Source organism: Bos javanicus, chromosome 23, assembly GCF_032452875.1.
Source record: "Bos javanicus breed banteng chromosome 23, ARS-OSU_banteng_1.0, whole genome shotgun sequence".
NCBI classification, from domain to species: Eukaryota; Metazoa; Chordata; class Mammalia; order Artiodactyla; family Bovidae; genus Bos; species Bos javanicus.
In genome coordinates, this window is record NC_083890.1 from 43118900 (window position 1) to 43263078 (window position 144179).

A 144179-nucleotide genomic window follows, 5' to 3' on the forward strand; every position below is an offset into this window, starting at 1 on the left:
TGGACATGCACACAAGTGTGTTGAGAGTTGGCAGAAAGTTCCAGGCATGAAACACTCAATGCCAGTGTTCTGGGGTGCAGGGCACAGCCTGCCCCACTGTGTGCAACCCCAGGTGGTGAGAAGAGATGCTCCCTGGGCGGGCGGGGTGCTCCACTCCAGCCCTCTTTTATTTCTAACTGGGTTTTGGCTGCAGCGCTTTGGGACAATTAAAGCAGAGCTTTAGGAAGGAGAAAGAAGGGCAGAGGACCCAGCATCCTGGAATATTTCTTCTACTGGGATCTTTCAGTGAGGAAAAATATGGACAAAATTATTTTTCCACTAAAAAAAAAGTAAAGAAAAAAATTCTAGCAGGAGATTAAGAAAATGAATTGAAGGCTTATTAAGCACAGAAGTATTTTGTTTACTCCCTGCAGGCTGCATTTCACAATTATTACCTTTCTTTCTTTAACAAAAAACCCAGTCAAACGATAGGATAAATTGTCAGCCCGCAGCCTCATAAAGCTTTCCTGAGCAAACCTTCTCCAGAAAGACCGGGTGGCAGTCTTCGGAGCTCTGATTCTTCCAGTCAGACAGCAGGAGGCAGGTAATTCCAAGGACGGTGTCGGGGGTCCCCTGATTTCCTAAGACAAAGCCTGGAGAACATTTTAAAACTCCTCCTCCTGGAAAGAAAAAAAGTCCCATTCAACAACAACATTGGATTCTGACCCCTAAGAGCCAGGGAGGGAAGGGCACCCTTCCCTCTGGCAAAGTCCTGCATAGGCAGAAAGGTCCTCTGGCTCAGCCAGCCTGTACCCCATTGCCCCCGGGCTGTGAAGGGTGACATTTATGGGGAGGATCCTACACTGGGCCCTGAAACAAGAAGAGTAGGTGCTCCAGGTGGATCCACTCGCTGAGATGGACAGACTGGAAGAAAAATTTAATGTGGATAATAATCTGGCTCTTAGGAGCAGAAACATATCCCATCTAGCTTAAGTGCAGATTAAAGGAACAAAGGATTTGTAAGGTTGCTCCCCACCAATCTACCCATAATAAAGCCTGATATTAAACACATCCAAAATAGAAAAAAGTAGACCCATCCACTGCTCTGTCTGACTTAGTCCTCACTCTGGCCCCACGGGTTAAGGAGGTACTATGATTATCTCCATTGTCGACATAGAAAACAGAAGCCCAGAGCAGTTAAGTAACTAGCCCAAGCTCACACAGCTAGCAGAATTCGAACTGAGGACTGTCTGAGCCCAGAGTCTAAGACTTCCAACATTTTTTAAATTAGCTGCCTCAGGGGCTGGCCTGAGTGTTGCCATCAGCTCCTTCTTATCCAAGCCCTGCCACTTAGGATCAGGGAACGGGGAGAGGAACATGGTTGGGCAGAACAGCCAGAGTCTAAGAACAGGGCAAAATAACAGGGACACAGACATGAGCAAACCATACCCCAGTCATTCCTCCAGCAAAGACGCCACGCCTAACCCACACCTAACCCATGGGGGTGGCTGCCATTCTATGACTCCAGCTAGCCATAGATAATTTTTTGTCCAGATAGTCTGGGTCTTACAAACGTAAAACAGAAACATCAAGCCTCGTGAGATGCAGCATAAGATGACAAATTCAACATATGTGACCTCCTCCTTCCTCTCCCTTTATTCTGTCCTGGGACATGCCAGGGAACAGGGAGTATATTTGCAAATGATGTTGCTTTTCTCACCCTCTTGACTCACCTCTGTCCAGTTATCTTGAAAGTGAAAGGGGAATTTCCAGGGACAAAACAAATAGGGGAGTGTTGAAAATGTTTAACAATTTTTGATGATTCACTATGAAAGCCAGTGCATTGCGATACTGCAAGGCCACTGTGTTCTTGGAAACTCTAACAGTTGTTAAGTCGCTAAGTCATGTCCGACTCTTTGCAACTCCATGGACTGTAGCCTGCCAGGCTCCTCTGTTCATGGTATTTCCCAGGCAAGAGTACTAGAGTGGATTGCCCTTTCCCTCTCCAGGGGATCTTCCCAACTCAGGGATCAAGCCCACATCTCCTGCATTGGCAGACAGATTCCTGCATTGGTGGGCAGATTCTTTACCTGGGAAGCCCGAACCCTCCCAGAGACCTGACAAATACTGATCTCAGCTTGGCAATGCACTGAGCTGCCCAAAGTCAGAAGCATCTTCTCCCATGCTGCACAAAAGAGTCAGTGTTCATGGGTGCCCAACATGACAACACAGGATTTATGTAAGATCCAGCTTAAGTAACACAAGCATAGCATCTCTGCGTAGCATCCCCCATGTAACATCTCTGCCTTCATGAGTTGAGAGAGTGAGGGGATTCAGGGTCTCCATTTGTGTGATGAAGCCTATCAAGACTTCTTTTTAGTCCTGAGTAACTCATTTTCGATGTTGTTATGATTATTTTCCAAAAGCTTTGGAGGAAGACTCCAAGGACGCCAAATCTTCAATCAACTCTCTGGGGTGCTGGCTATGCGATACCTGGCAGCCTTCTCACTGGCAGGCAGTGGGAAGACAAATGATGGTTTCTTATTTCTGGGAGCAGTGGGGTGTCAGGATAGCTCAGGGGCCTGGCAGTACTTCAACCAAAGTCTTAAAAATCCCCTTGCCTCTGTATGTCATTAATCCCCAGTGCAAAAACAGCACTTACTTATCCCACACAGTCTCCAGGGAACACAAGTACAGAAAATCTATCCTGATGCACAGGATCAAAAGATCTACTTTGGAAGGTGAGTGTGCATGCTAACCCACTTCAGTCGTGTCTGACTGTTTGCAACCCCACGGGCTGTAGCCCACCAGGATCCTCTGTCCATGGGGATTCTCCAGACAAGAATACTGGAGAGGGTTGCCATACCCTCCTCCAGGGGATCTTCCTGACCCAGAGATCAAACCTTTGTCTCTTGTGTCTCCTGCATTGGCAGGTGGGTTTCTTTACCACTGAGCCACCTGCGAAGCCCCCTCTAATCCTGTAGTGCATTCAGCTGCACCCCATTCCTGGGGCTGCTCCAGCCCTGTACCCTACCTCTGTCTAATGGAAACACACCAGGACATAGCTGATGCTTTCTCTCTGCTCTAAATCAAAAAAAAAAAAAAAAAATCACAAGAGCACCAAAGAAAGGAGAGCTCTAGAGAGAAAGTAAGCAGCTGTCAGAGCAATTTATACAAGAGACACACACTCAAATATTGGTCTACTCCCAAGATCTACAGAAGCCTATTTATAAATCAGCAGTTGAATTGCTTGGGAGCACCTTTGCACAAATAAATGCTGACCGGGAACATCAGTCCGCAGTAGAAAAAGATCCTGAAGGGACGAATGATGATCTGCACTTGGGGAGGAATGATTCATGGCACTGCTTTCCACTAGACCTTCCCCTGCCCTGCTTTGAGCGAGGGGGAAACAGGTGAATTTAAATATTCATTTGTGGCAGACGTTCTCCTTTTTGTTTCCACTGTATGACATCCTTTTGGGAAATGTTCATCCTCACCCTCTGTGACTTCCCAGAGCTGCCAGTCCTTATCTGTCCGGCCTTAATGCCTTCTGTGTACAGGAGTGAGCATGACCTGTGCCTGTGTCTGGGGGGGGGGGGGCGGCTGCCAAGATGACCCACCCCCGTGATCTTGCCTCTTTGGGCAGCGCCACACCTTCGTGTAGCCCCACCATCTGGGGACCAGAGCTGGGCCGTGTGACCAACGGAAAACAGCGGAAATGATGGGATGTCACTTCCAAGACTAGGTTGTAAAAGACTGTGGCTTTCCTATTGGGTTTATCCTCTCCAACTCTCCTCTCCCCTTTCCCTCCTGGATCGGTCACTCTCGGGGAGCCAGCTGCCACATGGAAAGGACACTCAGACGAGCTAGGGAGAGGCCATTCGGGGAAGCCCACAAACAGCCTCATGGATGAGCGAGCTTGCAAGCGGCTGGTCCAGCCCCGGGTGAGCCTTGACAACCTGACTGCCCCCTTGTGAGAGACTCTGAGTTAGAACCACCCAGCAAAGCTGTTGGCAGATTCCTGCCCCAGAGAAAACATTTGAGATAATGAAGGTTTTAAGCTGCTAAATATGGGAGCAATTTGTGATGCAGCAACAGAGAGCAAACAAGCCAATCAGACTCTGCCAAACTCCTGAACACATCGAACACCGTCCTCGGCCCAGGGGTGGAAACACAATCTAAAGCAGAGCCAGCAGGTTTCCTTATAAGGACTGACATGGAGACCAAAAGAACTAAGTAGCAAAGAATCCGCCTGCCAACACAGGAGACACAGGTTCTATCCTTGGGTGGGGAAGATCCCCTGGAGTAGGAAATGGTAAGCCACTCCAGTATGCTTGCCTAGAAAATCCCATGGACCGAGAAGCCTGGCAGGATACAGTCCATGTGGTCACAAGAGTCGGACACCACTTAGCGACTAAAAACAAAAAATAAAACCAAGAGAATCATGGCTGCTTCCTCATTCAACTATCCATTCATTCCAATAATAATGATCGAGCCTTTGCTGTGTGCCAGCCACAGATTTAGATCCCAGAAAATCTATGGTTAAAGGTGGCGCATTTCAGAAGGAAATGTAATTACTAATTACAATGCAGAGTGATATGAGGTATTTATACACACACACACACACACTTCTTTTTAATGCTGAGGAAACAAAAAAGAGGAACATCAGCTCAGTCCAGGAGGAGGGAGTCTGGAAAGAACTCGGGCAGGTATAAAAGGAAATTGATAACTTCTAAAAGACTGTCTGGAAATGCCAGCGAGAGGGCAGAGGAGCCTTGCTTGATAATCAAGTGACTCATTGCACAGGCCAAAGCTTTTAATCTATCCTGGGTTGTGGAGGCTGAGATCAGAATGATTCGAGAATCACTTATGGGTCATTTGGGAAAACACAGAGTAATAAGACAAAGCGGCCCTGATCCGATAAACTGTCTCTTCTAAAGGCACCCAGGTCACTCCCCTTCTCCATTTCTTCATGATTTCTAGTATTTCATCTTGAGAAATAAGCCTCTATTATTAAAGCCACTCTGTTTTAAAAAAGTGATTAAAAAAAAAAAAAAGAATAAGATATTCTTTCCTAACCAGACACAGGTCAGAGTGAGCAAAATCATTTTTATCATTCCTGACGTTTTTGCATCTCCTTTGCCTGATGTGAAGAATTATGGGAGGAAGTTACATGCTATTAATTGGTGCACTGCAATAGCCCTGCTTCCTAGGAAGGGAAGTATGGAGTGCTCCATGTTAAGGATGCTCTCAATCTCTTGTGAATACCCAGGCTGAGTCTTGGGTGTAAGTGAAGAAAGAAGTAGCAGCTGGATTTTTTTCCAGAGACTGCTAAACATTCCCCCAAGTAACACCCCAACCCAGAACTTTCCAGGCCATCCATCAATCACATGATCTTATTGATCAGGGGGACTACGAGAGCAAAGTATCGTTTCAGGCACCAGAGGAAAGCACAGGGAGAGAGAGTCTGTCCTCGTTCTCAAAAGACTTACAGTCTTATTAGGACACCATCAGGAGGTGACAGGAGCTTACGTCTCAGAACTGGCTGAACCACAGTGAGAGAACAGTCAGGAAGCAGTCCAGAGATGCCTGCCAGGGTCTTGAGTGAAACGGGTAGAATTTGACCAAGAAGAAAGAAGGAAGAAACTTCCTTAAGGCCAGAGGATCAGAGGCTAGAGCAGAATCAGAGGAGCATTGTGAACCAGATGGGGAGCCGCCTCAGGCCAGGGTCCAGCTCTATACCTACTGCTCATCAGCATCAAATCCACACTTCTTCACCTGCTCTGTGATAAGAAAGCTTTAAGCACTTCTCCTGTGCAGCAAATGCAATATTAAGCTTTCTCAGCAAAGAGCTCTGCAAGAGGCGTGCGAGGGGAAGGGGCTTCTTTTCCCGGCTCTGGGCTGATGCTGTCTTCTCCCCTCCTTGGGTTGCGTGGCACCCAGCAGCTGGTCACTGGTGTGCACCAGCCTCATCACCCCCATCATCTGGCCCCTTTGTGCACTCACGGTGATCAGCTGGGGAAGATGATAAATGCAAACTTGCATCGACTGGCTGTGGGACTGGAGAGTCCAATGAAGAATGGACAGGATCTGGTGATGGACTGGATCCAAACAAGAGAGCATTCTGGGGAAGGAGTGGGGAGGAAAGCAGTAATTATTTCCAGGAAACCTCCTCAAGAAAGAGGACACGAGGGACTTCCCTGGTGGTCCAGAGGTTAAGACTCCACGCCTCCAACGAAGAGGATGTGTTTCAATCCCTGCTTGGATAACTAGGATCCCACATGACGTGTGGCATAGACAAAACAGAAAATACAAGCCACTCACCAGGAGATATTCTGGTGTATGCTGTTTAATGATTGATATCAAGAATATATAGAAATTACATATATATATCACAACATTTATTAACAATGTTAAACAATGCTCAGTTGTGTCTGACTCTTTGTGACTCCACGGACTGTAGCCCACCAGGCTCCTCTGTCCTTGGGATTCTCCAGGCAAGAATACTGGAGTGGGTTGCCATGCTCTTCTCCAGGGGATCTTTCTGACCCAGGGATCAAACCTGCATCTCTTATGTCTCCTGCATTGGCAGGCAGTGCCACTGGGAAGCTTGATCAATTATACTCCAATATAAAAAAAAATTAAATAAAGTTGGAAGAAAAAAGAAGACATGAGGGAAGGGAAGAATTGGCCTCTCTCCCCTCAGCTTCCTTACTTAGAGTGTAGACATACTAACACCCCCTGCAGAGTGTGGGCTTAAGGAGTCAACGCAACACACTTAAGTGGTATATGGAATTCGGAAATGCTCGCCATGTGGGAAAGCAGAGTGCAGAGATGGGCACCCCATGGGTGGGCTTGGGCCTCAGTGGGATGGGAGAGGTGGATGGGGCTGGCTGCAAGGACAGGGCTCCTGACACCAGAAAAAGAGGGAGCACCAGGAGGGCACAGGCCCTGGGCAGGGAGGAGGGCCCTAGTGATGAGCGAACATCAGCAAGGAGGGCGTGGTGCCACCCTCTCACGACTTCACCTGGGGCTGGGGGGCTTTTGAAATTTCAGACTCATCATAGCAATACATTTATTGTTTGTCCCTTGCCCTTTTCGGCAGGACAGGGTCATTGTTTTGGGTCATTCAGAGTGACCTTTTTTAATGGTAACCTACTACCTTACACTCCTGGGTCAGAGGTCACCCCTGTTCTGGGGTCATGCCCAGAAGTCAGGAGAAGATGCCTGTGTTACCTTTGTCAGAGAACTTCCTGCCTCTGTTTTTTTTTTTTTTTTTTTAATCTGTGATCTTAGAAAATTCCCTGCAGGTTAATTAAAACCTTTCCATTGCAGCCTCTGGTGTGTTGTGCTAAATATATTTGTTGGTTGGGATGTCAACAGCAACTGATGTTAGTGCAGATCTTAGCAACATCAAAGGGTTGAGGGAAAGGAGAGGGAAGAGACCGCAAACACCGCACACCACAGCTGAATCACTGCCTCGCCTTCCGCGCTTATTAAAATCATCTAATTGTACACAGGAAGCACTTTATTAAAAGGCTTCAGGTAAATAAACATATTCAAACAGGGCACACTTTTAAATTAAATAAAGCATGCCAATCTTCACATGTGTTTATGAGACTATGATCGCACATTGACGGTGTCGAGTCATTGACAAATACAACATGACAAAAATGATTATATGTTAAATTGTTTGGTAACCCCCCTCAACACACACACACACACACTCACTCACACACACACACACGCACACACACATGCACACGCACACACCCACACGCACGCACACTCACACGCATGCACACACACATACGCACACACACATGCGTGCACACACACACACGCACACGCGCACGCACGCACACACACATACGCGCACCCACACGCACACACACGCGCACACACACACACGTGCACACACGCACGCAGGCACACACGCGCACACATGCACGCACACACACACACACGCACGCACACACACACACATTCCAGACAAGAGACTGAGCAGACTCATTCATCACCCTCTAGCATAAAATTAAAAGAAAGAATCAGGATATTAGTCAAGAGTTTCAATCTCTTGAGCCAGAATTCTAACCTTTATTGAAATTCTAAATCTGATGATGATGACTTTTTTAAAAGATTCCAAAACAAAAAGCAGGATTTTTCAGAATGACACATTTTAAAGTGTGTGTTTTTTTTTCCCCCTTTGAAGGACAACCCCAATCAAACTTACCCTACCACTAACACACAATCTCTCATGAAAGAGGTTTATGTTAATTAGAGCCAACTCCCTTGGTTTATCAATAAGTAGTTACCATTAAAAACAAATTTCATTAAGTCCCTCTCCAAAGTTCTGAACTCTCTGCTTCTGTTAATTACCTAACGATTGTGCAGTGTGTTAGGGACCTATTTGGAAATACCAGAAGGAATGTTAGAGTCGCTTAGCACTTGCTTACTTGGCTTCTGCATGAGTCAATGTGCAGGGAAATAGAACTTGAACGGTCTTGTGAGGGAATCCGAGCCTGGCCATCCCCTGCAGGTAATTCTTGGGAGCCACCACAGTCCCACTGCCCTGTCCTGTCTTCAGTCTCTGTCAGATGCCTCCCCTCATCACCACATCTCGGGGCCGTGTCACCCTTGCTGAACCATGCACTCAGACTACCCCCCTGACCTGGGTTCAACCACAGGAAGCTGAGCACATGCCCAAGAAGCGTGCTATTAAGCTGGATAGGCTAAACTCAGATGAGTCACTTCCTGGTCTCTGAGTAAACTGGCAGTCCTATTAAAGAAAAATCAAAAATTGCATACTGGAAATTATGTGGAAAACCAGAAGGAGAGAAAAACAAGGAAAATCAACTGTAAGCAGTGAACAAGTCACCAGCACTGCACCTTGTCTCTCATGATTTAGAATCCTAGACTCTCAGGATTGGATGGAAATTTAAAGCTTGATGTATTAGGTAAGGTGACTGCTAGCTGCTAAAACAAATAAACCCAGAAATCTCGGTGACTTAAAATAAAAGTTGAAAACAGCAAAGAAAGCTGGAGAGTGTAGTCTTCGGGGGGAGAGAAAAGGTTAGTGAGCAACTCGCCCAGCCCTACCATAGTTCCCTAGAACAATCTTTCAAACCTCCCCTTAAGCACCTACACGAGTATGGGGCACCTGTCCTTGAGCTCCTCCAGGGTGAGTATCTCATCCCCAAGTGCAAAGCATGTTGCATACTCAGGGCTGGACCAAACGAGCCAGTGGAATATCTGATGGTTGGATAGGTCCTGCTCTACATCCTGTATCAGAAGAGAGAGATAGGGGTACAGGCTTAACAACTCCACTGGGAGTTAATTCTAAACTGACCCCAGTATGGTCAGAAATTCAGGCTCTACAAACATAAGACCACTGGAAACTTTGAAAGTCAGCCCAGTTTGCTTTTGGAAGGGTTGTTAGTCAGTCAACATAAATAAAGACATACAGCATCTTTTTAATATCTAAGGCTTATGAGTCACAGCAGGTCATTGTTTAAAAAATCAGTGCATAATTGGCTCTTGTCCCTTGGTTTACAGGAACGCTGGGGCGCTTTGTAAACTGCAAAACTCTATGCTGTTGCTTAGTTGCTCCTGCCCACTTTTTAGGACTCCATGGACTATAGCCTGCCAGGCTCCTCTGTCCATGGGATTTCCCAGGCAAGAACACTGGAGTGAGTTGCCATTTCCTCCTCCAGGGGATCTTCCCAACCCAGGCATCAAACCCGCATCTCCTGCATTGGCAGGTGGATTCTTTACTGCTGAGCCAGTAAGCTTGCGAAAGCCTGTAAAACTCTACACAGGTTAAAAAACAATGTGACTGTTGATTTTCAAAAACAAGGGCTTCCCTTGTGGGTCAGCTGGTGAAGAATCCACCTGCATTGTGGGAGACCTGGGTTCGATCCCTGGGTTGGGAAGATCCCCTGTATTCTGGCCTGGAGAATTCCATGGACTGTATAGTCCATGGGGTCGCAAAGAGTCATACATGGCTGAGTGGCTTTCACTTTGTCAAAAACAAATACATATTAATTTTCAGTCCATTGTGTAATAGGTTTATTAGTAAACCCATTCTTCCTTGGGAAGACTGAAGAAAATAAACACAACACAAACACCTTTAGCACTGTCGGCCTATTTATTACCATCTCTACCGACATTTATGTCCACTCCTCTAAGAGTTTTGCACGCTGACAATCAGTCCTAAGAACATGATCTTGTATCTGCACACAGGTTACTGCTGTAGCCAAGTGTGATCTTATTGGGAAGCCTGTCACCTTGTTGAGAGTCAGATTGCTCTGTAATACAGGATGTGCTAATTCCTGACAACAACCGTAGCTGTAAATGCCAATAGTAAAATGCCATGAAAGAGCAGGTGGAGAGATTTTAACCGTCGGAAATGAATCGTATCAGGAAAATAAAAAGGCTTCAGGATTAAAGGGGAAGAAGAGTACAGTGGACAGGACCCACTCTACAGGATATTTCTTCTGTCCTAAATTAGAAGGAGGCTTTATCCCTCAGCCCAGACAGCCCCATTTTTCTGAGGACATTCATAGACAGACAGACAGACAGACGTCATTTGTCAGGGAGCAACAACAATGCTGATATTTGAATAGGGGACTCCCTGCATGTTTCAAACATATCATGAGCTCAATGGAGACAGGCACGGGGAGGGCTTTGAAGTACAGCTGATGACATCTGCACTGGGCTGGGGGCGGGGCTGGGGACGATAGCAACGACAGCAGGCATGCAGCCACCTTGGGGGTGTGGCCTTTGGGGGCTGAGCAGGATGGCCATGCTGCTGGCCTGGGGCTGTGTCTTCCGGAGGCGGCCAGTAGGAATGAAAATAGCTCTGATAGCAGATGCAGAAAAAGATCTGAGGCTGTTAGACTCAAAATTAGCCTATCTTCTGTATTACCTGAATTCAGGTGCATTGTAGACAAAAGTAATGGTCTTCGCAGCAATTTCACTGAAGGAACTTACTTGTGATGATATGGACATGTCCATTTCCAGCATGCTACTGACAGATTCCTCCCCCGCCAAAAAAAACCCACAATTTTTTTTTTTAAAAAAAAGCTTTTCATTTCCGAATTTTTCTCTCTAGCATGAAACGTGGTAAATTCTACTCATCCAGGAGTATATTTTGCTATTGAGGCCGACAGCTACTTCAAAGATCTTGATAATGCCAATGTTTACAGGATTACTATCGAATACAAATGTCTAAGGGGATGCATTTGGTTTTCACCAAGCCCGCAAAAGCTCATACAACAGGAAAACAGAAAAAAAAAAAGTCTTCTTTTCTAATGAACTCAGAGCATTTTAACGTATTCCCAGGTAAGAGCAGCTTTATGAGACAGATGAGGTGGAAATCAGCGTGTCCATTTAATAAATGGATACAAAGAAACCCAGAAATTACTTTCCCAAAGCTCTATGGCACATTGCATCGTAAAATGGGGTGACAGGTCACCCATGACCCACTGCAGATAAGCCCCCAAGAGATGTTTCCTGGTGAGCCTAGGACATTAAGGCCCCTGACCCAAGGACCAGAAACCTGTCGATGCCCTAACTTTCTTTCCTGACTCCCTAGACTTTATCTCAGAAAAATGCTTGAAAGTGCAAGAAGGGACTTGCTGTTCAGTAAAAGCTGGGCACAGAGCAAACATCTAATTAGAAAGGGATCTGTCTGATTGTTTTACAGACGGAGAGACTGAGGCCGAGAAGGCAAATGGCAGGGAGTAAGTGCAGAGCTGGGCAAGAACTCAGACTTCCCGATCCCTTCTCCCCGCAGGTGGAGAGACTGGAGGCGGAACCCCTCTTTTAAGTCCCCCTTCAACAGCAAATAGCCAGGCGAGACTAATCATGGTTTTGGTAAAGCCCTGTGTTACATCTGATCAAACTCTGCTGAGAGTTCATCTCACTGACATTTCGATTTCTAAAATGTCAAAACATGTAAAGGATCGTGAAGTTAAAATTAAATCTCAGGTGAGTTGGAGAAAATTGTCAGGCTTGAAAAAAGAAGAGAGAGAAAGAGAAAGAACCCACTTAGTCTCTCTCGCAGACAGCAGGCATCACAGTGGACAGTACACTGGCTTCAGTGACGAGATTAAGACAGCCACCCTGTAGAGGACTCCGCTTTCTTTCCTGCTCCCTCCAAAACATTCGGTGGAGAAATTCAGCCATGACAGGACCGGAAAGTGTTGGTAGAGGATGCTGAGATGGGGAGAGTCCTTGAGATGAAATCCATATATTGGGAAGAGTGAAATAAGGATGTAGGATAAAATAAGAATAATTGTGAAGTGAGTGAAAGTGTTAGTTGCTCAGTTGTGTCCAACTCTTTGTGACCCCATAGACTGTAGCCCGCCAGTCTCCTCTGTCCATGGGATCATCCCAGCAAGAATACTAGAGTGGGTTGCCATGCCCTCCTCCAGGGGATTTTCCCAACCCAGGGATTGAACACGGGTCTCCTGCATGGCAGGCAGATTCTTCACCATCTGAGCCACGAGAGAAGCCCAAGAATAATTGTACTTAATAGAAATTCATTCCAAGGACTTCCGTGGAGGTCCAGTGGTTAAGACATCACCTTCCAACACAGGGGGTTCTGATTGAATCCCTGGTCAGAGAGCTAAGATCCCACATGTCCTGGAGCCAAAAACCAAAACATAAAACAGAACCAATATTGTAACAAATTCAATAAAGACTTTAAAATATGGTCCACATCTAAAAAAAGAAAAAGAGACTCATTCCCTTCACCCTAAGGGAGCCATGAATCTAAGAAGCATGTTTTCCTTGGGAAAAATATAGAGAGTGTATTAGGGAGGGAGGGGGGGAAGAAGGTATAGAAATCCTCATCATTTACATCCAGAAAGAGGCTGAAGTCCACGGGGTCGCTAAGAGTCAGACACGACTGAGTGACTTCACTTTCACTTTCCACTTTCATGCATTGGAGAAGGAAATGGCAACCCACTCCAGTGTTCTTGCCTGGAGAATCCCTTGGACAGAGAAGCCTGGTAGGCTGCCGTCCACGGGGTCACACAGAGTCGGACACAACTGAAGCGACTTAGCAGACTGTAAACTCCCTCAACTCTGAGCTTCTAGAACATTCCAAGGCCCCTACTTGACCTATTTCGCCTGTCAGGCATGGGTTAAACACAGAGAAAATGTAAGAATCCCAAAGAGCAAATCAAGAAATCTTTTCCTATAATAAGAAAAACCATAGATGAGCAGAACAAAGTCTGACAAACTGTCATCGGGGAGTGAGTCTCAAGCTCTGTTTCTCTAGGGAGCGTGACATTCTCACTTTGTAAAAACCAGAAAAGGCAGCTCTGGATGTGGAACTGCTGATGGCAAGTTGCCAGCAGGACAAGTCGGGTAAGTGACAAATGGGGGCGCACCAGCAAAGGAGCGGGCAGGCGCAGGGTGGGGGGAGGTTCTTCTAAAACCACGTGCAGCGCTGGTCTTGAAATTCAGGTCAGTTTGAAGATAAAAGGAGATATTTTTCTTTCTGAAAAAGAAAATGGTGTGTGTGTGTGTGTGTGAGCAAAATCTAAAACCTAAGCATAGCAAGTCAGGTACAAAGAGTCCCGACTCCAAGACACAAATCCCCTCCTCTGCTCTGGGCTGTCATTTATCACCCATGCAGTCACAGTGGGATTCACCTCTTATTTGGGACACAGAGGACCTCCTGAGACACGGTGTTAAAGGAGCCTTGAGATGCCATGATGAGTCCTTCTTGCAGCAGTGGAAAAGAAGAACCCAGCTTTCTACTGGAAATGCCTCCCTCAAATGTAGCGAAGTAGATGTTTGTGTTCCTGGCTTTTATGCCGCATAAAAGGAAGCATAGAGAAGGCAGAGAAGGGCACACGGCTATGCGCCCACAACCGTGAATGGAGATACCTGAGCGATAGTCTTAGCGCTGCCCTGAGAATTTACCACTAGCAGACTCTGAACTGTTCACCTATGCATATTTAAGTAGCCTGGAGTCCTCTGTTTAGGTCATAAAGTAAGAATTTAATAGAAGGATTTTCCTAGACTTCCCTGGTGATCCAGTGGTTAGGACTGTGTACTTCCACTGCACAGACTGTGGGTTGGATCCCTGTTCAGGGACCCAAACTCCCACGAGCTGTGGGTCATGACCAAAAAAAAAGATACTACAAACACTAAAAAAAAATGGGGGAGGCGATTTTCCATTTTCCTCCATTTTACCCATTCAGAAGGGTTTTCCATGGAGTTAGTCATGGAGGGGCAAGAAGAACAGATTATGCTGAGGTCATGGCAGCTTTCCTACAGCTGTCAACAGCTCCTCCTTGTTCATATCTGGGAGGCCCATCTAGTTCTGTTGCTATGGAGATTTACAGTGGGTTGAGGAAGTACATGGACCTTTCCTTTCACCCCACAACTTGAATAAGAACATGTATGCTGATCTAAGCCTCAGCTATCACACATCTCTATATCAATGAAGAGATCTACTCAGGTAGACATCTGAATCTTAAACCTCTCTCCATTCATGCTCCCCCAGCTCATCGATTTCCAGCAACACAATAACACACTTCTTTTATCAATATAAATTAAAGACAGAAGTCTGCAGAACAGGTCTCCATCACTAGCAGCTTATGGGATCCTTTCTGACCTTCAACCTAAACTCTCATTTTCATCTAAACTTGGTCTCCTGAGCATGACTTCATCATGCCTGTAGCATCTGATGTGCACTGGAAGTGTAATAGGAGAAGAAAAAATTGAGAAGTGGTCACTCAGCACTTTTTCTCATACAAAGCTCCACAACCCAAACCATCTTTCTCAACCAACACTAGTGAACTTCTTCAGCTGGCCAAGAACTAAGTCCAATAGGTTATATGACATGTGCACTGATCCTTGTGTCTACAGAAAGCTGAAGGTGGGAAGAAGAAAAAGATAAAGGATAAAACAGGGAGTGTTTTAAAGACATATGGAAAACACTGGCAACTATAAAGAAAAAAATGTTATCACCTGCACTCTTATGAACTGCCAGTAATGACAATTAACATGTTGCCTCAATTTACTCCAGCTCTTTTTCTAAAGTTTCCCTCTCCCCATAGTTGAGATTGTACTGAAAATAGAAATTTATTTCCTGATTATTTTTCTTTCGACGCTATAAGAAGACTATTCCCACACTACCAGAGAAACCCCACAGACAAGATTTTTTCCTAATTAGCTGTTTTGCGCTTGCCCTCCTGTGATACAATCATTCATCACATTTTAAATGCTTTTGCTTCAAGGTTTCATTAGGCTCTCATTAAGCAGGGATTGCAAAATGATGTTCCAATGTGGCCGAGTTTTGTGGGTGTTTGCTCTAAATCTTGGGTATGAGAAGGTGCTACTGGACTGTCCATCCACACAAATACACCCAGGTTCAAAGCGCAGAGAGTTAGCGTTGATGGGAGCAGTCCGATCACAAAAGCCAGTGCCAGGATTTCAGGCTGACAAATGCAGAGACAGAGAGCAGAGGGATTATTGGAAGAGTCAAATTAACTGCTGATCCAAAGCCCAGATTATACATCTATTAAGTACAATCAGGTCCAAGAATCTCTTGTCAGAGGTCGGCAAAGGCAGTAGGCGATTGGTCCTCCATGGAGATAAAGAAACATAGGGAAGTAGTAAAAGAATTTCAGGATTTAAAGAAAGTCGTGTTTTCTTTAAGCCCAGACATGGGCAACACCAGGATTAGATGAGCAATAACCAAAGAAGGTTTAGAAACAGTGTCAGCGGGGACTCATCTGGTGGTTCAGTGGTTAAGACTCCATGCTCCCAATGCAGGGGACCCAGGTTTGGTCCCTAGTCAGGGAACTAGATCCCTCATGCTGCAACTAAGAGCCCCATGCTGCGACTAAAGATCCTGCATGCTGCAGCGAAGATGCCAAGTGCCCAGTGCAGCCAATTTTTTTAAGTGTCAATGGCTATTATTAATAGTTTTAATCAGATTTTTATATTTCTCGAATCAAAGTCAGTAGAAGATTTGCATTATGTCCCCCTTCAAATTCATATATTGATGTCCTATCCCCACACTAGAATGGGACTCTACCTGGAAATAGTGTTGCTATAGATGTAATTATTAAGCTGAGGTTATGTTCTTATTGTTCAGTCGCTAATCATGTCCAACTCTGTGACCCTCTGAACTGCAGCACTCCAGGCTTCCCTGTCCTTCTCTATCCCCCGGAGTTTACTCAGACTCATGTCCACTGAGTCAGTGACACTGTCTAATCATCTCATCCTCTGCTGCTCCCTTCTCCTCCTGCCCTCAATCCTTCCCAGCATCAGGGTCTTTTCCTGATGATTCGGAAAAGTCGACTCTTTGCATCGGGTAGCCAAAGTATTGGAGTTTCAGCTTCGGCATCAGCCCTTTCAATGAATATTCAGACTGATTTCCTTTAGGATGGACTGGTTGGATCTCCTTGCAGTCCAAGGGACTCTCAAGAGGCCTCACCAGCACCAATTTATTTGAAAGCATCAATTCTTTGGCACTCAGCCTTCTTTATTGTCCAACTCTCACATCCATACACGACTCCTGGAAAAACCATAGCTTTGACTATATGGACCTCTGTCGGCAAAGGGAGGTTATACTGTTACGTTAACACCTACCCTACCCAAAATGATCAGTGATCTTATGAAAAGGGGAAATTTGGACCCAGAGACTGAACACATCCGTACACGACTCCTGGAAAAACCATAGCTTTGACTATATGGACCTCTGTCGGCAAAGGGAGGTTATACTGTTACATTAATACCTACCCTACCCAAAATGATCAGTGATCTTATGAAAAGGGGAAATTTGGACCCAGAGACTAAAATCCGGGGCGAACACCATGTGCAAGCTGCAGTCAGGCTGCCACAGCCAAGGAACCACTATCAGCAACAGCTCCTCCCCTGCTGGCTTCAGGAGAAGGGCGCCCCTGCTGACACCTTGACCTTGGCCTTCCAGCTTCCAAGACTGTGAGACAACTTCCTGTTGTTTAAGCCAGTCAGTCTGTGGTACTTTGCTCCAACAGCCCCAGAGAACGCATATAGAAGGAACCCTACAAGCAATTTCCTCCAACTTTCTGTTTCATGCAGATCTCCTTCCTGACATGGATCAATATTCACTTCAGCCTCCATAGAACACTTCCAGGGATGGGAGCAATGTCCATGGGTCAATGCATCCAATTATTGAATAAGTCGTATTATTTCATTGTATGGGTATCATACTTTTGCAATGTAATTGTTAGTAATGCTAGCTACTGTTACGGAGAAGGCGAAGGCACCCCACTCCAGTACTCTTGCCTGGAAAATCCCATGGACAGAGGAGCCTGGTGGGCTGCAGTCCATGGGGTCGCTAAGAGTCGTACACGACTGAGCAACTTCACTTTCACTTTTCCCTTTCATGCATTGGAGAAGGAAATGACAACCCACTCCAGTGTTCTTGCCTGGAGAATCCCAGGGACAGTGGAGCGTTGTAGGCTGCCGTCTATGGGGTCGCACAGAGTCGGACACGACTGAATCGACTTAGCAGCAGCAGCAGCAGCTACTGTTAAGCCTTGCTATTCATTTTACATGAAGGTCCATTTGATGTTCAATGAAAGCGTGCTGCATAGAAAATATGTGGGCATCTACAGATTAGCCTGTAACGAAGGCACCAGCATTCATTCAGGGGCAGTGAAATTATTTGGAAGGAAAGTATTTGGATGGAAATAAACAGCTTGGGAGTCAGACAGAGAAGGAGCTATGTCGTATGACATCCTTTATATGTGGAATCTAAAAAGAAATGATACAAATGAACTTACTTACAAAACAAAAAGAGACTCACAGACTTAGAAAATGAGCTTATGGTTGCAGCAGGGAAGGGATAGTTAGGGAGTTTGGGAAGGTCATATAAACCCTGCTATCTTTAAAATGGATAACCAACAAGGACCTACTGCATAGCACAGGGAACTCTGCTCAATGTTATGTGGCGGCCTGGATGGGAAGGGGGCTTGGGAGGGAAGGGGGCTTGGGAGACAATGGGCACATGTGTGTGTATGGCTGAGTCCCCTTTGCTGTTCATCTGAAACTATCACATCATTGTTAATTGGCTATACCCCAATACAAAATAAAAAGTTCAAAGTGCAGGGAAAAAATAAAAAGAAATAAACAGCTTCAGAGTTCTGGCCCCGCCAATGCAGACTAAAAGGCAAGAGCACACTCACACCCTCCTCTGGGACTTGTAGAGCCTCCCCCACCACCCCCGACAAAGAGCAAATCAATGCTAACCAGTTGACCGACTGAGTCATAAGCAGCACAGTTCATGAGCCAGAAAAAAGAGTTTTGCTTTCCTGCTACCAAAGGGCAGGGAAGGGAAAAGAGTAGCGCATCACAGAGGACCACTGGCAAAGGGAAAAATCCCTCCGGAGTAGTCAAGGGCATGCAAGAAACATCTTTGATCTGTTCCATTGCATTTTGTTTCCCAACCAGCCATACATCAGGACGGATTGAGGCCTCAGTTGCTGCCGTCTCCCTTCAGTCTGATTCAATAAGCATGTGTTGTAGATACGCTGACCATTTGCCCCAGGGAGAAACAACCAAGTGATGGGAGCAGATTAATCCTTGTGAGTCAACTGCAAGGCGGCGCCTGGGGACTGAGTGACTCATGATCAGAGATCAATGCCTTGGGAATAGATGGCAAACAGATTTCGTTTCCAGAAAGCCTGGTTCTGGATGCTGATGAGAAATTCTGTCCCTACTCCGTATGGTGGCCTTCCTCCAACATCCGGTGATGAGATCTAGCCATCTCCTGTAGGAGCGGATTCTGTATTTTAACCCTCTAGGCCTATGAACAATGTTCTGATCCCTTTTCCCCTGGCAGCGCCAAGGGGACTCACACATTCACATAAACACTCACTTGAGTGGTGCTCGTTCCAGACCAGCCCGTGCTTGGTGCTGTGACTCAATGCCCTGAAGGAGCCTGGGGAGAAAGCAAGCCAAACACGCTGTCTTCACCTGCTGGCATCAGCGCCTAAGCTGACATTTCAATGTGATTTTCACATGGGGATTGGAGAGACAGAAGTCCATACTCAGCACGAGATATTTGCTTGCTGGGGAACACTAGGCAAAAAATTCTGGAGGAATTTCATAAAATCTGACAAACTGATTGAGAAATGCATTTGTTGCTGTTGTTCAGTCGCTAAGCCATGTCGGACTCTTTTTGACCTTATGAACTGCGGAAACCATTTTAAAGGTGAGAGCTAAGGTTAGGGGTCCTTCACTGCAAGAAATGAGATCAAGAGCTGTTTGGATTTGTTGTGATTAAAACAATGTGGTATCATGGAACAACAAAGTCCAAGAGAAAGCCAGAAATAAACACACCAATGTGAAAAAGTGATGTAGGACAGAGATTTGTTCTTATAAATTTTGTACTGACAAAATCAATCAAGAAAGAGATATTTGTTCTTACAAATCAATCAAGAAAGCATGGACTCTTCCCAAATGGTGTTGAGAGAATTGATTATTTCAATAAAAAGTTAATTTCATTGGGACTTCCCTGGCAGTCCAGTGGTTAAGACTCTGCTTCTATGGCAGGGGGCCCAGGTTCCATATCTGGTTGGGGAACTAAGATCCCACACGCCACATGGCATGACAAATAATAATTATAGTAATAATTTTATTGATCAAATGATCCGATTCTGTCCCCCTTCTGGATCCAGGATGGGGTTGCACTTCCCATCCCTTCTTAAGTTAGATACACAGTCACAAGACTCTACAGCCACTGAAATGTGACCAGCAGACAAGCGTTACCTTCAAGTACAGCTCTTGGTGGCCAGTGTGTGACCTGCCATGTTCCCCTCCCTGCTTCCGGGGTTCTGGATGTCCCTGTCTAGACAAGCCTCCATCAGCCTGGGTCCCTGCACACTCAAGGTGGACAACAGCGTCATGAGACTTAAACTGAGGGTTAAACCTCTGAGATTGGGGCATTTGTTTCTTCAGTATAATCTAGGCTCCTCCCAACCAACACAAAAATAAGCCCCCAAATAAATGACCTAGATGTGAAAACTATACAATTTTTAGAAAAAGATACAGGCAAATATTTCTCTGACCTCAGAGTACAGAAAGACTCCTTTTAAAGGTTTTTAAAAATTATAAACCATAAAGGAAAAGATCAATGTATTTGACTGAATCCATTTTAAACTCGTCTGTTTGCCAATACACACCATAAATTGAGGAGATAACTGCAAACTGTTAAAGATCCTTGCAGTCTTGTAACCAGCAAAAGATCAGTTGTAGAACATCCATAAAAATACTCCAGAGGTCAACACAAAAAGACAAACGGGCAAAAAGTGAAATAGGCAAAATATGTGAAAAGATAATCAACATATGTAGTAACTGGGAAAATGTCCATTAAAGTGATTTAAACCACTTCACACTGGTAGTTTTGGTAAAATTTTAAAATATGGTAATATCTATGATTGCCAAGAGTATAAAGAAAAACTGCATGGAGAAGCAACAGAGCCAAGTCTAGAGAGGCTGAAAACATGCATACCTTTCAATCCAATAATAATTCTCCTGCTTACTGTATTTCCCAGGAACTCTTGCACATTTGCACAGGAGATGTTTAATCAGAAACATTCAGGGAATTTCCTGGGGGTCCAGTGGTTAGGACTCCCTGCTCTCACTGTCGAGGGGCCGGGTTCAATCCCTGGTTGGGAAACTAAGATCCCACAAGCCACGTGGGGCAGGCTTATATTTAATGGAAAATAATCAGAAACAATTCAAATATCCATCATCAGCAGAGTAGAGAAGTAATTTGCTCTACATGCAAAGAAATACTACACATTTGCTGTGTCAGTGTGGATAAATCTCAAAAACACAATATTAAACAACAACGAAAAAATGAAGTTGGACAAAGTCATGTGGTATATGTGCCATTTATACACAGTTTGAAAATACACACGCTTTAATAATCAAATACATATATTGTATGTGTACAGTAAGAGTTCTAAAGGGGGCATGGAAATAAACCCAGTTAGAGAGGTATTGGGGTCAGAAACATAGGGGGTTTCTAATGCATATGTATCATTTTAATTATTAAGAAAAAATGAAAAAAGTACAGCCCAACTTTAGACTGAACTGAAATCGGAGCCGGGAGGTGATTAACACGTGTTCATTATGCTATTCTCTGTACTTTTCCACTAATGAAATTTTTTTCATTTATGACTTCTTAAGGCTTCATAATGAGCAAATGGTAGGATGAACCACAGGTCCGTGTTTTGTTCACCTCCCCACACTTATGTTAACAAATGTAAAATCAGTTATCCCTAATTCTGACATTTCCGTACCTCTCTCACATACGCCAGCTCTGGAAGACCCTGGTTCTCAAATTTGTCTCCACATTGGCATCAGTGACGCCCCTGGGTTCCAACCCCAGAAAGTCTGATTAAACCTGGGCAATAAGAGATTTTAAGGCTTGCAGGTGATTTTAATGTGCAGTCAAAGTGGAGAATAACTGCTTTCAGAAAAAAAAAAAATTGGAGAAGAAAACTCCGAGTTTAGAATCTGTGGGGGAGAATGGATACTTGTATACGTGTGGCTGAGTCCCTTCACTGTTCCCCTGAAACTATTACAACATTGTTAATCAGCTATAGCCCAATACAAAATAAAAAGTTAAAAAAAAAAAAGAATCTGTTGGGGAGAACCTCAGATCTATGACTGTTTTATAGCCCTGGGCAACTGCACTATCCATTTCTCCATCAGTATGAAGGGGATAATATCATCTATTTTGGGGGGTGTTGCTAGAAGGGCTTCCCAGGTGGTACAAGTGGTAGAGAATCCACCTGCCAGTGCAGGAGACACAAGAGATGTGGGTTCATTCCTGGGTTGGAAAGACCCCCTGGAGGAGGAAAGGGCAACCCACTCCAGTATTCTTGCCTGGAAAATTCCATGGACAGAGGAGCCTGGCGGGCTACAGTCCGTGAGGTTGCAAAGAGTCAGACAACACTGGGCACACATGAACAAACACACATTCACACACACACACATACATTCACACACACACACACACACACACACACACGAAGAACTAAATAAGAATGACGTGTATAAATTACCCAATACAGTATCAGAGTAATAGCAGTAATAAGCGAGTTTTCTCCTGAGGATTGAGAAATGAAATTCTAATCTATTTTATGGAAGTAGAAGTTATTACCATCCCAGATGATCTTATAAGAAGTGAACAGTAAGCAGATCATTCAGATCCTGGAGAGGATGGAGCATGGTAGCACCACCCTCTGCCCCCAGCTCCAGTCTTCCCTCTTCTTCAAACCTGGGCCTATGCCATGAAAAAGCCTAACGTCCTATTGCTTTCTGAGCTTTTTTCATTTAAATGAGTGCTTGGGATTTTTAAAAGCCACAACTGCACGTTTAGGCCCCAAATACAGCCCTTCAGCCAATGACTTGGTCTGTTGATTCCTCAACATTTCTTCTTAACTTGTACCAAATTGAGCACAGGGTATATGGGAGCTCTGTTTATAGCTCTCTAAGTGTTTCTAAAAGAAAAGTTTATATAAGAAATAATTAATGCCACTCGGAAGCTTGGCATGAAACCTTTCTCAGAGTCTCCATCCCAAATCAACAAAAAGCTGAGATCTAAGAGTGTAGGGAAAAAGGAAAAGCAGCTAGTCATGGAGAAATAGGCCTGGGTGTTAAAATATATCAAGGTACAAACATCATCAGTAGAAAGATTACAAATGGCGTAACTAAAAGAGTGGAGAGAAGAGCAAGTAGGGGGTTGCTGTTGTTTAGTCCCTAAGCTGTATCCAACTCTTTGCAACCGCGTGGACTGTAGCTCGCCAGGCTCCTCTGTCAATGGGATTTCTCAAGCAAGAATACTTAAGTGAGTTGCCATTTCCTTCTCCAGGGGATCTTCTTGATCATCTTGGGATGATCTTGGGATGATCTTCTTGGGATCATCTCCCAAGTCTCCTGGATTGCAGGTGGATTTTTTACCACTGAGCTACCTGGGAAGCTCAAGTAGCAGGTAAAGGTAATATAAGCTAAATAATTCCCCTTTTATGGGAATCAAGAAGTACTGTGTAAAAGAGATTTAAAAAAAATTTTTTTAATAGTTAAAAGGGAATACCTCTAGGAAGTGCAGGTGGACTGGGGAGAATAAAACTTTTGTATTTTACCTGGTAGCATCCTGAATTTAGCTGCTAGATAAAGATATGAAGATAATTGCTGTGGGGACTTCCCTGGTGGTCCAGTGGTTAAGAATTCACCTTGCAATGAAGGGATATGGGTTCAATCCCTGGTCTGGGAAGATCCTACATGCTGTGGAGCAACTAAGCCTGTGCGCCACAACTACTAAGCCTGTGCTCCAGAGCCCAGGAGCTACAGTTACTGAAGCCTGCGAACCCAGTGAAGCCTGCGAACCCAGTGAAGCCTGTAAACCTTCTGTTGTGCTCAGCAACAAGAGAAGCCACTGTAGCAAGAAGCCCAGGCCCCGCAACTGGAGAGTAGACCCCCTCACCTCAACTAGAGAAAATCCGAGCAGTGACAAGGTTCCAGCACAGCCAAAAACAAATGTAATTAATGAATTTTAAAAACAAGTCACAAGAAAATAAAATTACACACTTATATATATTTATATATATATATATAAAAGCACAATGTAACTTTAAAAGTGCAGGAAATTACTTAATTGCTCAACAGAAGATCTCACCTCTGCTTTAGTACTGCTTAATATATAGCACGTTATGATTTTGCAACCCAATGTTAAGCAGTAATTGGCTGACGTACCAATGTGTCAAATGCTTTTATAGGCAACAGACTCCAGCCTCACATTTACCTGCATAATTGAAAACAAATGATGCCTGGCAAATGCTTAATTATTCCTGAATTTCATATGAGAACAATGTCAGCATCTTGCAAAATAGAGTTTGATGAATAGCCTAGCTGCAGTAAACCTTTTAAAAGAAAAATACTGACTTTGATGATCTGAGATTTTCAGTTTATGAGGTCATTAATCATGGGAAGTGTTATGTCTCATTTCTGCTAGAGAGTTATTTTCTACCCTTAGGGCCATAGAATGTTTATTAGACTTAAATAAGAAAATGGTTTCCGCTCATGGCTATTCAAATTCTATTAAAAATAATTTCTAAACCAGCAACCATTTCCCCTATCTCTCTGTTAAACATAGGAAAGAGTAAGCTTTTTAAAAATCTACCAGGCTGCCCTGTATAAGTTTTCACCCCCTAAGGTAGTGAGATGATAATAACACCTATTGATTTTTTTTAAAAAATCCTTTCCTTTCGTGAGACTGCTACAAGGGTGGGTGTCTCGTGCAGTTTTGAACTCCAAGAGGACTCATCCGTCTTTCAGGAGGAATCAGTACATGACACTGCATGTGCTTTTTGGAAATGCTTAACCTTTATCATGTTGTGTACCTACTTCAACCACCTTACAAGGAAAAAGTTCTAAGATTTCCAGAATCCACGGAAGTTCATTTGGAATCACCACAGCTAATAAGCACAGTGAGCACTTTATTGGAAGCTTCCCCAAAGCCTGCAGTAGGAGCGAACAGCAGAGGCATCAAGGAGAAGGATGCCAAAGAAAAGAAGCCAGTTCATGCCGGAAACAGAACCTTGGAAGAGCTCAAGAACAGAGGCACCGTCTCTGAGGATGGAGTCACAGAGTTGTCGAGAGTTAGCACAGTGGAGAAGACAATGGCACCCCACTCCAGTACTCTTGCCTGGAAAATCCCATGGGCAGATGAGCCTGGTAGGCTGCAGTCCATGGGGTCGTGAAGAGTCGGACACGACTGAGCGAATTCATTTTCACTTTTCGTGCATTGGAGAAGGAAATGGCAACCCACTCCAGTGTTGTTGCCTGGAGAATCCCATGGACAGGAGCCTGGTGGGCTGTTGTCTATGGGGTTGCACAGAGTTGGCCACGACAGACATGACTTAGCAGCAGCAGCAGCACAGTGGAAACTGGCCTTCCAGGTCTTCTTGTCTCCCCCTCCTATTGGCTCCTCCCTGGTCTGCTGAAGACCAAAGACCGAGACTTTCTTTCTAGAGGAGCTGCATCAGAGTTAACTCTGTCTCTAGAGGCACCAGGAGCGCCTGAGGGTGGAGGTAAGGAGTCCTACAGAGAACAGAAGTATTAAATGATAGGCTACGTATTAAAATCGGTGTCTGACACCCTCCTCCCCTTGCTCAGCTTCCCAAACACTGGCAGCCAGCATTTCCTCTGTGGAGAAACTCATCAACTTAAAAGAAAGACCTAGATGGAGTGATAACTGAGCATCCGCCAATGAAATAGAGGACCATCCCCAGAGGCCCATCAGTTGACAAGCCCCAGCCGTGCCTACCATTTCCAACCTGTGTATTTAGCTCCTTGCTAAACTGAAAAGACAGCCGAGGATCAGACAGATGAGGGATGGTTCTCCATGCAAATCTGAGACCAAAGGAAACAGACAAAATTAACTTGGAAGAAACAGACAATGTGGGGAACAAAAGAATGTATTAAAAACTCTAGGATGGAATATTCTCTCTAAGGGAAAAAGATGCTGTGTTCATGAAATGAGAAGAGAATGAATGCCATTTGAAAGAAGAAAAGAAACATTCAGAGACCAAGAAAGCATTCTAATAAATTTTAAATGATGGCAAACAGAAATTAAAGATAAAGGTTGATAAATAAAACTGAGCAAAAGTCTAAGTAATTAGATTTTAAAAAAAGGAAGAGATGAGAAGTAGGAGAGGCAAGATAAGCAAACCAGAAGATTGATCAGGAAGTTTCGAAAGTTAACAAACACGAGTTCCAGAAACTAGAAGGGAAAAAAATAGAAGAAAAGAGATTTTGTAAAGACAAATACAAAAGCATTTCTAGAACTAAGGGAATAAACTTTAATCCTGAAGAGGTCTACTTAATACCTAGCACAATATATGGGGGAGAAAAAGCATGTAGAACTGATTTCTCACTGTGAAATTTCAGAACAACACAGACACACACACACACACACACACACACACACACACACACACAAAGATGCTAACGGTTGCCACAATGGAAACAGAAATATCATATACAAAGCCTCCAAGATTAGAATTCGTAGAACTTCTCCACAGCAAACTGGGGTTGCAAGGCAAAGAAGCAGCCAGAGAGAATGATTTCAAAACAAAGCATCGATCAGGCCTAAGCCTAGAATAAGGATATTTTCAGACTATGAGGACTTTAAAAGTTATACCTTCTGCCTTTTTTCCCCCTGCAAGCTTCTGGAGAAGGTGCTTCATCAAAAAAAATGAATAAACCTGTGATGACCTAAATGGGAAGAAAACCCAAAAAAAGAGGGGATTTACATATACAAACAGCTGATTCACTTCACTGCACAGCAGAAATTAACATAACATTGTAAAGCAACAACACTCCAGTAAAAATTAATGGAAAAGGAATAAACCAAGAAAAAGATCTCAGGCAATTCAAGAAAAGAGGATTCCCAGGATGAAAGGAAGTCCCTGGATGACAGCTGTGCAGAAAGCAACTCATCTAGATGGGATCAAGATGCGAAAAGGCTCCAGGAGAGTCAGCAGGAAGATCATCTATCCTGTTTGACAAGAAGGAAAAGAAAGTGAAGTCTCTCAGTTGTGTCCAACTCTTTGCGACCCCATGGACTGTGGCCTACCAGGCTCCTCCACCCATGGGATTTTCCAGGCAAGAGTACTAGAGTGGGTTGCCATTTCCTTCTCCAATACTGTTTGACAGGAAGGAAAGATTTTTCAGTCTTCAGAGACTCTGGGGATGACTCAGAGAAAGTACAAGTACAGAGAAAGCAATGTAAATTTTTTAATGAGGCAGTTAATTCCAGGGAAAACTAAAAATTGAATAAGAGAGGAATTGGTGGTGGTTGCTAGGGACTGAGGGTTTGGGAAAACAGGGAGCTATTGGTCTATGTCCAAGATGAGTAAGAGCTAGAGACCTGCCCTAGCACACAGCATTGTGGTTAACAAGTCGGTATAATTAAGAGTAGAGCTCGTGTTAAGTGTTTCTATCACACACACACACAAAAGAGGTGGGGACAAGAGGGAACTTTTGGAAGTGATGTTATTTAGTCTTTAAGTGGTGTCCAACTCTTTTGCAACCTCATGGACTTTAGCCTGCCAGGCTACTCTGTCCGTGAGATTTTGATTTTTCCAGGCAAGAATACTGGATTGGGTTGCCATTTCCTTCTCTGAAGTGATGGATATGTTTATTACCTTGAATGTGGTAATGGTTTCATGTTGAGGTCCTTTAACGGACTGGAACCTGGTGGTCTGGAGTCGACGATAAGAAAGTAAAGGAGAGAGAAAGAGAGCCTGATATTTCTTGGTTTACGCAGAAAACCAATAAAGTCCCTGACACAGGGCTTGCTCTGTTCATGAAGGCCTCAGGCACCCTCTCAATGGGGTGAAGGCCCAGAGTGCCTTCTCGAGAGGGTCTTAGAAGCCCGGGCAAGAAAGTGAAACCAGAAGGCCTCTGCACTCCAAAGAATTAGCCTGAGAGAGAGAAAGAGAAAGAAAGCAAGACACGGGGACCAAAGCTCTGATGGAGCAAAGGTGTTTTAATCAACATGGTGTGGGCATATATACTGTTTTACAAGGTAGTATTCTCAGCAAAGATAAAGATTAAAATTCCAGACTTACAAAACATAGGCGATCCATATTAAAGAGAGAGAGTTGTAAACAATCACTTTTACCATATGGTTCATATGCAGGAAGAGGGTACTTATCACCGTATAGAAAAACTAATGAAGGAAATGCCTGGATTCCTCAGCCCCGGGAGAGGCTTGCCTCTCCTTTTAATTCTGTCAGGAATCCTCTGTTCTTTATTCAGGAATTAATAAAGAACAGAGGATTCCTAACAGATCCAAAACAGCACACAGGAAGCCTCCTGTTAAATGCTTCCTGACAGTTTCACATAATATTTTTCTTTGCCAGGATGGAAAGAAGAGATGGACGTGAGGGTCTCCATGCGTGCATGCTGCATGATAAGTCGTCGCTTCGTGTCTGACTCTGTGCAACCCCATGGACTGTAGCCCGCCAGGCTCCTCTGTCCATGGGATTCTCCAGGCAAGAATACTGGAGTGGGTTGCCATGCCCTCCTCCAGGGGATCTTCCTGACCCAGGGATGGAACCCACATCCCCTTTATCTCCTGCATTGGCAGGAGGATTCTTTACCTCTAGTGCCAGCTGGGAAGCCCAATGAGGGTCTCCAGATCCTGCTAATTTGTCACACGTGTACTAACCTTTCACCTCAATACCCCTTCCTTTCTCCTAATGACAACTATCTGCTTGCTCGTGTGTGATAAAGCTCTCCATATCTACTTTATGGATGAGGTTTTGATACTCAGAATGCTTTGATCTTACTCCTCCAGGACAAAGAAGGAAGTTGAATAATTCTGATGACTATTTCTTGTCTTCATTACATATTTTTTACAACTAGATATGGCTTCTAGGGAAAAGATAATGTCTGTCCAGCTGCACATTTGTTGCCCATAATTTGATAATCCGTGCGGAAAACAGAAGTTGGCTGATGCTGACTCCACAGCAGGGACATGTAGGGTAAAAAGCAGACGAACTTCAAAGGCCTTGGTTAGAACTTGGCTCTAATGCTTGTCATGTGACTCTTTCGACCTTTTCTCAAGAGTTTTACAATCTGTGAAATGAAGCAGTTGGACTGTAATCTTGGAAATCTTTCCAGCTCTAACATTCAATGATCAGAACTTTAAATCTGGTGCATGTTTTTCAAAATTTGGAACCTTAGTTTCCACTCTTTGAGAATTAACTGGGGAAGTTTCATAGGCTCAAAAAAATAACCAGTAGTTAACTGTTCTGCTTGTGCCTTCCTTCTGCACGTATTTAGCTGCTTCTCTACATGTACTGGGCAGACTGATGCTGGGTTACAGGCACAGTTTGAATGTGTCATTTCATAAAACTTTGGTAAGAATGTAAATTGTCTAATTTGGAAACAAGTTGAAATTGTGGACATTTTACTGCCCCAGCTACAACCAGCCTACTCTTGTCCTCTGATGCATTTCACCGTTCAACTTGGACCTACAGCTTAATTATGACTCTCTCCTTGACTGTTTTCATAATTCATGTACTGGCTCCATGATTTACACCTGTAGTCAGATTCCATATTATAACTGTTTTATCAATTTCCTAGTGAAAAGTTCGCAAAACGAGCACCCATTCCACACAATATCAGTAAATGTTTGGAGGAAAAAACTTTGATGGTTTCATAAGTTTGAGAAAACATTGGATTTAATCATTGAGCAGGTTTCTTTATCTGAGTGTCTAAGATGCTTTACTGGGCTGATGCTCAGTGAGCATCTCTGAGAGGAAGATACAGGGTGCTCAGCTACTCCAATGTGCACAACCAGGAAGTCCTCTCTTCCCGGACCACCTACCTGGATATGATCCATGGCACATATTTTGGAACAACTGTTTTCATAAGATACTCTTTTTAAAAACCATGATTGTCGTAATTTTTTTTCCCCATAAAGTGTGACATGCATGGATGGCACATCAAAGAATCAAGGAATATTTGTACATCATGCAGAATAGAGAGTTAACAGTATGAGTTAAATAATGAATCTTTTGGCTTCCGTTGTGGCTCAGCTGGTAAAGAATCCACTTGTAGTGCGGAAGACCTGGGTTCAATCCCTGGGTTGGGAAGATCCTCTGGAGAAGGCAACAGCTACCCACTCCAGTATTCTGGCCTGGAGAATTACATGGACTACAGTCTATGGGGTCCCAAAGAGTCAGACACAATTGAGTGACTTTGACTTTCACTAATGAATCTTTAGCTCGTTTTATCAAGAAATTCTGACAAGGTTCCCACTTGGGATATAAAGCTACAGTGTGGAAGAAGATTGGGCTTCCCTGGTGGCTCAGACAGTAAAGAATCTGCCTGCAGTGCAGGAGACTCGGCTTCGATCCCTGGGTTGGGAAGATCCCCTGGAGAAGGGAATGGCTACCCACTCCAGTATTCTTGCCTGGAGAATTCCAGGGACAGAGGAGCCTGGCAGGCCACAGTCCATAGGGTCACAGAGAGTTGGACACAACTGAGCACCTAAGGCTTTCACACTTGCACACGTGGAAGAGGATTAAGTAGCCAGCTCCTCAAGAGCTGGTGTCCTGGCTCTGTGTCACTCCACCCTCCACTGCAGGAACAGAAAAACCCCACAAAACTGTGATGTGCTGTTGCTCCCTTTCAACTAGTGATTACAGCTCGTCAAATTACGAGCTGTGAATCGTTTCATAATTTTAAAACCCTAACGGAAAGTAATATGTGTGATGACAATATATTTAGCCATGGAAATACACAGTCCTAGCCAGAGTACCTTGAAAAAAAATCACATCAGATGGAAGCAGTGTCACCAACCAGTCCATCATACAGCTCAGGATAATCTCCATTGCTTAGTAATGGCAAATACTGTCCAAGAGGAAATAATCACCCAAGACAGCTGAATCCATTATTCTTTGAGAAGTCATAAATATAGTCAGAGGTCACAAAAATATTTTTAAATGGTACTTAAATGGACAATTACCAACTGGTGAGAGACTAATGTGGTTCTCTGTCAAATCTTTTTCAAATTTCATAAAATGTAAAGGCTTGGTATGCATGCGTGTGTGTGTGTGTGTGTGTGCACACATGAATGTGCAGGAGAAATGGCGGGGGCTGGGGGAGCAGTGTGGCTGTGAGGAACAGTATGTTCTCCCATGAATGGCATTACAGAAATCAGAGGTAATGGGAAAAAAGGAAAAGTGCAGGAGGTTTTGGCTCAGCATGTTACAAAAACAGATGTCCATTTATTGACTAATAATGTTATTTAGTATTAAAAAACAGCATTTCATAGCAGAAGTGTTGCTTTAATTCATTTTCCACATTAGACACTAAGCTTTCTTATCTATAGATATGAAACACCAAAGGGCTTAATTTATTCTAAACTACTCAGAAGGAATTTGAAACATTAAGCCAGCGCTCAGAATGACCTGACCCTAGTCCAGCACAAGTTTATTACCCAAGAGATAATTCATGCTTGGCTCAACCAAATTAGAACTGTATTGGCAAGAATCAGGGAAAGATACTAAGTTTAGGATTATATAGCATGCATTTTACCCACAAATAATACTTACTAGACATTTAAAAACATTACCTGTAGAGTATAGAATCTTTTATGTGAACCGATAAAAGCTCTGCAAGTGTTTCATCTACCACTCAAGGGGCTGAAAAATCTGAAGCCAGGAGTGACAGAGACAAAGTGCCAGAATGGTATCAAGGCTGGGCACACAGAGTGAACTTTATGAATGAACCCACCACCTAGAGGGGTTTTTATGAATGAACCCACCACCTAGAGGGGTTTTTATGAATGAACTCACCACCTAGAGGGGTTTTAGGAAGGAGGGGAATGGCCAGGAAAAAAAAACAAGAGGTTTTTGTATCTAACCGAACAAGATCATTTTGAGGAATAAATTGAGGAGTGAAACGGATTACTAGAATAACCAGAAAATGAGCTGTCTGAAATGAAGAGTTCAAGAAGAAGACCTGGTAAAGACTGAGGAAAGGGACTCAAGAAAAATCACAGGCATCACTCAGCCAAGATGGATTCCAGCAAGAAGGATTCTGGGAGAAGTTTTCTCTAGTAACCCAACCGCCGTGCACTGCACTGGCGTTTTGAGAGCGGAAAGTAGGCTAAAAGCCAGAGATTTGCCCAAGGTCACATGGGGCTGATCAGGGAACTGCAATCCTGTTCTTTCTCACATCCTGGTTCTAGATTACGTTCATGGTAGCCAGTTACTCCTCACTGCTCTGAGAACATCAGGTGAGATCAAAGGATGTTTGGGAAAGGATTCCCAAAGCCTGCAGCCCCGTTAGTTCCCACTTCTTAGAACCTTAGGCGAGTCTGCGCATGAAATGTCCCACGCTTTTTCTTCCTCCCACTTACACAGTGTTGAGAAGCTACTATGAGTCCAGCACTGGGAATACGGAGATGAATAGAAAAGAATTGCCACCCACAAGTCCTCAAGAAGAGACAGAGAGGCACAAGGAGCAAACGCCATATGAAGGCAGAGACTGCGACTGGGATGATACGGCTACCAGCTAAGGAATCCCAACATTACCAGCAGCTGCCAGAAGCCAGGAGAGAGGCAGGGGGCCGATCCTCCTTGCACTTCCGAAAGGGAACAACTGTGACGACATCTTGATTTTGGATTTCTTGCCTTCAGCACTGTGAGAGAATAAACTTTTGTTGCTTAAAGCCAAAAACAGAAAAATCACACAAAGACTAAACATGATTTGAAAGATAACTAGAGAGCTGGTTAAGCAACTTAAGTAGAGAGTAAAGACATGTTTCAGATGGGTGGTTAAGAAACCCAAGTGGTATCATACATTGAAAGTCTGAGGTTAGAGTCAAGTGCATTATTTACAGGTTTAAAAAATGTTGTTTCATGGGTGATTTGGGTCTCTTCTTCTATGAGCTCATAGAAAACACCTCAGGAGATAAAAGATTATTATACATTTCCGTTTCTCCCTTCAATAATCGGATGACTGTAAAGACACATCCAAACCTTAAGGTCGACCAAAGCTTTAGACAGGTTTCCATGAATCTCTCTCCTGCACCAGACACCTGTCGAGAAGCACTGGACCAGCTTCTCTTGAAAACCTCCAGTGAGAGAGAAGTCAGTTCTCACTGGATTAGATTAGTGAGAAAAGTGAAATAATTGATTCAGGCAAGGATCCTCGCTGGATGCTAAGACCATCAGGTAAAATTTTTAGGGAAAATGCCATCTGCATAGTACCAAAATTCACCACACAGATTATGTTGTGTTAATTGCACACAGGAAATGGTGAGACCTGGAGGTCACCCCCTCTTAACCGAGTGATGAGTCCATGTTTCAAACGATGGGGCAACCTTCCACTCATGTCTCCTGATGGGATGCAACTCCAGGTACATGCCATCATCCTAAGACAAACTCTTGCCCCAAATCTGAATCCAATCACGCTTCCAAGCCTAACTCTCAGTTTACAGAAAATAGAAGTGATAGAAGTTAAATATCACCATTTGTCTGACAGTCAGTCCAATCCAGAAGGTGGGGGCATTGACAAGGTAACTGGCCTGCTTTTTTGAGTCAATGTCACAGGAAAACAGGTAGGGGACTGTTCCGGAATAAAAGAGAATAAGATACACAACAACCGAGTGCGACATGTGGAGCTTGATGGGATTCTGGTTTGTAATTTGTGTTTCAAATGATGAAAGGTATTTTGGGAACAAATAGAAAAATTTGAGGAGGCTGCATATTAAATGATATTAGAAAAGTATTTTTAAGTGTTTTAGATACAATAATGACATTTTAGTCAAATTAAAGTATGTCCCTTATTCTTGAGGCTTCCCTGATAGCTCAGTTGGTAAAGAATCCACCTGCAATGCAGGAGACCCCGGTTCAATTCCTGGGTTGGGAAGATCTGCTGGAGAAGGGATAGGCTATCCACTCCAGTATTCTTGGGCTTCTACTGTGGCTCAACTGGTAAAGAATCCGCCCACAATGCAAGAGACCTGTGTTCGATCTCTGGGTTGGGAAGATCCCCTGGAGAAGGGAAAGGCTAACCCACCCCAGTATTCTGGCCTGGAGAATTCCATGGACTTTATATTCTTAGGGGAGAGAGAGCAAAAACAAATATAACAAAAGGTTGACTGTTGATGACTCTCAGTGGGTCTCTCAGCAGATAAGCATAAATTAACATTCTTAAGTTATGACAAGCACAGGTAACTGTTTCCCTTAATCTGATTCTTTCCTCATTTACGTAGAGATTCGGAAATGAATGAAGCCATGACTCTAGATTAACATATGGTGCCAATTTACTAAGTATCATAAGCATAAAACTGTGACATTCCCAAATTACCATGACCTTGCCTAACACTGGTCATATTTAAATATCAGGTAAATTTTTTAAACTTGTACAGATCACACAAGGTTAGTGAATTCCCAACCAAAATGGATTCTGTTTTGCTCAGCAGCTAGGCAGTCTGGAAAACAAATCAAGCACATTAAAACCAAAACATTTTATTATAAAGACAATGTTTTTATTTCATCTTTCCTACTTTTGTCCTTTTTCTTAAAAAAAAAAAAAAGCACAAAGGTCTTTTATAATAGAGTAGATCAACTTTGTCAGAAAGTTCTAGAATCTTTATTTGTATAATAAAGGCATTAGCTTAATCAATGTGTTTGAAAGCTCAAGTTTGCAATTATCTAATGTTAAAAGAAGTCCAAAATAATTGAATTTCAACCATCAGTCAGAAAAAAATCAAACGTCTAGCTTGGAAACAATAACAATTTAATGGACAAATAAAACATCACCACAATAAATAAAGGATGGAAGCACTGTCCTTTTTTCATCCAACATCATGAAAAGGTTTTTTGTTGTCATACATTTAAAACTGGTTAACACCAAATTAACTTACTGGCAACTGGGAAAAAAAAAAAAAGAAAAGAAACGAAGACTACCACATTACAGAGACACAAAGCGAGCACAGCGGGCCTGGCACAAATAGCAAAACGCACGGCGCCCACAACCAGAGCTCCCTAGAGCGCGCGCCCCCGATAACGCACCAGGCCATCTGACGTTACATTTCAGGCAAAGCAAGCCTTTTTTAAAAACCTTATAAACATATAAATCCAAACCACAAAACACCTCCTAAACATGACATTTACTCTAAGTACAAATGGATATTTGGAAATTGCATTCACAATGCCATCTAAACTAGATTTCAGGAAATTTTAAGTATAGAGCTATATTGGGGCTTAAATTCACTGGGCCACATCCCACACATACTTTCCCGTCATATTTACCCTGGGCATACATAGTCTCCAAGTTAACAGTTACAGAATTAAAAACTACTCTTCTAGAAAAGTATCGATTTTTCCTGAATAAACAGATTGGAACTGGTCCACTGTCTTTCACCCAACAAATGTTTCGTCACAAATACGTAAAGTAGCCTTAGTAATGCCCTTTTCTAAGAGTTATAAGTATTTAAACATTTATCATCAGTAATGAGTTTTAAGCTAAAAAAACCTTTTTTTTTTTTTTTTGCCTACTTTCTGTGGGCATTCTATTCCCTCAAACCTAAAATCTGTTACCCAATTTCTTCTCGTAAATATATACATTCAATGTCCCCTACCTCACGAAAAGAAGTTCATTAACTCAAGTCATATAAGCTTATGCTTTTATTTGAAATAAACTGCATGAGAACTTGAATCCATTCTAAAAGGGACTTAACAGGGATGGCAATATGGGAGATTGCACTCTGCCCTTCCATTTTGTTATATACTCCCTTGAAGGGCATCAGCTTGACATCTCTCTTGCCCATCCTTTTGCCTGAGCTACTGCACATAAGCCTAAACCATTATATTTTGGTACAGCTCAACAGAACACAGCAAAATACTTAGGTTCTCGGCACATCAAACCATGAGCTGGAACAGCTCCTGAACTGGGCCTGGGTTTCCACTGCCACAATTTACGCCAAATTGTTACAGGATTAAGTTAAGTGAGTCCATAGTAGAATTTAAAATGAAACGGGGAAAAAATAATCGAAATCCACATATAGTTATAGCAACTAATTTAAATGGAACCCCATCCAGGATAAAGGATGGTGCTGAATGAACAATGTGGTTTAAGAAAAAAAGAAGAAACTAAACTAAAATGCTTTAAGGAAAAGCTCAAATTGGATCTCCATGAACTGCTCTGAGAGAATTTCAGAGAAAGCTGGAGAGCAGAAAATAAACATGGAGAAAAAAAAAAAGGGTGTGTGTCCCAAACGAGTGGCCACATTCTGCTTTGAGGTTTACTGATGCCAATTTCCCGGCGTTTTAAGCTCTCTATAGTAATGTGACAAAACAGGCATATAGCTGAAACCACGCAAGAGGCCGGGTTCCTCTTGGCAAGTACCATGCATGGAGGGGCCAGCATCTGAGCTGGAGAGGATCCAGGGAAGTGCCAACCGTGGGCCAGGGGCAGTGTGCCCTGTGCAAGTGGGTGTGCCCTGGGGCTGCCCCCCTCCTGGGTCTACCCTCCATCCCAGGCTAAGATGATGAGAAGAGGCACCAGTTCATGCCTGACAGTCCACAAAGACTCCAGCCGCCACAGCACAACACGTCGGGCCCCGGGGTCCGTCTAGCAGCCCTGAGTGGCGGCTGCCCTGTCTCTGGGAAGACTCAGTAGCAAAGCGCTAGAAGGCTGAGCTGATCCCTGTCTCTTTTTTGCCAACACGTAAGTAGAAGTGAACATGTTACTTCCAGCATACAGGAAAACCACCGAGTCAATATCTGGATGGAAAACAGACCACAGACATATGCCCAGTGGCTCTGTTCACACCATGGGCGCCGATCACAGAGACTGTGATAGAAAACAAAGGCTAAGTGACCTAACTTGACACGTGGCAAGAGGTGTCTGACTTCTCGGCGTGCCAGTCTCGCTTAAGAGGACGGTGCCAGACAGTCTAGGAATTCGTGGCAGACACACTGGCAGAAGCCATACACCATCAGGATGACGAGGCTGGAGGGGACCAGGCTGACGAAGACGACCCCCAGTGTGACCTTCTTGGAGACCAGTAAGTAGATGCCCAAGGGCAGGGAGCTGAAGTACAGCAAGCCCAGCAACCACACCAGCACCCGGATGGACGTCTGAAAGACCAGGGACGTGCAGTTCCACATGGTCCAGTTGTGCGACACGGCGGTGGTCACCGAGTCGAAGCTGGAGGGCCGGTAGAACTCGACCACGGGCGTGGAGCTGAGCGAGGGCGAGCTCTCCCGCTGCACCTCCATGATGGTGATGACCAGGCAGTTGGAGGACGCGTGGGAAGGGCTGACCAGCGAGGCCAGCCGCTTGGGGGTCAGCAAGAGCTCGGTGGGGTTCTCGGGCAGGCACTTCTTGCCTTTGCCGCCGCCGCAGGTCAGGTTCAGCAGGATGTTGTTGTCGTCGGGCAGGCTGCTGACTTCGTCATCCGGTAGGCACGTCTCGAACCTGCAGAAAGGGCAGACGATGACGCCGTGCGGGGAGTCCCCGAAGCTGATGATCTTGCACAGGCATTTGGCACACACGCGGTGGCAGCACCCCAGCACCTTGGGCTTCCTCTGTTTCAGGTTGTACCGGTTGTAGCAGATCTTACACTCCAGCTCGTCTGAGACCTGAGACTCGGCTGCCTCCTCTGGCAGCTGACTGGCCATCCCGGGCTCTGTGCCTCCCGTCCTGGGCCGGACGGGCTGGACGGGTCCCGCAGAAGGAAGGCTTGGACGGCGCCTTCTCTCTGAATTATCACATCGTCCAAATCAGGCAGAGATGCACACAGGCAGGAAAAGGAGGGACAGAAATCGGCCGGGCATTTTCAGTTTCTGCGTATCGCTCTCTGTCTCAAACAGCATACTGACATAAGCCACGAGAGGGGTCTGCAAAGGAAAAGAGATTCTAATATGGTGAGCGGTTCGCTGAAAAGTGCTTTACGGAATTTTCTGAGCTTCCAGCGATTAGAAGTGGCAGACTTGAAAGGTTCAATCCCCAGCATCTTTTCACGCGTTTCTGCCTCCAGGATATAGGAAAGCATTATCTCCATGCTTAGCTTTTTTCAGTCCACAGATATGATAGTAAAGAAGGCATTAAGAATCTTAGCGGTGTGAAGTACACTGCAGAGCACTGTGTGTTCAGCTCAATAGAGAGATTTTTCTCTCTGAAATTGTACAAATTCGGCCTTTTTGAAGACAGAATGGGACACTTACCAGAAATAGATACATTTGCAGTTAAACTCCATTCAGTATAAATTAACTCTTTTAGAGGCCCATTGGTAATAAACTCCGATTGTCTAAATAACCCCAATAGTGCTTCAGAACACACTAAAGGAGGGAAAACTTAAGGATAGATGTTGAAAACGTGTTTTCAGAAAGTAATTTATACAGATGAGAGTGTATTTAAATACAGCAGACTATTCTTACCTTCCCAGTGTAAAGAAATCTGTTACAAGTGTCTTCCTTATTTGACTATTCAATTTCAAACTTTCTGTTTCAATACTAGTCTTGCAAACCATGGCTGTACACATATATTCACTCAAAGAAGAGTGAAGCATATGATACCTAAAATAAGCATTATATCCAAGTCAAGTCTAATTGCCAAGACGGAGAAGAAAACACAGAAATGGAGTTGTTCAGTCGTGTCTGACTCTTTGCGACCCCATGGACAGTCACCTACCAGTCTCTTCTGTCCGTGGGATTTTCCAGGCAAGAATACTGGAGTGGGCTGCCATTTCCTTCTCCAGGGGATCTTCCCAACCCAGGGATCGAACCCAGGTCTCCTGCATTGCAGGCAGGCACTTCAGCATCTGAGCCGAGAGTGTTTAAACACAGAACACACATGCAGTTATGTCTCAAAACATGAAGAATCATGCATGCATGGCTATCACAAAGTACTCAAACTCCAGCCACTTGCCTACTTTAGCTCATGTACTCTCTCTATGGTGAACAGAAAGCATGATGGTTGCTATTACTGCTGACTTTGGACAAATGGCTGAAGACTGATGTCACATAAACAGTCCATTCTCAATTATTAGGACTTAAAGAAGGGAGCAGCAATGTGAGAAATCTCCAAATAATTTTTAGCTTTAATATATGTGATTGGGGGGTGGTAGATTTGTCTTGGGCTTCCCAGGTGGCGATAGGGGAAAAGAATCTGCCTGCCAATGCAGGAGACTTGAGAGACACGGGTTCGATACCTGGGTCAGGAAGATCTCCTGGAGGAGGGCATGGCAACCCACTCCAGTGTTCTTGCCTGGAGAATCCCATGGACAGAGGAGACTGGTGGGCTATGATCCACAGGATCGCTAAGATCACAACTGAGCGACTTAGCACACAGGCACGCGCAAAGATTTGTCTTAAGTTATATTTTGATTGGAAAAATATCAGAATGTATTTGAATTTCTGAGAAGACCCCCAAGGAAATAACAGCAGAGGGCGGTCATAAGAGTTCTGAGAAGTAGAATGCAACTATGCCAGCATTTTAAATTTGCCATGGACCCTACTGCCTTAACAGAGAAAAGCCAGTGTGCAGGTAAACTTGGATGGTTTTTGAAATCATGATTAACTGGTTTGTGAATATGTATTATGTTCCTTTTAAATTATGACCTTAGTTAATTTTAAACTGACTCAATATAGTACAAGAATGTATAGTGTAATGGCTAGCATGGTAAGATGTACTCTTGGTGGGAAAAGGAAGACAATCAATAAGTTAGGCTCTTACCTCTGGCATCAGCCAATAAGTATAGGTAGAGTTTTTTTTAATAGAGTTTACTATTGCAACCCACTCCAGTATTCTTGTCTGGAGAGCTCCATGGACAGAGGAGCCTGGTGGGCTACAGTCCATGGGGTCACAAAGAGTCGGACATGACTGAGCGACTTTCACATCACTTCACTTTACACTGTATATGAATGTGTGTATTTCAAAACTGCTATTAAAGCTAATTTCTCTGTAACTACACTGACATGCAAAAAAGAATATATAGAACTTATCGTGATCATTTCACAATATATATGTAAGTGACATCTGTTGGGATCCCATGGACTATATCCCACGAGGCTCCTCTGTCCATGGGATTCTCCAGGCAAGAATACTGGAGTGGTTGCCATGCCCTCCTCCAGGGGATCTTCCCAACCCAGGGATCAAACCCAGGTCTCCCACATTGCAGGCAGATTCTTTACCAGCTGAGCTACCAGGGAAGCCCCTATAATGCTGTATGTAAATTGAATCTCAATAAAACTGAGGGAAATGAAAAAAATTTAAAGGCTGTGTGTGTGTGTAAGAATACATTACATTGTCAACATCTGATAGTCAGCTGGTTACTTTAATACTTTCTATACCCAAGCTTCCTACCATTAAAGGAGCAGCAGGAAAGTTCTATTAATATGTTGAGCCAGCACAATTTTTATTTCCTAATTCTGGGAACATAAGTTATTCACTGAGCCAATGTGTGTCTGAAAGTCGCTCAGTCAGGTCCGACTCTTTGTGACCCCATGGACTATACAGTCCATGGAATTCTGCAGGCCAGAATACTAGAGTGGGTAGCCATTTGCTTCTCCAGCGGATCTTCCTGACCCAGGAATCGAACCGGGGTCTCCTGAGTTGCAGGCGGATTCTTTACCAAGTGAGCTATCAGGGAAGCCTCACTGAGCCAATACTGAGCTATTATTTTCAATAAAGCTTACCTTTTTCACAGAACCACTCTTCATTCCTATGAACATGTTTAGAGTGTTATGATCATAACGTTCTAAAAATTCATACAGGGGCTTCTTGGTAACGTGCAAAAATAAAAATACTAAATGTTTAAATATCCAATCAAAAAGGTACCTACTTTATCTCTAAGGAGTTTTCTAGAAAACCCACTCTATTAGCTTGAAATACTTCATCAACTCCAGGCTCTGAAAGTGGCACTTCTGGGCAGGACTGGCTGACAGCCTTGAGCTCGGGTCACATCCCAGGAAATGCAGCCAGCACAAGGGCTTTCTTTCTGGAATGGCATAAACAGGGCAGTGTCTGTTCCTCTTGGGAGGATGGGGTACCAAGCTCTAGGATACTTAAATACTTCATGTGTCTCATTTTAATTCTAAGGTCCCCCTAAGTACTCAAGTAATAGCCTAAAATCTGTAATTTATAGGGTTACAATTAGTGGGAGTTGTTAATCTGATCATCTAAAAGATGGACACTGCAGCTCATTCCCACCCTGCATTCACTCCACAACTGTGGGCCTCAATTCAAATGCTGAATGAAAGAAACTAGACCCCGGAGAGCACACGGTGTATGACTCCATTTTTAGAAAGCTCAAAAAACAGGCAAAGGTAAGCCGTGGTAGGGATGCAAGTGTAAGTGGTAAAACCAAGAAGCCAAGCCAGGAAGTGATTAGCATGAAAGTCAGGACAGCAGATACACCTGGGTGTGGGCTGAGAGGCTTGACACAGGCGGCGCCTGTGAGCGTCCCTGTCATCCTACACCATCGGGCAGCACGTTTTTCTGTACTGGCGTTACTTTCAGAGTAAAAAGTGTTTTGTTTTGTTTTGTTTTTTAAGTCCATGGCTAAATACATTTGCTACTTGGATAGCCCAGAGTTTTCTGTCCATGGATACTTTGGATCAACTTATTTTTTTCCTCTGTGATCTGTAAGTTCATTCATTTTTTTTTTCCCCACAAAATTGAGATGCCAGTCATTTATTTATCACGTAAATATCCAAGCATCGCTATAAATCAATATTAAAAAGGATGGAGTCTTTAAAGTGAGCAAATCTGGAGCATTACTTGATGAGAAAAACTAAATGTATGTTTCACCAGACACGGCAAAGAATCCGGCATGCTAAACTGCCTCAAAAACAAATACGTGTGGTTACGTGAGGTGAGTGATGTCGTACCTCGTCCTGTTAATCACTTTGCAGTACATCCGAGTATCAAATCATCACACTGTGAACTTTGAACTTACATAATATTGTGTACCAATTACATCTCAATAAAGCTGGAGGGAAAATAAATACAAAAGGTAGATTTTCTTTTCCTAGAAAAATATCTATTCAAATATCTGAAGCTGATATTCCTCATTAGCCACTTAAGTCTTTAATCCTTTTATAGATTATCTAGTGTAAGTACATACAAAGAGATAATCACCTACTATAATTCTTATAAATTAACTTGAGCTTTTAGACAAAGGACTAAATATTTTCATTGCCCTAAATGTGTTAAGGTCCATATAGTTAAAGCTGCGGTTTTTCCAGTAGTTATGTACGGATGTGAAATTTGGACCATAAAGAAGGTTGAGAGCCAAAGAATTGATGCCTTCGAACTGTGGTGCTGGAGAAGACTCTTGAGAGTCCCTTGCACAGCAAGGAGATAAAACCAGTCAATCCTAAAGGAAATCAATTCTGAATATTCACGGGAAGGACTAATACTGAAGCTGAAGCTCCAATGCTCTTGCCACCTGATGCAAAGAGCCGACTCATTGGAAAAGACCCTGATGCTGGGAAATATTGAAGGCAGAAAGAGAAAGGGATGACAGAAGATAAGATGGTTGGATGGCATCATCAATTTAATGGACATGAGTTTGAGCAAACTCTGGGACATAGTGAAGGACAGGGAAGCCTGGCATGCTGCAGTCCGTGGGGTCACAAAGATCAGACACAACTGAGCGACTGAACCAAAAGTGTGTGGTGGTTACTACTTGACTCAAACCCACTGTCTCCACTACTCAAGTCCTTTGCTATTAAAGATGCAAACTTGGCTTGTATTTCGAACCAAAGTCCCTCCAGGGGACATCTGTTGTCCACCCACCCAGGATCTTTTTTTTTTCCTTTAGACCACACTGCTCCTTCCCACCTGCCACGGCTTCTTTGGGGAAGCCTTCCCCTCACTCAGATTCTGTGATGTGGACAATGCCACACTGCCTCCCTTCTCTCCCAAGCTGGGATCCGTGACCCCGGCCTGCCTCACCCCAGGACTCCACAAACCCCGTGCTCACAGGGCCCACAGTCTAGGTGGGCATGTGACTCAAACCAGCCCTGTCACAGCACCTCCTGAGCCTTTTTCAATGTAAAGCTTGGAGGAAAGAAGAAACGTACTGAAGGCCAGGGAAGGGAGGACAGACCAAAAATAAATGTACTGGGGAACTGTCATGCCATCAAGAGGGAGAGAAGCAGAAGATGGGCCAAAAAGAGAGAGAGAGAGAAAAGTAAAGGAAGGCAGAGATGCAGGTAAAAGCAAAAGACTTTTCATGAAAGCTGAACTGAACTTCTGAACCTAATCTTGTGTGAGGCGCACGTGAGTCAGTAAATCCCCATTTTTGCTCATGTTAGATTTTTTGGTAGGATTTCTGCTACTCACAACACAAAGAGCCAGGATATAATTACCATGCTGCATTTAACTTAGAGAATTTACTGTGTATTTATATCTAGGCTTCTGCTTAGTACTACAGAAATTATAAATAAATAATTGAGTAAAACAAGCCAAAGCCAATAGGAATTCTTTAAAAGTTTCATTTGCACATGTGTGTACATGTGCACGCCTGCATGCACACACACACAAATTTATATACAAAAGCATACAAACATTATCGCCTGTGTGTGTGTGCTCAGTAGTATCCGATTCCTTGAGACCCTATGGGTTGTAGCCCGCCATGCCCTCTGTCCATGGGATTCTCCAGGCAAGAATACTAAAGTGGGTTGCCATTTCTTCCTCCAGGGGATCTTCCCACCCAGGGATTGAACCCATGTCTCCTGTGTCTCCTGCATTGGCAGGCAGGCTCTTTACAACTGAGCCACTTGGGAAGCCCCCAAAGGCATCATTTTCAGTTCAGTTTCAGCTCAGTCGTGTCCGACTCTTTGCGACCCCATGAACTGCACCACGCCAGGCCTCCCTGTCCATCACCAACTTCTGGAGACCACACAAACCCATGCCCATCGAGTCAGTGCTGCCATCCAACCATCTCATCCTCTGTTGTCCCCTTCTCCTCCTGTCTTCAATCTTTCCCAGCATCAGGGTCTTTTCCAAGGAGTCAGCTCTTCGCATCAGGTGGCCAAAGTACTGGAGTTTCAGCTTCAACATCAGTCCTTCCAATGGACACCCAGGACTGATCACCTTTAGGATGGACTGGTTGGATCTCCTTGCAGTCCAAGGGACTCTCAAGAGTCTTCTCCAACACCATAGTTCAAAAGCATCAATTCTTCGGCGCCCAGCTTTCTTCACAGTCCAACTCTCACATCCATACATGACCACTGGAAAAACCACAGCCTTGACTAGACGGACCTTTGTTGGAAAAGTCATCATACATATTGTTTATTTATTAGTGGTCTCTCTATGTGTTCCCTTTTTATTTGGTTAATTTCTCCTCTTCACTTCCCTTCACTGGTATCAGCCTGAAAGGCACTCCCTTCCCTCCAATAACCCATATTAACTACCTGCTATGTTTTCTTCCAGGAGAAGGCAATGGCACCCCACTCCAGTACTCTTGCCTGGAAAATCCCATGGATGGAGGAGCCTGGTGGGCTGCAGTCCATGGGGTTGCAAAGAGTCTGACACTGCTGAGCAACTTCACTTTCACTTTTCACTTTCATGCATTGGAGAAGGAAATGGCAACCCACTCCAGTATTCTTGCCTGGAGGATCCCAGGGACAGTGGAGCCTGGTGGGCTGCCATCTATGGGGTTGCAGAGTCGGACATGACTGAAGCAACTTAGCAGCAGCATGTTTTCTTCCATATATATTCCAACGTGCATATTATCTATCCATGTACATATAATTGGAAAGACACTATAAACACAGTTTTTTCCATTATTTTTCCTATTATACTATATCCAGTTTTCTGCATCTTGTTTTTCCCACTAAAGACTCACTTTTAAAATCTCTCAATTCAACCAATACAGCCCCAAATTCCTTTTTAACGGCTGTATAACATTTCACCATTGGGATGAATGTAATATAGCCCATCATTCCTCCCCTGATAAGCATTCATGTATCTCCATTTTGTCCTCCACACTAACATTACTGTAGAACACAATCTTGGAATACACACCCATGCATACAGCGTTTCATTTTTTTAAGAGAACAAGGCGTGGAATTCCTGGGTAAAACAGATGTTACTCCACACACATGCTGCTGGATTGTCTTCTAAAAAGACTGTCACACAGACTTCAAAACTCAGTAATGTGAGAGCTCTTCTCCCCTAACAGCAATAGATGATATTGATGTAATTTTTGCCAGCCTGAGGGGTGATATGTCATGATTTGAGCGAGACTGTCTTCTCATTTGTTGGCCTCCAGGATTTGTTCTCTGAATTCTGTCTTCACGTTACTGTTGTTTAGTCGCAAAGTTGGGTCTGACTCTTTTGCAGCCCCAGGGACTGTAACCCACCAGGCTCCTCTGTCCACGGGGATTTCCCAGGTAAGAATACTGGAATGGGTTGTCATTTCCTTCTCCAGGGGATCTTCCCGGCCCAGGGATGGAACCAGTGTCTCCTGCATTCCAGGCAGATTCTTATCTGCTAAGCCAAGTCTAATTTGTTGGCCTTCTGCATCTGCTTGACATGTATTAAAATCTCATGCGTTCCGAGATCTATTTCCGATGTTCTACTGTATTGCATTGATCTATTTGTTTAGCCATCTGTCTCGACCATAGTAACTTGAGTATCATGGCTTTTTAGTATGTTTTGATACCTGGTAAGTTATGTCTCCTTGAGGAAGTCTCCTTTATTAATTCATTCAACTATTTATTAAGTGTCTCGTATGTTCCAGACACAATTGTAGGTGCTGACAATTTAACCGCAAGCAAAATCCCTTCTCTCCTGAGCTTACATTTCAGTGGTCTGGTGGGAGGCAATGGAGCAATTATTTTCTTGGCTATTAGTGGCACTTAACCTTCTGTTATAAATTTTCAGATCATTTTATCAAATTGGAAAAAAAAAACCTGTTGGGATTGGAATCGCATCAAATGTATAAATATTAAGACTTCCAAGCAATTATCCTCCAATAAAAAATATACTAAGACTTCCAATCCAAGAACATGGTCTCTCACTTGTTCACAATCTTGATCTGTGTTCTTCAATATATTTTCATTTTCTCCATGTTTCATGCCTTTTAAAATTATTCTTTAGTATTTTTAGGGTTTTGCTACTATTCTAATTTGTCCTTACTCTTCATTTATAAGGGACTGTTGCTATTTTGGGGCAAGAAGGAGGCTTTGATTTTATTTATTTTAAATTTAGCCACTTACCAAATTCTCTTATGTTTACAGGATTTACTGGGGGTGTCTTGGATTTGCAAGGTATACATTGATATCACTAGGGGGAAAAGATAGTTTTAGCTTGTCTTTTCTAGTATTTATTCCAGTTATTTCATTTTTCTTGTTTTAATGAACTTACCACAAACTCTAAGACAAAGTTAACAATTCCCACTAGAATGTAAGCTCCATGAATCACAGCCTTTTCTCTTTTTTATTCATTCCTGAGAACACAGACCAATATCCTGACCCAAAGGAGATGCTGGAAAAAACATTTGTTAAATAAATAAGTGATAGAAAGGTTTAGTTACTTAATAACTAAGTATTAGTAACACTACTGTAAATTTTGTGTTTTGCTGTTTAGGATGACACTGTTTATTTTGGTAAATGGTCCACTGTACTAGGCCTTATACAGCAGGGCTTCCCTGGTGGCTCAAAGGGTAAAGAATACACGTGCAGTGAGGGAGACCTGGGTTCGATCCCTGGGTTGGGAACGTCCCCTGGAGGAGGGCATGGCAACCCACTCCAGTACTCTTGCCTGGAGAATCCCCATAGACAGAGGAGCCTGGCAGGCTGCAGTCACGGGACTGCAGAGTCGGATTCGACTGAGCAACCAGGCACTACTATACTCACGTAGTTTCTTTCCATTCTTCCTGTTTCTGATTTATATTTTTTTACTGTGTCTACACATTTTATTAAACACTTTTCAGCATCTCCTGATATGACCATATGGTTTTCTAGCCCTAATTTGATCCGGTGAAGGATTTCACTGATAAGATTTCCACTCTTCTGTTCTTGGGATAAACCCTACTCAAATGGTAAAGAATCCACCTGCAATGCAGGGGACCTGGGTTCAGTTCCTGGGTTGGGAAGATCCCCTAGAGGAGGGCATGGCAACCCGATCCAGTATTCTTGCCTGGAGAATTCCATGGACAGACAAGCCTGGTGGGCTATAATCCATGGCATCTCAAAGAGTCGGACATGACTGAGCGACTAAACATACACACACATAAATCTCATCTATAACTTCATATGATCCCATTGCCTTTTTAAAAATAATTTTTATTTATTTTTTGGTTTTGATCACACTGGGTATTCATTGCTGCAAGCAGGCTTTCTCGAGTTGCCTAGCACAGGCTTCTCACTGTGGTGGCTTCTCTCATTGTGGAGCAAGGCGCTGGGGCACTCGGGCTTCAGTAGCTGCTGCACAGGGGCTCATTAGCTGTGGTTCGCGGGCCCTAGGGGGCACAGGCTTCAGCAGTTGTGGCGCATGGGCTCGGTTGCCCATGGCATGTAGGATCTTCCCCAATCAGGGACCGAATCCGTGTCCCCTGCATTAGCAGACCGTCTCTCACTCATTATACCATGAGGGAAGTCCCACCACGGCCTTTTTAAAGGGAAGATCTTTAATCACTTTTCCAATGTCTTTTATGGTATTTATTGTCTTACTCAAATTTTCTACTTTTTCCTGAGTCAAATTTAGACATTTATATCTGGCAAGGAAATAATCCATTTCAGGTTTCTGAAATTTTATTGTCCTGGAGCTGAATGAAGTTATCTTTTTTAATCTTTGTTTTTATTTATGTATTGGTTTGCACTGGGTCTTAGGTGCAGCACGCCGGATCCTTTATTTCTGTTGTGGCATGCAGCGGGATCCTTGCTTGCAGCATGGGGGATCTCGTTCCCTGACCAGGGATGAATCCTGGGCCCCCGGCATTAGGAGCACAGAGTCCTAGCCACTGGACCACCAGGGAGGTCTCAAATGCAGTTGTGTTTGTTATCTTCTTTGAATTGCTCCTGTAGCTCTGATTACATCCTTTTTCTCATTTCTAGTCTGTAAAATTTTCACTCTCTGTTCATTTCCTAATCAGACACAAATCTTTATGTCTTATCTTACTGTTTCAAAGAACCAGCTGTTTACAGCTGGATCCCAGGGACAGAGGAGCCTCATGGGCTCTACAGTCCATAGCGTAGGACACGACTGAGGCAATTTAGCACATGTAAATTTAGCATATGTATTTATCCTTTCTTTTATTTTTTATTTCACTAACTTCAGCTTTTGCTATTGTCTCCTTCTGATTACTTTAGTTTGTTTTGTCGTTCTTCTTTCTCATTTCATGATGAGGTACACTTTGTCTCTATTCTTAAATAATGAACACATCCCAAGGCTGTAAACTTCCACTGCCTATAGCTTTCATTCTACCTCACAGCTTTTAGAATAAATCATGCCCCCTTTATTGATTTCTAGATAGCGTGTAAATTGACTTTTGCCTCTTCTTTTGATACAAAGGCCATAAAGAGTGATTTTAAATTTCCAAGTAAAGTTTCTTTTTTATTACCTTCTCTTGTTCATTTCTAATCTTACTGGATTATGATCAGAGAATGAGATCTGTAAAAATCTCTTTTCCTTTGGCTTTGTTAAGGTCTTCTTTGTGGTCAAGTATATAATCAAGGTTTGTAAGTAAACCAGAAAAGAAATATTCTGTATTCAAAGGATGTAAGGTTCTTGCATACCTGTTAAATCTAACTTTTTTACTTATTCAATTTCTCCATCTTAGAGGTCTGCATGAAGTTAAGATGGGTTGAGACAAACGAGAAAGGCTTACTAAAGTGTCTCATCGTAACTGCATTTCTAATCCTCTGCTTTACAGATTTAATGGCTATGTTCTTTATATATACAGGCTTATGTATCTTCTTCATAAACTGTGCTTTTTAAGAATCATTATATAATCTCTTTCCTTATCCTAAGTATGCCTTTATCTTAAATATAACTTAAATACTAAACCTAATATTACTAGTTCTTCTGACTCTCTGTATTGACCTGGGATCTTTGTCTACCATTTTTTTTTTTTCAACTTCCATTATTTTGTTTCAAATGTTTCTTAAAAATACCATATAGCTGGGTTTTGCTTTTGAATTTAGTCTAACAGTATCAAATTTTTAATGGGAAAATTCAGTTCATTCACATTTAATGTAAAGACTATTTGAACTTACTCTTTCCTTTCCACTTCAATTAAATGGTTAATTTAGAAATTAAAAAAAAAATTCCTCTGCTATTATCTCTGCTCACCTTGAAGTATTTCTGATTAACTTTTGTTTAGATGCTTTTCACTTGATACTCTTCTTAAGTACTTTTGTTAGAAAATGGGTGATGACATCTCTGAATTTTTACGTAACAGTAAATTTATTTTACCCTAACAGAGAGATGGTAGCTTGACTGTGTATGAGATTTTCACTTTTGTCTCCATGGTCTATGGAAGGGACTCCACTATCTCTAGTTTCTGGGGTCATCAGTGAGAAATGTGTTGCTAGTCTGCTGCTGCTGCTGCTGCTGCTACTACTGCTGCTAAGTCACATCAGTCGTGTCCGACTCTGTGCGACCCCATAGATGGCAGCCCACCAGGCTCCGCCGTCTCTGGGATTCTCCAGGCAAGAACACTGGAGTGGGTTGCCATTTCCTTCTCCAATCCAAGAAAGTGAAAAGTGAAAGTGAAGTCGCTCAGTCGTGTCCGACTCTTTGCGACCCCATGGACTGTAGCCCACCAGGCTCCTCCGTCCATGGGATTTTCCAGGCAAGAATACTGGAGTGGGGTGCTATTGCCTTCTCTGATAATCCTTAAATGGTAGGTAATTCATTCTCTCTTTCTGGAAGCTTTTAAGGTTTTGCTTTGTATTCTTAAAGAGTTCGAGAACTTTTCCAGTATTACAGAGAATTTAGAAATCTTGCCTGGAACTTGATGAGCCATTTGAATGTACAGACACAAGTCTTGATTTTCAAGCTCAGAAAATTTATTTCTTATATTTATTTAATTATTGCCTTTCCTCCATCTGTCCTTTTCCTCCCTCTGGCTCTCCTGTTACTCACATGTTATATTTCCTAGATCCATTTTCTCTTGTGATTTGGATCCCTTTCTTTATATTTTTGTTCTATGCTTTCAGCTTCTTCCACTTGAGAGACCTGGCTCTTCATTCAAGTCTCCAGGAAGACTGTCATCTCCTTCAATTCATTTACTGAAATGTTTGATGGGAAAATCATGCTTTTCCTCTCTAGGAAGTCTTCTTAGGCTGCATTTAAATCTCCTTATGTGCTCTTACTATATTTTGTCAGGTCGGCGTCTGTCTCCAGCTGCCACTCTACCGAATTAACCATGTGTTCATGGAACCATTATTTCTGTTATATCCCTGGGGATCTGGCTGGGAACGGGAGGACCCACGTGACTACACTTCCATGAGGGGACACAGAGGTCTCTACTCTGTGACCTTGAAGAGTGACAGCAGGCAGCCACCATTTATCATCATCCTACCTAAAAGACTTCCTTAAATACTTTGAAGCTGCCTAAGAGATCCTTGCAATTTTTGTTTGTGTTAGAAAGTTCTTGGTCAAAAGAAAGTCCCCTGTACCTTCCTCTATATATAAACTTTTATAATTTTTACTATAATTACTTCTGTTAATTAAGAGACTTTCTCTAAGAAACTGAAAAATTTTAGAAACATACATAACCTTCATAATAATGAAGGGCACCATCATTCCTATTTAATAGACATATGCTGTGCTGTGCTAAGTTGCTTCTGTCGTGTCAGACTCTTTGCGACCCCACGGACTGTAGCCCCCCAGGCTCCTCTGTCTATGGGGATTTTCCAGGCAAGAATACTCAAGTGGGTTGCCATGCCTTTCTCCAGGGGATCTTCCCGACCCAGGGATCAAACCCTTGGCTCTTGTATCTCCTGTTTTGGCAGGTGGGTTCTTTACTACTAGCACCACCTGGGGAGCCCCAAAGGATATGTAAATGGACACAAAAGATAAGCATTTTTTCCAAGATCACATAAGAAATAAGAACAAAGGGAGCTCAAAAAATAAGCCATCAAATGTGATGCTATTTTGTCGCCTGTCCAGGGCTCTGTCCTCTGTCTCACTCCAGTGTCCATATAAATTATCTTTATATGTCTCAGGATGAATTTAGTTTCTTCCAATATTTCTCATACTGGTTTCATTTAGCCTGAATCATGCTCACGGAGTCCATCAACCATTTTAATTTGGCATTAACAGGACAGGTTATATTTTTTCCCCTTATGAAACAGCAACACTGCCAAGTCTCAATTCTCATTTCCTGGATCCTCCTCCAATCCTGGAAAATAAACAGTATTAACATTGCTTCCTACATGGGTAGACAGTATATTTTAAAGGGTTCTCTAACCAAAAAACTGATACAGATTGAGCAGCAGTCACTTACATTACCTATGGTTCCTGTTTTTAGAGATGGTGCTAAAGACTTGCTTCTATCTTTAATTTCTTTTTGTGCAAAACTGGAACATCATTATTCAAACATTTTCGGTTTTTGATCATCAGTTTTTATGACATCTTAAATTCTTGACTGATAGCTCTAACCCACCCCCCCACCCAAAAAGTGAAAAACAATATGAGAGATGCCAGCACTTGCAGCACCATCCTTCTTTGTGAATAACCAAGGCAGGACACTGATGTTAAGCTCAGCTACTAAAAATGACACATACTGGCCATATAATGCTAAATCGCATTCACAAATCCCTACACTCCAAATCTTAGTATTATGGCTCTTGAGTCTCAAAGTGAACTTATACCATATATGTGGCATCTACCTTCAAGAATGTCCAGTCTTTCCATCCAGAGATTCGTTAAGTTAGCTTCCAGTTAGAGTCTGAAAAACTCACATTACTGTTAATAATTACAAATTGCCAATAATATGCTGATTTCAGTCCCAGTGATCATAGTGCCCCCTTAGGGAACATTAACAACATTTAAGCTTTTGTATAGCATGATAAGCTCAGATTGGTGGGGGTGGGGCGGTTGCTGTGCCTTTTCATTAAGAACAATCCTTCTTGCTATTAAAAAAAGGCTCTAACTTAGAAAACTCTGGAAGAAGAGGCTCAGTAGATGCCGAACGCTCATTCTTGAAGGATCACCAGCCGACTCTAAAACGAATTTAACCTCCAACACCAATAACCCTTAGTGGTTGCTTGGCAGCCTTCTGAGCACTTCCAGAAAACTTCCGTCAAAGACAGAAACTCTTACTTTACCCCTCCTCCACAACCAGGCAATTTAATTTGATGGGGAATCATAATCTATTTATTAGAATACAGCAGAATTAATGACCGAGCGCTCCAGGCTTTAACTGCTGGATGAGAGGCCACTGTTTATACAGATGGAGGAGGGATTTAACGATTCATCATTTGCCAACTCTCTTAAACCAGTGTGTATGTCCAGCAATGACGGAGAAAAGTCAGGTTCTCCTCACCCTACGTATATCCACACCTGCAATCTCAGGACTTGTGGGGAGTCAGAGGCATGGCCATCACTTGAAGGCAGTCTGAAATGAGTCAGGAGACCCAGATGTGGGGCTCGGCTCTGACACTGACAGGCTATCTGATCTTGGACTAAGAAGGAACACCTGTCTCAGCAGTTGTTGTAAGGATTCAATGAAATCATATGGGTAGAAATATTTTACATAAGTAAATACTATACGGATGCTGTCAGAAATTTATAAATAATGTATCCACTGATATTTTTAAGTACTTCAGCATTCTAAACCGGTAGCAGTTATAAGAATATGCACTGAACCAAGCAACCCAGGTTTTCTATCTATAGATAGAACTCACAGCAAGTAAAACGTTATCTACCAAACTTACAGGATTCTAATAATCTCCACGACCTGATGAGTTGAAAGGGAAATTTTATTTTATTTTTTTTTCAATGAGTATTCTGTCTGTATAGGACATGAACAGATGTCTTATTAAGTCTTATTAAGTTTTGGCTTCCCTGGTGGCTCAGATGGTAAAGAATCTTCCTGCAATGTGAGAGACCCAGGCTTGATCCCTAAGTCAGGAAGATCCCCTGGAGAAGGGAATGGCAATCACTCCAGTATTCTTGCCTGGAGAATTCCATGGACAGAGGAGCCTGGTGGGCTACAGTCCACAGGGTCACAAAGAGTCAGACATGACTGAGCAACTACACTTTCTTTCATTCTTTCTTTTATAAGTTTAGATTGCTTGTCTGGTATCTTACTTTACTTGGAAGAAGCAAAAGTAGAATATAAGAAGATCAAGTGTTAATAGGAATATAGGCTACAAATTACATTGTTAAAAGTGACTGAATCCTTTCCCATTAGACAAACCTCTTTGCTGTTAATCCTTCCCCCATAATTTCCCTTGGCCAAATTGAATAAAAGTCTCTAACTATATCAAGAAAGAATAACATGATCAAAGAGACTAACATAGGTGCTTTGCAACATTTCTACAACTTCAAACTTAGGTAGAAATAAGTTAATTATTTTAATGCTGATTTCAAATAAAACTAATACCACACATACACACATACTCAAATGCTCCTTCTCCCAAACCAATGTAACTGCCTTTATTTTGGAAAACAGAGGAAACATACCTACTGGTCAAAAAAAACTGCACAATCATAAGCCTTAAATCATAGCTGAAAATCAAAGACTTTCAAAACATTTTAATCAATATATTAGTAATTGATAGGAAAGCCATCTTCAATTCCTACAGAAAATACTTAAAAGAGCAGTAGTTGGATTTTAATTCCGATAGACACATGATATAGCCCTCTTTTCATACCACCTCTTTCATTTAATTATTCAACAAGTATTTACCCAATGCCTATGATGTGTCAGGCTATGTGCTAGATGTTGAGGATACAAAAGCAAGTAAGATGAGATTTCTGAAGGCAGAAGTCGACTATAAAGGTAATAAATGTATCCTTCTCTGCCTTCATCTCGTTTCACCTCTCTAGAGTTTTCCACCCACTGCCCACGGCCTTCCTCCCCAAACCCTCTCTGCTCATCCCTGCCAGGATGCCACATTTCCCCAGTTCTCTTCGGGACCACTCGTTCTCTGCCAGCTCCTCCTCTACCACGTCTCTGAAGGTTGGGGCACCCGAGCACTTGGTCTGGAGCCACTGATCATCGCATCTGCTCCCACAGTTTTAAGTGCCACCTGACAGCCCCCCTGACTCTGGGTCTACAGCTCACACCTTTCCCCTGAGTCACAGACCGCCTACTAGACCCCGCCCCTTGTCTTCTCACTAACATTTCAGATCTGAATTCAATCCAAGACCAGTTTTTGATCTTCACTTCTAACCACACCCAGTACAGTTTCTCCATCATAATGAATGGCACCACCCTCCTCTGCTTTTTAAATTAATGATTAGTTACTTTGTAAATTGGGGTAAAACTGCTTTACAATGTGTGCTAGTTTCTCATTCTCTGTTTTTCAGGCCACAACCCAAGAGTCCTGCTTCATCCTACCCCGCATGTCACTCCTCACACCCGACCCACTGGGGAGAAGAGTCAACTCTGCCCACAACATGTGTCTCCAGTCTTCCATCTGCACCCACGTGTGACTTTGTCCATTACAATTGCTGTGTTTGACTCTTTGCGACCCCATGGTGGGACCCCATGGTGGGACCCCATGGGTGGCCTACGTGGTCACCCATGTAGCCTGCCAGGCTTCTCTGTGTCCATGGAATTTTCCCAGCAAGAATACTGGAGTGGGGTGCCATGCCCTCCTCCAGGGGATCTTCCGGACCCAGGGATCGCACCCACATTTCCTGCATGTCCTGCATTGATAGGCAGATTCTTTACCACCAACACCACCTAGAAAGCCTATCTGTTAGGATATGGTCTCCTAAACAATCTTCCTGCTTCTGTTTTGCCCCACTACAAACTATCTTCTTTGCAGCTCAAATATGAACTTCTAGAAATGTAAATTAGATTATATTTTTATAGACATCAACCTAAGGAGGTATACTTTGTCATTAAGGTTTCTATATTTTCTCTAAATATTGTTTATATATGAATATTAATACTAAGTTTCCCTGGTGGCTCAGAGGATAAAGTGTCTGCCTGCAGTGCAGGAGACCCAGGTTTGATCCCTGGGTTGAGAAGATCCCCTGGAGAAGGAAATGGCAACCCACTCCAGTATTCTTGCCTGGAGAATCCCATGGACAGAGGAGCCTGGCGGGCTACAGTCCACGGGGTCACAAAGAGTCAGACATGACTGAGCGACTTCACACATTAATACTAAGCAAAACAGTCACCATCACTGAGTAGTTTTCCATTACATAGAGATTAGAGTCCAGACTCCCTACGGCACAGTGTGGCCTCTACATTCCCTTCGGTCTTGTCTGGATTCACCACTCATGTCACCTTCCTGTCACATCCCCGTTTGCTAGTTCCAGGAATAGTCCAAACTCATTCCTGCTTTAGGTTGATATGCTGCAGCTGCTGCTGCTGCTAAGTCGCTTCAGTCGTGTCCAGCTCTGTGCGACCCCATAGACGGCCTCCTACCAGGCTCCCCCGTCCCTGGGATTCTCCAGGCAAGAACACTGGAGTAGGTTGCCATTTCCTTCTCCAATGCATGAAAGTGAAAAGTGAAAGTGAAGTCGCTCAGTCGTGTCCGACTCTTAGCAACCCACGGACTGCAACCCACCAGGCTCCTCCATGCACGGGATTCTCCAGGCAAAAGTACTGGAGTGGGGTGCCCTTAAATCATACCATCTAGAAAGCCTCCAATATATGTTGAACAAATGAATGAATTCTTTTATCTTCATCATTGAAAATCCCATTTTCATAAATATTTATCCACAGTCAGCTTCAGGTTTAGGCTCCTAGATACTCATCAATAAAAATCAGAGATTACAACTTCTGTAGGATTGTTTGTCTGTAAATATCAGGACATCAATCTGAAGAGGTATGCTGCTGCTGCTGCTAAGTCGCTTCAGTTGTGTCTGACTCTGTGCGACCCCATAGACGGCAGCCCACCAGGCACCTCCATCCCTTAGATTCTCCAGGCAAGAACACTGGAGTGAGTTACCATTTCCTTCTCCATGAAGAGGTATACTTTGCCCTTAAAGTGTTTTAAATTTTCTCTAAATGTTTCCTTATACACTAAGTAAAAATGACCACTATTATTCTCGAAACTCACAACTTTCTCAAAATTATAAATATAGTAAAAGCCAGAAAGGTATTCTTGCTATACTATTATTCTAAAGTAAAAACAAAGTCACAAATGAAAATATTTTTCCTTTTCATCTCTCCCAAAAGTGTTTTGCTCACTTCCCATAATTCTAAGGAATGTATCCTCTCTCCTCCATCTTCAATAGAAATGCCTACATATCCTGAATATCTGTACTTACCAAGGCCCACCTGTGGTCTGACTCAGTAAAATGTGATCAATCCGATGAACAAAATACTTCAATTAATAATGGGCAAAGATTTTTAAAGGAAAAAAATCACTTTCTAAATTCTACCACATTTACTATTTGCCTTAATACAAGCTTGGTAAGCAGAAACAGAAATATTAGATTAAGTGTTATTGAATTTTCCCTGAAGGGCTTTTCTCAAAAGGCCTTTCAGCCTCAATCTTAATGAACGTGTCACTCTGCAACACAGTTACATAAAGTGGCTTTATTGATCGACACATACTCAACTGTGAAGATTAGGATACAGCAAAGAGCTTCAATGTTTTTTTAATGAGATAAAAATGATGTTTGTATAGGAAAAGGAGCATACTTTTAGGAAATAAAGTTTTACATTTATTACACATTAGGGTTAAATGATTTTGTTGTGTGTCAGCCATACTAAATACTCACATCTTCAAAAGATAAAAAATAAAACATTGCTTCCCTTCTTATCAGTGCAGAAAATAATGGGTTTGGGGAAGTTTTCAAGTCATGAAAAAAAAATCCCTCCTAATTTTGTGGTGTTGTTATTTAGTTGTTTAAGCATGTCAGACTCTTCTGTAACCCCATGGACTGTAGCCTGCCAGGCTACTCCATCCTTGAGATTTTCCAGGCAAGAATACTGGAGTGGGTTGCCATTTCCTTCTCCAGGGGATCTTCCTGACTCAGGGATAGAACCCTCATCTCCTGCATTGGTAGGCAGGTTCTTTACCACTGAGCCACCTGCTCGAGCCCCCCAGGTGGCTCAGTGGTAAAGAATCGCCTGCCAATGCAGGAAACTCAAGAGACTGGAGTTCGATCCCTGGGTTGGGAAGATCCCCTGGAGCAGGAAGTGGCAACCCACTTGAGTATTCTTGCCTGAAAAGTCCCATGGACAGAGGAGCCTGGCGGGCTACAGTCCATGGAATTGCCAAAAGCACACACACACACACATACACACACAACCAGTTTTATGGTTCAGAGAAAAGGGGTTCAGCTTCTGGTATCTGAAGATGGTCAGAATTCACCTGGAAAATCTTTCCAGAAAGAAGGGAAACTGGTGGTGTGGCAAGATATATTAAATAGAGAAATGTTATAAAGTAGTCTAAAGCCAGGACAGCCAGCAGATATAGGGCCAGAGCAGAGACAGGGTATAGCCGAAGATGGAAACGGAGAGGGATCTGTAGACAAGTTTCAGAAGGCTTTAAACCCATCTTCAAGATCGTTTCATTGATCAGCCAACCACCAGGGACTTCAAGAGGGACAGGACTACATTGAAAGGTACCTCAGGAACACGGTATACTCTCTTCTCTTGGATCTTATCTTCGGTTGTTAAAAAAAAAAAGTAGTCAACGTTTAAACATCTCATCCTTGACAATAAATATAGAAATAGAAACATCGGAGCTCAGCGTTGGAGACAGGGCTCTAGAGTCATGTGCAGAGCGGGGATAATTAAAATCGTGAACGCAAGACTGGCAAACCACGAGCTTCCCAAGCAAGTCAGAGAGAAACGCGGAGGTGAGATCAAACAAGATCCGGGCACATTGCTGGTGGGTTGGGAAAAGAGAGGAGAGGGAAGCAAGCAAGAGGAGGATGAGAAGAAAAACTAAAGGTCGCCCCTAAATCCAAGGAAAGAGAGGGTGACAAGGAGGTGTCAAAAGCAGCAGCAGGGCAGCGACACCGACACTTAAAGGAGACCTCACAGAACCTCAAATAACTGAGGGGAAGACAGAGCCTGTGGGTTTAGGGTGAAAGTCCGGCCACAACAGAGAGAAAATGCAGAGCGAACTCAGCGCTAAAACGAGAGAGAGAGGAAGCGAGAAGGAGCATCGGAACAGTCCACTGATTGAAGAGAACTTTGGCTGATTCACCAGGAGAGAGCATTTCAACATTTCTGACAATGTTAAATTTGAGCTCTTTAAATGTGTCTGTTTTTTTCCCCACTTGGCACTAATGAAAAACCAGAGGGTATTAAATCAAATTTCAGATTGCAGGCTAACTAAATAATATTGCATTGTGAACACTTAAATATCAATCTCGCTTAATAGCAGTGACTTAGCCATGATTAAAAGCAAATGTTTTAACACAGATTAAAAACTATGGAAAGCTATGTGAAAGAATCTCACTGTTGAATTTGAAAAACGTGTTTTTCTTACCTGTTAAACTGGAAACCAGAGCATCATGGATTCTACAGCTGCAGAAGGAGACCACTTATTCTACAACAACTGTACATCAGAGCCTTTCTGCCAGGGATATAAGGATGCCTGGGAGGAAAGGATCCAGGACTGGGTCTGACACAGAATGGGCACTCATTTAACACCTGCCAAAGGAAAATATTTGAGGACATCTGTCCTTGAGATTTGGGATTTAGATTCACTCAAAGACAAAAAAAATAATAATAACAATAAAATAAAGACGTCTGGGAAGTGCCACACGGCTGCGGTTTAACTATTAAGACAACAGCCGAGAGGCTCTTCTGAACATGTACAGGGCCCAAGTCCAGGAGGCCTGAAACATCGACCATGTCACAGATCTGGAATTCCATGATGGTACTTTAAAAACAAAATGGTCACCTCTGGAAGATGCTAGGAAACCAACACCATATTCTGAAGATGGATAATAAACAAAGGGAAAGACTCCAGTATTTACCCTGCTTTTCCTTTACAAACAGTTGCTTAGAGGAGCCGAATAACAGATGAGGTCAAATTCTTTACAGAAGGCTTTCAGTGAATAAACAAAGAAAGAATGATAGAATCATATCATCTTGCAACCCCTTATGAAATAATTGATGTAGGTCAGGAGTCAGCAAAAAAATTGGCCAACGGGCCAGACCTAATCTGGTAAGTAAAGTTTTATAGGAACACAGTTATGCCCAGTTATTTACATGTTACCTAAGGCTGCTATGTGCAATGATGGAGACCATATGGCTCTCAAAGTCTGAAATATTCACTATCTGGCCCTTTATAGAAAGAGTCTGCCAGCCCCTGATCTAGACAATAATTACCAGTGATTGCTAAAACCACCAGGCACAAAGCAGATGGGGGAGTTTATAATGGATGTGTCAGGCTGACGACACTTGTTTGCAGGTCAAACTTAACCCTACAAACAGGAAGGCCAGGTAGCATGTGGCCCCTGATGTCCTGCAGGACAAAGTATACGTGTGTTTGTGCTCAGTCAGTCGTGTCCAACTCTTTGCAACCCCATGGACTATAGCCCACCAGCCTCCTTTGTCCATGGGATTCTCCAGGCAAGAATGCTGGAGTGGGTTGCCATTTACTCCTCCAGAGAATGTTCCTGATCCAGGGATCAAACCCATGTCTCCGGTACTGCAGGCAGATTCTTTATCACTGAGCCACCAGGGAAGGTCACTAGAAAGCATATGCCCCCTACCCCAAAATCTGCCAAAGCTCTGGTTCTAATTACCAGTTTATGGGAAATACAGGGGACAGGAAAATTAAGCTACATCAGGGCTATACAATTAGCAAAAATTCATACTGTAGGAAATTCTACAGGTGAAGAATTTGGTTTCTGCAATAAATCGCAAGAGGAGGGAGAAAAGGGTGAACCTATAGATTAAAAGAGGCCTGAGACATTTATCAACTAAGCGCATGTGTGGCCCTTATTTGGATCTGATTCTAACTCACCAACTGAGAAAAAATTTACAAGACAATCAGGGAAATCTGAATACGCATCAGATATTTTTGATGACAGCAAAGAATGCTGTTTTCTGGTGTGCTAATAGCATTGTGGTTATTTTTTTTTTTACAAAGGCAAGTCTCTTTATTGTTTTAAAGATACACTCTGGCATAGTCACAGATGAAATAAGACATCTGGGCTTTGTTTAAAATAATCCAGTGGGGAGGGGCAGATGAAAGAAGCTAGATTGGCCATATGTTGACCATTGTTAAGGCTTCATGATTAGTGAAATACGGATTCATTCTACCATTTTCTCTACTTTTGAATACATTTAAAGTTTTTCCATAATAAAAAGACAAAAATAAAAACCACTAGCAACGCTTTCTGTCCCTACTTGCCAATGTTTGTGTTCAGGGATGCTTACTTTGTCCTGCTGGGTGTGGGCTTAGTCACTCAGTCGTGTCTGACACTTTGCGACCCCATGGACAGTGGCCCGCCAGGCTTCTCTGTCCACGGGGATTCTCCAGGCAAGAAGACTGGAGTGGGTTGCCATTTCCTTCTCCAGGAGATATTCCCAACCCAGTAATTGAACCTGCATCTCCTACATTATAGATGGATTCTTAACCACTGAGCCACCAGGGAAGCCCAATTAACACCTAAAACAGCATAAATGAAAAGATTTGACATAAGTAACAAAAATGGTGCATTTTAATCTTTGAAATTTTTAAAACGCTCTAATGCTCACATTTAGGCAAAATAAATAAATAAAGAAAAGAAAGGTTTGGGTTTTTTGTTTTTGTTTTTTAGATGTGTGTTGGGTTTTTTTGGACTTCACAGGTGGCGCTGGTGGTAAAGAACTCACCTGCCAATGCAGGAGACATAAGAGATGCGGACTCAATCCCCTGGGTTGGAAAGAGGCCCTGGAGGAGGGCCTGGCAACCCACTCCAGTATTCCCGCCTGGAGAAGCCCATGGACAGAGGAGCCTGGCGGGCTACAGTCCATAGAGTCACAAAGAGCCGGACAGGACTGAAGCAACTTAGCACGCACGCAGGTTGGCTGTTTTGTTGTTATTGTCATGTTGCTATTCTTTTATTTTTGCCGAAGCTATAGCATTGGGGCTAGGGTGGAGGGGGAGGGCCACTAAAAGCCATCTGGCAGATGGAGGCAGAAGTATCTATACAGAGAGTTCTGCTAAGCCATTAACGGGCTCAAGGACACTGCTGAGTCACTGTCATCTCCACCCACCGACAACTTCACCTTTTAAGGTTATTTTTCTAAAGGAATGCAGTGGAGACGCTGTGGCAGTTTGACATTTGATAAATATGTTCTGTGATAAGGACATCTTAGGGTAAATTTCCAAATCGGGCCACAATAATTTGTCTATTCCAATCCCAGCTCTGTCTAATGAGCAGGCTCTGGGATCTTGGAGTAAATCACTTGGGGAAATCACTTACCCTTTCTGGGTCATGACGTTTTCATCCAAGAAATTAAGATTCTGGACTTGATGGCTAAAGACCTCCCTGTTCCAACATCACAAGGATCTAGGATTAGGGCCGGCCTTTCCATAGGTATTAAGGGTGTCGGCAGTCATTCAAATGACAGCTGAGAGCATTTACATCTGGACAAAGCAAAGCACTAGGAACAGTCTGACTTTCTCGCTATTCAGAGTTTATTAGATCTTACTAAATTTTCCCCTTAGGATCTGACACCTAGTAAGCAGCTTATCGATATTAACTGCTACTAATGTAAATTACTTCTAAGAAAAGTAGATTGCTGTATAACAATATAACACTGGTATATCAGAGTCAGATCAGATCAGATCAGTCGCTCAGTCGTGTCCGACTCTTTGTGACCCCATGAATCACAGCACGCCAGGCCTCCCTGTCCATCACCAACTCCCAGAGTTCACCCAGACTCATGTCCATCGAGTCAGTGATGCCATCCAGCCATCTCATCCTCTGTCGTCCCCTTCTCCTCCTGCCCCCAATCCCTCCCAGCATCAGAGTCTTTTCAAATGAGTCAACTCTTCGCATCAGGTGGCCAAAGTACTGGAGTTTCAGCTTCAGCATCATTCCCTCCAAAGAAGTCCCAGGGCTGATCTCCTTCAGAATGGACTGGTTGGATCTCCTTGCAGTCCAAGGGACTCTCAAGAGTCTTCTCCAACACCACAGTTCAAAAGCATCAATTCTTCGGCGCTCAGCCTTCTTCACAGTCCAACTCTCACAGCCATACATGACCACAGGAAAACATAGCCTAGACTAGACGAACCTTTGTTGGCAAAGTAATGTCTCTGCTTTTTAATATGCTATCTAGGTTGGTCATAACTTTCCTTTCAAGGAGTAAGCGTCTTTTAATTTCATGGCTGCAGTCACCATCTGCAGTGATTTTGGAGCCCAGAAAAATAAAGTCTGACACTGTTTCCACTGTTTCCCCATCTATTTCCCATGAAGTGGTGGGACCGGATGCCATGATCTTCGTTTTCTAAATGTTGAGCTTTAAGCCAACTTTTTCACTCTCCACTTTCACTTTCATCAAGAGGCTTTTGAGTTCCTCTTCACTTTCTGCCATAAGGGTGGTGTCATCTGCATATCTGAGGTTATTGATATTTCTCCTGGCAATCTTGATTCCAGTTTGTGTTTCTTCCAGTCCAGCGTTTCTCATGATGTACTCTGCATATAAGTTAAATAAACAGGGTGACAATATACAGCCTTGACGAACTCCTTTTCCTATTTGGAACCAGTCTGTTGTTCCATGTACAATTCTAACTGTTGCTTCCTGACCTGCATACAAATTTCTCAAGAGGCAGATCAGGTGGTCTGGTATTCCCATCTCTTGAAGAATTTTCCACAGTTGATTGTGATCCACACAGTCAAAGGCTTTGGCATAGTCAATAAAGCAGAAATAGATGTTTTTTTGGAACTCTCTTGCTTTTTCAATGATCCAGCAGATGTTGGCAATTTGATCTCTGGTTCCTCTGCCTTTTCTAAAACCAGCTTGAACATTAGGAAGTTCACGGTTCACATATTGCTGAAGCCTGGCTTGGAGAATTTTGAGCATTACTTTACTAGTGTGTGAGATGAGTGCAATTGTGCGGTAGTTTGAGCATTCTTTGGCATTAAGGAATGAAAACTGACCTTTTCCAGTCCTGTGGCCACTGCTGAGTTTTTGCTGGCATATTGAGTGTAGCACTTTCACAGCATCATCTTTCAGGATTTGGAATAGCTCCACTGGAATTCCATCACCTCCACTAGCTTTGTTCATAGTGATGCTTTCTTAGGCCCACTTGACTTCACATTCCACGATGTCTGGCTCTAGGTCAGTGATCACACCATCGTGATTATCTAGGTCGTGAAGATCTTTTTTGTACAGTTCTTCTGTGTATTCTTGCCATCTTTTCTTAATATCTTCTGTTTCTGTTAGGTCCATACCATTTCTGTCCTTTATCAAGCTCATCTTTGCATGAAATGTTCCTTTGGTATCTCCGATTTTCTTGAAGAGATCCCCAGTCTTTCCCATTCTGTTGTTTTCCTCTATTTCTTTGCATTGATCGCTGAAGAAGGCTTTCTTATCTCTTCTTGCTATTCTTTGGAACTCTGCATTCAGATGTTTATATCCTTCCTTTTCTCCTTTGCTTTTCGCTTCTCTTCTTTTCACAGCTATTTGTAAGGCCTCCCCAGACAGCCATTTTGCTTTTTTTGCATTTCTTTTCCATGGGAATGGTCTTGATCCCTGTCTCCTGTAGTAGGTGAATGTAATTCTGTGTATCTAACAATTTTTTGAAGACTTTAATTTTTTTTAGAGCAGTTTAAGACTCACAACAAAATTGAGAGTAAGATACAGAGATTTCCCACTTACCGTTTCCCATCACACCTGCACATCCCCCCACATAATCCGTGTCATTCATCTGAGCAGTGTATTTGTTACAACTGATGAACCTTACCTAATAATTTTTAAAAGCTATTTTCAAGATTGATTTTTACTTTCTATAATAAAAAGTATTAGATCCAAAATTAACTAGCTCTAAAAATTAAGCATTCTGTGTTGTTTCACTTAAAATAAAAAAACCTAAACAATAATTTGACACTATAAATATTTGTGTTTTCCAAATCGTAAAAACAATATGATTCTTTGCTGTTGTTCAGTCACTCAGTCGTGTCCAGCTCTTTGTGACCCGCTGGACATGCCGGGCCTCCCTGTCCTTCATTATGTCCGGGAATTTGCTCAAACTCACGTCCACTGAGTCGGTGATGCCATCCAACCATCTCATCCTTTGTCGTCCCCTTCTCCTCCTGCCCCCAATCCCTCCCAGCATCAGGGTCTTTTCCAATGAGTCAGCTCTCCGCATCAGGTAGCCAAAGTATCAGAGCTTTAGCCTCAACAATAGTCTTCCCAATGAATATTCAGGGTTGATTTCCTTTAGGAATGACTGGTTTTATCCCCTTGCTGTCCAAAAGACTCTCAAGAGTCTTCTCCAGCACTGCAGTTGGAAAGCAGCAATTCTTTGGCGCTCAGCCTTCATTATGGTCCAACTTGCACATGCATACATAACTACTGGAAAAACCATAGCTTTGACTGTACAGACCTTTGTCAGCAAAGTGATCTCTTTGCTTTTTAATACACTGTCTAGGTTGGTCATAGCTTTTCTTTCAAGAAGCAAGCATCTTTTAATTTCACGGCTGCGGTCACCAAATGCAGTGATTTTGGAGCCCAAGAAAATAAAGTCTGTCACTGTTTCCACTGTCTCCCCATCTATTTGCCATGAAGTGATGCATGTTAAAAAGCAGAGACATTACTTTGTCAACAAAGGTCCATCTTAGTCAAGGCTATGGTTTTTCCAGTGGTCATGTATGGATGTGAGAGTTGGACTATAAAGAAAGCTGAGCACGAAAGAATTGATGCTTTTGAACTATGTTGTTGGAGAAGACTCTTGAGAGTCCCTTGGACTGCAAGGAGATCCAATCAGTCCATCCTAAAGTCCTGGATGTTCACTGGAAGGACTGATGTTGAAGATGAAACGCCAATACTTTGGCCACCTGATGCGGAGAGCTGACTCATTGGAAAAGACCCTGATGCTGGGAGGGATTGGGGGCAGGAGGAGAAGGGGATGACAAAGGATGAGATGGTTGGATGGCATCACCGACTCAATGGACATGGGTTTGGGTGGACTCCGGGAGTTGGTGATGGACAGGGAGGCCTGGCGTGCTGCCATTCATGGGGTTGCAAAGAGTTGACATGACTGAGCAATTGAACTGAACTGAACTGATGGGACTGGATGCCATGATCTTCGTTTTTTGAATGTTGAGTTTTAAGCCAGCTTTTTCACTCTCCTTTTTCACCTTCATCAAGAGGCTCTTTAGTTCTTCTATGCTTTCTGCCATTAAGGTGGTGTCATCTGCATATCTGAGGTTATTGATATTTCTCCTGGTAATCTTGATTCCAACCTGAGATTCATCCAGCCCGGCATTTTGCATGATGTACTCTATATAAGTTAAATAATCAGGGTGAAAATACACAGTCTTGACATTCTCCTTTCCCAATTTGGAACCATGTCCAATTCTAACTGTTGTTCCATGTCTGCTGTTCCATGTCCGATTCTAACTGCTGCTTCTTGACCTGCAAACAGGTTTCTTAAGAGGTAGGTAAGGTGGTCTGGTATTCTCATCTCTTTCAGAATTTTCCATAGTTTGCTGTGATCCACACACTAAAAGTCATTATCAAATTTTTGTAAAATTTCCTTATATAGTCATGATTAATTTTACTGTAAGAAGTAATTCAAAATAAAGCATTCATAAGACCAAAATTATAATAACACTGCAGGTCAATTTATGCAAAACAATTTTGTCTCTTAGCTACTGATATATTTTGAGTAAAATTTCCCTAGTTCAAATTTTGCAAGATGATTTTTCAGTCTTTCCAGTCTAGTTATTGTATCTTCAAGAGACTCCTTGATTATTCCAAGATTCTAATCTAGAGAAAAAAATTGCATGATCATACATCTGTCAACTTAGATCAAATAAAGTATAATGACACTAAGAATACTTTTGTGGAGCTCCACTTCCATAAAGAGTGAAGTAGTTGCTATCAGACCAGTAATCCCATGAAGAAAGAGGAGATAAGATTGAAAAAAGCAAAAAACTGTTCGAGTCCTTAAACAGCAACCCAAGCAACCAGGACTTGAGAGACAAGTTGCTGGAGAGAAGGGAAAAGCACTAAAGTGGGTAACTTGCCATGATCTGCCACGTCGATGGTCAAGTGCACACAATTTCTGTGTACACTTGGGGGCCAGTAGACCATGAAGAAAGTGGTGGTTCAAATATTTTGGTTCAGCGGTATGTGCTCAAGAATTAGAGTTCAGGTTTACCAAAGTGAGTAGGACTGGATGAGCCAAGACACCAAAGAAAAGATAGGTGCAGAGAGCAAGACTAACATTCCACAAAACATTTCCCTTCAAGATTCCTAAGCTGCACACTCTGAGAAGCCAGAAAACAGTGGCACACGTGAGGTTAAAATACTCAGCAGAGATTTTGGTAGATCTGTAGGACTGAAGAAAAGAAAGTGGGGCTCAGGCTCACCAAGGAGGAAGCCCCCAGCAAACACCTTAGGTTTCAATTGGGATCTCTAAAAGCTTGTGCCTCAGGAATAAAAGAATATCAAAGTAAGATATTCCTCAAGAAGAATAAAACTCTGCCACGGTGGACCAGAATCCACCCACCAATGCAGGGGACACGGGTTCGATCCCTGGTGGGGGAAGATTCTACATGCCTCGGGGCAGATAAGCCCGAGCGCTACAACTACTGAAGCCAGCACACTAGAGCCCGGGCTCCCCAACAGGAACAGCCACCGCAAGGAGAGCCCGAGCACCACAAGGAAGGAGAGCCTCCATGTGTCACAACTAGAGAAAGCCTGCACAAAAGCAGTGAAGACTCAGCGCAGCCAGGAAAACAAACGAAACTCAGAATCACATCGTCTCGATTCTTGACCGAATCAAAACAAGCAGCCCCCTAACTGTCTTCCAGAAGAAAACTTACTGCACTCTGAAGAAAGATTGCATCATTCAGAGCTTCTTACAATTTTTACAAATACACGCTCTGACACTCTAGCAAAAATATCGTGTGAGGGGATAAGACCAAATGTCCAAAATCAGGGCAGAGGTGTGGGGTGGGGAGACATGAGATAAAGTGACCCCACTGGTGATCCAAATACTGGAAGTTATCCAACATGGACATTAAAAGAAATATGATTAATATGTCCAAAAAAAACCAAAATGACAAGTGAAGAATTACACCAGAGAACTGGGACCTGTTTTAAAGAGAAAAAGGAAAGGTAAAAATCAAATAAAGACTGTAAATCTCAAAAATACAATAGCTAGAACAGATTCACTTTGGCATGATGAAGAGGTTGATAAATCATCTCCCCACAAAGCAACTATAAAGCCAGTCAGAACTGTCAAATACAATCATTTCAGCATTCTGAAAATTCCAGCAAACAACAAACAGAAGGAGAACTCTGGCGAGCTTAACCTAAGTATTGAGAGCTCTTGCCTGGGCCCTCCCATCACCCCCCGCCCCCGCCCAGCAGCATGCTACTTCACCCAGGGCACGACCAATTGCGAGAAACAGCAGCTCCACTGCCACTGTCACGGAAGCTCACTTGATACGAAACAGTGTTGTTCAAGGTGGTGATCTCGGTTACAAGCTAAGAGAGACAGCATTTCTGCTAGCCTAAGAAAACAATTTGAGACAAGCCATAGGCAGGATGTTCCGGAAGTTAAGATGGCAAAGACAGGCTTGAAAACTTTTCCACATAGCCTGGGGTTAACCAGAGGCTGAGCACATACATCTCAGAGACTAATGTGTAACACACGAACACATTCACAGCAGAGTCTGAATACCTGCATAGAGAAGACATGAGTGCCCGTGGAAGTAAAAACAAGAGCAGACTTGAAAATGCCCTGAACTCGAATGGACTTCCCAGGCCACATGCAGCTCTCTCCATAGAGAGGGGAAGTCTTCCTGGCTTGAGAAAATTGCACACAACCTCTGTCTCTGGCTGAACGTACAGCTATGCACACACAGAAAAGATCCCCAGGAAGCCAAGCTTTAAAAATAAAAGACGAGGGAAAAAAACTCAGCAGAGACATCAGTGTGTAGACTCATCATGGGGAGACAGACTTCATAGCAAGTGTCTAAGTTACCTAAAGGTCAAAGGAAAAAAGTACCATGACCATTTTAAAACATCTTGAGCAGAAAAATTAAAATACAACATCAAAACTTCTAGGATGCTATTAAAACCACAGTTTAAAGGAAAATGTAGAGTTGTGAATGCATACATTAGAAATGCAGACTGAAAATCAATAATCTAAGTATCTTTCTCAAAAAAGGTAGACAACATCTAATTTTAGTCCAAAAAAGGTTAAACTGGACACAAGAAACGGTATATAGAAATATGTCTAGGCCTGTACTTAATATAATTACATCCATAATATAAAACTTTGCTACAAAGAAAACTCCAGTCTCAGACGCCTTCACTAATAAATTTTCTATCAAACACTGAAGACAGAAGTAATACCAATCTCTTCCAGAGAACTGAACAAAAGAGGGAAACACTTCCCCATTGATTTTATAAGACCAGCATATCCTTGATGCCAAAACAAGGCAAGTTCATTACACAAAAGGAAAACCACAAGCTAACCTCCCTTCCCAAACACAGAAGCAAAATCTTAAAATATTAGCAAATTGAATCCAATCAAACACAAACATGATAGCACATCTGTTGGGTTTATGACAGGAACATGAGACTGTTTTAATGTTTTTTAATATGATTACCATGTTGACAAAATAAAGGAGAAACAAATTATATGACAATCCAGTAGCTGCAGAAAAAGCATTTGATAAAAGTCAAAACATGTTCATAGTTAACTGCCTATCAAATTAGAAATTAGAGAGTTTTCTTTAACAAAAAAGTTTTCAACCAGACTCCTAAGTAAATGCCCTACTTTAAATACTGAAAGCTCTCCTTCCTGATTTTGGGAACCAGAAATATATGTTATCATCACTACTATTCAAAATTATAACTGAGGCCCTAGTGCAAAAAGGCAATAAAAAATAAATAAATGGAAAGTATAAGAACTGGACAGTAAAAAATAAAACTCTTCCCTACATAAAATGATCATGCACAAAGAAAATCCAAATGAATCTATGGGTAAACTATTAAGACTAAGAAGTGAATGGAGCAAAATCCTTGGAAACGAGGTCAATACAAGAAAATCTATCACATTGCAACAGATTTGTACAGGCAACAAAAATTAGAAGATGAAATGGTAAAAGATGTCATTTGCAATAACAACAAAAAGAATATAAGTTGATGAAAGATATACACGAATGCTACCAATAGAACTTGAAAATATTAAAGACAACCTGTAGCATTCATTGATTAGAAGAGTCAATATCGTAAAGACAGTAAACTCTCCCAAACTGATCTACAAATTCAATGCAATCCCAACCCAAGCCTCGGCCAGGTTTTGTGTGTGTGGAAATTGATAGAATGATTCTAGGATTTTTATGTAAATGCTAAACACTAAGAAAAAGACAAAAAAAGGAGAAAAACAAAAATGAAAGACTTACTCAACCTGACATCAGAACGACAATAATTTAAGGCATTTTATTAAAGAAATAGCCCAGTAGAACAGAATATAGAGAGTCCAGAAACAGATTCACAAACATTACATGATTATTTGATTGATGAAAGAAGGGCCACTGCAATTTAGGGGAGAAAGGATGATCTTTATAACAGATAATGCTGAGTCAACAGGATATTTACATAGATATAAATAACCTTCACCCCTACCTCACACCATATACAAAACTCAATTCCAAGAGGATTATAGATCTAAATGCGAAAGGTAAAACAGATGATTACACAGGTGATAACTAGTGACTTAGTGAAAATGCATAGAGCTGTATGTCACGTTCTGCCTTGTATACCTTTCTGGCTGCATGCTAACTATTAATGACACAAGTTTACTTAAAAAGAAAAACAATGCTTCCTTAAGTCTCTACGTGATACACAAAACACAAAACAGATAAAAGAAAGTGATTCTGAAAAGTCTACACTCAGCAACCAGAGAGATTTTCTAGAACTCAAAAGCAATCACTTATGCCCCGGCTGAAAATACCGTGCTGTTGTTTAGTCACTAAGTCTTGTCCAACTCTTTGCAACTCCAGGGACTGTAGCACACTAGGCTCCTCTGTCTTCCACTGTCTCCCAGAGTTTGCTCAAATTCATGTCCACTGAGTCAGTGGACATGACTAACCATCTCATCTTCTGCCACCTCCTTCTCCTGTTGACTTCACTCTTTCGCAACATGAGGGTCTTTTCCAAAGGGTCAGCTTTTCAAATCAGGTGGCCAAAGTATTAAGCTTCAGCTTCAGTCCTTCCAGTGAATGTTCAGGGTTGATTTCCTTTAGGACTGGCTGGTTTGATGTCTTTGCAGTCCAAGGGACTCTCAAGAGTTTTCTCCTGCACTACAACTCGAAACCATCAATTCTTTGGTGCTCAGCCTTGTTTATGGTCCAACTTTCACATCTGTAAAGAATCTGCCTGTCAGTGCAGGAGATATGGGTTTGATCCCTGGGTTGGGAAGATCCTCTGGAGAAGGCAATGGCAACTCACTCCAGTATTCTTGCTTGGAAAATTTCATGGACAGAGGAGCCTTGTGGGCTACTGTCCACAGGGTCACAAAGACTCGGACATGGCTGAGTACACACACATGCACTCACATCCATACATGACTACTGGAAAAACCATAGCTTTGACCATACAGACCTTTGTCAGCGAAGTGCCGTCTCTGCTTTTTAATTCACTGTCTAAACTTGTCATAGCTTTCCTTCCCAGGAGCAAGTGTCTTTTAATTTCACGGCTGCAGGAACCATCTACAGAAGTTTTGAAGCCCAAGAAAATAAAATCTGTCACTGCTTCCCCTTTTTCCCTTCTATTTGCCATGAAGAGATGGGACTGGATGCCATGATCATCGTTTTTTTGAATGTTGAATTTCAAGTCAGCTTTTTTCACTCTCCTCTTTCACCCTCATCGAGATGCTCTTTAGTTCCTCTTCACTTTCTGCCATTAGAGTGCTATCATCTGCATATCTGAGGTTGTTGATCTTTCTCCCTGAAATCTTGATTCCAGCTTGAAAACATTTTAATGTCTTCCTAATCTGACTTCTGCTTCCTCACCAGCCACTCCCTCATCCCCTCCCCACTTCACTCCATCCCCTCCCCACTTCACTCCATCCCCTCCCCACTTCACTCCATCCCCTCCCCAACTCTACCTGTTCTAGAAGCCATATTCTCCCTAGAATAGATTCTAGGATTTCAATATGCAAAGTTCCCTCCTTTTACCTCTTGCCTACTCTCACCAACCTGGCCAGTTTGTTTTCTGTTTGTGAGTCTGTTTCTGTTTTGTAAAAAAGTGTATTTGTATCGTATTTCAGAGTCCACGTGTGATATCATGTGATATTTCCCTTTGCCTGACTTACTTCGCTTAGTATAAACCTTCGGTCCGTCCATGTTGCTGCAAATGGCATTGTTTCAATCTTTTTTAGGACTGAGTAGTCCTGGGTATTCACTGGAAGGACTGATGTTGAAGCTGAAACTCTACTTTGGCCACCTGATGTGAAGAGCTGACTCATTTGAAAAGACCCTGATGCTGGGAAAGATTGAGGGCAGGAGGAGAAGGGGACGACAGAGGATGAGATGGTTGGATGGCATCACTGACTCAATGGACATGGGTTTGGGTGGACTCCGGGAGTTGGTGATGGACAGCGAGGCCTGGCATGCTGTGGTTCAAGGGGTCACAAAGAGTCAGACACAACTGAGCGACTGAACTGAACTTAACTGACGTTTCCCATTGTTTATATGTATATATATATATATGTACATATATACATACACCACATCTTTATCCATTCATCTGTCAATGGCTATTTAGGTTGCTTCCATATCTTGGCTATGTAAACAGTGCTTCTATGAACATTGGGATGCATGTATCTTTTCAATCTTGAGAGTTTTCTCTAGATGCACGCCCAGGAGTAGAACTGCTGGGTCATATGGTAGCTCTATCTTACTTTTTTTTTTAAGGAATCTTCAGTAAAACTTTTAAAAAAGGCACTACCACAATATATTTAACCTAAATCCCACAATTTAACCACAGTTATTTTAATTTTATTTTTCTATCCTGATTTCAAAAGATGGCTCCATCTAAAAAAAAATAGCTGCTACATGAAATATGTCTTATAAAACACATCAATTGATGAAAATGTATTTGTAGAATCAGTTTAATAAGAAACTCCAATTCTATTCACGGAAATATCATTGATGCTGTAGTTAGTATTTTAATATGCTAAACTATTAAACAGTATATATATAATTTATTTTACCTATGTAAATAAATATATTCTCTTATAAAACCAAAAAATTCATGGGCTAAATATAGGGTTGACACCTTCAAAAGTAAAAATATGCCTACCTGAAATGTAAAATTACATATTGGACAGCATTGGTCTAAAGATTAAAATGCCAATACTATATCTAAAGAGCATGGTTTGGAATCACTGGTTGTCATGGTGACTACAAAAAATGGGTGAAGCCTGTGCACGAAGGTCACGGGAATATTACTCAGGATGTACGCAGCCCACGTGCAGTATCTAAGCCTTAAATCTGTGATCCATAAGGAGCCGTATTTTAATGAAAAACAGTCAAACAGTAACTTGAAATCAATGTGGAATGGGATGATAACAAAAGTTCACCTAAAATGGTACCTCCAGCTTACCCGAAATAATACACTTCTTTCTAATGGGTAAGTGCCTCTCCAATCTAGAGAAGGTTTAGAATCAAACAGAGACTCTCAGGTGGCAAAGGAGTAAAGAACCCCCCTGCCAATGCAGGAGATTCAAGAGACTCAAGTTGGATCCTGGGTCAGGAAGAACCCTTGAAGTAGGAAATGGCAACCCACTCCAGTATTCTTGCCTGGAAAATTCCACGGACAGAGGAGCGTGGTGGGCTCCGGTCCACGGGATTGAAAAGAGTCAGACGAGACTGGGCGTGCACAGTAGCACAGAGACCACAAGGAAAATGAGACTCACGTTAATATTTTTTAGAATATTTTAGAAATATGTTTTATATTAACTGGAACAGTTTGTGCATAATTATTACGTTTTTAATGTTTAACAGAATCTGACATAAACTGACATGTGATTCTCCTTAAAATGTGAGCTATATTTAGACATATGATTTATTTAGATTGAAGTGTTTAAGAGGATTTGGCTATGTCTATAAAATATTAATTTTGTAAGTGATGGAATAGTCAAAGGAAATTGAGCTAAGTACTTGGAAAGGCTTCACTCATTTGAATCATACATTTGCCCACTGAGCATCTGATTTGTTTAAAAAGAAAATCAAATATATTAAATAAATATATACAATTGAAAATATTTTAGGGTTTAAATTTAACTAAGTTTACAAACGAGACTGATAGTTTAAGGAACTCAATCTGTTCAATTTGAACTAAAGTTTCATCAAAGAAAAAGGGATTGTGATTGCTCACATTTAGCAGATTTATAAGCAGAATAAGAAGATATGTAACTTAAACGCTTAAAGGCAACTCGATATTTATTTTTACCTGTAAAAACTTAAAATATTACCGAAATTGTCCTTTCTGCAGACAAAATTGATTCTTAACAGCTAATAAGACTTTACAAATATTAATTCACTTAACCCTCACAACCCAACCACGTAAGTAATATTCTCCCCATTTTATAAGTCAAGAAATGAAGGCACAGCATTATTCAGCCACCACCCTAAGGTCATAGAGCTAGATGGTAGCACGGCCGGAGTTCAAATACAAGCTGTCTGGCATCAAAATTCACGCTCTTAACCACTGTGCTTTGCTGACTCTCAGACTGCCCTTGAACATGAAAGAAAGAGCTCATCCTGACAAAAATAACTAGTTGTTCAAAAAGGTGAGCTTTTACATGCTGTTAAGATGTTAACGAAAAATCTCGTTTCTCTTTTTTTCCCAGTAACTATCAAGAAAGGTTTGCGCTAGGAATTCCAGGAAAAACCCGTGATGCACAAGGGAGGGACCCAAATGAGAGCAGTTTCCAAGGCTTCCAACTTCATCCTGACCTTGCGACTCCAGGCTGCTGGCGTTCTAAGACAAGGAACTCTCCCGCAGCGACAGAGAACATGTTGCTCTGACCCTCAAAGAAGTCCAGCCTGAGGGAAATGACACGTATTGAGTTACTTTTCATTGCATTTCTTTTCATCCTACAACATCTCATCTGGCCTCTTTTTGGGTGTGTGTTGCCGGGGGTGGGGGGCGTTAATTCTGAATCCAGGGCACAGTACAAAATAAAACAAAATAAACTCAGGAAAGAGAAGATAATTCCTTTTAATTTTGTTTTTAATTCTAAAAATAGATTGGGGGAGGGGGAGACTTTGCCCCCTCCTTCTACACCAAAACCCTATCTGGGGGTCTGAGGCAATGAGCATAAACAAGGACTATGGTTTTGATTACCTCCTGAGAACCATCTCCCCCTTCAATACTGACCATACCTACCATCCTGAATCTTCCCCACCAGGCAGCCACTCTTTCCAAAGCAAAGGTAATTAAAATGCATGTTCACTGCAGCAGGAAGGCGTTCTTTGTTGACTGGCAATTAACAAAGCTGCTGCTGCTGCTGCTGCTGCTAAGTCGCTTCAGTCATGTCCAACTCTGTGCGACCCCATAGACGGCAGCCCATCAGGCTCCCCCGTCCCTGGGATTCTCCAGGCAAGAACACTGGAGTGGGTTGCCATTTCCTTCTCCAATGAATGAAAGTGAAAAGTGAAAGTGAAGTTGCTCAGTCGTGTCTGACTCCCAGCGATCCCATGGACTGCAGCCCACCAGGCTCCTCCGTCCATGGGATTTTCCAGGCAAAAGTACTGGAGTGGGGTGCCATTGCCTTCTCCGATTAACAAAGCAAGCATAGTCAATTTCAGATTGTGACTTATCACACAGATGATGGTTTTAAATTTACCAACCTTGTGTGATCTTGGATAAGCTATTTATTAGCATTTTATAGATGAGGAAAGAAGAGTGATTGTGAAGATCAAGAGATAGTTTGTATAACATACTAAATGGACTACTGGGGTGCCAGGTAAGTGATCAATAAATTATAGCTATCACAATATTTATTATTAAAAGAACCTACAGAACTGTGTTTCCTTACTTGCTTTTATGGACACCTGTCTTTTATTTAATTTTGCTTTTCATATAGCTTAAATAAGAAAAGCCCCCTGAAAGTAAAACACTTGATCACTCTTCTATGGAGACAGTGAGAACATGAGTTTATAACGGGGTGGGGTAGATAGAAGATAAAATAGTAAAAGCAATGTAAAGACAAATGTAGATGATTTTTAAAGATCCATTTTTTGCTCTCTTTGACTTGAATAATCAAAAGCTTATGCATAACTGCGAGTATAAACTTCAGCTCAGTTCCGTTTAGTCACTCAGCCATGTCCAACTCTTTGCAACCCCATGGACTGCAGAAAGGCTTCCCTGTCCATAACCAATTCCCGGAACTTACTCAAACTCATGTCCATCGAATTGGTGATGCCATCCAACAATTTCATCCTCTGTCGTCCTCTTTTCCTCTCGCCTTCGATCTTTCCCAGCATCAGGGTCTTTTCTAATGAGTTAGTTCTTCACATCAGGTGGCCAAAGTACTGGAGTTTCAGCTTCAGCATCAGTCCTTCCAATGAATATTCAGGATTGATTTCCTTTAGGATGGACTGGTTGGATGTCCTTGCAGTCCAAGGGACTCTCTCAAGAGTCTTTTCCAACACCACAGTTCAAAAGCATCAATTCTCTGGCGCTCAGCTTTCTTTCTAGTCCAACTCTCATATCCATACATGACTACTGGAAAAACCATAGCTTTGAATAGATGGACCTTTGTCAGCAAAGTAATGTCTCTGCTTTTCAATATGCTGTCTGGGTTGGTCATAGCTTTTCTTCCAAGAAGCAAGAGTCTTTTAATTTCATGGCTGCAGTCACCATCTGCAGTGACTTTGGAGCCCAAAAAAATAAAGTCTCTGTTTCCATTGTTTCCCCATCTATTTGCCATGAAGTGATGGGACCGGATACCATGATCTTCATTTTCTGAATGTGGAGTTTTAAGCCAGCTTTTTCACTCTCCTCTTTCATCAAGAGTCTCTTTAGTTCTTCTTCACTTTCGGCCATAAGGGTGGTGTCATCTGCATATCTGAGATTATTGATATTTTTCCCGGCAATCTTGATTACCGCTTGTGCTTCAAAATTAAGCTAGCTAGAGTTTTTTGTGATATATATACATACACACACACACACACATACACACACACAGGTGAGGTGAAGTCGCTCAGTCGCGTATACACACACACACACACACACACACATAGGTGAGGTGAAGTCGCTTAGTCGCGTCCGACTCTTTGCGACCCCATGGACTGTTCCCTACCAGGCTCCTCCCTTCATGGGATTCTCTAGGCAAGAGGACTGGAGTGGGTTGCCATTTCCTTCTCCAGGGGATCTTCCCGATCCAGGGATCAAACCTGGGTCTCCTGCATTCCAGGCAGACGTTTTAACCTCTGAGCCACCAGGGTGAGCCACACACACATACATAACCTTTTAAGATATGACCATCAGAAATCCAAATAAATTGAAAATGAAACAATGATCTTTGATTTCTTATGTTGTATTTCAAATAACTAAAAGCTACAGTGATTTTGCAGCGCCCTGATGACACACTGGAGCTTGGATAACTGAAGTAGTGCTGCTCTGTTTCCCCCATGGTGCTGTGGTCTCTCTGCCAATGCAGGAGACAAAAGAGGCGAGTTCCACCCCTGGGTGGGGAAGATCCCTGGAGGAGGTCACGGCAACCCACTCCACTATTCTTGCCTGGAGAATCCCCATGGACAGAGGAGCCTAGTGGGCTACAGTCCATAGGGTCGCACAGACTCGAACATGACTTAGGATGCACGCGTGCAGGAAACCTGAGTCACTTTCCTAAGACCCTAACATTGACACTTGTAAGGTCCTCAATACTGACTTTGGAACTAGACTTTAAAATAATCTTTTTATATCACATAAAAAATCTTTTAGGCATTCATTTAAGGAAAGCACATTTGTATTTATCTTATCTTTGGAAATGAATAAGGCATAGTTCTTGTTTACAGTCTGGCACACATTTGGTAAAGAATCCACCTGCAATGCAGGAGACCCTGGTTCGATTCCTGGGTTGGGAAGATCCGCTGGAGAAGGGATAGGCTACCCACTTCAGTATTCCTTGACTTCCCTTGTGGCTCAGCTGGTAAAGAATCCGCCTGCAATGCAGGAGACCTGGGTTCAATCCCTGGTTTGGGAAGATCCCCTGGAGAAGGGAAAGGCAGCCCACTCCAGTATTCTGGCCTGGAGAATTCCATGGACTATATAGTCCACGGGGTTGCAAAAAGTTGGACAGGACTGAGCAACATTCACTTTCACTTCACACACACACAAAAAAGATATATGTGTTTTCAAACAACATGCTAAGTTGTTTTTCGGTTTTGGTTTGTTTTTTAAATAGGTATAGACAGAGTTCTCTTGGAAGAGAATGAGTGAGAAGGGAATATTACCTGGTCCTCAGGACATGAGAGAGCTACTGAGAAAAGACCAGACGAGCCTACAGCTCAGGGAATGATAGCCATTATCTTGTAGTAGCTTACAACGATTATGCTGCTGCTCCTGCTGCTGCTAAGTCGCTTCACTCTGTGGGACCCCATAGACGACAGCCTACCTGGCTCCTCTGTCCCTGGGATTCTCCAGGCAAGAATACTGGAGTGGGTTGCCATTTCCTTCTCCAATGCATGCGTGCATGCTAAGTCACTTCAGTCATGTCTGACTCTGTGCGATCCCATGGACAGCAGCCCACCAGGCTCCTCTGTCCACAGGATTCTCTAAGCAAGAATACTGGAGTGGATTGCCATTTCCTTCTCCATACCATGATTATAACCTGCAAAAATACTGACTCACTGTGCTGTCCACCTGAAAACTAATATAATACTGCAAATCAACTACATTTCATTCTTTTTAAAAAGGTGTGCCTAGACTGATGATACACCACATAAGGCAATCCCAAATAGACAAATGTAAAAGATACCTTCACATGTATATAGCAAAGCTAACACCACCGAAAATATACATTCTTTTAATATATGAATACAAATAATAAGTGAAAGAACAACTATCTTCAAAAGTATCTTTTCCATAAATTAGTCTGTTCTAGTTTTTAAGTAAAGAAAATACTGACATAGGTCACAATATGCTATGAAGAAATAATTCTTGCTTTATTCTTGAAGAAATCATTCTGGCTTTAGGTTTTGTTCCTTTTTATTAAAATAAGGGGGGAAAAACGAAGTACCATTACAATTGACGCCTTTATTTCTACACTTGATATCAGTTAATTAAAAAGCAAAGTTTGCTGCATTCCTTGACATAAAGAAGCCAGGATTCTGGTACATATTTTGCCTGCGTGCTTGTGTGTGCTCAGTCATGTTCTAATCTTATGACCCCATAGACTGTAGCCCACCAGGCTCCTCTGTCCATGGAATTCTCTAGGCAAGAATACTGGAGTAAGTTGCCATTTCCTCCTCCAGGGGATCTTCTCAACCCTGGAGTCGAACCCGTGTCTCCTGTGTCTCCTGCATTGGCAGGTGGATTCTGTACTGCTGAGCCACCTGGGAAGCCTCTGTACTTTTAGAATAATATAACAGAAAGATCACATCAGTTTCCTCCTTCTTAAAATGGGGATCACAGTAGTACCTACTTCACAGAGTTCTTAAGAAGATTAAATAGATTGATATTTGTGAAGTATTCAGAAAAGCGCCTGGCCATTAAGAAGCACTTGCAAGGGTTTGACTGATAGAAAAGAGATGGAACTGCAATCATGCTAACCAGGGTCTAAGGAAGCCATATGAAACAAGACAAAATGCCAGATGAGACCACACAGAAACCTTTCATTAGAGATTTACAATTCAGGAGTTTGAGTAATCATCTGTCCTTCAATTCAACTCTGCCTGACACATCACATAGTAATAAAATTGTGTAAAATGCCATGTCTTCCTTGAACAGCTATGACTGTAACAGAGGGAAGATGGTTCACAATAGACTGATACTCAGAGAAACAATTTCTCATTTAAACACCCCCAAATACATGGGACAAACCCATAGTTTTCTTTTCAAGCTCCATTACTGTCTTGGCTATTTAACTGGTCTCCCTGACCAATTATGGGCTTCCCCAGTGGCTCAGATGGTAAAGCGTCTGCCTGCAATTCGGGAGACCCGGGTTTGATCCCTGGGTCAGGAAGATCCTCTTGAGAAGGAAATGGCAATCCACTCCAGTACTCTTGCCTGGAAAATTCCATGGACGGAAGAGCCTGGCAGGCTACAGTCCATGGGGTCGCAAAGAATCGGACATGACTGAGTGACTTCACTTTTCCTGACCAATTATACACTATAATCATGTGGAAATCTTTATTCTTATGTCCTAACTTGTGGTTTATAATATTAAAAGTGCACTTACATCCCAGTTCAGGGGAGTCACTTTTTACTCGGTTGTAAGGAAAAGTGGGGGTAAGTGAACAGAACAGCCTCTCTGCTGTAGGAGTGATCAGTCTCTGGAAACCATGTAAACACTCGCTGGGGAGTTGCTTTAGGATTCTGGACCATAAGGTGCTGAAGAGATGATCTGTGTCATCCATCTTTTTCCTCCCCTTCACCCGGTCCTGAAAGGTCTCAGTATATATTAATCTCAAATCCCTTGGACAACAAGGAGATCAAACAACTCAATCCTAAAGGAATTCAATCCTAAATATTCATTGGAAGGATTGATGCTGAAGTTGAAGCTCCAATACTTTGGCCACCTGATGTGACTCATTGGGAAAGACCCTGATGCTGGGAAAGATAGAGGGCAGGAGAAGAAGGGGGTGACAGAGGATGAGATGGTTGGATTGCACATGAGTTTAAGCAAACTCCAGGAGATAGTGCCAGACAGGGAAGCCTGGTGTGCAGCAGTCCATGAGGTTGCAGAGAGTCAGACACGACTTAGTGACTGAACAATACTTTTTAACTCACCGAACTCTCCATCTTGAGATTCTTTGGCTTTCACTTCAATTGGTTATGAGGGAAAGAAGCAGAGATCTAGACCTAGGCAGTTAGGGAAAACAGCACTTCATCACCTAACAGGATTCCAGATTTTCCTATCCACCACACGACCTTTGTACATGTCCAGAATGTGAAATTAAGGATTATAACATGGCCTGGATGGGAGGGGAGTTTGGGAGAGAATGGATACATGTATATGTATGGCTGAGTCCCTTTGCTGTCCACCTGAAATTCTTACAACACTGTTAATCAGCTATACTCCAATGTAAAATAAAGAAAGCTTAAAAAGAAAAAAAAAGATTATAACATGAATTATGAGTTTTTTAATACACACCATTATAAAGTAAGTTTTCTAATATTCTGGTTGAAAAACAAATTAACCAACTTATATTTTCTAAAAGCCCTGGAGGATATAAAATTACTTACAAAGCATTAAAGAATTAACTGGTAACTTTTCCCCATAAGAAAAGGAAGGCTAACATAGAATATTTGGGTATTAGGTATCATAAACAATGAGTTACACATATAATAAGAATAATCGTAATAGTTGGAAAACAAGTAATTCCTCAACTATAAAATCTCAGGTGACTTTATCAAGCAATATGGAATAAAGAAAAGGGATCAGCTGATAAACATTTGCTGACTGATGTCCAAAACTATTCTATATAATTGCTACAAAGAACTGGCACATATGGAAATCAAGCGTTGATCTCGAACTATGTTTATAACACTCCAATTCTGTGTCAGACTGAATAAATATATGCATTTCCCATTTTGTAAAGTGGTTTACAAAATGGCTTAAGAGATCTTACCCTCATTTTAACTGAGAGCAGGAAAAAAATGAAACACACGCCCACAGAAGTTTCTCAGCCTCCGTCAATCTCTACTAACTGTCTGTAGCACAAACACCCCTTCCTATCACCACAAGCATGGATTCCCATGCCTTTTCTCAGCACTGTGGTTACAATCAATACTCACCACACACAGCAGGTCAGCTGACAATACCTTACATTTACAGCATTTTTTCCTTGAAGTCCCAGGGCTAACATTATTCTCCCCAGCCACAAATCCAAATCCAAGTGTTTTGGCAGTGAAGAAATTATGTTTTAAAAAACTATCATCTTTTGCACAAATACACTTTTACAAATGCTACAACACGTTGTACGAGACGCTAAATTACCAACCACTCATCACGTTATCACAGAGCTAGAAATTGCTGGAGAACACTGACCCAGAAACAGCCAACAAAGCCTCCAACGGCCTAATGCTGCCCGTGCAGGCTCATATGGTTAAAAATATGACTTTCAGTGGCACAAGAACAATGTTAATCTGACTTAAATGAGAACATTTCTTGACTCCTTTTATCTCTTTGGACATGCTCGCTAAGTCAAGTTACAGAATTCTTCAGGCTGTGTTTATAATTATCAGACCAAATTTTACAACGTATACCAAAAATTAGGACCAGGGTTTTATTTTAATTATTAAATTAAGACTATAAAATTATGATGTTACAAAATTATAAAATAATTTTACAAAATTGAGACTTTTCTAATTTTAAGGCTCTGAAGCTTAGAAATGCAAAAGATTTCTACTACTATGAATGAGCCAGTGACAACTGGCATATTACACCTAAGGATGCTCTGTGCTGTTCCCTACTTCCACCAGGTGGCCGATCTCAACCAGGGACCTACTGCACACTCCCATCTGCATTTCCTAAGGGGCTTCTATAGATATCACAGCATTTTTTTTTTTTTTTTTTGGCTTTCATTCAAGGAGATCCAACCAGTCCATTCTGAAGGAGATCAGCCCTGGGATTTCTTTGGAAGGAATGATGTTAAAACTGAAACTCCAGTACTTTGGCCACCTCATTCGAAGAGTTGACTCATTGGAAAAGACTCTGATGCTGGGAGGGATTGGGGGCAGGAGGAGAAGGGGACGACAGAGGATGAGATGGCTGGATGGCATCACTGACTTGATGGATGTGAGTCTGAGTGAACTCCGGGAGTTGGTGATGGACAGGGAGGCCTGGCGTGCTGCGATTCATGGGGTCGCAAAGAGTCGGACACGACTGAGCAACTGAACTGATTTGGTCATGCACATACCTCGTGATGCTAGTAACATATATAAATATGCCAAATTATTGTTTTTCACTTCACTGACAAAAGCTTCATTTCTTGCTTCAGAGCTTGTGTAAATAAACCACTAGGACAAAGCTGTGCTTGCAATATATGCCTGTTTATTTCTGATGTTTACTGACTTTATTTTCTTGGCAGAAAGTGATCCAGCTTTAAAGATGCCAAACTATATTGAATCCTGTGCCTTGGGTGAGCTAGTAGCAAAGGCAGAACACGAGTTATCACTGTGCTGAATTAACACTGGCTATCACCAGTCTTCAGAATCCAAACCAAGGACCACAGACTAGAACTCATAGTGAGGGGCCCATGTAGCTGAAAAGCAGGTCCAGAATCCTTGCACTTGAATGTTGGATTTGCTAACAAAGATATGAATAACGCTGTACTGTTGCTGCCTCAGAAAGAACACAAAACTAATTATTTTTAGCACAAAACATGAAACGATATTCTGTCTATAGAACAGGACAAGGCCTCAATATTCATCCTAGTTGTCTTTCATGCTCAAGTGAAAAAATGCTTATTTTTCCTCTCCTGGTTATCTTCTGAAAACAGATCAACTTCATTTTAATCAATGTACCATTTCACTACCATCATTGCAGAGTGTCTGTGAATCACTCTACAGGTTAAGATTCAGTTTAATAACAAAACCAATTGTGAAATAATCTGCAAATTGTTGCTGCAACTCAATTCTTAATAGTTTCCAATACAATCTTCTAATGAAGTGACATTACTTAAAATTACTAGCAAATATGAACAGACTCAGAAACCTAGTAATCAGCCAGCTAACAGGTGTTGAAATCCCAAAAGAGAGAAGTATCAGATAATCACTTTATGTCTGACACCTCAAGTAGCTTTAATATCCATAATTCTAATCAACTTAACTGCAATTCAAAATGATCAGTGCCAATGGTTTCTTCTCATTGACTACCTTTAAGCAAAAATACAATTTCTTGCTTTCCATAAAATTTTCTCTGACCTCTTCCAACTTAAAGATTATTTTGCTAAGTTGGGTATACAATTCAATATCTTCCTATTATCCCCTATTTCAAAAAAATTAACAAATACCTTATTTCCTTCTGCACTGATCAGCTTCTTAAAAATGAAAACTGTCTTCTTCCACATAAGTACACCTAAAGATGATATCTAAGTCTTCACAATTCTATTTTTAATCTACTCTAGGTCTGCTACAAACTAAATATCACGAAATGATGGCAAGGTTGGGGCCCGTTGACAAAGGAGGAGACTACCCATAACTTGAGCAGGTCTCCATCCAGTAACCCTATGCCCTTGACAACCGACCGTAACCCTCTCACCACACTCATAAACAGACGCAAACACCGCCCAGACACCTGCCCTCAGAGGTGCTTTGGTTTGCTTCCTCACATAGAGAAACCAAAAAAAAGGCATTTCCAGTTCCTTAAAGCAAGAACACATTGCCTTCCAGAAACAACAGCGCTGACACGGGTGCCAAGCATCTAATCTACAAGTACTGGTCCTGTTAACTCTCGTATTGCCAGAAGGAATCCCAGGCTACCTCTCCCATTTAGTTACAGGTGCCAGCACCCATTCCAAAGATAACGGTGCTGATGTTCAAAAGCCCAGGGAACTTTAAAAGCGCCTCAAAATGCTCCCGTCCCAGGCATCGAAACCTGGGCTCACTTTTCAGAGATTGTTTTAAAATAATAATAATAATAAAGTCTCATTTGTTCCCTTGGCGACCCATAGCATCATCCCGCCCTCAAAGAGGATCAACTCGGCAACATCAAAGTCCCAGAGGGAAATATTTTCGTATCTTTTTGTCTCCCCCCCCGCCCCACCACCCCCCACCCCCGCCAAAAAAGCCTCGCTAACACTCCAAAAGAGACAGAGAAGGACGGATAACGTAGACAGGTACCACCCCCGCCTCTCCGCACGGCCTCACCCCGCGCACCCCGCTGGCTCCGGGCACCCCAGCGCCCCGCACTCGGTCGAGCGGAACCGGGACGGGCCGGGCCCGTCGGGCGCGCCCGCCGCGAAGTTTGCCGCCCGCCGCCGCGCCCCGGGGCGCCGTCCGGGATTGCGGGGCGGCCCGGCGGAGAGACCTTGTCCGGCGGGGGCGCACCCCTCCCCGGAGACCCGCTCCCCGCGGCGGGTGGACGCCCCCCGTCCCCACCCCCCGGCGCCCGGCCCGAGCCTCCGCCCCCGCCAACCCCCGGGCGGCCGGCGCGCTCGCCTCACCTGACCCGCGGGCGGCCGCGGCAGCGGGTGTGTGAGCGGCGGCGGCGGCGGCGGCGGGCGGCGCGGGCCGGGGAGCCGCTCCGGCGGCGGCGGCGGCGGCGGCGCCCGGGAGGGGAGGGAGGCGCCGGCGGAGGAGGAGCTCGGGCGAGGAGCGGGCGGGCGGCTTTGTTTCCACGGCGCGGAGCCACCGACCCTGCGTCACCATGGCAACCGCCGGGGGGGCGGGCCCCCATCCCGGGCCCTGCGAGGACCCCTGGGCATCCCGGGTCCGGGACCCCCGCCCTTCCTCTTCCCAGTCTGGCTGCTCCGAGGGGACAAGGACCACCCCCACCCCCAACCCCCCACCACCCCACAAGGAGCCGCCACCACCGCACACGCCCCTCTCTCAAGGGCCCAAAGCGTTCGTCTGGCCCCAGCAAGAGGGGAAGAGGGGGCGAGAGGAGCCCACCCCGGGCCCGATGCCTATTGGCATCCCCCGTAGGCACCCTCTTTGGCTTAGCACACTGGACATTCCCAAAGCCCACCACCACCAACCACACCACCACCACCACCCCACCTTTCTCCCCTCTGGCGCTGTGCCCTCAACATGGAAATTCACTGAAGAGAGGAGAAAGCGGTGCAAACAGATAAAGTGTGGAGCAACTGGTCCCGGTGCATCTGTTGCGAGCTGCCGCAGAAGCCCGGCGCTGCCAAGAGGCTCCGGCGCCCCGCCGCCTCCCGCCCTGACCGAGCTGCGCCTCGACGGGTCTGAGCTCGCTCCACCCAAATCCGTATGTTTCGTGGGGGGCTCCAGTAAGAGAAGAGAGAAGGGAGCTTCGTGTTCTTTGGTGTGTGTTTTTGTTTTTGTTTTTTTAATTTAAACACTGGATACACTTGTAACCTCACGCTAAAACAACTTGGAGGCTGTCCTTGTGAATCTCTGCTGCTGCTACTGTTCGGCTACTGGCCGTGACCGCTTAAGCGCCTACCTTGAGCGCGGGCTCGCTCGCTCTCTCTGTGCCAAGCCCCCGAGCCGTGCACTGTAGGTCGTGGTGCTCCGGGGAAGATAAAAGGGTGAGGCTGACCTTGGCACCTGGTAGGCATCCTCTCCTATGGAAATTCTTGGAGAGGGAGGGAAAAGTACTAGCACGGTCACAGTAATACTTCCTCTGAAGGACAGAGCTGGAGGACAGCTACCACCGGGGTGAGTCATCACCCCATCCTATGTTTTCCTGAAATATCAGTGATTAAACCTAGGACCTACAGTGTCTTCGTTTAGACCCCGGGGAACGCGGCATTTATTTTCTGGCACTTGTGAATCACCAAAGGAATGTCAATAACATAATAAAACCCCAGGGTAGCTGATGTTTTCTGGATTTGCTCCCTATCTGAGAAGCCATAAAGGAAAACAAGGTTATTACCAATGGAAGCCACACATTTTAATTAATGAAAATAGAAGATTCATTTTAGGGTGAATAGAAACAGCCTGTTCCTCAGAACAACTGGCCTCTTTCCTGTACTGGGAACATTGGTGATTCCAGACGAAGTCCAGAGACAAGGACTTCTCACAGGCTCTTAAGCAGTCTGACAGTATTTGTCAAAATTTTAAATGTACATCCCTTTCTCCTGGCTAGCTCAATTCTCAGAAATTTGTCATGCGGAAATACACAAGTGTACAATGATAGATTTACAAGGATGTGCATTCCAGCAATTATTTATTAGCAAAAAATTGAAACAACTTGTTTGTCCATCAGGTAAGTAAGTTTGGCACACTCATACCATGTAGTCCAAAGTGACTTGTTCAGTAAGTGCAAAATGCTCACCAGATTCCAAACACTTGGAACAATAACCCCCCAAAAGTATTGCTACTGCTAAGTCGCTTCAGTCGTGTCTGACTCGGTGCCACCCCACAGACGGCAGCCCACCAGGCTCCCCCATCCCTGGGATTCTCCAGGCAAGAAGACTGGAGTGGGTTGCCACTTCCTTCTCCACTGCATGAAAGTGAAAAGTTAAAGTGAAATCGCTCAGTCATATCTGACTCTTCGTGACCCCATGGACTGCAGCCTACCAGGGTCCTCCATCCATGGGATTTTCCAGGCAAGGGTACTGGAGTGGGGTGCCATTGCCTTCTCCACCCAAAAGTATAATATCTCATTAATAATCCTTACATTGATCACATGGTGAAATAACATTTTTAATATATGGGGTCAAATAAAACATATTAATTAAAATTAGTACAGTTTCTTTTCACTTTAACATGCTTACTAAAAAATTTTAAATTATGTAAGTGGCATATTGGACTGCTCTGTTTTAGAGCTAGTGTTTATGCTAAAAATCAGCAGGAAATCCAAAGTTAACTTTTAGTTAAAACAAGATATAATTTTCACATTAATGTTTTCATACATGTGTCATAGCAATTTATGTTAAATATTTTTTACTTATTGAAAATGTTAAACATAGACAAATGTTAGAGATAAAACTAGCTCATTTGTTTATATTTTAGAAAGACTTTACCACAAGCACTAAAGTTCAATTACCTGGGCCTGAATCCCAGCTCTCCTACGTATCAGCTATATGACCCAGGCAAGCAGTTTAATACATCTGGTCCTCAGTTTCCACATTTGTTAAATGGGTCCCATAATAGTACTTACCTCACTGAGTTATTTTGAGAACGAGATAAGTGAATGTGTGGAAAACTCTAATTATGATGTCTGATCATATACAATGCTGAATAAATTTTAACTATTTTTTTATTATACTTTGTCAGATCTGTCACTATTCTATTAATCTTCAATTCTGGTTAGTCTAAATTTGTCTGGTTAGTCATAACAAATCTTTTCATCTTCCTTTAAGTAAGCTGATTGGCACTGTGACTGAGACATGAAATTTAACCCTCCTCACCCCTGAACTGGTTATAAAATTACTATCAAAATCAAGGAGATATTTTAATCCATTTAAAAATAAACAAAAATGTTCAGTTACATCATCAGTCGTATGTTTCAGAGTCTCCAAAAGATGCTCAATTAACATTCTCAATTCCTTTATCAGAGTGAATCTCTTGGAGAAAGAAAGATCCAAACAGATGACAAGAATGTCACCTAACTTGAAATGAGCTCTGTGCATCAATTCCTTCATCACTGGGAATTTCTTGGAGACATAAAAAAAATCCAACAAGCAACAGGAATGTCACCCAGCTTGAAAGGAGCATTTTGTGTAAAGTGTTGGTTGACGAAAGGCTATGCATCCCCAAATGGCTCTAGTCAGGTTTCCTACCAATGCCAAAGTGAAAGTGTTAGTCACTTAGGCATATCCAACTCTTTATGACTCAGTGAACTGTAGCTCGCCAGGCTCCTCTGTCCATGGAATTCTCCAGGCAAGAATACTGGAGTGGGTAGCCATTCCATTCTCCAGGGGATTTTCCTAACCCAGGGATTGAACTTGGGTGTCCCACACTGCAGGCGGATTCTTTATCATCTGAGCCACCAGGGAAGCCCATCAAATGTCAAACAGACCCATAACTGCTTACAGGAGGACTAATTTTTCATTGCAATCCATTCCACAAAGATAAAATGAATTTTGAAATTCAGTACTTGAAAGTAGCAATGTATTTACTGAGCTATCTGACATATCAACCTCAGTGTGAGAAACTGGCTGCTGATTAAAGAAATGTATCCTGTAAAAATCCTGGAGGATACAGGCAAAAGTAGATAGGATTGAGAAGTACTGTCCATTTTATCATTTCTTAGCTCTGGTGTGTATTGTGCAGCCCAATTAAAAATATATACATATTCTGTGCCAGTGGGGAAAATGGCAGGGAAACAGAGAGTTAAACAAATACATCATAGTTCTTTGCCAAGAGCTCCCTATGGAGAGATTCCACATGATGTCTCAGCCAAAAGTATAATTTGATATCGACCAGATCCCATTAAAGTTAACTTTTGATGTGCTTTAATCTGGTTTAAATAAGTTTTGTTTTAAATCAATTAATTTGGAGCTGTGTTTAAAAATGTCACAGTTTAAAGATGTTGCTCCCTTTTTTTGAGTCATTAATAGAGCCTCACACCTCTTTTCAGGGTTCCCTGGTGTCAGACTTTACCCACACTCATAGCTTATCTCATTCCAGTGGCAAAAAGTGTGTCAGAATATTAACCAGTTCAACATGATGTTTTAAATTCATAGGTCATTTACTTATTGATCCCTGACATAGCTCTCAGCAGACTGGAAATGATTTGTTTCTCGTTTCCTCGCCTATAAATTGAGGGTACTGAAGGCTGCTCTTGTTAGCGGCAAAGGATTTCCTAAGTCTAAATTAGATCGTTCAGTAAAGCTCATTGATCAAAGGTTCTGTGCAACTCTAATGCTGTAACACTTTTGAAGTGAAAGACTAGAATTGGTGTCAAAAGGAAACCCTGTGCTGTACACATCATTAGAATAGTAAAATGATGTGAAAGGCCTTATTTGTGACTAGCTCTTTTGAACATTATAAACGAAGAACTCTGTGCCATCAAAGCCATGGATATTGTGACCAGACAGGCTCTCCGTGGATGAGGCACACAACACAGGGAAGGAAAGATAGCTCGGGACCCTTCCACTGAAACCTCACCCTCACTCTGAGAGCTTACCTTGCTCTGCTAGACAGGCATAGATGACCGGAAGTACCCACTTGTAGGCTTGTTTACTGTGGCCAGACAGGGTAGTTCCTCTCCCAGAGGGGAGAGAGACAAACTCTGCTCAGTAGGGTGGCAGAACTCCAGACAAAGGGCAGGATAGAGTGACCAGGTAAAATACAGGACACGAAATCTGGGGGACATGCCAGTACTTTACTCCTTGGAAGGAAAGCTATGACCAGCCTAGAGAGCATATTAAAAAGCAGAGACTACTTTGCCAACAAACGTCCGTCTAGTCAAGGCTATGGTTTTTCCAGGAGTCACGGACATGAGAGTTGGACTGTAAAGAAAGCTGAGTGCCAAAAACTGATGCCTTTGAACTGTGCTGTTGGAGAAGACTCTTGAGAGTCCCTTGGACAGCAAGGAGATCCAACCAGTCCATCCTAAAGGAAATCAACCCTGAATATTCATTGGAAGGACCGATGCTGAAGCTGAAGCTCCAATACTTTGGCCACCTGATGCGAAGAGCTGACTCATTGGAAAAGACCCTGATGCTGGGAAAGATTGAAGGCAAGAGGAAAAGGGGACAACAGAGGATGAGATGGTTGGATGGCATCACCGACTTGATGGACTTGCATTTGGGTGAACTCTGAGAGTTGGTGATGGACAGGGAGGCCTGGCGTGCTGCAGTCCATGGGGTCGCAAAGAGTTAGACACGACTGAGTGACTGAACTGAACTGAACCGATACGAAAACATTTTTATGTGTTTATCCTAAGTTCAAATCTAACTGGGTGTCCTCTATCTGTATTTGCTAAATCAGGCAACATCAGGTACAGGAGCAGCTCTGGGAAAGAATTTAGTCTAGTGGCAAAGCAAGATCTCTCAGTGACGCGATGGTCAGTGCTACTAATGGCGGTGCCCACGAGTCGTCCACGAAGGAAGTGAGGGCCAATGTGAGGGCGCTCACGGGGAGGAAGAACAGTTATTAGAACAGGGAACAAGATCAAGGCTACACTAACAAGAGTGAGCTGACTGTGAGTTCCAAAATAGTGGGTGGCAAGTGTGCTTCTCCATGTCTCTGCCTCCATACCATTCCCAGAACCCGACAGTCCAGAGAACCCGGAGGTGTATCAAATTTCCCAACAGGAGATAGAGGCTTAAAAAAGCCACCCTTCAGCTTCTAATCGTAAACGAGGCTATCTCCCCAATTAGCAGCTTTTTGCACATCCCTCTGGTTGATGGAGAATGGATTTGTGGTGAGCAAGATGAAAACAGGGAAACTCACATGTGTATCAGTTTACTAGAGCAAGTGGCAGATGATTTTGAGCTGGACTGGGTGGGTGGTGACAGATGAAATGGCGAAAAGTAAAAAGATTAAAGAGGCATTTTAGAAGAAGAACAGAAACCTCTTCAGAAGGTTTCCTCCAGGTCATGGAGGAGAGGACTGTGCCAAGAATGCCTTCTAGGTTTCTGGCCATGAAAGGTTCTGTGCTGAGGGAGGTCACCTGAGCCAATTAGATTCTCTCTCTTGAAAGAAGAGTGGGGGACGAGTGGGTGGAAGTGGACAAAGCTGGGATATATGATGCACAGCCAATGCAGACCGCCATGTTCATCCCAGGGCCAGAGAAGGACAAGCTACTGCAAACAGAGAAACAGACATCATTGTGTGACCTGCTAAGAGACTAAAGCCTCACGGGCTTGCTTTCTGCTGTCTGAATACATCAAGTCTATTCCTGTCTGAGTCCCCTGCCCAGATCTCCTTCCCTCGTGTCTTTCGGCCACCCACTAAAGCGTCACCCACTCAAAGACGGCTTTCCCGACCAATCTGCAAGAACACCCAGTTTCTCATCATCATATCAGCATCCTCTTTTAATATTTTCAAAACGCCACCTTCTAAAACTGTTGTTCATTCGTATGTGTGTCTCCCACCACCTCTGCCTCTAGAATGCAAGCTTCCAGACCACAGGGACTTGCCTGGCCCTTTCAGGCTGACCACCTTCCACCTCTAGAACAACACCGGCATGGCCGGACACTCAGCGAACACCTGGTGAGTCGGTTCTGATCTGGCCGGCTTCCCAGTGCCGGGTTCTAGCTCACAGAGATCCAGCCATAAACTGCTTTCTACCCTTGGCTGCTGTAAAATCGCCACATCCTCATAAGAATCTTTTCTTTTCCTTGATCTTATTTGAGTGACTTCTTGACCTTACCAACAAAAGGGCTGTACCAGAATACACATAGAAATCTAAGTCAGTAGAGGGCTGGACAAAGACCAGGAAAGGTGCCAAAAAGATCAACCTCTAATAAAAAGAAAAGCCACAGCTTTTTGTGAAAAAAAATTAGGACAGATACATCAAGGGAAGAATACTCCACTAAGACACTAGCCTGTCTTACTGCTGACGAATATTAGCTAATTCAAAGGTTTTATTCCTTCCATGTGCAATCTCTGAGCAAGGCCAGGGATCCAGAGATGAAGAAGGGGCAGCCCAGCTGTGAGGGAAGGCAGCGTGCACAGGGCAGATAAGAGTCTCGGTAATGGTAGCATGGGAGATTCCCAGGTGGCGCTAGTGGTAAAGAACCTGCCTGCCAATGCAGGAGACACAAGGGACTCGGTTGGTTTCCATCCCTGGGTCGGGAAGATCCCCTGGAGTAGGAAATAGCTACCCACCATATCAACCCACTCCAGTCTCCTTACCTGGGAAAATCCCATGGACAGAGGAGTCTGGCAGGCTGCAGTGCATGGGGTCCCAAAGAGTCAAACACGACTGAGCACACCCGTAGCACAGGTGGTGAGCCTTCTGTAAGCAGTCTGCAGATCAGGCTTCAGGTACTGACAGCCACCAAGGAGGTACTGCTGCTGCTAAGTCACTTCAGTCGTGTCCGACTCTGTGTGACCCCATAGACGGCAGCCCACCAGGCTCTCCTGCCCCTGGGATTCTCCAGGCAAGATCACTGGAGTGGGTTGCCATTTCCTTCTCCAATGCGTGAAAGTGAAAAGTGAAAGTGAAGTCGCTCAGTCGTGTCCGACTCAGCGACCACATGGACTGCAGCCTACTAGGCTCCTCCACCCATGGGATTTTCCAGGCAAGAGTACTGGAGTGGGCTGCCATTGCCTTCTCCGCCAAGGAGGTAAGTTTCCCATTATCTTGAGATAATGAAGGAAGGAGGTCATTGCAGGTAGAGGAAGCAGCAGATGCGAGGCGCTAAAGATGCTGAGCCAGGGTATCAAGTTCTGAGCCCTTGATTCAGTGTGGCCAGAATTCAGGGTGTTCAAGAGCCAGTGACAGAAATGATACTGAGACAGTAGCAAAGACCAGACTGGATGGACTTTTGTAAGGAAAAATCATTTTCTTTAGTAAATAAAACCCAAGACAATAAAATCTAGTCCTGGAAAAAAAGTCTTGCCTGGTGAACAGGAACTCACAGAGCCTGTGTTCCCTTCTGGATTTTTCCCACCTCCTGGCAACTCTCAATACTAACAAGCCTCAGGGGGACCCTTGTTCTTCCAAGCTGGAGAGCTGGGACTTTATTTTCTAGCTGACCACACACACATACACACATACACATCCTTTCTTGAATGCTATTTGACATTCTCCATGAGACTGCCTTCAAAAGAGCTGAGCAAATATTAAAGCCGTGTGTGATTATTAATGAAGTGCATTGGAAGTTAAGAGGCCGGCTGGTCCCAGTCCAGGTTCCCATGGATGGATATCCAGTGTCGCCAAGACCAGCGCCATTGTCAGCCTCCTCAATGACAGCTTGCCAGAGGAAGGCGGCAAGCCAGGAATCCTCCAAAAGCTGCCTGTTGTGTAGGCTGCCGGGGATCACAGCATCACAAGGGGCTTCAATTCACGAATTTAACAGGAAAGACATTCATTAGAACAGTTTGATTTTCATGAAAACAAAACCTGTTGCCTGGGAGGTACTCTGTCCTCTCAGAAACATTAGGGAGGAAACCCGGGGTAAACTTTTTCCTCTGCTTTCTGGCAATTTGCCACATTCTGTCAATTCCGTCTTTTTATTTAAATTTCAAACCCACCCTCCTGCTTCACTTTCATTCTCATAATTGTAGTAAGGACTTTAGTATATTTTTATCTGAAATATCATAATAGCGTTTTAACTGGTCACGTGATTGTCGGTCTCCCCTTAGCATCACTCATCATTGGACTCATTGTTTCTGGCTTCATCTTCCTAAAGCAGTGCTTTGAACATGCCATGCTCTGCCCCTGAGCTCTCTGTAACTCCCCGCTGTCTACAGAGAGACATCCTTGCCCAACTCTCACTCTCTGTGCTCTGGCGCTAACTCACCTTTCCCACTGTAACGCCTACTACTTCGTCTTCATATTGCAGCTGAACTAAAACATACTGTCCTTCTGTAGTGACAGGTTTATTCAGCTTAAAGTGCCCTTTTCTCCAACTTTCCCCACCCTTCAATGCTGACTTCAGATGCCCACACTTCACTGAAGCAATCTCTCATCCTTTGGTGGGGATGGACTCGCCTAGTAGCTCCCATAGCCCGTGACCTCACATCTCTCTTATAGAGCTAATCCCCTGGCATTTTGTGCCAGAGTGGTATTTGCGTGCACGCCTGTGTGTATGGTGGGTGAGCAAGCTCAGTCGCTAAGTCGTGTCCTACTCGTTTGCAACTCCATAGACTCTAGTCCACCAGGCTCCTCTGTCCATGGGATTTCCCAGGCAAGAATACTGGAGTGGGTTGCCGTTTCCTTCTTCAGGGGATCTTCCCAACCCAGGGATCGAACCCACATCTCCTGCATTGGCAGGAGGATTCTGTACCACTAAGGCACAAGGGAAGCCCGGTATTTTCATATGTCAAGAATAAAAACTCCCAAACCACAAAGTGCGTGTCTTCTTTTGAATCCCTCATAGCCCCTAGCATGGCCTGTCTCTCCCTAGCCTAGTGTCTCGCCCTTGCTGGCAGTCTGTCTGTTGATTTAATGACGTTAAGTATTTGCTCCCACATAGAACTCCCAGCCCAGGTGTAACTTCATGTGGCATTGTGTTTAGTTGTCAGACACCGAGGATTTGTTTCATTTTTCTGTTTTGTGCGGGAGGAGGTGGTTGGCTGTTGGGGGTTTGGGGCAAAAGCAGACTGAAGAGGTGCCCATTTGTAAAACGTGGCCTGGAAATCAACTAAACCCCTGCCCTGAAGGGGCTCTTTCTGGCACAGAAGCCCAGCTTTGGCTCTGCAATCTGCGCTTCCTTTCCTGCGTCCCTAATTACTCACGTGGGCTCCTTTGTTGGGGGTTTTTTCCATCTTGGACCTTTGCCCTGCTTAACAGCCCAGAACACCCTAGCGCTAGCAACACATTTGTTTTGTCAGCTTTTACTCCGAAAGGATTTTATAGGATCAATTTGCTTAGGCAAACTTTTAATTTGGTTTTGTTTTCTCTTCAGGGACTTTATTTGTAAGAACTGAAACGCGTGTGTGCAAAATCGGATGATTAAAGTGCTTGAAATGCCAGGGAGTAGAAAGACAGCTCAGTCTCAGGGGGCACCGAGACAAACTAGCGGCATACACCCCAGATGTTCATCTGGACTATTTGCACGTTTGCAGCAGCAAAACGTGCAATGGTTACAGTACCTGTATCTACGTCCTTTCAGGCTGCTATAACAAAAATACCATATACTGAGTGGCTTCAACAACAGACATTTGTTTCTTGTAGTTCTGGAAGCTGAAAAGTTCAAGATCAAGGTGCCAGCAGATTCCTCTTGGCAAGGGCCCACTCCCCAGTTTATAGATAACCATCTGTTTGCTCTAACCTCACATGGCAGAAGGAGAAGAGCTATCTCTTGGGTCTCTTTTGTAAGAGCACCAATCCCATTCATGAAGGTTTCACCCTCATGATCTCAGCATCTCCCAAAGGCTCCACCTCCTAATACCATCAGATGGGGGCAGAAGGTTTCAATGTAAGAATTTGGCGGGCGATAGTGAGGGAGCTGGTGCACAAGCATTCAGACCACAGCAACTTAGAGCAGGTAAGACACCTTCAACTAACAGGAAGGAAATAATGATTAAAAGTCGTCCTGGGACTACTCTGGCGGTCCAGCGGCTAAGACCCTGCGCTTCCAGTGCAAGGGGCACAGGTTAGATCCCTGGTCGGGGAGCCAAGATCCCACATGCCATGGGGGCATGGTCAAAAAAAAAAAAAGTTTTAATAAAAGTAGTCCAAATAATTGTGTTTATTTCATCAAACAAGACATCTAAAGGAAGGTACATCTATAGGAAGGTAGTTCTAACATCAGCAAAGGATAGGACTCTTGCTGTCTCCTTGCTCTCCTCTCCCAGTAATTAGCAGGGTCCCCAAATGACTGGCATGACTGCAAGTATCACGTCTTCACACAACCACATCCAAACAGGAAGAAATGGGGTGTGACAAACGGCCTTTCTCATCCTGCTGCTCCTTTTCATCAGAGAGGAACTTTTTCCCAGAATTCTTCAGTAGCTTGTCTTGGTGGACTGAACTGGGTCACATGTTCATCCCTGGACCAATCACTGTTAAAGGGAAATCCTGAAGTCCTGATTGGTGTAGGCCAATGACATCATTTGCAGGAGCTGGGCAGCTTGTCAGATAAAAAAAGAAACGGGTTCTGAGAGCAAGAAAAACAGGGCATGGTTATCGAGTAGGCAGCCCACTTTACCTGCCAAGTGCTGTACACGGCTCTTCATCTTGTTCAAAATCAAGAACGTATTTTTTGTGGATAATCAATCAGTACTAATAAGAGTGAAAGGATTTCTCATTACTCCAAATCAAATATTAATAATAGCCCACTGTTATTTTTATTGTTGTTATAATTATCGGCATCATCAAACAGGATGATGATAAAGAGCAGAATCTAAAAGACCAAGACTGTCTTCCCGCTTTAAGCTATAGTTTGTTTTATTGTCCTGGGTATTTTTATACAGGGTTACTGAAAACATTTATCTTATGTTTACTTGAATTAAGCTGAAATACTATCACTATTTATTCTTTTCACATCAATTGCTAGATTAAATAGTGGCTTATGTATAATTACTGGGCCTGGAGGCTTATCCTAACCTGTGGGAAAATTCCTCTCCATCTGTATGTCTCTGTGAGTTTTCATTCAAACTGAGTCACCCAACCTTTGACCCTTCCTGCTAGTCCAGCCACAGCTGTCATTTACCTTTTACCACTGCTTCCCAGGACACTTCCTGCTAGCCTTTCTTCCTCAGTGGTTCTGTCTCACCTCAAATTTATTTCCTTTATTTTTGCATGGGTGGCTCTTCCTCTGTGTCCTGCATTCACTGCCACGTTCTTCTGAACACATTGCAATCTGACATTGCCCACAGACACAGACATTCCCCCAAGGGAAGCCGTCAAGGTTACAATTCCAGTGTAAGACTGCAAATATCAGAGTCTTCTTTGAAGCTGTGCTCCACTTTGAACCTTTCAAGAAACAGTGATGGAACAGACAGAGCAGTTGAACAATTCAAGGAGGACGAAAATGCCAGGGAACAGAAAGATAGTTCAGGCTCAGCAGAAACTCAGAAGACCTTGGACCAGATGACTGCCCTTATTGTAAAGAGACAGGGGAACCTCAGAGCTGTCGGAGGTCTGTTCTAGGAGGCTGGTTTAGTGAATAAGAGAACGGCAGGGGAACGGTGATGGCGAATTTGATCATATGCTAATTCTGAAGGCTTTTATTGGTCCTCTGTCTTTAAATCAGGCTTCCCAGGTGGTGCTAGTGGTAAAGAATCCACCTGCCAATGGAGGAGATGTAAGAGACGTGGGTTCGATCCCTGGATCTGGAAGATCCCCTGGAGAAGGGCATGGCAACCCACTCCAGTATTCTTGCCTGAAGAATCCCATGGACAGAGGAGCCTGGTGGGCTACAGTCCACGGGGTTGCAAAGAGTCGAACATGACTGAAACAACTGAACATGCACACACGCCTTTAAGTCACTTAATAGGATATTAAGGTTTATCCCTGCTCTCCCATCTTTCTCCATAGCCTGCTGCTACCCACACTCTTCCTAACTAGATTTAACAGTGAAGCAGAAATGGCATGTGGAATACCTGAGTTTCTCCTATAAAAAAGAATCCCTCTAACTTCAAGCAAGATCTCTCTGCAAATTTAGTTGCCTTGAAATCCTCTGATAATACATAATGAAGAATGAGACAGGCACTATTTCGTGGACATGCTTGCATATTATTTCAGTTTCTCTCTCATAAATTCCCAAATCCCCAACCAATTTTATTGCCTGCTCCATCATTTTCTTCTATTTAATACTCCTGCAACGCCGTCTATGCAGTCTGACCTACCTCTCCCCCTAGATTCAGAAGTAATAAATATGGAGTTTAAGAAAAGACTGTCTTTCTGTGTATGCAGATGGCTCAGACTTTGTCCTTGCTAGGCCTTCTGTATCTGAGTGACGGGATTCAGTGGAGAGCCCCAGCTCGGGCATATGTGGCAGCTGCACCCTAAGTGTGCCTTCTTTTCCTGTATATTAGCTCAGCTGGTAAAGAATCCACCTGTAATGCAGGAGACCCGGGTTCAATTCCTGGGTGAGGAAGATCCCCTGGGGAAGGGATAGGCTACCCACTCCAGTATTCATGGGCTTCCCTCGTGGGTCAGATGGTAAAGAATCCCCCTGCAATGTGGGAGACCTGGGTTCAATCCCTGGGTTGGGGGAGATCCCCTGGAGGAGGGCATGGCAACCCACTCCAGTATTCTTGCCTGGAGAATCCCATGAACAGAGGAGTCTGGGGGGCTACAGTCCACGGATTCAAAAAGGGTCGGACATGACTGAGTGACTAACACACACCTGTAAAATAAGGAAGATTAAAAGTTTCCACCTCATGAGATTTTTGAGAAGATCACAAAAATTAACATATGAAAAGCCTTCAAAGTTTTACGTAAGTAGCCATAGGGGACTATGGATTCTTTTTGGTTTTTTCCCTCTCTTTAACAGCTTTATTAAGGTGTAATTCACATATTCACCATTCACCCAGTTCACCCATTGTATGAATCAGTGTATTTATGGAGTTGTGCAACTATCATCACACTCAATTTTAGAACATTTTTATCACCCAGAAACACCATGCTCTTTAGCGATCACCCTGTCCCCTCACATCCCACCCCCAGCCCAGGGCAATCACTAATCTGCGTCTGCCTGTGTAGCTCTACCTGCTCTGCATATCTCGTATAAATGGAACCACACACCACGTGGTCTTTTACGACTGGCCTCTTTCAGTTGCAGCGTAGTGTTTTCAAGGTTCATCTATGTTGTAACACATGTCAGTGCCTCGTTCCTTGTCATTGCTAAATAATATTCCTTTTTATGGATATCTTCATTTATCAATTAATGGACATTTGTGTTGTTTCCACATTTTCACTATTATTAAAAAATGCTGGTATAAATATGCATTGCGAGTTTTTGTGTGGATGTACGTTTTCATTCCCTTTGGGTATAAACCCAGGAGTGGAATTGTTAGTTCATTTTGTAGCTCTAAATTTAATCAAACCGCCAGACTGTGCTCCAAAGTGGCGGCACAATTCTTCATTCCCATTTGTAATGCATAAGCATTCCGGTTTCTCCACATCTCTACCAACACTTGCTGTTTTCTGACTTTTGGTTTCTAGCCATCCTTAATGGGTGGGAAATGGTATCTCTTTGATTTGCATTTCCAGATGGTTGGATGGCATCACCGACTCAATGGGCATGAGTTTGAGTAAACTCTGGGAGTTGGTGATGGACAGGGAGGCCTTGTGTGCTGCACTCCATGGGGTCACAAAGCGTCGGACAAGACTGAGTGACTGAACTGAACTGAATAACTAAGGATGTAAAGCATTTTTGCATGTGCTTATTGGCCACTGGTAAGCTATGAGTTCTTACAAAATACCTCTTGTTGATGCTTCAGGAAACTTACATCACAAGAGAGATTCTGAGAGCAGATCTAGCTCCTACGTTCTCTTGAGATTTTGAAATGATCCAGATTACTCCTACAACTCAGCCCTTGCCAGGTGGGAATACTAGCCATGTTTTTAAACATACCAATCAAAAGAAACTGAAAGAACAGAACAAGTTCATCTTATGTTCAATACTTCTCCTATTTAGCTTACATTTCTACCCAGGCCTCTTCTGTTTCTATGAAAACTCTTTTATTGCAGTATCTCCCCAAGATTACACTTACCGTAATTTGGGTTTTCTCAAATTCTGCTGCCTTGATGTCTTTTTGATGTGTGTAAGCCGTCCCACTGTAAAGTCTTCAAAGATATGGAACATTTACATCTTTCACAATGCACATGGAAGCAGTCTGTACATACTGAACGAGAAGGTCAAAGTCTTCCCACGTCTCAAGAAAGGGCCTCCTTAAACCAGCCAAAGCAGTTTAAACCAGATTTATAAACTTCAACAAGTTAATTCACTTCCATTTCCACACTGGTCAAATGAGATTCATAATTTCTAATTTATGGAGCTCTTGTGGATAGTAAGAAGTTGTATATATAGTATTTGGCACAGTGCTAGTCAAATAATAAGCACAGAATAAAAGGAATATACCTACAAATCCATTTATGCCAACTTTAAATTATTCTGTCTAAAATCATGTGCATGCTGGCTCTCTAGTCTCCAGGGACCAGTGATACACATGAGGACTCGAGTCAGGGGCTGCCCAAGAATACAATTTGCTGAGAGGTTGAGAAAAGAGAGAGAGAGACTCCAGACCCACAGGGGCCAAGGGACAATGCTGAATTGTCAGAGGCACTTCCAATTCTTGAGGCTTGACCTGAATGAGTCAAGGCAGGAGGCAGAGGCCCTGGGCAATTCAAGGAAGGCCTCAGCCATATGCACTCCCTGGGTGACCTTGGCCTTCCCATCCAGCCTGACCCTCCCTATTTGACCTTGATGGCTACTTCAGTGCTGCTGGGGTTCTTCTCCAAAGCCACAGAAGAAGAATCAAAACAGAACGGAATTCTCCAGCTCTAAAGACGAGGGCTACATCTCAGAAAACAAAATGAAGTATCCGTCAGAGATGCAATCTGTCATCTTCCACGTTCTTTCCTTTACCAGGGTTTTACAACAAGGGGCTGATAGAAAGAGACTCGAAGGCCCTGCAGATGGTGACTGCAGCCATGAAATTAAAAGATGCTTTCTCCTTGGATGGAAAGCTATGACAAACCTAGGCAGCATATTTAAAAGCACAGACATTACTTTGCCAACAAAGGTCCGCGTAGTCAAAGCTATGGTTTTTCCAGTAGTCATGTATGGATGTGAGAGTTGGACCACAAAGAAGGCTGAGAGCCAAAGAATTGATGCTTTTGAACTGTGGTGTTGGAGAAGACTCTTGAGAGTCCCTTGGACTGCAAGGAGAGCCAACCAGTCCATCCTAAAGGAGATCAACCCAGAAAAGTCATTGAAAGGACTAATGGTGAAGCTGAAGCTTCAATACCTTGGGCACCCTATGCAAAGAGCTGCCTCATTAGAAAAGACTCTGATGCTGGAAAAGACTGAAGGCAAAAGGAAAAGGGGGCAGCAGAGGATGAGATAGTTAGATAGCATCATCACCAACTCAACTGACACGCGTTTGAGCAAACTACGGGAGATAGCGAAGGGCAGAGGAGCTCAGTGTACTGCAGTCCATGGGGTTGCAAAGAGTCGGACACAGTTTAGCTTCTGAACAGCAAAGGCCCAGTGTCTAGCAGAGTAGTCACTTGCTGCCACCTATGGGTAGGACATTAAAAGTGACCCAAGGGGAAATGGAAATTTCTCTCATCCCTTACGTGCATTTAAATGTAATTCTACAGAAAGTACCAAGGAAGATTTTTCGCTTATTTGTTGATTTTTATATTATGCAGAAACAAAAGAAAAAAGATTAAAGATAGCTACCAACTCTACAACAAATATCACCAAATCTTCCTGAGAACAGTGATTCACAGATTATGCTATTGGTTTGAAAAATAGATTGATTCTGACTTGTCTAGCCCACCACAGCCTTTAAGTGAGAGCAAGTTGAAAAACACACATCAAATTAGGTTAAAAAATTGTCATTGTTCTGATTTAAAATAAGCTCATCAAAACCTATTATAGCAAAAGTCTGTTTGTCATGGTTACCATGGAATTAGGCTCTTCACAATTATTTGAAAATAGTACTTCCACTCCACAGCTAGAAACTTCTGCATACAGAAAGGGAAGAATGGGCAATAATGAGAAAAGCTCAACTGTGTCCTGAAATATTTATACCAGCTTTTCAAATAAGTATAAAACATTTAAGAGTTCTGCCTCCAAAGATATCCTTGAAAAAGATGGGAAATGTAACCTCTGATTCACCAAAAACAGAAACAAAAATATGTTTTGGCTTATCTGGTCTGCAATTTTAGGCAAATTTAAAAGTATAGGGTAGATGAATAGAACAAGAAATCGGGAAATGGTGACTTTAATTGGGGCGATAGAGAAAGAAGATGCTGTGCACACAATTCTAAAAGCATCCATATTTCTGGTTAATATGCCTGTCTCCTAAGTAGATATAAGATATTTGAAAGCAGAAGTAGTATTTTATACTTATATCCACCAAAGGTATTCTGAATGCCTAAAGTTTAGACAATAAATATTTTTAGATATCTAGCCTCCCAAAATTTATTTCCCACCTACTATGTACCAGAGACACAAGCTTGATTTAGAAAAGGCTGAGGAAGGACAGATCAAACTGCCAACATCTGCTGGATCATAGAAAAAGCAAGGGAATTCCAGAAAACACCTGCTTCATTGACTACACAAAAGTCTTTGCCTGTGTGGGTCACAATAAATTGTGGGAAATACTCAAAGAGATAGGAATACCAGACTACCTTATCTGTCTCCTGAGAAACCTGTATGCAGGTCAAGAAACAACATTTAGAACCAAACATGGAACAAGGGACTGGTTCAAAACTGGGAAAGGAGTACATCAAGGCTGTACATTGTCACCCTGCTTATTTAACAGGGTACATATGAAAAGTACATCATGCAAAATGCTGGTCCAGATGAATCACAAGCTGGAATCAAGATTGCCAGGAGAAATAGCAACAACCTCAGATAGGCAGATACCATTCTAATGGCAGAATTAAAGAGCTTCTTGATGAGGGTGAAAGAGGAGAGTATAAAGGCTGGCTTGAAACTAAACATTCAAAAAACTAAGATCATGGATCCAGTCCCATCACTTCATGGCAAATAGAAGGGGGGAAAGCGTAAACAGTGACAGATTTTATTTTCTTGAGCTCCAAAATCACTGTGGATGGTGACTGCAGCCATGAAACTAAAAGAGACTTGCTCTTGGAAGAAACGCTATGACAAACATAGACAGTGTATTTAAAAGCAGAGATATCACTCTGCAATAAAGGTCCGCATAGTCAAAGCTATGGTTTTTCCAGTAGTCATGTATGGATGTGAGAGTTGGACCGTAAGAAGGCTGAGCGCCGAAGAATTGATGCTTTCGAACTGTGGGCACAGCTAGGCCTGAGGGCACAACTAGGCCTGTGCACCATGACTGCTAAAGCCCGCATGCCCAGAGCCCATGTTCCACAGCAAGAGAGGCCCACGCACCATGGCTAGAGAGCGACCCTCACTCACTGCACCTAGAGAAAGCCCGTGTGCAGCAAGAAAGACCAGTCGCAGCCATAAATAAATAAACCTGCTTTTTTAAAAAAGGAAGAGTCCTGACTTCAGCAATGCAGGCCTGATACAAGGCAGGAGGAATAGTATCTTGTTGAACGGATAAGTCCAGATAAGTTCGATTGATTTGGCTAATAAGTTTGACACAGTTTAGCCTGCCCTGTGGCTTCCCCACTGGCTCAGATGGTGAAGAATCTGCCTGCACTGCAGGAGACTTGGGTTTGATCCCCGGGTCAGGAAGATCCCCAGGAAAAGGGAATGGCTACCCACTCCAGTATTCTTGCCTGGAGAATCCCATGGACGGACAGAGGAGCCTGGAGGGTTACAGTCCATCGGATTGCAAAGAGTTGCACACAACTGAGCAACTAACACTTTCACCATCAGCCTACAATACCAAGAAGAGGTGATACATGAAGGCTAAACTTCAGTGCGGTATATTGACAAAATTCAAGCAGATTAGCTGATTACTTCCGGGTGAGGAAGGCAAGAACCTCCCCTTTAGGGGAAAAAAAAATAGATTATCTCTTGTTTACAACTGTATCTCTAGCTCTTACAAGAGATACAGCTGAATAAATACCTGTCAGTTCAGTTCAGTCGCTCAGTCATGTCCGACTCTTTGCAACCCCATGGACTGCAGCACACCAGGCTTCCCTGTCCATCACCAACTCCCGGAACTTACTCAAACTCATGTCCATCGAGTCGGTGATGCCATCCAACCATCTCATCCTCTGTCATCTGCTTCTCCTCCCGCCTTCAATCTTTCCTAGCATCAGGGTCTTTTCCAGTGAGTCAGTTTTTCACATCAGGTGGCCATAGTATTGGAGTTTCAGCTTCAGCATCAGTCCTTCCAATGAATATTCAGGACTGATTTCCTTTAGGATGGACTGGTTGGATCTCCTTGCAATCCAAGGGACTCTGAAGAGTCTTCTCCAACACCACAGTTCAAAAGCATCAATTCTTCATAAATACCTATGACTAATATTAATATGATACTCTCCTACTGGAAGCATTATCTGCATATTAGTGAGAATGAGGGCTTCAGAGAGATGGAATGATCATCCCAAGGTCATTTAACAGGAAACTTTGAGTTCCAACTCAAATCGTATCCAAATGGGAGATTTCTGAGGTCCCAACATTAGTCATTAGACCAGACTGTGTTATACTGCTCAGATCTCAGACCCCAGTCTTATCGACACTAGCAAATAAATACACACAAAGAAACTAGTGACTCCAGCCTCTTTACCTGCCTCTGCCCCAAGCCTAGCTCAGTCCACCTTCTGTCTGAGGCTCTCCGAAGGCTTTCATGAGAGTCACTGAGTTATATAACCATCCAGATGAGATTGTCCTTCCATCTGTCAAGGGCCATCAGAGCACCTGTGCACAGAATTTCAATTTAAGGAGTTTCATGTCCCATCTGGAGCAAGAGGATTCATTCGTACACAAGAGAAAGAGATCACTGTGATTTTAACCCGGTTTTAACAGAAATGACTCAATTCTAGTTTTAAAATTTAAATGACGTTTACATATGGCATGTTCCACACACAGCGAGAATTATCTTGCCAACCATTGTTTTCAAAGTCACATTAGCACAGCAGTAAATGCTCTTTAAAAATAAACCATAAAGACAAGAACTCTCATGGCAGCTTTGTTTGCCAGAGGAGAAAACTTGAAGCTAACCCACAAGTCTATCAAAGGAAATGAGATAAAGAGATTGTGTTATGTTCCAACCATGAAGCTATTAAAAAGGATGAAGTTGATCTACATGTGCCAAGGTGACAATATTTAACATCTACCGATAAATGAAAAAAGTGAAATGCAAGACACTATGCATGTCTCTAATAGTAATGATAACAGCAATAAAGGTCAGTATGTGCAGATCACAAAATCTGGAAGAATAGGCAACGAATTATAGAGAGTAATGACTCTAGGAAATGACATTATGGGGTAATTTCACTTTCGACCTTATTCATCTCTGTATCTTATAAACTTTTATAAGCATTACCTATCGCTTATGTAATTTTTTAATGCTTCTGTCTCATTTTAAATATAAATAGGTATAATAAATTTAAAATTAATAAACTGGAAGTTTTCAATGACAGTTTATACGTCAGCAGAGCATGATCCTTCTAGAGAGTTACCATGTGCCACAAGCATTGTTCATGCTCTTTGGTCCAGTAATCTTTAATACAGAAAACCTTCATCTATACAGATGTCTATTACAGTTCTGTTGTATTAGCAGAAAGCTGCAAACAACCCAAGCGGTTACCAGAAAAAAACAGTGAAATAAAATGCCATTCTCAAAATATTATGCAACCTTTTAATAAGAAGTGTTAGAAGACTATGAAATACCATGAAATCCTTACATTATAATATGAAGGGTAAATGCAAGATATAAAATTATATATTCAAATGTGTGCAGTCAGATGTCTCAATGGAAAATGAACTAGAAAGAAATTTACCAGAGCTGAGAATAATGTTGTTTTGATGGCGGTGCTCAAGTTCATTTTTTTTCCTTGCACATTTTCATAGTTTCCAATTTTTCAATTACCTCTTACTGCCTGCATCATGGAAAATAATGCCATCAGTGCTGTTGATAGGAAATTAAAGACACAGCAGCATTCTTATTACTGGCTTGGTAGAGAAATTCACATTTTTTCTTTTACTCAACTGTCAGGTTCATTCGAAGGAAAAATGAGTTCTCACCCTATGGTTGGCCCTGGCTTCCCCTGTGCTCTGGTGCAAACCCTTCCCAGCCTCTTTGCTCCTTAACTGTGAGATTAGACCACGCCATCAGGCTCAATGAGAAACTGAATAGTTTATGAAAGATGAAATTCCCACAAAAGTAGGTCATTTCTTCTAATGATTAAACTTAGCGTCACGCATGAGCAACCAGTGACTGCTAGAGAGATTGACAGGCCTGTGTCAGGACAACTGAGCTCCAGTTACAGTTCGGACACTTAGTGAGTATTCTTCCTGTCTGTTTTCTAATGGCTCCATGTTTCAACTTTTTCACTTGTGAAATAATTGTGTTGAACTAGAATCTGAATTTTAAATGCAGCCTTTTTCTAAAATGGAAGGAATAGGAAGTACCTTTTGGATTCAAGGATAATATTAGATATCGTTACCTTTATTTGATGCGTAAAGAAATGAATATATAAAGAAGGTAAGAAAGTCGACCAAGGTAGCAACTAAGCTAGGATTCAGTTCCAGGCCATCTGACTCTTTCTCTTTAAGATTTTGTAGATTAGGGAACTGAGGCTTCAGAAGACTGAATGATTTATCCAGGGTACATAGCAAGTTAGAGTTGGGGCCAGAATCCAAATTTCCTGATGCCTGTCCTACATTTACTTTACTTTACTTTAAAAAAAAAAACAAAACAGTTGCAGATTCAAGTTACTTATAGTCCTCCATTTATAGTTGTATAATCAGTTAGTGATGGACAGGGAGGCCTGGCGTGCTGCAATTCATGGGGTCGCAAAGAGTCGGACACGACTGAGCAACTGCTCTGATCTGATCTGATAATCAGTTATCGGTATTGCCTACCCCCCTTGTTTTATTTTATTTTTCCCTTTTACTTCCTATCTTCACTATAATTTAATTTGCCCTCTGGGGCTGTTTCTGGATCTGTTATGGCAGTTCACTAATTTGTCCTTTGGCTATATATTTTCTATTGTGTATCCTGCCCTCAAATTGGATGCTTTAACCATTTTCAAAATATAATCATTATATCCAGTAGATTCTCCTTTATAATCTTTCATTCCTATGTCATTTACCAAATATTCTCTATTTTAAGTTGTTGATCAATTTTTTTCAATTCCTATGGGCTTTCCTTGTAGCTCAGTCGGTAAAGAATCTGCCTCCAGTGCAGGAGACCCGAGTTCGATCCCTGAGTCGGAAAGATCCCCTGGAGAAGGAAATGGCAACCCACTCCAGTATTCTTGCCTGGAGAATCCCATGGACAGAGGAACCTGGCAGCTTACAGTCCGTGCAGTCGCAAAAGTCGGATGTGACTTAGCGACTAGAGAGAAAGAGAAGATAGTGTAGAATGTGCTGCAGTAACGAGTGATACTGGACATTTCAGCAACGAATACCCACAAAGCCGTATTTCTCACTCACAGGCACCTTTAGTTGATTTTCTCAGACTGTGACCCAGGCTGCTTCCACACTGCAACCCCACCATCTTGGAGGTCTTCACTGTAAGTCATAAAAACAGTAGCCCGAGTACCACGGAGAACTCACACTCCATTAGCCAGAACTAGTCACGTGGCCCCAAGCCAACTGCCAGGAAAGCCGGAACAGGACAAATGAGCACATGGACTTTTGGTGAGCACCAATTATCTCCTTGACAAGGGCAGCTTGCTTAATTTGTTGTCTGTGAGCTCATTTTCGCCTGGGACCTCACAGTCCCCCACCCCCTTTTTGGCTGGAAATATGGATCTGGGGAAAGTCCAGGAGCTGTACAGTGGGTGTATTAGTCAGGGTGTGCTAACACATATCCCAGGATCCCCCAAATCCCACAGGCTTATCATATTAGAGGTGTTGCTTCCTACTCATACCATAGATCAACCATGCATTTAAGCAGGCAGCCCTCCACGTAGTAACTCAGGAAGCCTGCTCTTTCCGTCTGGTGGGTTTCCCAAGCAGGCATGCAGAGCAAAGACCCATGGTCACCATGGACCATTGCATGGGAAAAGCCCTAGGCAGAAAATAAAAGACACACAGTTCATGTTCAAGGTGAGATGCTCTCAGCAAGAAATGAGCCCCAGCCCAGAGGCAACTATTTGTTCTAGCCATTACTGAGATCAGAGTTGGGGCTGAGAGGATGTAAGGCCGTATGTGAAAGGCGTCAGATACCCCAACGCATACAACATTGCTCGCCTTCAAAGGACCATGATTAAGCCTAGCTCTAAGTCCGTGAATCCCGAGTTTGGTTGAACAACCCGACACATCTAGGATTGAGACGCATAAGGGAAAGTGGCAGAAGTAGCCCCAATGTTCTTATCAATTTTAAACCAATCACAAGCCTCCATTCAATTCTCCCTGGATATTGAATGCCCTGTCATTTCAGGCCCTTGCTATACCAGAAAGTTCTGCCATGCAGCTCCAAGAATTGTTTCCTGCAAGTGTCTGTGTGTGTGTGTGTGTGTTAGTTGCTCAGTCGTGTCCGACTCTTTGCGACCCCATGGACTGTAGCCCACCAGGCTCCTTTGTCCATGGGATTCTCCAGGCAAGAATACTGGAGTCGGTTGCCATTTCCTTCTCCACAAGTAGGAACCACTTACTGGCTCAGTCATCTTGAGTGAGTATACATGCCAAGGATGCCTATATCAAGTCCTGACGTCCCTGGGACAAATCCCCACACGTTTAAAAGTATGTCTTGCCCAGGTCAACTTTTTCTGGGATAAGACATTTCCGCTTTGGTCTGCACAAAGTCTGCACATGAGATTTCCATTTCCTAGGAGCTTTACTTTCAGGGGAATAATGCAAGGGAAAATGAAAACAAAAAGAAGAAAGGAAAGCCTATTTTCTGATCTTCCGGATATCTCCTCCTTTTCACCTCTGAACTCACACCCCAGCTGCCTCCCTGAGTGACTCACTTGGCAGGGTTGGATCAGAGCTCACAGGATGTCCTCAGGCATCTAGCCAGGAGTCTCCCGGGGTTTCGATCAATGTGCCCCTTTCCTTAACCACCAGGACCCTTCCCTCTGGTGCCTGCAGGGTGGGTCTACAAGCAGTACTTCAGCAAACTTTCTGTAGCCCTGCAGGTGGTACCACAGCTGCTGCCCCGCGGGGCTCCTGGTGGTACCATTCCTCCTGCGTGCTTGCAGAGCAATTAAACGCAATGCTAGCTTGCTTTAATATTAATAAACAAAATAAGTATTGTTCATTAATCACATACTACAGACCAGGCACGATTGTATGTTTTGACCTTTCATTTTAATCCTTACCTAAGAGGTAGATGGTATTATTATGACAGAATTCTTTTTAAGAATGGGATAATTCAGTGTGAGAACAAGAAAGAAATCACCTAAGGTCATATAGTTAGTAAATGTCAGTGTGGGCACCCACAATCTTAACACTGTGCTATTTTGCAAATAGCTCTTAATTTTTGGAATACAAAATTTAAGTGACTAGATCTCAATTTTTGGAAGGCAGACAACATTCCAGGACAAAAGTCTGTCTGTTACCTGAGAAATGTTAATATAACAGAGCTTGGCTCATACTGAGAGTTACACCACCTGTCTCTCCACAAACAAAACTACATAACAAAATAAAATGGGGTTACTGTAAAGAGCTCATGAAAATTTGAACAGTTTAATCCTTGGGAAAACCCCAAAGGGGCCCATCTGGTTTTGAAATGCAAAACTGGCCAAGCAGAGTCTATGAGGAAAACTTTTAGACAAGATACACAATTGTGCTCAGACACTCAGCTGTGTCTGACTATTTGTGACCCCACAGACTGTAGCCCGCCAGGCTCCCTTGCCCATTGGATTTCTCAGGCAAGGATACTGGAGTGGGTTCTAGGGGATCTTCCCAATTTGGGGATCAAGCACTCATCTCCTGCATTGGCAGGAGGATTCTTTACCATTAGCTCCACCTGAGCTCACTGTACACAATAAAGTACGAAGAAAGTTTGGAGTTGTCAGCCAGTGCTACAAAAGGGAAACGGACTCCAGAAGAAAGAGAGTGGGGGATGGCCAGTGGGGGTATGCACATGTGGACAGAGCCTGCTCATCACTGCTGAGAGTGATGGGAAAACTTACAGAGAGGGACATCATTTGAAGTCCTTTTCAACATTTGCTATCAGTTCAGTTCAGTTCAGTTCAGTTGCTCAGTCGTGTCCGACTCTTTGTGACCCCATGAATTGCAGCATGCCAGGCCTCCCTGTCCATCACCAACTCCCAGAGTTCACTCAGTCTCATGTCCATCGAGTCAGTGATGCCATTCAGCCATCTCATCCTCTGTCGTCCCCTTCTCCTCCTGCCCCCAATCCCTCCCAGCATCAGACTCTTTTCAAATGAGTCAACTCTTCGCATGAGGTGGCCAAAGCACTGGAGTTTCAGCTTTAGCATCATTCCTTCCAAAGAAATCCCAGGGCTGATCTCCTTCAGAATGGACTGGTTGGATCTCCTTGCAGTCCAAGGGACTCTCAAGAGTCTTCTCCAACACCAGAGTTCAAAAGCATCAATTCTTCAGCACTCAGCCTTCTTCACAGTCCAACTCTTACAGCCATACATGACCACAGGAAAAACCATAGCCTTGACTAGACGGACCTTTGTTGGCAAAGTAATGTCTCTGCTTTTCAATATGCTATCTAGGTTGGTCATAACTATCCTTCCAAGGAGTAAGCGTCTTTTAATTTCATGGTTGCAGTCACCATCTGCAGTGATTTTGGAGCCCAGAAAAATAAAGTCTGACACTGTTTCCACTGTTTCCCCATCTATTTCCCATGAAGTGATGGGACCGCATGCCATGATCTTCGTTTTCTGAATGTTGAGCTTTAAGCCAACTTTTTCACTCTCCCCTTTCACTTTCATCAAGAGGCTTTTTTTTTTTCCATTTTTATTTATTTTTTTAAATTTTCTTTTATTTTTAAACTTTACATAATTGTATTAGTTTTGCCAAATATCATAATGAATCCATCACAGGTATACATGTGTTCCCCATCCTGAACCCTCCTCACTCCTCCCTCCCCATACCATCCTTCTGGGTCTTTCTGCCATAAGGGTAGTGTCATCTGCATATCTGAGGTTATTGATATTTCTCCCGGCAATCTTGATTCTGCTATAGTTATCCTCAAACTTCATAAACATTTGTTAATCAAAACAGCCTTGTATTAGCACGGTTTTGGAGAAGCAGTGGAAGCGTGGGTAGAAGTGACCCAATAGCAAAATGAATATTGTTCCCAGCAATGATGAGATGACAAGTTGCAGCAGGAAACCCACCTGAGCTGTGGAATACTTCTGTGTGTGTCCCAAGTCCAGGAGACCCTTGGAAGGGGCAGAGAGAAGAACTAGATGCTATCAGCAGGTAGAACAGAGGGTGTGATATAATAAGAAATAAGTCGATTTGTTCTTTGTCCCCAATTCTTGGCACATAAAGCCCTTGGAATCTCCAAAGTGATGAGTGTCTTTTGTGCACCGAACTGACTGGAGGCTGGGGGCCCCTGGATAGCTTCAGGACGGGGGCTGGTTTCCAGAAAGACCAAGGCATAGAACTTGCAGCCCCACCCCCTGACCTCCAGAGAAGGGAGCAGGGCTAGAGGCTGAGAAAAATCACTGGTGGCCAATGAATTAATCAATCATGCCTAAGTAATGAAAGCTCCATGCTGCTGCTGCTAAGTCGCTTCAGTCGTGTCCGACTCTGAGACCCCATAGATGGCAGCCCACCAGGCTCTCCCATCCCTGGGATTCTCCAGGCAAGAACACTGGAGCGGGTTGCCATTTCCTTCTCCAATGCATGAAAGTGAAAAGTGAAACTGAAGTCGTTCAGTCGTGTCCAACTCTTCGAGACCCCATGGACTGCAGCCTACTAGGCTCTTCCATCCATGGGATTTTCCAGGCAAGAGTACTGGAGTGGGGTGCCATTGCCTTCTCCAAAAACTCCATAAATACCCTTAAGTGACAGAATTCTGACAGCATCTGGGTTGGTGAACATAGCCACTTATTTAGTCAGAAGTACAATCGTCCCTTGGTATCCACGGGGAACTGGTTCTGAAACCTCTGTGGATACCCAGATCCATGGATGCTCGAGTCCCTTGTATACAATGGAGTAGTACAAACAAGTAACAACCTGAGACGTGAAATTGGCTTCAGAAACTGAGCCCTGAAATGCATGTTGTCTGACACCAACTTCCCAGAGTTGTTGAACTGAATTCTAAGACATCCAATTGGTATCTGGAGAGTTGGAGAAAGTGGCTGTTGCGAAAAATATCCCCACCCCTGTGATGTCAGAAATGTGAGTAAAAATGGCTCAGAGAGGATAAGGCCATTTATTGAATGGGTGACACTGGAAAAGTAGCACCTTAAGTCAATTGGTTTTCACTGGTTTATTAAAAATTGGATAAAATACAGACCAGCTTTTATGTCCCATAAAACATAGTCACAAATGAAAACCACACATGTAATTTAAACGGTTTTTTTTAGTAGGCATGTTTTAAAAAAATAGAAAGAAATACATGAAGTTAACTTTAATAATATATTTCATTTAACCTAATATATTCAAAATTATCATTTCAACAAGTAACCAATGTCTGAAAATACAAGAGGTATTTTGTATTGTTTTTTTTTTTTTTTTTGCAGTAAGTCTTTGAAATTCATTTTATATATTACACTTACAGCTCTTCTAAGTTTGGACCAGCCAAATGTGAAATGCACAAATCACTGAAGTTTCTCTGGTCAAGATTTAAAATGAAACTTTTAAATAATTTTTCATGGAAATTTGCATAAAAGATAGTACTATATACTATTCCTATTTGCAGCTTCTTCTCTATTATAAAAGCAATACATGTTCATTTGTAGAAAATTTGAAAAACAAAATACAAAGAAAAATAAATGCATCTATTAACCCCCTTTCAGAAATAATCACTGTTAAATATTTTAATACATGTGCTTCTAGAATAACATATATATATATATTACTCTTTATATACACTCAGCACTTCAACCTAATTCATTTCTCCCCAACATTACCATAAGAGTTACCTCTTTAATCTCCCTGAGTCCAGTGTTCTCCATTTCAATCCATCTTGACTACTGATGCAAAACTAATCTTCCAAAAATGCTATTTTCCAGCTATTGAGGGAAGGCAGGTAAAATGAGAGCTTGCATAGCCAGGTGTGACTGACTCATTCTAACAGAAACATACACTCAGTGAAATTTTTCCTTCTAATGGAAATAGAATTACTCCTCTGTTACCTCTTTCTCATATCTAGCCCATTATGGTGACGCAAAGTCTATTGCAAGATACTTAATAAGATCGAAGAACGATTTGAGAGTACAATCTCTCTAAGAAAGGCTGGAGGCAATAGCAGCTGAGCTCTCTCCCATGAGTGTTATAGCTTCAGGCTATGGCCAAGTATATAGAGCCCAAGAACTACACTCTCAAGCTGAAGTACAGACATCGAGACAAAAAGGTCTCACGGGAAAGTCAGTAAAGATGTAAGACGAGACCATCCAAGCAAACTGAAGGTCTGGTTAGGGCTGCCTACATTAAGTATGTGTGTGTGAATGCTAAGTCGCTTCAGTCATGTCCAACTCTTTGCGGCCCCATGGACTGTAGCCCACCAGGCTCCTCTGTCCATGGGATTCTTCAGAAAAGAGTACTGGAGGGGGTTGCCATTTCCTTCTCCAGGGGATCTTTCCAGCCCAGAGGTGGAATCCTGGTCTCCTGCACTACAGGTGGATTCTTTACCATCTGAACCACCAGGGAAGCCCAACCTTAAAATAACTTCAGGCAAATATTTTCTTTCTCATATTAGCGTACAGCCTTGTGGCTCTTGCCTTTATAAGCCTCTGACTCTCTTCCTTGGAACACTCATTTGGTTTTACCCTACAAAGTGTCTCCCAAATTGCAATTTTGAAGACAACAACAACAACAACAAAAACTTGCATTTCCAGACTTTCTCAGATTTTTTGGTTGACGTTACATGGTGTCAGATGTAGATGCAGGCTTTCTGGTTTTTTTTAATTTTTGATTGACAATACTCACAACTGTTGGCACACGGTGTCTAAGGAATTTACTATTTTGCAATAGTAAACAAGTCACACATTATTGTTAAGTGTATACATACATACATACAAGATACAGCATGTGTGAGGCATGATTCTAATTCTTTACACTGGTAACTATGTGGACATTAAAAACTAAAACTGCAAATCATTTTCCAATACAAAAAGATTTATGTGGTTGTATTCCAATGTATACAATTAAATAAGCTGTCAACTTTAATTTTGAAATAAAATTTTGATTTTTAATTATAATTATTTTTCTTTTAAAAGAGCAACTCCAGTATTTTTGAAGAAAATGTATAAATTATCAAAGCAATCTACTTTTATAGTTTTTGCATTTACCTTATGTTTTTGATGTAGATCATTCAACTTTTGTTCAATTTGAGTACATTTCGCTTTTCAATTCTTTAGATCTTTCCTATCCTAGAAAATGAACTATGTGAAAGTCTCCACTATACCAAGATAATTTGATTTTGTTAAAATGAAGGAAAGAAAAATTAATTTTATAGAGTAGGTAAAAATTCATAGGATAGGAAAGTGTTTCAGTACTCGTCTAAACATCACTGGTTCAGGAACTCAATGTGCCCAATGATAATTACATTCATCCTCTTTAATATTTTGCCAAGTTTCAATTATGTAAAAACTCTGCAAAACCATGAAAAATCAAGTTTTACACATTTTCTATTTTTCCAGTCTGAAAGTATATCTGTCAAGTGTAAGGAAGAAAAATTGTTTTTCCATCTTAGAATCATAGGCTAGGGCCCTGTATATTAGGCTGATTAAAAAGATAGATTTACAAGAGAAAAACAGACAAGCTTATTAACACATATGAAGAACATACACATGGGAGTACTCAGAGAGGAGTAACACAAAGGAGTGGTCAGAACTTGGACTTACATAGCGTCTTAGCAAAGAACCATAATTTTGCAGAGAAGTGGCAAGACAGAGGAAAAGGACTTTGAGCATGTAAGGCAGCAAATTGTGGCAAGGTCAATATATGGAAAGTAATGGATAAGGGCTAGTCTGAGTGAGTTGATCATATAGATTCCTCACATGCTGTCTCTGGGCTGCTAAGAGTTCTCTTTGGTGACTACCTTCTGCCCTTCACAGTAGAGAGGGGAGAGGGACACCCTTTACAAACTTATGTCCTGCTTTTAGGCCAAAATGAGAGTAGAGAGATTCTCTTCTATCAGCTTTTTTTCAACAGCCTTCAGTTCAATATAACCTTCATGCCAAAGTGTGTATTTTGGGGTGGCATATTTTGCTACCTTTCAGAGGGAAGAGGGATAAACCATATTTTATTTAACAGTATATTAGCTTGATTTTCTCTGGTATAGACAATTTACATTTCATATGATTATTACTACATTTGAATTCGGGTCTACCATTTTACTATTTGCTTTCGGCTTGTTTCCTCTGGTTTTTTATCTATTTTCCCTTTGCTGTCTCTTTTTGGGGTTATTTGAATATTTTTTATTATTACATTTTACCTATTATGTGTTTGGACTATATCTCTTCAGATAATATGTTTATAGATTAGGGATTATGGTGTACATATTTTTTTTAACTTTTCTAAATCTATTTAGACTCAGTATTTTAGCACTTCAAGTGCAATGTAGAAAACTCACCACCACAAAGATCTCTTTATCCCTGCCCCTTTACTTTGTAGTTACATTATAGAGACGTCACCCTCAGGTCACCACATGGTAACTACACCCTGGCCAGGCCCAGGGCCTCCAGGGACAGCCCTGCCATCCTTCACTCTCTTCTCCTTGGTGACCTCTGAGTGTGTGAGGCCTGCCTAGAGATCTCACAGCTGGTGGGTCTCAGAGCATTTGCTCTGCGAACCCAAATTGGCTCATGGAAGTCCCCAGGTCCAGTTGTGGGGAGACAGCAGGAGGGCCCCATGTCCAAACATATTCTCCAGTCCAACTTTGTCAGAAAGTTATGAGCCCGTGGGTTGTTTGGTCCCTGCCTGAAGCCTTAATTTGTAGATACTTCTTTTTCATTTGGCCTTTTAATCCCTGTATCTAGTCTGTCTGTTTATTAAGATTTCTGTGTTAGGGTAAGAGACAGAAACCTTACTCTATCAAGTTTAAACAAAAACAGTTTATTGATTTATGTAAATAAAAATGTTGTTTTCAATCTTTTTTTTTTTGTATTTCCTAGGCTGGTGCCTTAGACATTTCATTCCTTCGTCCAAGGAACACCTCTGAGTTCACACAATGGACCAGTAACTGAGACAGGTGCAGCGGGCATTCAAAAAGCTCACTGAACTAAACACTGCTAGTATCAGATATCCTTTTAGACCAGAAGGTTTCATTTAACACTCAAACCCCCACGTTTTAAATTCCCAGATTGAGAGTTTCTCACTTGATCCACTAATCCGGAAACAAAAGCTCTTCAAGTTTAGATTTAAATGCGTTGACTACGTTAAGTGCCACACCCTCGACCCTGTTAATAATTATTAAAATGCACTTCGGCGCCAACACTCTGAGGGACTTCGGACCAGGAAAATCAGGAAAACCCAGGGCAGTTCGGCGGACTTTCCACGGGATTCTAAAGGGGCCCAGGATAATTAATGTCTTTATAAGGACATTAGTGTAATAAATACGCAAATCGTGGCAGTTCCAAGCTCATTCCAGCTCTGTGAAGTCCCACGACCACCTCCTGGTCTCCCTGGTCGCCGTCACGAAGCAGTATGAGGGTTTGATGTGTACCTGACTCTGAACTTGTTGTTGGAGAAAACTCTTGAGAGTCCGTTGGACAGCAAGGAGATCCAACCAGTCCATCTTAAAGGAAATCAGTCCTGAATATTCATTGGAAGGACTGGTGTTGAAGCTGAAACTCCAATACTCTGGCCACCTGATGCGAAGAACCGACTCATTGGTAAAGACCCTGATGTTGGGAATGACAGAAGGCAGGAGGAGAAGGGGAACGACAGAGGATGAGATGGTTGGATGGCATCACCGATTCAATGGGCATGAGTTTGAGTAAACTCCGGGAGTTGGTGATGGACAGGGTGGCCTGGCGTGCTGCAGTGCATAGGGTCGCAAAGAGTCGGACACGACTGAGCGACTAAACTAAACTAAAGACTCGCCTCTCTTAGGGTGCTGGCTCCGGTAGACGAGCCCGGCCTCGCCCCCAGCGCGCGCCCGGAGCCCCGCCCCTCGCCCCTGCCCCGCCCCCGGCGCAGGCCTGGAGCCCCGCCTACCCGCACAGCCCCGCCCCCGGCGCGGGCCCCGAGCCTCGCCTGGCGGGCAGGAAAGGGCGGGCTCGGCGCCGCCGCCCGTGCTCGCTTTTGCCGTAGGTGTCGGGCGGGGGCCGCGCGTAACTGGCATGAGCGCGCTCCCGGGCCAGTGACCGCGTCGGGGATGGACTGCGGCTCCATCGCGGCCGAGAGGCCGAAGTGCCCGCCCAGCCGCCGGCGGCTCCTGCCCCTCCTGGCCGCCGGCCGCGCTGGAGGTCCGGGCGGCCGCGGCAACCCCGCGCGCCGCCTCCTGCCCGCGCTACCCGGCGGTCCGGGGGCGCTGCGCCCCGGCGCCCAGGCGGCCCGCGGCGGCGCGGCACGCGCCTCCCCGTTGCTCCTCCTCCTGCTGGTGCCCTGCCCGCGCCGGGCGGCCGCGGCCTCGCGCCGGCCGCCCGCGGACTGGGAGCGCCCGCGTGCCGGCCCCCCGGCCCCTCCGGGCCCCCCGGCCGGGCGCGGCGGCGTGTGGAGAAGCCAGCCGGGCCTGGCCCCGGGCCTCGCGGGTGCGGCGGGCGCGCTCCCCCGGTGCCTCGGCCGGGTGGCCGCCCTGGCGTCCTCCAGGAGAGGTGAGGGCCGGGCCGGGGCGGCGGGAGCTGGGCAGGCCGGCCGAGGTCGCCGGTCTCCTCCCGGGCGGGGGACTGTCCGGTCAGACGTCTGGGCCACGCGCTAACCTGGGCTTCCCCACACGGGAGGGTCCGACCCTTCCGGGAGGCGGGCGCCCGGTGTCCGGCGCAGGTTGTGACTGATGGCTGCGGGAAGGGGGTGCGTACTTCTGCAGATCCCCCGGGTCGGGTGCACACACGGCGTGTAGTAGGCTTGCGATGGGAGGTGCGAAGCTATAGGAGGCGAAGGGATTGTTTCACAGTTTAATTTCAGACCCTCTTTTGGTTCGTTGCTCTGCCTGGCATTTTTCTAAGTACTCAGGGTGTATCGGTCAGCAAACTCTTTTCCTTCTTGGAGCTTAATTCTAGCAAAGGAGATTATATATATATAATATAATAACATGTTATAATATATAAATATCATATATATTATATACAACTATATATGTGTATATAATAACATCTGATCAATGGTGTCGGAAAAAATAGAGGGGGTAAATGTTGGGAAGTGGAGTGGTCCTCCAGTTATTCATTTAAATGGAGTCCTCGTAATAAGCTTCATTGAGAAGTTGGCATTTGATTAAATTCTTTGAGAACGTGAGATCAATCACTCCCTTGTATGAGATGAGGAAAGTCTAAGCAGACTCAGTGTACTAGATTGAAAACTGTTGATTAAAAAAAAAAATCATTTGGGGTAATCGTTATTTATTAGCAAAAGTCTAACTTTGGGGAATCTATACATATACATCAGTGGCTCTCCCTAACCACACTGATGGCTATTTAAAAAATGTTTTCCTCAACAGAAATGCTCGGTAAATGTTGGTTGCTTCTGAAATTTAAGAATATCTTTGGCTGGGCAAGAAACTGGTTAGTTTCTTGCAAAGCGTGAGGAGAGTTGTGTAGGAGACTGGGAAGTGAGTGGTCAGCTGGCAGTGCGCTGCAGTAATTGTGAGTCTTTATTTCTGTCCTTTGCCTTTTGTTCCTCTTTTTTTGACAAGCTAGTAACTAGTAATTTCTTTTCCTCTCATGATCCCATCAGCTAATGAGAATTTTGTTTCTTGGTCTTCAGCCTAGTGGTCTGTTTGGTGTCCAGAATTCTCCGTAGAGCTACTCAGACCTAAGGATGATTTATGAATAGGAACTTTGTGCTGAGTTTCTTCGTCTGTCCAGGGCTAACTTTGGGCTTCTTTTGTGTATGCTTTTGATGTGCTGCTGCTGCTGCTGCTAAGTCGCTTCAGTCATGTCCGACTCTGTGCGACCCCATAGACAGCAGCCCATCAGGCTCCCGGGTCCCTGGGATTCTCCAGGCAAGAACACTGGAGTGGGTTGCCATTTCCTTCTCCAGTGCATGTGAAGTCACTCAGAAGGTCCCCAAAGGAGAATTACATACCATAGCTCAGTTTCCTTGTTTCCTGGTGATTAATTCTGGGAATTCATAGTTCTTGGACCTCAATTTGTTATCACAATAAAGAAAGAAAAGTGGACCAGAGCTGCTTCTGGTGTCCCTAGGCCCTGCCCTGTGATGGAGGCAAGATGGACTTCACCTTCCATCAGCCAGGGTTGGAGGGTCAAGCGACACATGACTAGGCCGTCTCCATTTTTCAGCCGATAATATTTATTTAAAATAAGCTTGCAGTATTGTTTTAAATTACGTGAATGATTGTTGTTATTAGAAGAAAGGAATTTTGTACTAGAATAATCGCATCAAGCCAGTTCTGGATACAAATATATTTAAGCTCTCTAACCCATGGAACAGTCCAGCACGGTTCTGAAATGGGTGGGGTGGCCTGTAAAGAGCCCTGTAAGAGGTGCATTCATTCATTCACCTGCCATCCAGCTAGGGCTGTTCTGTGTCGGGGTCTCTTCTCATAAAGGCCAGTTTTTGCCCAGAGCTGGAGATAAAGGATGAAGAAAGAGGTGCCAGATTTAAGTGACCTCACTTACGTGAAAAGGGAAAACCGTAGGTGAAGAGGAGAAATTAGTTCATCTCAAACTTTCTTTGTAGACGGTTTATAGATCTGGATCTAAGAATTCATACAGTTGGATATCTTGTTAAGTTATTTCTGGCCTGCAATGTACCAGGACCTCTGCTAAATGCTAGTGATACAAAAATAACTGACTGAACACTCTTGGGGAGTTTGGAATGATACACAGACATGGAAATAAATGTAGTAAGTGCTATGATGGGGTTGTCTGTCCTGGGCTGAGAACACAGATAAGGAAGGAATACAGGCTGCTCCCTTACCTGGGAGGAGTTAGCAGAGAGAACCTTACAGGGTAGCATAATGCCCTGCCCAGAGCATAATGGGTGCTTAGCACACTGTTAGATCAGATGAAGAGGGGTAAAAGACATGCTTAAAATTTACCAGTTGAGAAAGGGGAGCAAGCCAAGCTTAAGGATGGAGTACAGAGTCTGACAGTGCGGGAAACAGAATAGCTTAGGTGGCCAGAACAAAAGCTAAAGGGGTGAGTGGGCTAAATTGGGATGAGCTTTGTGTGCCTTGTCAAGGGCCTTATGCTGTAGGCGAGTGCTTCTTTGAATCTAAGCAACTCTCAAGTTTTTCTGTTCTGTTTTTACTGTTTGCCACACACATACATACAGTAGTTGCTGCATTTGATGTTTTGTTGGTCTGCAAACGGTGCTTGGTACAAAGTGATTATTGGTTTTCTAGTCCTTATCTTGGTACAGACTGTGACTGCAGCCACCCCACTGTTTCCAGTAACTTGGGAATCACTGCTGTCGTCTTACAGAAAAGCATCAGATCTGTAGGGTTCTGTCCATGTCACATTTTTGCTTACTTGGAATTTCCTTTGAATGTTTAGGGGATGAGAATAAGAGTTGATCAGCTGAAGGATGTTTAGGAGAGCTCCTGAGAAAACCTTTGAACTCTGAATTAATAGATGACTATTCTGTCTTCTCTCACTCTTCTACACCTGGCATCTTAGACAAGTAAGAACAAAAATGTAGTAGGTTTTTATATTCAGTTCTGTGCAGTCGCTCAGTCATGTCTGACTCTTTGTGACCTCATGGACTGCAGCACACCAGGCCTCCCTGTCCATCACCAACTGGTGGAGCTTACTCAAACTCGTGTCCATCGAGTCGGTGATGCCATCCAACCATCTCATCCTCTGTCGTCACCTTCTCCTCCCGCCTTCAGTCATTCCCAGCATCAGGGTCTTTTCCAGTGGGTCAGTTCTTCGCATCAGGTGGCCAAAGTATTGGAGTTTCAGCTTCAGCATCAGTCCTTCCCTTGAATATTCAGGACTGATTTACTTTAGGATGGACTGGTTTTTATATAGCTATGTTTATTACATTTAATTGAAAGATTTTTATTTTATATTGTCCATCTCTCTTTTTCTTTTGCTGTCAATTTTAGTATGCTTGTAAGAATAAGAAACTATAATGTTTAAATGGCCTTTCTTGATAAAAATTACAAGTTCATTTTGCAGTTGTTCCCTGTCTTTTTAAAACTACTTTTATGGTTTGTGGAATACAAAACCCAGGAAACCATTACTATGCTGCCTCTTTCAAATGAGCACCGGGAGGGACTTCCTGGGCTGTTCAGTGCTTAGGACTCCACCCTTCATGTAGAGCGGCTGCAGGTTCAATCCCTGGTCAGGAACTAGGATCATGAGGAGCAGCCAAAAAAATTTTAAAAATCAAATGAGCATCTTGAAACAAATTTGCAAAACAGGTTGGATCTGTGGTTAAACACACAGAAATTTGTACAACAGGTAATATATGAATTGTTAGAACATGTCTCCCCAAAGGTGAAAGTGAAAGTGAAGTCGCTCAGTCATGTCCGACTCTTTGCAACGACATGGACTGTAGCCTACCAGGCTCCTCTGTCCATGGGATTTTCCAGGCAATAGTACTGGAGTGGATTGCCATTTCCTTCTCCAGGGGATCTTCCCAACCCAGGGATCGAACCCGGGTCTCCCACACTGTAGACAGACGCTTTACCGTGTGAACCACCAGGGAAGTCCCTCCCCAAAGGTAGACTTTTGCAAAGTCAAGGAAAGAAAACTACAGACAAATATCTGTTATGAAAATACTAGCAAACCAGATCCAGCGATATGTGAGAGGGAGTCAACACCAGGACCACGTGGGCTTCCGCCTCAGGAACAGCAGGTTCACTTATGAAAAAATCAATGTGTGTAGCACACCACACTCACCGTGCAAAGGAGGGAAACCACACGATCATGGGAAAAAAACGAAGAACTTGATGAAATTCCGTAATCCATTCATGACAAATCTGAATCAGGAGGAACCTGCCTCATCTGATTAAGGACATCTGAAACATCCATAGTGAACTTTGTACTTAATGGTGAAAGACAAGATTATTCTCCCCCCAAGGTCAGGGACAAGGATGTCTGCTCTCGCTATTCAGTTGAACACTGTGCCAGAAGTTCTAGCCAGTACAGTTAGGCAAGAAAATGAAAAGGCATCCAGATTGTGAACGAAGAAGTAAGTTATCACTATTCACAGATGACATGACCTTGTACATGAAAAACTCTAAGAAATTCATTAAAATACTTTCACAGCTAATACACAAATTTAGCAAGATTGCAGGATACAAGATCAACATACAAACTGTACAAAAACAAAACTCAGTTGTATTTTTATATACTAGCAATAAACAGTCTGAAAAATCTAAAGAACAATTCCAGTAACAATAGCATCAAAAAGAACAAAATCCTTAAATTTAACAACAACAACGAAAGCACTAAAGTTATATTCTGAAATCTATATGTAACATTATTAAAGGAATTAAAGACCTAAATAAATAGACATTCCATGTTCATGGTTGGAAGACTTTAATATTTTTAAGATGGCACTGCTTCCCCAAATTGACCTACAGATTTAATGCAATCTCTATCACAGTTCTAAGTAGCTTCTTTGCAGAAATTGATACTATATAATCCTAAAATTTGTATGGAAATGCAATGGACTCAAAATAGCCGAGACCATCCTGTAAAAGAACAAAAAGAACTCACTTCCTGGTGTCACAACTTATTACAGAGCTGCAAGTAATCAAGAAAATGGGGCACTAGCAGATGGACAGACATATAGATCAATGGAATAGACTGGAGAATCCACAGATAAACCCACCCACTTAAAATCGGTTGAATCTTTGATGAGAGTCACAAGACAATTTAAGGGAGAAAATAGTGCTGAGAGAACTGGATAACCACATGTCAAAGGATGAAGTTGAACCCCCATCTCACACCATATACAAAAACGCTCAAATGGGTTAAAGACCTACATGTGAACATTAAAACTGCAAAACCCTTAGAAAACAGATGTAAATCGCTGTGCTCACATCTGCCAGTGGCTTCTTAGTTGTGACACGAAAAGCAAAAGGACCAAAAGGAAAAGATAAATTGGACTTATCTTAAGATGTATTTAAGAAAAAAACTCTCAGTAATAAAAAGATAGCCCAGTTTTTAAAAAGTGGGCAAAGGGTCTGAAAGTGTATTTCTCCAAAGATGTACAGATGGCCAGTAAACACATGAAAAGATATTCAGCATCATTAACTGTCAGGGAAATGCAAATCAAAACTACAGAGAGATACCACTTGACACCCAGTAGGATAATTATAATAAAAAAAAAAAAGACAGATAATAACAGTGTTGAGGATGTGGAGAAATTAGAACCTTCATACAGTTAGTCCTTTAACTGGTGACTACATTAAAAAAAAAAACAAAATGGTATATCTGTACAATGAAATATTATTCGGCAATAAAAGGAAATAAGATACTGACATAGAACACGGTGGGGTGAACCTCGAAAATACCACTCTGTGGGAAAGAAACCAGTCACAAGGTATCATATACCTAATGCTGGCGAAGTCACTTCAGTCGTGTCCGACTCTGTGCGACCCCAGAGACGGCAGCCCACCAGGCTCTGCCATCCCTGGGATTCTCCAGGCAAGAACACTGGAGTGGGTTGCCATTTCCTTCTCCAATGCATGAAAGTGAAAAGTGAAAGGGAAGTCGCTCAGTCGTGTCCGACTCCCAGAAACCCCATGGACTGCAGCCCTCCAGATTCCTCCATCCATGGGATTTTCCAGGCAAAAGTACTGGATGGGGGTGCCATTGCCTTCTCCGTCATATACCTAATGATTCTATTCAAATGAAATGTCCAGAGTAGGCAAATTCATAGAGATGGAAAATAGATTAAGGGATTGTCGAGGTTGGGGGGCACAGAGTAGGGAAATGAGAGAGGGTAGCTAGAGGGTCTAGGATTTCTTTGGGATTGATGAAAGTATTCTAAAGTTAGTTGTGGGTCAGCTGCACAGCTCTGTAAATATACTGAAAACAACTGAAGTATGCATTGCAAATGGGTGAGTCATATGCATGTGAGGTGTGTCTCAATAAAGCCGTTGTTAATTAAAAAAAAGGCCTTTGAGGTATGCCTTGTTTTTTTTTTTCCTGATGCTGAGTTGCTCTTTTTTTTACCATCAGGTCCTGTTATGAACCATAATGTCCTTTCCTTTCTAGAGCTTAGCCTCAGTGCTGGGAACCTGCAGCTGGACAGCAAAAGGAGAGAGTTCACCTCTTCTGGAAACAGGAAGCTCTACTTTGACACCCATGCCTTAGTGTGTGTGCTCGAGGAGAATGGTAATCCTCTGCCAGTCGCCACTCGGTGCCATCGAGAAACCCTGTACCTCACGGCTTCCTGATGGTCTTACCTAATTTCCCGTATTTCCCTTTGACTTTGAAGTCCACAGGTCGCCTTTTGATCAGTCTCCATTTTTTTAAGTCCTTGTTTTTTCTCTGTTTAAGGGCATTTTTGCTTCATCAGCACAATTGAGACTTTTCTCCTACATTTTCCCTTTGTCCAAGTGAAGTGTGTGTGTATAACATCACTCTGGAAGTATAGTGTTACAGGTTAAAAATTAGACACAAGCCAGCAAAACTCAGGAATGGCTCCTAGGACAGCTGTCTAAGGCCAGAAGGGACAGTTTTATTCCTGTGCATCTCGTGTGCTCTAAAATTTTTCGTGAAATTAAAATGTTGCGGAGCAGCAGTTATTGATCATTTTAGCTTACTGTGGTTTTAAAAAAATATTCAGACTTGACATTTTCTTTTACTGCTGTTGAACCAACTGATGTAAAAGATTACTCCTATATGTATGGCAGTTATTCAAAGTACACTTAGTATGTAGGTAGCAGTCTCATATTTAATCTTGTCTAGACAAATGCACAGTGTAAGTTTAATACATATTGATAATTCTTTAAACCATAGACACATATCCGCTCACAATCAGAATCTCAGATACCATAGCTTATGCCTTTGAAATAAACCAGTCTGTGCTATAGTACAGTCATCCATCCGGTTATGCGTGTTCATATCTGAAAAGCTGCCCTGTGTTGATGTGCTTTGTCTGCCCAGAACACGGTGATGGGGTGGGTCCTTCTGTGCGTACGTGGGTTAGTTAGCAGCTCTGGGTTCAGGCTCTGCAAGCTTCCAGCTGCGTGGCCTCACAGTCTTTCTCCCCTCTCAGTTCCCAGAGAATTCCAGAGAGCCCTTGTGAGTGTTAAGTAATGTCCTGAATGCACGTTGGGAAAACTGTCACATGCTCTGTGATAATTTTTACAGCTTTTTCTTCTCAAACTTGAAACAGTCAGCCTTTTCCACCACAACGTCTTTCTGCTCAGAATTTTAAAAAGAAAAGTAGAAGTAAGAGGGGCATCTAAAATTATCTTGATAAGCAGAAGTCTTTGCACTTTTCTTTTTCTTTCCTTTTTTCTTTTTTCATGGACCTTTTGTATTCGAAGTAACCAATTGTAAAAAAGACATTCCAGAGATAATAGGAGTATTTCTACATGGACTGGATGTCTGATGATGCTAAGAGAACGTCATTCATTTTGCTAAGCGTGACTGTGGCCAGGTAGCAGCAGTGGTCCCAAAGCCTTTCTCCCATGAAAGGTGGGGTTTGTTTCTCCTCCTGCCTTTCAGAATCCATGTACTTATTTTTGACAAAGTAAAAATAATAGATGTTGAATGTTTCAACATATGTACTTCCTACTTTTCTTGATTTGAAACCCTGGCCCGTGAGTATTTGCCTATTTCAAAACCAGTGATGTAAGGACCCCACTGGGTGTAGGATGTGAAAGTGCTTACCTGGATGGTGGCTGGGTTAGGGTAAGACCAGGAAGGACCCCTTGGGGAATGCTCTGTCCTTTATCCTTTTTTTCCTCCCCTGGAGTTATGTCTCCTGATTCACAGAATGTCCTCTGTCCATAATCTCACTGGCCCTGATTTTGTCCCACCTCTCTTTCCTATTAAAGAATTCATGCATCTGGGTATCCCAGAAGTTTTCAGGCTTAACTTCTCCCTATTATCCTTTCTCCTCCTGTAGGTGGTTCTAAATTATAAGGCTGTAAAGTTTATCTCTTTTCTTATCAGTGTAAGTCCACTTTGGTTTCTCTTTTTCTTTTCTTTATAATTCCCAAGCCTAATTATGTTTAATTATGAACTCTTATTAATAAATTTTTAAAATTGCAAAAGACTTGTTGACTTTTTTAAAATTAGGAAAACAGAAAAGAACCAAGAAAAACTACTGTGAATCCCAGTGCCAGAGCTAAACTGTTAACATTTGAGTGATGTTTTTTGCTAGCTGTTCATGACCCACACATTGAAACTAAAAGGATTTTGAATAAAGTGAAAAGAATAGGTTTTTGGAGGTCTTTTTGTCTTCTTTGAATTTATTTCTTTGTTCTTTTTCAGTATAGTCCCATGCTTAATCTCATCCAGATTGAATCAGGTATAACTTTATCCAGACAAATATGCCATGAACTAATTATAAGTATCAGTACATTCTTCTGAAGTTCTTATAAATGAAAGTATTTAACAAAGAATTATATACCAGGTACTTATTCATCTTAAGTATTTAAAATTAAGCATTTTAATTAGAATTTTAAATGTGAAATATGTTAGTACCTATAGTTATTAAAAATAGTAGCACTGCTAAGTTGAGTCTTTATGTAATTCAGTTCAGCGTCATTTATTGAATATAAAAGAATATATTCTTTCCAATTTGGGCTTTCCTCACTAGTGATTGAGGAAGATTGTGGAGGGAAAAATGTAAGAACTGATTTTGTCTTTTAACATTAAATAAATTAACAGCTGAATTATTATTATATAGCCATTGACTTGACCGATTTGTGCTGGAAATAAACTTTCTCTACTTAATGTAATTATTTTTTACTAATATATACACTTTAAAATTAAGGAAGTCATATCCATTGTAGAAATAAGACAACACAGAAGAAAATAACAGCTACCTAGACTCTCTCATAAATTATGAAAGCAATAACTTGTATAATATCTGTATTTTTGAGTCTTGCATCTTTTCACTTGACCTTGCAGAGCAGTTATCTCCTGTCATTAGACATTCTCTGAAAACATGGTTTTTGACCCCTAGAAGGGACATCAGAGCTCAGTCAGCCCCACCCCTCATTGTACGTAAGGAAACAGTCGTGTAAATGCTCATGTGTCCCAGCTTGTCCTGAGTGACAGACACACCACAGCCTGTGACTAGACTCCACCCTCTTGCCATGCTAAACTTTCCAGCTGCTTCTGAATTCAGACATTCACCTGCAGGTGTAACTTTGCATTTTCTCCCTTTTAATGAAGGATTTTTTTTTTTTTTAATTCTGACAATTACGGTCTCCTGAGTAATTGTCTTTGTGTGTTTGCCTAGGGTTTACTACTCAACAAGCAGAAGTCGTCGTATCTGCCTTGATCAAGATCATGGAGGCCAACATGGATATCATCTACAAAGATATGGTCACCAAGATGCAGCAGGTAGCTTGCTGGGCTCTGGAGCAGATTGAGCTAGTGAGCCACCAGGGAAGTCCCAGCATGTAGCAATTTTAGTATAGACGAGAGGCAAATGGCTAGAGTGGCATAAAATATATTTATTCAGAGCTATTTTTTCAACTTCTATAGAACCATTAAGTTTGAAAACTAACTCTTCTAGTCATCTATGCAGTGGACATGAGTTTGAGCAAACTCCAGGAGATGGGAAGCCTGGCACGCTGCAGTCCATGGGGTCACAGAGAATCAGACACAACTGAGCGACTGAACAACAAAATGCTTTAATAAATGGAGATGTGGCCCGAATTGTAGCTGGCGGTCCTCTGACTGCCACTCTGTTAACTGTGATTCATCTGGTGCTGATACTGGCCTGGAGTTCTTCCTCTTTTCTCGTTTCGAGACGGAGGAGTACCTTACTGAACCTCTTTCTATGTGCCCACGTCCTGGTTTCTCATTAAGATGATCCCAGGTTGGGATGGTAGGAGGTGGACTTCCTAGGCCAGATGAGGTTATATGTTTCATTTTTCTTTTCCCAGGAGATCACTCTTCAGCAAATAATGTCTCAGATCGCCAACGTGAAAAAAGATATGATTATTTTGGAGAAGAGTGAATTTTCAGCCCTCAGATCAGAAAATGAGGTAAAACCAAAGAGCCACTCATATTTCTCAAGTGCTTTTCTATTAGGATATGGAGATATAATGTGAATACACAAAAGTGTACAAAGAAGTGTACACAGTGAATTTTCAGTATGGACTGTCAATCAGATGAAGAAGCGGTCCTTGACTGGCACCCCAAGACCTGCTGTCATCCCCTTCTGGTCACTCCTCCCACAGCAAAAATCACCATCCCAGCTTACATGGCCATTAACTGGTTTTGACTTTATCAATGGAATCACAAATGTGTCTTGCAGCAATAGATAACTCTCTTTCATCGTTCATAGTATTATTGGAACACACCACATTATTCTACTGTGATGCATATTAGAGTTGTTTCCAGTTTGGGGTTATTATGAATAAGTGGTGCTGTAAAATATCTCTTCATGTCTTACTTAAAGTGTGGGCGTATGAGATCAGTGTTGAAATAGGTACTGTCTCCACATCTTCCTTTTGTTTTTAGTTGTATTTAGAGTCCCATGAAGGAAGTTCATTGATCACCTGTTAGTTTTGATCTTATAAGAACCCACCTAGCAAACGATTCCTTCTTTTGCTAGAAAAAAAGATAAAAGTTTGAAACTGTCTTGAAGTCATTTATTTGAGGGCAGAATTAGTTAAAAGGAAACTTGAAAGAGGTACTAAAGCATCGCTGGAGGGAGATGAAACTATTGAAGACAGTTGTGTTACTGATTGTTTGTGGCCTTCAACATGAATTGAAAGCCCTCAGGACACGCCATGACTGTAGTGCCATCCTGGCATGGCCAGTGATCATTTCTGCCTCTGAGGCTGTTCAGTTATGGTTGTGTGCTAAATGTAGCTAAATTCATGTTGACTTGAGGAAAGAAGTTGAAGAACTTGCTCATAAACGCAGGTTGTAATATTTATTACCAAGTTTTAGGTTTTTCTTCTAACCTTCCAAACATATCCTTGACTGACTTCTTTTTTAATGTTTTTTTAGAAAATAAAACTTGAACTCCATCGGTTAAAACAACAAGTAATGGTAAGATCCTCATTCCTGTTTGCTTGCTCATTTATAATTACATAAGTTCAGTAATAAATATAGTGTCCAAAATATTTATGTGTTCTTAAAAACTTGCTTCTGTGTTAAATATTTGTGTGATATGTCTCAAAAGTACATATTGGAAGATTTAACTGAGAACATAGCCAAAGAATAAGTTAACTGATGTCTGTAACCAAATCCATTAAGAAAATTGTGATCTAGAAGGAATGAAGTCATTTTTAAATAAAATTTTTCTAAAACAGCCACATGGAATCCTTACATTCTCTTAGGAGAGACTGTCTTTAAAAGAATTACATGTGATTTTAAAATGCTGACTAATGCCAGCTACTTGATTTTTTTGAGTGGAAAGGACATTGGTGTTAAATAAGAAAAAGGTTTTGATGAGTGTCAGAAAGCTTTATTTGAACCAGAATCTAATATTTGACTTGAGTCCATCTCTGCTTTCCAAAGTTGTCCAGAGAACAGCTTGATTCATAAATTCCACAAGGCGATTGTATTGGGAATCTTGATGTTAAAAGCAACAGTAACCCACTGTGATCTGACTTCAACATAAAAGGGGATTATCTGTATAAATAACCAGGAAGTCCCCGCAGACATGGCTTAACCAGTCTCTTGACCTGCCTCGTTTCTAGCTCCATCGCTCTGCACACCCCCGGCCCCTACCCTCGACCCCTCCGGTGGAGCAGTGGAGACAGTGGACCCAGGCTCATGTCCACACAGGCTTTGGATCTCTTACTTTGGATTTCTTTCTGTCTTTGATGTTTGCCCTCCCACTAGGATGAAGTGATCAAAGTCCGAACAGATACCAAATTGGACTTCAATCTAGAAAAGAGCAGAGTGAAAGAACTGGTATGTTTCTTTATTTAAAAATAGAACATGAATTAATTTCTTTGCAAGACGGAACATTTGGTCAAGTCTAAGGTTATTCACAGTTCATAAGTACTGTTAAATATTTACCTACATATGATTGTTACACATGGTGTTTCTTTATTTCAACTATATTTTGGATTAGGACTTTAAAAAGTAACATTAAAATTAAAATCTTGGTCAAGTCAAGTTTGAATCTTGTTTGTTTCAGAGATACTAAACTATTTGTCACTTAGACATGAATAAATTGTTTTATCTTGATCTCTTTGATATTAACCTAAATCTATACTGGTCCTGATTTTGCAGAAGTTAAGTTGATTATCTGACTTGAATCATATTAAATTATAAATATTAAATAATGTTAAATTCTACATTAAAAATTGAGGGTTTGAAAACTATTTTCATGTAGTTTTTTTAATAGAGAAATCTTAATGAGTTTTTTGCATTGTTTTGAAATGCAAATTCTAAATGATTCTTTAACGCTAAATTGAAATTTTCAGTTAGGAAAAATAACTGAAAAGTAAAACTTTCATTACCAAAAAGATACCACAAAATATGGGTTGTATATAAGCAGAAGGGATATATATATATATATATATATTATATGACATATATTTGTTGTTTACTTCCTAAGTCATGTTTGACTATCTTGCAACCCCATGGACTGTAGCCCACCAGGCTCCTCTGTCCATGGGATTTCCCAGGCAAGTGGGTTGCCATTTTCTTCTCTAGGGATCTTCCCAACACAGGGATCAAACCTGTGTCTCCTGCATTGGCTGGCAGGTTCTTTACCACTGAGCTACCAGGGAAGCCCCCATATGATATACAAAATAATTATTATGCCAGTGTTACCTGCCTTTCTAGTTTTGAAACACTTTTAACCATGAAGAGGAAATCACTTAGTATTGCTGAAATATATAATGATCACTAGCATATGACTTAAAGTCCTTTGGTTACCTTTGCCCTTAAGGGTTATATATAGGCTTAGCGGGAATTCCGAATCCACTTGATGTAGGAAGATGCCTCTAGCAACAAAGTCAGGAAGAACTAGATCTCAGAGATTGGGAGATAGGGGCTGTGAGCATGGATTAAAGTCAGTGAATTTGTGTGACTTATTAACCTAGGTGAGAAGTCCTTTTTGGAAATCCTAAATTCAGATTACTCTGAAGTGCGGGACAGCAGTATACTAGTCTGCAACTAGCATGAGTTTAACATGCACTGAGGAAGATGAGCTATCCAACCTTCTCATTCTTTTGTTTAATACACTTAGAATACTGTTCTAGCAGCATTGACTGTGGTGATATTTACAGCCAGTTTCAAATGCAGTGTAGCCTATAGACTGCTTTGGGGTAGAGGGAGATGGGTCCAGATAGATGCCACTTTTATAATCATGGCAGTGTCGAGATTTAGTCTTTTCTCTTGTGGCTGAGTCAGTATTAGTGAAGGCTGGAATTTTAAGGGATGCAGAAAATCCCATTCCACCCTGCCCCCTGGTGGTAATCTGGTGCATAGCTCTCTCTGAAACCCTGGAGATGAGCATTCTTTGGTCCTGCAAGTAGTTCGTGGTTTGGGGTTTGGGTTGTTGTTTTTTTAAACTCCTAAGCAATGCTGTTTTTATACTCTATCCCCCCGGTAGTCATAGGGGGACATTTATAGCTAGAAAGTTTCTACAGACTTAAAAAGCATTAATTTCCCCCCATAACAAGTGTTAATTTATTGAGGATTTTTTAAATTCTTCACTTCAGTTACAAATTTTTCTTTGCTTAAGCAAATCCTGATGCCTGCCACTAAGGAAATACGCCTGATTTTGTTCTCAGTATTGACAGAATCACACAGTCATTAATAGCAAAAAAGGCAAGATATCATTTTAATTCTGAGTAGAACTAGTCAATTCCCTTAATAACATTGGATTGTGACAATGCCCACATGGGTTTGTTTTTTGTTTTTTTTTGTTTTTTTTTTCAATTAAAACCAACATGTGATGGTTTAGTGTATTTCTTGAATCTGTGTATTTACATAGTGTTTTATAATCAGAAGGCAGCATCTATGTCACAGAATAATAATCCTTGAAATTATTTTTTTCCCAACTTTATGTCTTTTCTCTTTTGTCTAGGCTTCAAATAGTGCCAATTTTGTTTGTAGTTAAGATGGGATAGCTCCGAAATTGAATTGTTACCCTACTTTTTTCACCCCTCCCAAAGCTGAAAAGCCTGTGACTCAGTATCCATCTAAATTGGTCCCAGGTGATGCTATCATAGTAGTGGGAGGGGCTTAGAGACATCACAGCAAAGACAGGAAAAGAAACCCAACCGAGAGAGAGGTAGAAGATGACAAAGGGGAATCTAGATGTTGAAGCAATGAGTGAATATAAATAAGATTTAAAAAAGATCAAAAGGAGAAAGCAGGTAGGCTGCTTCATCCTAGGGGTGACTGCTCATGGTACATATCTTGGAAGTGCTGAGAGCAGAATATTTAAGGTACCAGGGAAGGAGGAGAGGAATAAATAAAGGACTAAATCAGAATCTAACCTGTGTTACATGTTTGTTTCAGTATTCGTTAAACGAAAGGAAGCTGCTGGAAATAAAAACAGAAATGGTGTCACTGGTAAGAAAAGACTCAGTTCTCACCTTGCAGAAGTGAAATTCTGCCCATTAAACGCACTAGCTCCTCCTTCCTCCCGCTGGCTACCGTCATTCTGTTCTCTGCCTCTGAATTTGACCACTCTCGGTCCCTCGTGTAAGTGGGATCATACAGTATTTGTCCTTTCGTAACTGGCTTATCTTCCTTGGCTTTCCGTCCTCAGGGTCCATCCCTGTTGTAGCACATGTCAGACTCCCCTTCCTTCTTAAAGCTAAATAATACTCCCTTATGACATACTACATTTTGATTATTATTACGGTCATTGTGAATAGTGCTCTAATTGTGGACTTGTGGATATCTGTTGGAGTCCCTGTTTTTAATTCTTTTGGGTATACATACCCAGAAGTGGAGTATCATGGGAATTTTTTGGTGCTTAACAAAGTACTTAGTTATTTTAATTGAAGAATAAATAAGGAATGGAGTTTTGTTTTTTTTTTTTACTATATTTTTAATTTATGGCATGTGTAACTTCTTTTCCATCCTTATTACCCAGGACCTCTGAAACCTGAAAGAGACGTCCATGAGAGAATACTAAACTCATCCTCTGGAATATTTAACTCCTCCACGCATTTATTTCCTTATGCATTACCTGAACTGTTCACCACAGAGGACTACTTACTTGCCCTGGGATTTTTAATGAAGTATTTCCCATGCTTTTACGCATTCACATTAATGAATTGTTACAAACCCTTTATAACATCAACCAAACTCACTACCCTTTAGGTGTTAACTATGTATCTGGTTTAACTATTTATATTTGGGAAAGAACTCATAAAGGCCCTTAGTATAGCCAAGCCTCATAATAAAACACTTGGTACTTGAATTATAAAAAAAGAAAACTTTTTAAAAATGTGAATAGAAATAGTGTCAGCAAGCACTGTTGCTTTTAGATTACCTAAGATTCCATTCATTTTTTTAAAGCCTGTTTTTTTATATAAATTTATTTATTTTAATTGGAGGCTAATTACTTTACAGTATTATATTGGATTTGCCATACATCAACATGAATCCGCCACAGGTGTACACGTGTTCCCCATCCTGAACCCCCTCCCCCCTCCCTCCCCATCCCCTCCCCCTGGGTCGTCCCAGTGCACCAGCCTCAAGGATCCTGTATGCTGCATCAAACCTGGACTGGCGATTCATTTCACATATGATGTTATACATGTTTCCATGCCATTCTCCCAAATCATCCCACCCTCGCCCTCTCCCACAGAGTCCAAAAGACTGTTCTATACATCTGTGTCTCTTTTGCTGTCTCGCATACAGGGTTATTGTTACCATTTTTCTAAATTCCATATATATGCATTAGTATACTATATTGGTGTTTTTCTTTCTGGCTTACTTCACTCTGTATAATAGGCTCCAGTTTCATCCACGTCATTAGAACTGATTCAAATGTATTCTTTTTAATGGCTGAGTAATACTCCATTGTGTATATGTACCACAGCTTTCTTATCCATTCATCTGCTGATGGACATCTAGGTTGCTTCCATGTCCTGGCTATTATAAACAGTGCTATGATGAACATTGGGGTACACGTGTCTCTTTCAATTCTGGTTTCCTCGGTGTGTATGCCCAGGAGTGGGATTGCTGGGTCATATGGCAGTTCCATTTCCAGTTTTTAAGGAATCTCCACACTGTTCTCCATAGTGGCTGTACTAGTTTGCTTTCCCACCAACAGTGTAAGAGGGTTCCTTAAAGCATGTTTTGTATACCTTTTACTGAGGAGAATTCAGAAGGAGGAGGTATATTCATTGCCATTGAGAACAGACGAGCTTCCTAATCTTAATCTTACTTGTAAAGCTGCCTATAATTTATAAAAGCTTTCTTCTATTAGTAATTGCACTTGATTCTCTAAACAGCCTTTGTGAAGACAGGGCCAATGTTACTTTTTATCTTTGTTTCAAACTGAAGGAAACAGGCCTAGAGATAGCTAAGGCCCTGACTAGCAGAATATAGCATGAAGCTAGAACTCAAGGCTAAAGCCCAGGTCTCCTTAATCTGACCGTGGGTGTACCTTGACTGCACCCTGTCGGGAAGGGACTCAGGGACAAATCCAGTGTGGTTTAATGCTGTGAATCTCTTTGTTTTAAAAGCACGCCCAGCAGGATCGGGCCGTCACACAGACAGACAGAAAGATAGACACCGAGGTTGCTGGCCTAAAAACCATGCTTGAGTCGCACAAGCTTGATAATATTAAATATTTAGCAGGTAAGCCGTCTTACATTTAGATAGTTAAAATGAACTGAAAATAAATAAAATTTTTAAGTTTTTTGGCCGAGCCACACACGATCTTAGTTCCCCGACCAGGGATTAAACCCATGTGCCCTGCGATGGAAGGGCAGAGTCCTGCCCACTGGACCACTAGGGAGCTCCCAAGATAAATGTATAAATTGAGTCACAGACAGATATTGCATTTCATTGATTCTAGAACATTTTTTTCATGCTTTAACATCTCTGAAATTAGAAGGCATCTTACAGTTTCCAATAGATAAAGTATCATACTATTGTCATTTTTTTTCTTTCTTTGTGAAGTACCTGACTTTATTTACTACTACTCATGGCATCTTAAATTTGATGAGATGCTATCATCAAACTGTAGTTATTGGTAATTACTTTTAGTGACATTCAAGGTGGAATGTTTTACACATAGTTGAGTCGTGATCTTTCAGTGGGTGACACTTCTTATAAGGAGTTATTTTGCTGTTGAAATTTTTGAGCCAAAAGAGGGGAAAAGATTCACGTACCAAAAAAAAAAAATTACTTAACCGTTATTTTAACCAAATTTAACATTCTAGATCCATATTTTGAAGTAGAATAGTATTTAAAAGCAGAATTTTGCTCACAGGGTTAAAGGGTGCGTCCCTCTGTGGTACATGTGCATTTACTTTGCTGCTGCTAAGTCGCTTCAGTCGTGTCCGACTCTGTGACCCCATAGACGGCAGCCCACCAGGCTCCCCCGTCCCTGGGACTCTCCAGGCAAGAACGCTGGAGTGGGTTGCCATTTCCTTCTCCAGTGCATTTACTTTGTGACCACAGAATTCTTGGGCTTCTATACATTTATTGAGACGTTTCCTTGGATATTGAACGCATTTGTCCTTTGGAGATGACGATATTAGATGTGGGGTTTTTTAATAGGAAGGTGTTTCATGGCGTGTGGCATATCAGTGAACAAGCCAGGTTTCTTGGGTTTGGTTTTACTTTCTTGGAGGATAAATGACTGTTGTGTTTTTTTTGTTTTTTTTGTTTTTTTTTTAGTAAAATGATGTTCCTGCAAGTAACATTTAATAGAACTAATACTGTGCACAATTGTTCTTTTTCTTCCAGGATCTGTATTTACGTGCCTAACAGTAGCTCTGGGATTTTATCGCCTGTGGATATAATAAAGTGTCTATTTAAAGAGCATTCTATTGTTCTGCCTTAAGAACACCAGAATCTTGCTGTACTTTTTTTTTCTCATTTCTAATTATAATGCTGATTTTTTAATTTAATGCATATTATTTATTTTATGCAAATGATGGACATATAACCAAGGCAAAGAAGTAAGAAATTTCACAACTGTTTCTTTCATCTCTTCTATTTAGTTAACTTTATAACTCTGAGTGGTGGACAAAGCAAGGAGGACTCCACTCCCCTGGACCAGTGAACTCAGTCTAACTTGCAGGACATAGCAATAGTAAATATGTGTATAACTCTGCAATTTTAAATCTTCTGTCTCATCAAGGATTTGGGGTCTCCATGTAGAGGCCCAGGAGCTTTACTAAGTGCTGAAGAATCACGGTAACCAAACCAAGAGCATCGAATCTTCTTCACCTGCTGACCCAGACCCTGACATCAGCCGGTCCCTGTGTTAGAGGTTGTGTTTCAAGTCCAGTCAGTTGGTAGCCTCATGCTACACTGTACTTGACACCAGAGAGAGATTTTTTTCCTTTTGGTTTCCATTATCTTCGTTATTATTCTGCTTATTGTTTATGCGCCTTCCAGCTGGAAAATCTTATTGCCTAATGAAGTATTATGATTAGGATGGAGACTGTCCCATCCTCCTGGTGTGTAGACTTCTTCTGCCTTCTTCCCCCTTACTCGGTCCCTCCTCCTCTCCCTCTTGATTTAAGAGCTATCATAATGCTCCAGGGATGACACTGTCTCCCTAGAAAACGTGCTCACTCTCAGCATGGAAGTCAACTTCAGCGTGTGTGATCGTCACCCTAATGGCCTTCTTCAGCTTTGTACACGATACAAGGGAAGCACAAGGCACAATGTCTGTAGCAATACTAAGATAGTTAGCTAGTGTAGGTACTGCTCAGAAATATCTTTAATGAAGATGCCTTTGCCCATTACAAGCTCAGGTCATAGGCTTTGAAAATTAGAGAACTGTCCTGCCAGGTATCAACCTAATATGGGTTGATTTCTTTGGTTGTTAAAGACATTCTCATAGTGACCTTACCTCTGCATTTAAAACAGATTACTAGATACAACTGGGAGGGGCTTGGAAATGCACATTCCCGTCTTACTTGAATGACCTGCCCGTAAAGAGAATAAGCATTCAAGAAATGATGACATCAGATGTCTCCTTCCTGTCTTTCTCACACGTGCGTGTGCGTATCTATGCATACCTGGTCCCGTGGAAAAACCACATAGAGACTTCTGGATCACACTGGTAGAATAAAGTACCCATCATTACTCTTCATCCACAGTGGTACAATGTTGTCCTCTGTCCTTTGGATGCCATTTCTAAACTTTGTAAGTCATTGCCTTGTTTGAGAATATTTGTGTAACTTAAAGAGTCTGAGCTCCAGATAAGTATGAAAATCAAATGCTTTGGCATTCGTGGTGTCAGTTTCAAAGTGAAAAATAATCTTTTTTCAATTAGATCCAAAGTTCCCTTAACTGCCACAAAAAGTACTTTATCACTATATTCTGTCCCTTTCAGAGAAGGTTCTCCAGAAAATCCTGTTCATTTAACAATTGCCCTAAGTATTAAAGAGTGAAGTAAGTGACCTCCCATTAAGCCCACCTTTGCAACATAACTTTGATTAGGGAGAACCAGAAGGAGCCTGGAGCACACACGCTCCAACAAAACAAAGTCCCAGGAGGAAAAAGCACTGTCCGCAGTTCTGTTTCAAAGCGAATACCAATGCGTTCACAAAGTGACCTTATATTCTGATAAAATATTTTTTAGATAACACTCAGCTGGATGACTTTCTGTCCTCCGCCAGTATTCCATGTGACATTCCTCCTAGTGAGGGCGGGCTGCACCCCTGTCGCTTGGTCTGGGCCATCACTGACTGCAGTGGAGTCCTCCGAAGTACCAGCCCACACCTCCCCAGCCTCGGGGAACAACGAACTCTCCTTTTGGTGGCCCGGACTGCCGGTTCGGGACCATGTTCTCTATTTAGTCAGATATATTCTATTTGAAAGCGCAGGAGCCAGAAATGCAAGTCTACCCTTCCCAGCGCTCGCCCGGCCGTCTGTGAGCCTGTAAGTGGCTGGGGCTGGATTCCGTGTGACCGTTCCCGAGCTCAGCTGGCTTAGAGGAAATTCAGCATTAGCACTCAGAAGGGAAAAGATGCCTGACGAAACTCTGTGCATCTAGCACATGGGGGAATTGGCCATAGTGAGGTCCTGAAGATCACCCTTCCAGGCACAGGTTCCTAACCCTGAATGTCAAGTGGCCTGAGCCCTTATTTCCTGTTCATGCACGAACCGCTCAGAAGGTTCCTCCATACCTTCTCTATACTCCCTGCTTTTTATCTTTTTAAAAGAGCTTAAGCTGCAGCCCGACTCCTCTCCTGTTCCCTTCATAAACAAGCCTGTTTGTGTGTATGGTTCTTTAGAGGAAACGTGAATTCTGACTTCCTTGCTGGTCTCAGCCCTCCACTAAGTACTTTTCCAGCTCGGTAGCTAACAAAACTACATCTGAAGGTCTCGTCTTTTCGCTTAAGGATGTCAAGTACCAGTCGAGAAGTCTCTGGTTCAGGAAGAAAGGCTTGACTCAAGCCAGCCATCTTGCTCTGAGCTCTTTGAAAAGCAGACTCCTGAGCCGCAGGGTCTGTGGCCCTTTGCTGCTGTGCAGAGTGACGAGCTCTTCTGTCCCAGGCTCCTCCGCAGCCTCTCCTCCTGCTAACTAGCTGTGTCAGCGTTGTCAGCGTTGGCAGGGACCTCTCTCCCCCCCGATATGCCGTGTTCTGAGAATTTTGGCGTCATTCCTGAACAAATGTTGTATAGACGGCACCATGGAACTCACGTCTCAAAAACTGGCTCTTAACATACGTTCATCACATGTGTTGTGACTTTTCTGACACTGAAGCAAAAACATGTTAATCAGGAGTGATTTATTCTTTATAGAAAATGTTTGAGCCTGTTTAGCCTTTTATCAGGGTTTCATTTGGAAAATACCAACCTTCCTGCAGATTTATAACTTATGTTGTTCTCATTATAACCCAGATCGTTCCTTAACCCTTTCATTACTTAAGCAAATGTTTGGTTACATTGTACTCTATGACAGAGGGGGCCTAATATTCTTATGATCTAAAATAAAATACTTAATTTTATGTGATTAGAATACTCTTCTGTTCACATTGAATATGAAAAACTAGAACAACTTCTGCCTACACTCTGTTTATACTGTTTTTTTTCCTTCCAGTTGTATATGATAACGATGTATTATTTTAAAAATCTAAAACCTAAACATTTGGATTTGCATACAGGATACATTTGAAAGTGGTTATTTGATTTAAAAAATAAATTTTTATTCAAAAGACTGTTATTAGCATGCTTGTGGTGAAGTGTTTTAACTCTTTGTTTGAAGGAAAATGTGGTTTATATGCAAGTTTCTACAAAAGCTGAAGGTCAAGTTACAAGTGATAGAAATCCAAATCAGATGAGCTTGAGCAAAGAGTTTGCTTTTCTTGGCCTACATGATCAAAATTCAGGAAGAGCAAGACGAAGGTACCATGGGAACTCACCCGCCGGCACCTCACACTTCCACTTCTTACGGGGTGGGTAGTCCTCTCGGACCAGCTTCACGGTGGTGAAGTTGCCAGCACACGCCCTGCGACTGAGCCTGGGAGAGTTCCACTGCGAAAGGGCCTGGAAGAAACCGAAGCAAGCGCTGCAGGAGCAACCGGAGGAGGGGTCCTGAGAGGGTCTCCACGCTCCTTCCCCAGGACCCACCTGTTCGACACAAACGCCACCCCTGAAAGGTGGGGCTTTTCTGGGTCATCTGCACAGGCTTAGCTTCTGTGTGACAGATACCTGCTCGAGAGGGAAGCAGAGGAATTGCTTGAGGGAGTGGATAAATGAGTGAGTGCCTGGAAACTAATTTTGGGCCCCTTTCATTTTCTCCAACCAGAAACCTTTTCCTCAAGTTAGGGAGTCACCAAGAACTGACTAGATCCGAGGGGTTGGGGGGGGCATCTGGTTTCTCAAAGCCCCTGAATGACCCACAAACGCAGCCTTCCTGTGAAAACCGTGCCACTGAAGTTCCAGACGTCAGTCTTCTGTCTGCCTTCTCACCTCAGTCCCCCTTCCACGTGTGTGGCGCGCAGACAAACTAAAAACCTGCTTTTTACCACAGCTCTTTGATTTCTTTAAGAAAATTGTTTTAAAGAAAGGCATTTTCTAAAAACAGCGTTGTTGCTGGACTCTAAAGCCCCGGCACTCCACAGCAGAGTCTCGCTGTTCGTGCTGCTGGCAGCCGTGTTTCTACTCTAGTTCTGCAGTTTCCATGGAGGATCAGACCAGGACCCCAGCAAGGGGTTGTGGTGGCCGCTGTCAGCCACAGGGTCTGAGCTCCGGCATCTCTTAAGTTTTAAATAGAGAGCAGTGAGCTTCCACTGTTTTGTACGTCACAGGTACGTGGGGAACTGTTTTTAGGCCAACACTCAGGGGTAAGAAGTTGATACATGCTCACATTTTACAAGGTCCTAACTATTCCTTTCAGTTCTATTTCTTGTTTCTTTTTGCACGCAATCTGTGTTTCAGTAAACCCTGATCTATTGCTCATGATTCTGAAGTTCCAAGTCAGCTTAACATAAAGCCCAAGAGCTGCACACAACAGCTTCAGGTCAGCATGGTGTTTCTGCACTTACCACCTTGGGGAAGGCTTTTTAAAAAACTTCGGCCATCTCCAACTCCTCAACACCCATTCCCTTAGGAGAAAAACTGCTGCTTAGCAGCCTCTTGTCCCTCAGCATGAAAGCTACTGTCTACCTAGCACAGAGATATTTTTCACTAGTTCTCTTATCTCTTATACTAGTTATGGCCTGCACGAACCTGAAGTGCTGTATCAGGCAGTGTCTAGCTCAGACCTCAAGAACTGCTACCTGTGAAAACAGTGGTAAAACTTTGTGGGGAAAAGATGGAAGCTTGGGGGAATCAAAATACTCAGTGATCCCATGAGAGCACTTGCTGCTAAGTCGCTTCAGTCGTGTCCGACTCTGTGCCGCCCCACAGACCAGGCTCCCCCGTCCCTGGGATTCTCCAGGCAAGAACACTGGAGTGGGTTGTCATTTCCTTCTCCAATGCATGAAAGTGAAAAGTGAAAGTCAAGTCGCTCAGTTGTGTCCGACCCTCAGCGACCCCCTGGACTGCAGCCTTCCAAGCTCCTCCGTCCATGGGATTTTCCAGGCAAGAGTACTGGAGTGGGGTGCACTTAGAAGAGCACTTAGTGAGAGCACTTAGAATTGGTTTCTTTTTTTTTTTTCACATTTGTATCAGTTGGATGCTTTCAACTCTAAGTAGCATAAAACTAACAGTGATTTATACCTCGTGACTTTTACTACTCAAGTCTAGAAATAAGTGATCCTCAGGACTGGGTGGCAGTTTAACCCTTCACCTTTCCACTCTTACCTTACTCTGTACAGTTTAGTTCTGTCGCTCAGTCATGTCTGATTCTTTGCGACCCCATGGAATGCAGAATGCCAGGCTTCCCTGTCCATCACCAACTCCAGAGCTTGCTCAAACTCATGTCCATCGAGTCGGTGATGCCATCCAACCATCTCACCCTCTGTTGTCCCCGTCTCCTGCCTTCAATCTTTCCCAGCGTCAGGGTCTCTGTACATTAGCTTTCAACTTCAGCCATGGGATTGCTGATCACAACATGACTGCCCCAGCTCCAGGCATCACATCCTCAAAGCATCCAAGACAAAGAGAGAGATGCATAAGAGCATTCTTCTCATAAGAGGTCTCTCTCCTTTTAATCAGGAAGAAGGTTTTCCACCCCTCCCACAGAAATTCCCTCCTGTCTTGTAGGCCAGGACTAGGTCACATGGCCATCTGTAGCAAGAAAAGTTACCAAAGGGAATGTTTAGCTTTCCAGCCCCTCTGGTAGGAGGTGGGCGAGGAAGAAGGAGTTTGGAAATGGTTGTTGGATTGGCATTCAACAGTGTTGTTTACAATGTTCGTGAAAATTTAATAAAACACAGGCTACAGTAAAGACAGCCATAGGACTGCTTGATCTGAAATTCGAGTGGTCGTAGGAAGTGTGAAAAATAAGTCTACATTTGGTAGAATTCAAGGTCAGGGAAGGATGACTGAGACAACAGCCCTCAGGCTTGTTCAGGGTGGGTGGACTTGGAAGGCATCTTGCTCTCTACAGAACAATGTGTTCTTTGTGAAATACTGCAAATTATTGGTGTATCTGTAATTCCTTCTCGCGACCCAGGATAGGTGTACCTGCAGAAAGTCTACTGACACATGTATGGAATGAAATCACAAGGTCAGGGGCTCATGGAACGAAAACAAAACGTGGCTGTTGAACCAAGAATGGACAGTGAGTTCTCGGTTTTCTGCATAAATATTTATGTGAATGCCTTGACTTGGCCATGAACACCAGCAAGTGGGAGAGGCAAAGCAGTTGCAGATCCACAAAGTTTAAGAAAACTCTAAGGGAAAAAGTGAGAGAGACAGACAAAAGTCTACTAACGTCTTCCTTCCAATGAACAAAACCACGATTATTTTGTCAGGGCAGCACAATATCCTGGTCTGGTCGCTACATACCAGTTTTTACAGGCAGATCATTTCACAACCACGGGTAGGATGAGTCAGGAGCCCTGGTTTCAGCCTCCAGCCTTGCCACTTGCTTTGTTCTGGCGAAGCCATCTAACATTGCCGATCCTCAGTCCCACGTTTCTAAAATAATAGCATCAACAACAATAATGATAATGGGAATAATTATAGGGCGTTCATTTACTGTCTTAGAGGCACAGTTCTAAAACCTTGGCGTGCTCTGTCGCTTCAGTCATGTCCAACTCTTTGCGACCCTATTAACTGTAGCCCACGAGGCTCCTCTGTCCATGGGATTCTACAGGCAAGAACACTGGAGTGGGTTGCCATTTATCTTCATCGCATCCCTAGGAATTAAGTATTATAATGATCTCTGTTTTATGTTGAGGGAATCAAGAATGAGAAAGTGGAAAAACTTGTCTGAGAGCACCCACCTACTAAGTGGTGATTCTAGATTCAAGCCCAAACCTCCTGACTCCAAGGAATAGAGACCCCACCCAACTGAGAGCACTTGGTGAGGATCAAGTGAGGCCAAACACATGGACACGTTCTGCAAACTGTAAAACCATACATTCATGGAAAATATAATGCAGTCCATGTGTAATAACTGGAATCACTTACTAGTAATTACTAGGCATATTAGTTATACCACCACCCAAACAAGTAAATTCCCCTTAGTATGCTCCCTAGCAACCACCCCAGAGCACCAAGACAGACGATGCCATATCCCAGCAAAAGAACATCGTCATCCTTTGAATGGCTGGTATAGAGATTGCAGTAGATATTAGAGGAATGTAGAGGAAATACGTATTATACTACACCAGCCCTTCATATAAATCCCAGGGTAATTGTGACTGTCCATACTTCTCTTTGGAGGTCTTCCTACCAAAGAATTGGTGTTGGCATGGAGCCCACTGTCCAAGCCTTAGCTTCATCTGATGTTTAGGCCTTAGGTAATTCCTTCCTGCTTAGTTCACCCTTCTTTCTGTGACACGATCATTAACTAGGATATTTCATTCTTAATCAACGACATCAACCACTGCTACTGCTGCTGCTAAGTCACTTCAGTCGTGTCCGACTCTGTGCGACCCCACAGAAGGCAGCCCACCAGGCTCCCCCGTCCCTGGGCTTCTCCAGGCAAGAACACTGGAGTGGGTTGCCATTTCCTTCTGCAATGCAAGAAAGTGAAAAGTGAAAGTGAAGTCACTCAGTCATGTCTGACTCTTAGCGACCCCGTGGACTACAGCCTACCAGGCTCCTCCGTCCATGGGATTTTCCAGGCAAGAGTACTGGAGTGGGGTGCCATTGCCTTCTCTGACATCAACCACTACATGAGAAAATAAAACAAATTTCAGCCTCTTTTCAAAAATTTCCCAGAAAACTGGGTTCCCCAGATCCTGACCCAGGCCCCTTGGGAACATTCACATCTCATCTGAATTCTATTTTATTTGTATAAAGCCCTTCTTGCTTGCTCTCAGCTTTCCATGGAAACTAAGGGTCTCCTCCTCTTCTCAAGCCAAGCAAGATTTCAGATCTCAAAGAGGAGGGAGGAAGAATTGGTACCCTTATAGGTCACACTATGCTTTCACCCCAATCTCTTGTGCACTAAAAAAATTATATATATGTAATTATATATATTAAATTTTGTAAATAATATATATGTATTGTACAGACATATACACAACCTCACAAGAATAGGCAAATCCATAAAGACAGAAAGTAGACTGATTGTTGCCAAGGGCTGGAGGCTGAGGATGGCGGGAGATGACGTGTGAAAGCTAATTCTACAGGCTTTCTTTCTGGACTGATGAAAATATTCTAAAATCCAATTTTGAAAAAAAAAATTTCAGAGGCTAGGGGTGGGGGACAGGGGGCACAAGCGCACTGAGACCTGGATTTGTTTTTCTAAATTAAGTTGGAAAAGCAAAAACAAAATAAAAACCAATTTTGGTGATGGTTGTGCGGCTCAGTGAAGGTACGGAGAACCACTGAATGGCACATTTTAAATGGGTCACTTGTAAGTTGCATGCTAGCTCCATTAAAGCTGTGTTGTTGGTTTGCTTTTTGGTCTTTTTTAATGTCCATTCTACACCTCCGGTTTACAGATGCAGCCCTGAGGCCTGAGACTTGTCCCTTTGACTGTGTGAGTCACACAGCCGTGACTGGCGGCCCCGCTGGGATCTG

General features: G+C 42.7%; 2 protein-coding genes and 1 long non-coding RNA gene across 4 annotated transcripts; 1 reads left to right on the forward strand and 2 right to left on the reverse strand.

The window, feature by feature from the left end:
• Positions 1 to 34172: 34172 nt before the first annotated feature.
• RNF182 (ring finger protein 182) lies at positions 34173 to 84284 on the reverse strand. The gene is made up of 2 exons (XM_061398824.1): positions 84193 to 84284; positions 34173 to 37442 (listed from the first exon to the last, which is right to left on the reverse strand). Exon 2 carries the CDS (start codon positions 37221 to 37223, stop codon positions 36474 to 36476), a length of 750 nt encoding a protein of 249 aa, XP_061254808.1. The 5' UTR covers positions 37224 to 37442; positions 84193 to 84284; the 3' UTR covers positions 34173 to 36473.
• Positions 84285 to 116366: 32082 nt separating this feature from the next.
• Positions 116367 to 138751, forward strand: MCUR1 (mitochondrial calcium uniporter regulator 1). Of its 2 annotated transcripts, none has more exons than XM_061398825.1 (9): positions 116367 to 116945; positions 123486 to 123605; positions 126694 to 126797; positions 127346 to 127447; positions 128421 to 128462; positions 129261 to 129332; positions 131901 to 131954; positions 134087 to 134201; positions 137170 to 138751. In XM_061398825.1, the coding sequence occupies exons 1-9, from the start codon at positions 116507 to 116509 to the stop codon at positions 137403 to 137405; spliced, it is 1284 nt and encodes a 427-aa protein (XP_061254809.1). In that variant the 5' UTR covers positions 116367 to 116506; the 3' UTR covers positions 137406 to 138751. The 2 variants fall into 2 exon arrangements, with proteins under 2 accessions (XP_061254809.1, XP_061254810.1); XM_061398826.1 differs by having other exon boundaries at positions 116369 to 116945; positions 135318 to 138751.
• On the reverse strand, positions 137854 to 139245 carry LOC133236681 (uncharacterized). Its single transcript, XR_009732982.1, has 2 exons — positions 139164 to 139245; positions 137854 to 139079 (listed from the first exon to the last, which is right to left on the reverse strand). It is a non-coding gene; the product is annotated as an uncharacterized LOC133236681 (long non-coding RNA).
• Between the last annotated feature and the right edge of the window lie 4934 nt (positions 139246 to 144179).

Coding starts and splice junctions, on each gene's coding strand:
- RNF182 (XM_061398824.1), bottom strand. CDS start 37,223: ATGGCCAGTCAGCTGCCAGAGGAGGCAGCCGAGTCTCAGGTCTCAGAC.
- MCUR1 (XM_061398825.1), top strand. CDS start 116,507: ATGGACTGCGGCTCCATCGCGGCCGAGAGGCCGAAGTGCCCGCCCAGC. Junction 123,606..126,693: donor GTGTGTGCTCGAGGAGAATG/GTAATCCTCTGC, acceptor GTGTTTGCCTAG/GGTTTACTACTCAACAAGCA. Junction 127,448..128,420: donor CCCTCAGATCAGAAAATGAG/GTAAAACCAAAG, acceptor ATGTTTTTTTAG/AAAATAAAACTTGAACTCCA.